Below are 107,579 nucleotides of genomic sequence, written 5' to 3' on the forward strand. Positions count from 1 at the left end.
TATTGGAGTGCACACATATTTCCTAGGTTATTTTACCCAGTTCTATGGCCATAAAAAGATCACAACTGTTGATAACTCTCATATTTATATGTATAGCCCTAAGGTTTCCCCTGAATTCCAGACAACCCCCTCAACATCTCCATTGGAGTATCTAATAGGCATTTTGAAATTAATGATCCAAACAGAACTCCAGATTTTCCTCCACACACCTAATTCTTACCAGGAATTCTAGATGCCAGTAAATGGCACTTCCTTCTATCCTGTTTCTCAGTCTTGGCTCCTCTCTTTCACTCACATTTCACACTTCTTCATTAGCAGATCCTCTTGACTACACTTTCAAAATATATCCAAAATCCAACCATTTCTCAACACCTTTCAAATGTTACCACCCTAGTCCAAGTTACCATCATCTGTTGACATGAGATGGTTTCCTCATTAGTCTCTATCAGCAGCAGACTAAGCCTTTCAAAATAAAACCTGACTATATCTCTCCCTGCTCACAGCCTTCCAGTGGCTTCCTGTAGCAAAGAGAAGAGGATCCAAAGTCTTTACCTGGCTGGTAAGATCCGTCCCTGGTAGAACTCTGTTCCATCTTTCCTCACCTTTCTCTCCACTCCAGCCACACTGGCTTCTTTGCTCTTTCATCAATTCAGTAAAGCACACTCCTTGCTCTTCCTGCTGCCTGGAATGCTGTCCCTCCAGATCTTTGCATGGTTTGCTTCCTCACTTGTTTAAATGTCACTTCTTCAGAGAGATCTCTAGCCAGTCTGTCTAAAATTGCAGCTGTCTCACTTACACCATTCTCTTTCTTCACTGACTTTATATTTCTTTAAAACATTTATTTTTACCCAGTGTTAATTTGTCTGTTTCTCTGACTAGAGTGTCATCTTCATGAGGGCAGGGACCTGGCTCTTTTGTCCACTACTATATCTCCAGCAATTTTTATAGCGCCTGATATTTAGTAGGAGACCCACATACATTTGTTAAATGAATTATGAAGGTAATGGAGTGTTTGCATCTGTTGTAATGTACCCCGTGAATCGCACAAAGGACGCCCCAAGTCAAGAAGTTGAATTAAGGAGTCATTTATTCAAAAGCCGTTGGCTACAAGGGGGCTTTAGCTCTCCAAATCTCGCAGCCCTGAGTGACTATAGTAGCGAGCTTATAAAGGTAAAAACCACATCCTACTAGACATTGGAATGTGGAGCTATCTTGCAAAAGCAGATTGGACAGAAGCAGAATTGAGCAAAGTTAATAATCTCTAAAGGTCATCTACATTCTCAGTTCCTGGAGTCACTAAGTCAACGGAAGCAATCTTTTGTGGTTCTGGCCCTCAGGCACAGAAGAACCTTTGTGATGTGGGCTGGCAACATAATGGGGTGATTTATGTGAGTTCCCAGGTTTCAATCTGGAAACTGAGGTAATTATCCTATTGTTAAAACAATCAGGTGTATACAGAAGCCAGGATAGCAGGGTTAAAATTTAACCCTTTGAGTGCCAACCAATAGATGTGAAGCAATGAAGCATAGTAACATTCATCTGGGTAAAAACTGTTGTTTAATTTGTCTCAGAATGTTTGTGAGCATGATGTTTGATGGCTCTGCAATTTCCTTATTTCTCAGTGTTGCTAGCTTCTACTCTTACTCTCATCTTTCCATAATCTGCTGCTTCCAGTGAACTGTGGTTATAACCTACAAAGAATTCCAGTGTTTCCAGGGGATAGGCAAATAAACTTGTTTGGACAGTGAGATTACTTTTATGTCTAATGCTGCATTAATAAGTTCTATCTGTGGCAATCTGGGGAAAAGACCTGCATTGGAACCAACCAGTTGTGTAATGGGGTCAGCCACATGGTTTCCCACCCCCTCCTCTATCTTGAAGATACCTTCATATGGCTGTTGAAGAGCAGAGTACATACGTTTATGACACCTATTTCTATCACTACTGGGAAGGTGTGTTTTTCCTTTCTTTTGGATTTTGGGATGAGTGAAAGATGTGTTTGCTTAGAGTGATATAGGAGTAGATTGGAATTCAGGAATCATGTTCATTAATTTTGTAAAAGATTTATTGTGTATATACTATGCCAAGCAGCCTAATAGAAATTGTAAATAAAGTGGTGAATAAGACAGTCCTTATCTTTGCTGTCATGGAGTAGACAGTCCAGTGATAAGACAGGCTTCAAACAAGCCATCACAGGCCAGGAGACCAGTTAAGAGGTTTTTGCAATGCTCCAGGTCAGAGATGATATTAGCCTGCTCTGGGGAGTATACAGGCACTGAGGAGAGAGAAAATTAGATGTTTTGGAGGCAAAACTGATAAAAGTTGGTAATTGATTGGATGTGAAGAATGCAGAGGCAGGGGAAACCTGAGTAACTCCCCAAATTTAGTGATTGATTAAATGTGAGAAATGAGAAAGAAGGAGGAAACATGGCTATCTCCCACTTTCTGGTTTGAGCAACAGTGGGTGGGAGTGGTGATGCCATTTCCCAAGACAGAAAATACTAGAAGAGGAGCAGATGTGGGGTCAGGAGAAAGAATAAGTCTAGTTCAGGATGAGGAGCCTGAGAAAGTCAGAAAGCATGTCAAGGAGCAGGTGAGCACAGAAGTTGAGACTGCAGACACAAATGTAGGATTCGTGGACTTTTTATGTCATATTTGGACCTATGACATCACAGAAGAAATATAGCACAGAGTCAGAATAGGATAGGGACTTGAGGAATTCCTATGCTTAATATCCAGGTAGCAGAGAACATTGAGCAAAGGTATCTGCAAAGATGGGCCAGAGAGAAAGAAACCAAGGAGAGCTGGGTCCCAGCAGGGTTCAGGATCTGAAGGAGGTGCCAACACACAAAATGAAAATGCTATACAGTACAAGAAATATGAATTTAGAAGGCATTGGGGGCCAAGTGGAGGAGCCTCTTTCTTGAAGAGACACACCAACTTCTGGCCTGGTCCGCTATTTATTTACTTGAATACACATTTGCCATTTAGCAATGCATACAGGCATATCAAAGTAAAGTTTGGTAAACAGTAAAAGGATTATCAGGTTAGGGAATTGCCTTGAGCCACTGAGCCCACAGTAGGGCAATATTATGCTGATTTTCAGCCCTGCTGAATATTGAAGTCCATTGGCCTTCCAATGATTCTTTTTTTTTTCAATTTTTTTTTTATTGCTTAAAGTATTACAAAGGGTATTACATATGTGTCCATTTTATCCCCCCGCCCTAGACAGTCCCCTAGCCTCCCCTATCCCCCAGTGTCTTATGTCCATTGGTTATGCTTATATGCATGCATACAAGTCCTTTAGTTGATCTCTTACCCCCCTACCTCCTGCCCCTCAACCCTCCCCGGCCTTCCCGCTGCAGTTTGACAATCTGTTTGAGGCAGCTCTACCTCTGTATCTATTATTGTTCAAAAGTTTATAATGGTCTCTATTATCCATGAATGAGTGAGATCATGTGGTATTTTTCCTTCATTGACTGGCTTATTTCACTTAGCATAATGCTCTCCAGTTCCATCTATGACGTTGCAAATGGTAAGAGTTCCTTCCTTTTTAGAGCAGCATAGTATTCCATCATGTAGATGTACCACAGTTTTCTAATCCATTCATCTACTGATGGGCACTTAGGCTGTTTCCAGATCTTAGCTATGGTGAATTGTGCTGCTATGAACATAGGGGTGCATATATCCTTTCTGATTGGTGTTTCAGGTTTCTTGGGATATATTCCTAGAAGTGGGATCACAGGGTCAAATGGGAGTTCCATTTTCAGTTTTTTAAGGAAACTCCATACTGTCTTCCATAGTGGCTGCACCAGTCTGCATTCCCACCAGCAGTGCACAAGTGTTCCTTTTTCTCCACATCCTCTCCAGCACTTGTCGTTTGTTGATTTGTTGATGATAGCCAGTCTGACAGGTGTGAGATGGTATCTCATTGTTGTTTTGATTTGCATCTCTCAGATGATTAGTGACTTTGAGCATGTTTTCATATGTCTCTTGGCTTTCTGAATGTCCTCTTTTGAAAGGTGTCTATTTAGGTCCTTTGCCCATTTTTTGATTGGATTGTTTATCTTCCTTTTGTTAAGTTGTATGAGTTCCCTATAAATTTTGGAGATTAGGCCCTTATCAGATATGACATTGGCAAATATGTTTTCCCACACAGTGGGTTTTCTCATTGTTTTGTTGATGGTTTCTTTTGCTGTGCAGAAGCTTTTTATTTTGATGTAGTCCCATTTGTTCATTTTCTCTTTAGTTTCAAGTGCCCTAGGAGCTGTATCAGTGAAGAAATTGCTTCGACATATGTCTGAGATTTTGTTGCCTTTGGATTCTTCTAGAATTTTTATGGTTTCCTGTCGTACATTTAAGTCCTTTATCCATTTTGAGTTTATTTTTGTGTATGGTGTAAGTTGGTGGTCTAGTTTCATTTTCTTGCATATATCTGTCCAATTTTCCCAACACCATTTATTGAAGAGACTATCTTGGCTCCATTGTATGTTCTTGCCTCCTTTGTCAAATATTAATTGAGCATATTGGTTCGGGCCGATTTCTGGGCTCTCTATTCTATTCCATTGATCTATATGCCTATTCTTGTGCCAGTACCAGGCAGTTTTGAGAACAGTGGCTTTGTAATACAACTTGATATCCGGTATTGAGATCCCACCTACTTTGTTCTTTTTCAGGATTGCTGCAGCTATTCAGGGTCTTTTTTTATTCCAGATGAATTTTTGGAGAGTTCGTTCTAGATCTCTGAAGTATGCCGTTGGTATTTTAATGGGAAGTGCGTTGAATTTATAGATTGCTTTGGGTAGTATGGACATTTTAATGATGTTGATTCTACCAATCCATGAACACGGTATGTTCTTCCATCTGTTTATGTCTTCCTCTATATCTTTTTTCAACGTCCTGTAGTTTTCTGAGTAGAGGTCTTTTACCTCTTTAGTTAAGTTTATTCCTAGGTAGCTTAATTTTTTTGGTGCGATGGTAAACGGGATTGTTTTTATAATCTCTCTTTCTGAAAGTTCACTATTGGTGTATAGAAATGCCTCAGATTTCTTGGGGTTAATTTTGTATCCTGCTACATTGCCAAATTCATGTATTAAGTCTAGTAGCTTTTTGATGGAGTCTCTAGGGTTTTGTATGTATAATATCATGTCGTCTGCAAATAAGGACAGTTTTACTTCCTCTTTTCCAATTTGGATGCCTTTTATTTCTTCTTCTTGCCGAATTGCAATGGCTAACACTTCCAGTACTATGTTGAACAGGAGTGGTGAGAGGGGGCATCCCTGTCTTGTTCCTGTTCTTAGAGGAAATGGTGTTAGTTTTTGTCCATTGAGTATGATGTTGGCTGTGGGCCTGTCATATATGGCTTTTATTATGTTGAGGTATGATCCTTCTACTCCCACCTTGCTGAGAGTTTTTATCAAAAATGGGTGTTGAATTTTGTCAAATGCTTTTTCTGCATCAATTGATATGACCATGTGGTTTTTTTCTTTCAATTTGTTTATGTGATGTATCACGTTTATTGATTTGCGGATATTGTACCATCCTTGCATCCCTGGGATAAATCCTACTTGGTCATGGTGTATGATCTTTCTGATGTACTGCTGGATCCGATTTGCTAAGATTTTGTTGAGGATTTTGGCATCTATGTTCATGAGGGATATTGGCCTGTAATTCTCTTTCATTGTGTTGTCTTTACCTGGTTTTGGTATTAGGGTGATGCTGGCTTCATAGAATGAGCTTGGAAGTGTTCCTTCCTCTTGAATTTTTTGTAGTAGTCTGAGGAGGATTGGTTTTAGTTCTTCCTTGAATGTTTGGTAAAACTCCCCTGTGAAGCCGTCTGGTCCTGGGCTTTTGTTTGCTGGAAGCTTTTTGATGACTGCTTCAATTTCTTCCATAGTTATTGGCCTGTTGAGATTTTTAGATTCTTCTTGATTGAGTTTTGGAATGTTGTATTTTTCTAGGAATTTGTCCATTTCCTCCAGGTTGTCTAGTTTGTTGGAGTAGAGCTGTCCATAGTATTTTTTAACAATCATTTGTATTTCTGTGGGGTCTGTTGTTATTTCGCCTCTATCGTTTCTGATTTTGTTTATTTGGGTCCACTCTCTCTTTGCTTCTTAGTGAGTCTGGCTAGAGGTTTGTCAATCTTGTTTATCCTTTCAAAGAACCAGCTCTTGGTTTCATTGATTTTCTGTATTGTTTTTTTGGTCTCTATGTCATTTATTTCTGCTCTAATCTTTATTATCTCCTTCCTTCTGCTCACTCTGGGGTTTTCTTGTTGCTCTCTTTCTAATTCTTTGAGTTGTAGAGTTAGCTGATTTACTACCATTTTTTCTTGTTTTTTGAGATAGGCCTGTAGAGCTATAAACTTCCCTCTCAGGACTGCTTTCATTGTGTCCCATAGGTTTTGGATTGTTGTGTTTTCATTGTCATTAGTTTCCAGGATGTTTTGAATTTCTTCTTTGACTTCTTTGGTAACCCAATCAATATTTAATAGCATGCTATTCAGCTTCCAGGTGTTTGAGTATTTTGAGTTGTTTTTATTATAGTTTATTTCTAATATTATGCCATCGTGGTCTGCGAAGACGCTTTTTATGATTTCAATCTTCTTGAATTTGGGGATACTTTGCTTGTGACCCAATATATGGTCTATTTTTGAATATGTGTCATGAGCACTTGAGTAGAATGTATATTCCTTGGCACTGGGGTGAAGTGTTCTGAAGATGTCTATTAAGTCCATCTGATCTAGTGAGTCATTTAGGATTGCTGTATCTTTGCTGATTGTTTGTCTAGAGGACTTATCCAGTGCTGTCAGTGGTGTATTAAAGTCCCCTACTAAGATTGTATTGTTGTTGATCTCTCCTTTGATATCTTCCAGGAGTTTTTTTATGAATTTGGGTGCTCCTGCATTGGGTGCATATATGTTTACCAGGGTTATATCTTCTTGTTGTATTGATCCCTTTAGTATTATGAAGTGGCCTTCCTTATCTCTTGTTATGGCCTTCACTTTGAGGTCTATTTTGTCCGATATAAGTATTGCTACCCCAGCTTTCTTTTCCTTTCCATTTGCCTGAAAGATATTTGTCCATCCTTTCACTTTTAGTCTGTGTGAGTCCCTTCTAATGAGGTGGGTTTCTTGTAGACAGCAGATGTATGGGTCATGTTTTTTTATCCATTCAGCCACTCGATGTCTTTTGTTTGGAGCATTTAGTCCGTTTACGTTTAAAGTTATTATTGAAAGGTACTTGTTTGTAGCCATTTCTTTTTTTTGTGTGGCTGTTTTCTTTCTGAGCTTTTTATTATTTTTATACCAGTCCCTTTAGCATTCCTTGCATTGCTGGCTTGGTGGTGATAAACTCCCTTAGCCTTTTTTTGTCTGTGAAGCTTCTTATTTCCCCTTCAAGTTTGAATGATAGCCTTGCTGGATAGAGTATTCTTGGATTCAGTCCTTTGCTTTGCATCACTTTGTAAATTTCTGTCCATTCTTTTCTGGCCTGATGTGTTTCTGTTGAGAAATCATTTGACAATCTAATGGGAGATCCCTTGTATGTAACTTTCCATCTCTCTCTTGCAGCCTGTAAGATTCTCTCTTTGTCCTGAACATTTGCCATGGTAATTATGATGTGTCTTGGTGTGGGTCTTTTCGGGTTCACCTTGTTTGGGACTCTCTGGGCTTGTGTGACTTTTTTCTTCCCCACCTCAGGAAAGTTTTCTGATATTATTTCTTCTAATAGGTTTTCTAATCCTTGTTCATCCGTCTGTTGTTCTGGTACCCCTATTATTCGTATGTTGTTTCGTTTCATGTTGTCCCAAAGCTCCCTTAGGCTCTCCTCCTGTCTTTTAATTTTTTTCTCCAATTGCAGTACATTTTGGGTGTGTTTTGCTTCCTTGTCTTCTAATTCACTAATTCGGTCCTCCGCTTCTCCTAGTCTACTGTTGATACTTTCAATGGAGTTTTTCATTGCAGCTATATCACTCTTCATTTCTTCTTGGGTCTTACTTAAGTTGTTGATTTTTTCATCTGTTTCTTCTAGCTTCTGCCATATGTTATTGATTTTTTCATCTGTTTCTTCTTGCTTCTTGCAGAGGTTGTCAATTTTTTCCTCCATCTGGTTTATGCACTCTAGGACCCTTATTCTGAATTCTTTTTCTGTCATGTTGCATGCCTCTGTATTACTTAGCTGCTTTTCTGGAGGGTCCTCCTTCTCTTTCCTTTGGGGGTTTCTTTGTCTACCCATGTTTGATCTCACTGACATATCTAGGGACGTTGAGTCATTCAGTGGTTGCTCCCTTGGTGGCAGTGACTCCTTGGTCTGTGGTTGCTCTTCGGGCGGTTGCGGTAGCAGCTGCTCTTCAGTTGGCAGCAGCTCCTCTGGTGGGTGCTGTTCACAGCTGTGGTGGCTCTTCTGGCTGGTGGGGCGAGGTTTCACATACAGCTGCTGTTCCTCAGCAGAGGGTGTGGTGCTCAGGAGGTTGCTGTAGCTTGGATCTGCTGCGTTGATTTAAAGGCACAAAATACAACACAACAAGGCACCACGTACCAGGCAGTATACACAAATATATTCACGATATTAATAACCCCAAATAAAGGTGACCACCCGAATTAAGAGAATTAGGGGATAAGGAGGAAGGAAGGGAAAAAGATAAAAGAGAAAAAAGAAAAGAAAAGTAGGGACCAAAAAAAGGAGTACAAAAATGAAATTGGGAAAAAGGAGGGTGGAAAATAAAAGCGATAAAAGAAAAGAAAAGAAAAAAAAAGAAAGAGAAAAAAGAAAAAAAAGAGCAAAAAGAGAGAATGAAGTGGAAGAGGGGAAGAGACTTTTTATATGAGGAGAATACTCCTATAGAACAGCCATTCATCCCAACAAATTCCAGCAACAGCTCCCTGGAGATGAATGCAAACTAGAAACAACCAATAATATAACGATGAAAATAGAATGGAGAACACTAATCCCAAAATAAAATAAAGAGAAAATAAAATGGCACTCTAAAAAATGGTAAAATGGTAGCAGTAATAATACTGGTTAAAAATAAGAAGGTAGTAATTAAAAGGGTAAAATCAGGTGATGGAAAAAGAAGAAAAAAAAAGAAAAGAAAAAAAAGAAGAAGAAGAAAAAAATTGGTTTCTTAGTTAAAAGGTGAAAAAAGAAAAAAAAAATTGCAGTAGTGAAGGTCCTTCGGTTCTTCTATTCTTCAGTGTGGCTCGCCTTAGACCTGCCAGGTAGTCAGGAGAGTGTTGGGTTTCCCTGCGATACACTGTTCCTCTGTGTTGTAAACCACAGTCCTTATTTTAAAGCAGGCCGCATTTGTTTCCCAGACAGCCTTATTTTGTGTTTAGCAAAGAGTCAGTTTGTGGGTCAGCCTCTGGGTGGCAGTGTTCTGGGGTTGGCCTCTGAGGCTATAGGGCCTCTCTGTCCGGAGGAAGTTCACTGCCCAGAGCTGGCTGTGTAATAGTTAGTTACCGGAGCTGTGTTGTTGCTGGGATTGAAAATCCCTCTATAGGCCAGACCCTGTTAACTCCCAGGGATTGATCAGGTTATTTTAATCCTTGATCTCCTACAGGGTGGAATCTGGGTGTGGCTGTGCTCCTTGCCTGGGGGCTGGGGGGAGGAGTCTCACTCTCCGGAGAGAATGGCTGCCCCAGACCTGGGCTCAGGGGTGTCTCAGCACTCAATTCGCTGCCACCTCTCCCGGCCCCCCTTCTCTCCTCAGTCTCTCCCCAGATTCCACTCCTCTGCACACTCTCCCTCTCTTCAGCACAGGTGAGCGTCTGTATCCGAAATGTCCCGTGAACAGGATTCAGTGAAAACAAACAAACGCCGGAAACTGGGAAGGCTTGGTTTCTGTAAGCTTCTTCTCTTACCGGCACTGCATGGTCTGGTCAGCTCTTCAGGCTGCCCCCTTTAGGCTCAGTCCTCCGTGATCACAGAACCCAGCTCTCAATTCCCCCGGCGGCGCCAGGAATCCCGCGGTTCTCCTTTCCCCCGTCAGGGGCTGTGCCTGTCCCAAGGGACGCGGCTGTCTGCCATGCGGTCTCCCTCCGACCCTCTGGGCTCAGAGGTCTGGCAAACTTTCCTGCCCAAAACCCTGGGTTTTTTTTACCTTTCCAGGGGAGTTCTGCTCTTCCCAGCTGCAAACCGTCTCACCAGCTGAGCAATTCCACTAATTCGGTGTGGGTGCTATTAGTTTCAGCTGCTCACTCCATTTGCTCTGGAACACGACCTGGGACACGTCTGCCTATATCGCCGCCATCTTCTTCCTCCTCCAATGATTCTTTTTGCATTAATATGCTAACTGCTGTGGGCTTTAGCCTCCAGCACAGAGCTGTGATGCCTGCTGTATCATGTTGAAAACCAAGGTGATTCCAATGTGCAGCCAGAGTTGAAACCACTGCTCTAAATTCCTTCACATCAGGCTCATTGACTGTAGGCTACTACTGAGTTTAGGTTCCAATGAATTTCAATCCAGATCTTCAAGCTAACATATTAAATGTGGAATATTAAATTAGAGCATCAATATGAATAAATTTGTCCTGATTCAGCCTTTTATGTGATATAACACTCTTAGAATCTATTGCCTTATCGGCTCCCCAGACTTCTGTTGATAGAAAATTGTAAGATCATAGGTATGTAGGTTCTCTTCCTAGAGAGAACATATTTTGACATCTCATTTTGAGCCTGGAAGCAATGAGTAGTGGGTGGGTGAGATCGGAGATTAAGTATCCCTTTTCAAGGCAAGGCATTGGTCCAGGAGGGGAAGACAGGTTTATGCAAGGAGAGGTGCTCCTCAAACAGAATAGAGAGCTGCTTCCACTGGTAAAAAAAAAGGGTCAAAGGGAACTGATGGTGTGAAATTCTCAGCTTTGTTCTATGTCTGCCCAAATATCCCCATCCCTACTCAGAAAATTATAAGATACTGAAGAAAGAAATTGAAGAAGATACACAGAAATGGAAGCAATTACTGTGCTCATGGATAGGAAGACTTAACAATGTTAAAATGTCCATACTGTCAAGCCAGTTTGGCTCAGTGGTTGAACAAATGGGACTCCATCAAACTAAAAAAGTTTTTGGATAGCAAAGGAAACCATCAACAATATGAAAAGACAACTCATTGAATGGGAGAACATATTCACCAAGGATACATCTGATAAGGGATTACAATCCAAAATTTATAAAGAACTCACACAACTCAATACTTACAAAACAAACAATCCAATTTAAAAAAGGGCAAAGGACCTTAATAAACACTTCTCCAAAGAGCACATCAGATGGCCAATAGGTATATGAAAAAATACTCAACATTACTAATCATCAGGAAAATGCTAATTAAAACCACAATGAGATATCACCTCATACCTGTCAGAATGGCTGTCATCAATAAATCAATAAATAACAAGTGTTGAGGATGTGGAGAAAAGGGAACCCTTGTGCATCGTTGGTGGGAGTTCAGATTGGTGCAGCCACTGTGGAAAACAGTATAGAGTTTCCTCAAAAAATTGAAAATGGAACAGCCTATGACCCAGCAATTCCTCTTATGGGAATATATCTAAAGAAATCCAAAACACTAATTTGAAAAAATATACGCAGCCCTATGCTCATTGCAGTGTTATTTACAATAGCCAAGCTATGGAAGCTTCCCAAGTGCCCATCAATAGCTGAGTAGGTAAAAAAATTGGTAGTACATTTACACAATGGAATATTACCTGGCCATGAAAAGAACAAAATCTTACCATTTTCAACAGTATAGATGTACCTAAAGGGTAGTATGCTAAATGAAATAAGTCAGCCAGAGAAAAACAAATACCATATGATTTCACTTATATGTGGAATATAAAGAACAATATAAAGGAACAAGCAAAAGAAAAACACTCATAGATACAGAGAACAGATAGTTGTTGGGGGGGGGGGGTGATTGGGGGACTGAGTGAAAAGATGAAGGGATTAAGAAGTACAAATTGGTAGTTATAAAATAGCCATGGGGATATAAAGTACAGCATAGGGAATATAGTTAATAGTATTGTAATAACTATGTATAGTGCTGGAAATATCAGGGAGAACACTGTATATTACTGTCTAACCACTATCTATATACCTGAAACTAATACAAAGCAATATTGAATGTAAATTTTAATTAAAAAAATTTTAAAGAGAAGTTTATCAAAATTTAAGTCTAAAAAAAAAGAACAAAACAAAAACAAATCACATCCCAAGTCTCAGCATCCCACTCCTTTCCAGATAGTGCCCTTACCTTAGCATTAGACCTGGTGGGGTTGTATGTTTAACTGACATTGCAACTCTGGGCCTAATTTCAACTATTGTAATTTGAAGCTAGATAAAGGGCTTCTTTAAGGTGACAACAGAGATTTCCTTACTGTCCACTTATACCTTGAGATGAGAGTTTAAAGCCTTAAATTAATCTTTTTCTTTTTGGCTCTCTCCATGGCAGTCAGAAGATACTATAATAATCCACAATCCTCATAATCACCATTATCACCATAATCACTAAATCTTACAGTCACTCCATCTCCTAAAATGCCTTGCTTTCTACCTATAACCCATCCTATGCCACCAGTGGTGAGAGTTTGAGTAAGCACTGTTCCAGCAGGGTGGGTATTCATGTGCTCTTTAGGTATGTGAGCTGCCCAATCCCACAGTCACATTTTGGGCATCTATTTCCGGGGACAATTCTGATAAAATTATTGTGTCAGGTTCCAACAGAAAACAGTTCACAGAATCCATGAGAATTTAACGAAGGGGCTGTTTCTGCTGATAGGATAAAGGGAAACAATAAGGAATTGTTATACACCTAGGGACTAGCAATAATGAGAAATCAGTACCACTACTTAGAACTGAATGGGGCAAGAGGAAAAAGTTTTAGTAGAACCTGGAGAAAGCTGTGAAAGAGCCACTCAACAGCAGTTGTGGCATAGACAAGCTCAGCCCTTGCCAGAATCCCAGTACTGAAGTACAGATGGAGCAAGAGAGAAGAAATACCTTAACTTCTCTCTTTTTGCCTTTTAATCTTTTGACCATACCTCCCATTGATCAAATCCGACTGGACTCAGAGGTCAAGAGAGGCTGGTTGATGCAGTTAGTAGAGAGCAACCTCTGAGAGCATAGAAAAGGGCAAAAATTGAACTAGGTGATGGGGAACTGAGACTAGTCAAAGGTATCAATCTCCCACACACTGCTACAGGAGCAAAACAGATCTTTATGAAATCTCTGTTGATCTTGGCATTTGCTACCCATGAATTTATCTTTGGCCACTGATGGAATGCTTCCAGGATATGTAAGTTTTAAAAATGTTTTATTATTCTTGGGAAACGCATCTTAGTGAGGTAGTAATAGAACCAGGAAGGGAAATGAAACTATCCAACTCTTAGCTTGCTGTTCAGTTCTCTGCCTGAACTCCAGAACGCTCCCTCTTGCTTTTGTACAGTGATCCCGAGTCACTTGATGCTGACTAAGGGTCTTCTGACCTCTGAGCAGGCTGAGTGAGATGCTAATTATAGGGAAGTGCTCAGTAAACCCCCACCCCCTCAAGGCATAGGAAATGGGGTAGAGTGGTAATTTTAGAGAAAACACTAGAGACATGAAGGTGCAGTTGGCAGGTAGGAGCTCCATTTTTGGGTAAACTTCATTGCTTTTCTGTGACTCATAAAAGATGTGACAAATGATAACCACACTCAGAGTGCTGTCTCTGCATTCTTGGATAAAATAATGTTTGACACCACACAACACTTTCCCTGAGGCTTAGCTTTGAGCTTCCTCTTTGTATGTGTTTTATTTAAATCCCAACACAAGAATGGCTGTATAAACTTTTTCTAAAAGGATGGCAAAGACTGCCAATTGTCTTCTAGTGTCTGTTTGTTATTTCCTCCTTTTAGTGATAGAAATCCCCCCTATAGAAATTTAGACACAAATCTAGTTTTCCTCAGAGCTAGATATGGCCATATGATTTCCTTACCATTGGAAAATGAACAAAGAAAGACATGTGCAACACATCTGCATCACTTGTTTAAAAGAAAACACTTGCCCTCCTCTTTCTACATTTCCCTTTCATGGGGCCAGGTTGCAGATGTGGGGGTGGGAGCCAGTGTTGAGCATGTGGACAAGAACTACCCCCTTGGGGGATGGATGATGTCATCGAAGAGTCACCTGCCCACCTTGGATACTCCATTTGCCTCTGGACGATTGTGTGAAAAAAACAAACTCTGTCTTGCTGCAGTGACTGCTTTTTCTTGGATCCCTTTATTACAACAGTTTAGCCTAAACCTTAACTATTTCATCAGGGCTCATTTGGAAGTTACATGCCAAATGAACGTTTTTGTGCAAATTTGTCTGAGGTTCTCCTATAATTCCTAACTTCCCATCCAAACAGGTGACTAAACAACATATTTTGTTGAAAATTTGGGTTTTTAATGGACTCTTATGTAATTAAATGGAGAGCTGAGTACTCATTTTACTGTTTTTAGCATCATATCTAGAATGGTCTTCTCCATATGTTTTTCTTCCTCTCCTTTTTTTTAATAACTGTTTTTTCCATACTCATGGTTCCCACATCAGATTGTGTGCAAGATACTATAGAGAGGAAAACCAGACTTGATCCTCCTCTTCTCTAACGTGTGTTCTCAATTATTAAATGTGAACTGCCAAAGTCGACAGTGTGCTTTCTACTTCAGGAAAGAGGGTTGATTTACACACAATTGATCTTCATTTTAAACACATTAACTTAGTGAAAGTGACTAAAATATTATATGCAATATGACAGAGTAGCAGACATAAAATCTTTGGAACTAATCATTTGAATCCCATTATTCATTCCACAAACATTTATTGAACATAATATGCTGGGAGGATGCTGTGCTCAGTGCTTCATTAACACTGAAGCCATGGCTTCTGGCATAGAAGAAAGGAAAGCAATCCTATATAATAAAGAGGTAATATGCAAATTGACCATCATGCCCTTGTACAAGATGGTAGCCCCCATGTGGTCACAGGATGGCCAGCAGGGGAGGGCAGTTATGGGCGATCAGGACAGTAGGGGAGGACAGTTGGAGGTGAAATCAGGCTGGCAGGGGAGGGCAGTTGGGGGCGACTGGGCCTGCAGGGGAGGGCAGTTGGGGGCGATCGAGCTAGCAGGGGAGGGAAGTTGGGGACAATTGGGCTAGCAGAGGAGGGCAGTTGGGGGTGATTGGGCTGTCAGGCAGAAGCAGTTAGGGGCAATCAGGCAGGCAGGCAGGTGAGCAGTTGGGAGCCAGCAGTCCTGGATTGTGATAGGGGTCGGGCCTAAACCGGCAGTCGGACATCCCCTGAGGGGTCCAAGATTGGAGAGGATGCAGGCTGGGCTGAGGGACACCCCCAGCCCCAGTGCACAAATTTCATGCACCAGGCCTTTAGTTATATATAAGACTGTAAGTGATGGGGTGGAGATTTCTGTAAATATCACCTCATGAGAGCTCCTGACCCACTCTTCCTCAGCTTATCACTAAAATACCCAATCAGCTTAGAACTCCCAACTCTCCACTCCCTGGATCAGAAACAGGAGTATTGTTCTGACACGAGTCCCCTGGTTTACAAGTGTGGCTTTTGGGTGCAGCCATAGTGCTATTGCTTCCCAATTATCTTCTTTCTTCCCCCTCTTTCATTACACCCAATAAATAATTACAACTCTGAGATAGTTGAGGAGGTAGCCAGGGAGTGACATGTTGCATCCAAGGTGGCATTATTCCCTAAATTAAATTATTTTAAGTGGGGATGGAAATAAGAGGCAGCAAAGCCTTTGGGCATTAGAGTTTCCTTATATTCCATCTATTCATTGTCAGGTGCTGGTGGTAGTGGAGACATCATTTCAACCTCATGGAATACAGCCCTGTATCATACACACTCTCACCGTCCACAGGTGTGCAGGACTCTTGATTTCACTCTCTATCTACTTGATCAAATGTCTTTGTCAGTACTCAGCCTGGTTGCTGCCCTTGTCCAGGTCCCAATACTGAATAGATTTTTCCTTTCGTGCAGCTATATTGTGGTGAGGAAACACTTGATAAATTCTGCAAGAACGACAGAGAAAAACGACTTAAAATAAAAAGAGAGAGAAAGAGCATAATAGATAATGAAGACAAATGACAGAGATTCAATCTAAGAATTACGGCTATTTCTGATGAAGGAACTAGAACAATTGAAACAGAAGAAGCAATAATTTAAAACATAAGCCTAAAGAACTCTCTTAAACTGGAAAAAAAACCTCATTACCAATCTCAAAAGAAAATGATGTTCTAATAAAAGTAAATCAACGAAAGAGGCTTTTTAAAAGACATACTTTAGCAGTAATTTTTGAATTGTGAGGAAAAGAAAAAAAATGATAGAAGTGTAACTGAATTTTAAACAGAGCTTTTTCTAGAGTGTGTTAGTTTGGGTGTTCCAGAAAGCAACTCTAAGATGAGATTAGATGTGGAAAGGACTTACTGGGGAGAAATGATGGTGAGAGGAAAAGGGCAGAGATCCAGAGGACTTAGGGAAAGTTATTACCTTGTGATGGTGGTCTGGCCACTATGTTGGAGGGAGGAGAGAGAGGAGAGCTGGATAAGAAGTCTCAGACTGCAGTGCAACGTTAAGAAAGTTTCTGGGCCAATGGGAAGCCTTCCGGCCAAAGTTGCCTATCAGTGTAATTCTTTCCCAGGACCTTCATTAAGATCCTTGCCATGCTCAGTCATTCATTGTCTGAGAGCAGCCCAAGGGGTGCATGGCCTCAGTGTGAACAGGGTGGGGGACTCAGAGCAGCATTGGGGTTGTCAGTCAATTATACTCACTCCAGCAGGAGAGCTGAATGATATATTTTCATGGTCACCACATACAATCAGCCAAACCTTAAACCTGAGCACCATAAATGACAAGTATCAACTCTAAAAGTTTATTGGTATTAGTAAAAGACAGAAAAAAAAAAATAGTCAAGAGACAGCCTCCCTAACCAAGCTCTAGAAGAGAAGGCTACAGTTTGGAATTTCAAAAAATATATATTTAAAGGAAAATTTTCTCTCCCTGGAAGGCTACTCCTATTCTTTCTTCAAATCCTGCTTTAATATCAGAAAAGGTATTCCCAACATGTATATTTAACAAAGGACTCATATCTAGGAAATATATAAGCAAAAACAAACGAACAAAACACCCACAGACAACCAGTAGAAAAATGTACAAAACCCTTGAATAAGCCCTTCACAAATGAAGAAATCCAAAGACCTGATGATTATGTGAAAAGGCCCTTAGTTTCATTATAAACCAAGAAAGTGAAAATTAAAACCCCAAACATATCAAAATGTCTCGTCTCAAGTTCAAAATATTGACAATGTTGAATATTGGCAAATTTATGGAGCAGTGGAATTCATACACTGCTGGAAGGAGTGCAAATTGGTACTACCAATAGCTTTGCATCATCTACTTAAGTTGAAAGAACACACATATTCTATGGTTTAATAATTGAATTCCTAGATAACTATTCAGCAAAAATGTATTCCAGAAGACATATATACAAGAGTATTTATAGCAGAGCTCTTCTTTCTTTTGTAACTGAATCACTGTTTAAAATTTTAAATTATTACACTTATTTTTAAATTTTTATTGAGTTTATTAGGGTGACATGGATTAATAAAATTATATAGGTTTCAGGTGTACAATTTTATAATACATCATCTGTATATTGCATTATGTGTTCATTACTCCAAGTCAAGTCTCCTTCCATCACCATTTATCCTCCCTTTACCCTCTTCTCCCCACTCCTTTCCTCAGATAATCACCAAACTGTTGTCATCACAGACAGTCTCTCTCTCTCTCTCTCTCTCTCTCTCTCTCTCTCTCTCTCTCATGTTTTGCTTAATTTCTTCACTTTTTTCACCCAGCCCTGTAACCCCTCTTCCCTGGCTCTCTTCTTGCCTCCCAGTATTTTTCCTGTGACTCCCATTGGTGAAAAGCATCCTGAAACCAGAGGCAAAGAAGTCTGGTAACTGCCTACTGAGATACATAAGAGGCAGAAGGTGAGGAATAAATGCGACAGCAGATACCCAAGTGATTGGCTCAGCATTTCAAACTCAACCTGACCAGAAGCCACATACTGATGACCCCTCTCCAAGCTTTCTTCACCCAGTAATCTTCCATTTCACAGTTGGTGGGAATTTCAACCTTGCAATTACTCAGTCTAACCTTGTAATCATCTTTGAAGTCTCTTTTTCTTTTACATCCTATATCTACTGTGCCAGGAAATCATGCTGGTTTTACCCTCAGAATCAGGACCAAGAAATAAAGATGGAAAAATAGTAGACATGCCAAAGCATAAACAACAAAGTAAATAGTGACATAAAATACTAAGGTGAAGTTTCACTTGGGTAGCATATAAAAGGCTTGAATAGTTGCTTTAGCTTAGGATTTATAAATAGCAGCACTGATCACATTTTGGGCAGGATATTTCTTTGTTATGGGTGACCTGTGCATGGTAGGATGTTTAGCAGTAACCTTGACCTCTACCGAGTAGCAACTCCCCAAAGTTGTGACAACCAAAAATGTCTCCAAACATTGTCAAATGTCCAGGGGAGGAGACCATCAACAGCTCTCCTATTGAGAATCACCACTTTAGCTGATAGGAATAGGAAGTAGGTTTTCTGAGTAAGTCATTAAAAACATTTTTTAAAACTTTTTGGTTGGTGTTTTTCTGCCAACTGATCTGTCCCAGAACTACTCTTTGGTTGAGATGTTAAATGTTTTATATAATAGTATTTTCCAGTTCCTTTTTATTATTAACATAAGCACAACTCAGCCAGCATTTATTTTGTAACTTCTTTTGAGTGAAATTAATGATTTATTAGAAGTATTTTCCCTTTTGGTAAGATATTTAAGTTGCTTAATCATTTGGAATGATTTCATTACTCTGAAGCTTTTTGTGTGGTAGCCAATCTTTATTTCTTTAATGATATTAGAGAAATAGGGTTAAGTACTAGTGTCCATGTACTCACTTTTCAATAATTTCTTATATAAAATTGAGGGGAGCCACACATCTAATATGAATTATTTTGTTTAGCACTGTCTCCCCCTCCCACCCTCCTGCCTTTTTTTTTTAAAGGCAAACAAACAAAAAAACCTTTATATGGGAATCTGGAATCCTTCAAGGTTCTTTAAAAAAAAATGTCCAGGAGGTTGTAAGGACAAAAATTAATTAGCACTGCATCTAACAATCCCATCTGATAATGGCCTAAACCCAGGGGCCCCTGATAGCCCAGTAACTCACAATCTGGCAGCTGACTTTGGGCAGGTTTTGCAGAAAGAAAGAGAAGGTCTCTACCCAGGATCTTGTGAGAGTGATGCAGGTGGTCATAGTTATTTTGAAATATAATTGTTTTGTTTCTGAAGAAAGGAAATCAAACTTGGAATCAGGAGACTAGTCACAGGTTACAGCACAGCCATCTGTGAACTTGTTGTCAAGTCTCCCTTCTTGGGTGTGTGTGTGTGTGTGGTGTTGTTGTTAATGTGATAACTTTCGGTTCCAGGAGCCGGGAAGATTACATTTCCCTGGAGAATCACCTGGGTTTAACCTGTCTCTGACCTCAGGAGGGAGGGTTTTCTCATTGGAAGGGAGATACAGTTCAAAGAAGAAAAATGAAAACCGTTTTAAGTTTTATGGCTGTAACAGACAAATTCTCTTCGATCTGAAATAACTGAAGGAGTCTAACGACAGGATGCACTCAAATAAATCTTGAGCCAACAACAGGATCTTTAACCGCCCTCTCCTTCCTCTTCCGCCGCGCCTCATGAGTACTTGCAACCATTCCCAATTCTCTGCAGAGCGCGTGCAGGCTCACGGCCCGGACTCTCCAGGGGCGTCGCTAAATAGCAAACAGATGCCCCAACGCCCTAAGCCTCCCCGACTAGGGCACCGCCTGGGAGACGAGTTCCAGCCGGCTGTTCCCCAGTGGAAAGCTTGGGCGCCCGATTGTCTTATTCTCTTTGCTTAAAAGAGGCCAATTTTGCCCTAACTGGTTTTGCTCAGTGGCTAGGCTAGAGCGACGGCCTGCGGACTGAAGGGTCCCAAGTTCCATTCCGGTCAAGGGCACGTGCCCGGGTAGCGGGCTCGATCTCCAGTAGGGGGCGTGCAGGAAGCAGCCGATCAATGATTCTTATCATTGGCGTTTCTATCTATCTCCCGCTTTCTCTTCCTCTCTGAAATAAATTATATGTATATAATTTTTTTTAAAGGCCGGTTTTGAGACCAGGATTCATTCCCCTTTCCCCGGGCAAGGGAGCGGAGAGCCAGACCCGGCTCCAGGACTGGCACCCAGTCCCTGGTGTTTGCGGAGCCTAGCCCGTCTGGTCAGGAGGTAAAGCGCCCCTCCCTCTCCTTCTCCCTGTTTTTTATTCGCCCCCTCCTCCAACCCTCCTTGCAAAAAGCTCGAGATGCCAATCCTTGATTTCATCCCAATTGTATTCAGGAGGTGAATTTTGCGCCAAAGCTTTGGCTCCGGAAGTTCTCACCGCACAATTGTCCCTCTCAGGGTCATTTCAGAACGCACTCCAAAAGTACAGGTACTTAAGCCTCCACCCAGCCCCTGGCGTGCGAGTCCCCGACGGTGGCCCGCAGGTGTGCGACCGGCCGCTCCTCACTGCAGTCCAGGAGCTCCAGGTGCTCGGTCCCCGTTCCTTTCCCGGCACCTGAGCTGCTCCGTGGCACACCCAACAAATCCCGTGAATCCAGATATTCCCGCCGGAGGTGTCTAAATCCGAGTTTGTCCCGACGGTCCTCGCCTCGCAGCGACACTGGAAGCCTTCCGTGCGAGGTCTTGCCCGTCGGACCCGGAGGGGCGCGCGCCTCAGTGCGCCGGCTCGGCCTCTTCCCACGTCCTGGCGGGAGGGGTGTGTAGGCAGGGACCTGCATCTGATGAGGTGGGAGGGGAAGCCGAGGTCCCAATCGCGCTCTCCTGGCTCCCAACCCCTCGGGGAGGAGGAGGGGCCGTACAAGAGTGGGGCTCCCACCCTCGAGCACCCGGCCGCGGGGTTCTGAGCCGTCGCCGCCTCGCCGCCGCCTCCGGGCTCTCACTCATCCCCGCTGGAGGTCTTGGCGATGGGACCCCGTTCCAGCTCCGGCTTCTTCGTGAGCCGCGCGGTGGCCCTGCTGCTGGCCGCGCTGGCAGCCGCGCTCCTGTTGGCGCTGGCCGTGCTCGCCGCCCTGTACGGCCACTGCGCGCGCGTCGCGCCGTCGGAGCTTCACCCCTGCGGGGTCCCAGACGCCAGGAAGCCCAACCCCACTCTTGAGCCGGAGGTGACGGTCACCCCGGACGTGTGGCGACCCTCGGGGCCCTGGGACCAGCTGCGCCTGCCGCCCTGGCTCGTGCCCCTGCACTACGAGCTGGAGCTGTGGCCCCGGCTGCGGCCAGACGAGCTCTCCCCTCCAGCGCTGCGCTTCACGGGCCGCGTCAACATCACGGTGCGCTGCACCGAGGCCACCGCGCGGCTGCTGCTCCACAGCCTCTTCCTGCGCTGTGACCGCGCCGAGGTGAGGGGCCCTCTGTCCCCGGGAGCTGGAGACGCCACCGTGGGCCGCGTGCCGGTGGACAAGGTGTGGCTCGCGGAGGACATGCAGTACATGGTGCTGGAGCTCCGCGAGGCCCTGCAGCCCGGGAGCCTCTATGAGCTGCAGCTCAGCTTTTCGGGCCCCGTGTACCAGGACTTTAGGGAGGGACTCTTCATCAACCTCTACACGGACCAGGGTGAGCGCAGGTAAGGGCAGGACGGCCTCGGCCCTCCAGGTTTGGTCCGCGGACCAGGAATTGCTGTGATACTTGGGAGCTTGTTCAAAACGCAGACTCGTGGGCCCCTCCCTCAACCTAAGAGATCAGAATGTGCGCGTTAACCAGAGATCCGCAGGTGATGGCGTCGGAGAAGCCGGGGGTGGGGTGGGGTGGGGTGGGGGGCTATCTCACCCTCCGCCTTGCCGCCGCTCCTTTCCCGGGGGCCACTCCGCGCTCAGATCCCTCCCTGGGTTGCCTCTTTACCTCTGCGCTCTGTAACGGCTGCTCTTGCAACAAAGATTCACGTCGGGGCTGTTTGTTCTCTTGTTTTTTTTTTTCTTTTTTCGAAAGTTCTTGAAACCTTCGGAATGCCCTTTAATTCACCCCCTCCCACCCCTGCCTGGGGCCCGCGTCTGGTTTTGCTAAGAGCGCAGCCGCATCCCCCCTACCCCACCCAGCCCTTTGAACAGCTCTGTCAAGGGTCCGAGCCTGCGCTTTTGGGATTCCTCTGCTGGAAAAAAAAATAAATAAATAAAAGCGACGACAGACCGCCCCTCTGAGTTTGCAAGCTCACGTAGTGTACATATGTTCTTTTTATACTCATTTGAGATAATGTTTCCCACACGGAATGTTTCCACCTCAAGAACTGACTGTTGCTACGGCCTGGGACCGCATTACTTGACCTCAGGCGAGCGAGCATGGGGGATAAATGGTTGGAAGATATCAAAAATCTTTTTTTTTCCCCCCAAACCGGCGATCTCCTTCACTCACGCACTGGTGGAGCATTTGCGGTTTACACAACTGCATGTACTTTACCCTTTATTATTAGAGAAAATGTTCTCAGATGTTCTCTCTGGGAAAGAAACCCACTAGATTACCCCTAATCTCGTGCACTATTTTCAAAACTTCGGGGGTTTTAAAATAAGTTTAATAAGGTGCCTTAGTGCTGGGTAACGTTTGTTTTTAAGGACAGTATGCCTGGTTGTTCTCTTTCAAAAATGCATCCGTGCTTGAAAAATTGTTTTTGAAAGGTTTCACATTAGGATGATGTGTATCTGGAGTATGAGCCTTGGGAACCTTTTGAATGAACTGTGGGTAGCTCAGGGGGCAAGAGTTTTCAGAGAAAAAATAGCCACACTGTGCACACACATCTCTTTCTGCTTCCTTAATGGAAAGTCTTAATAGGGCTCTGGCCCAGATGCACCGCTCCAGCAAACATGGGAAAGCAAAGTCCCCTTTTCTATTGTGCTGCCAACCGGCGGTAACTAGAAACCATAGTTTGAGAACATTAAAATTCAAACAGGCAGAAAACTCAATAAAGTTTTACAGATGTTCAGAGGCCAAGGCAGAGCTCCAGATTTGCGGCATCTTAAAGGAGCTGTTGCCTCAGAGTTGTTTTCAGGGTCCCTGCTTCTGAAGCCACAAGGAAATGAGACCTGCAGCTGAACTTGAAGCCAAGGGAACAAAGAACCTAAACAAAGTGATGACTTACGGTGAGGCAGACTTTGGAAACCCAGCAGGCACAGTTTGAACCTGAGCCTCTCTACCTCTCTGCGTTTGCTGCCTCCTTCATGGAATACACATACTGAGTGAGAGTGTGGTGAGGATTTAATGAGGAAGGGGGAGACGGTGCAATGGTAACTACCGTCATTAACTCAGGATATTATTGTTAGGAGCACCCTCCTGTTATCTGAACGTGGAATCTGCCCTATTCCTGTTACATATGAGTTTAAGAAGATTTCCATGTGGGAGGAAATGGCCTACTGATTTCACATTTTCCTTAGGTTGTCTATAGCTTCCATTGCAGCAGTCAGAACATGTTTACCTCTCTCCTTTGGTGATCCTTTATCACCAAAGATAATATTAGAAGGCCAGTGTTTTTAAATAATTTTACTCAACGCTAAGGGAAACGAGAAAGGAAATCATTCCAGAAAATGGTTTTCAAAGAGCATCACTGTCTCTCACTTCTAATGTTTAGAGGTTCCTGGGGCTGCGTCCTCCCTGTTCTTGGCCTTTTCCCACTTGGCAGGTTCCATCACATTTCTGCCATATAGGAGCCACATTCTGGAGGCCCTGGATTTGGGCTTGTGTCAGGATCTGGTTTCCTCCTTCCATGTGTAGGAAGTTGAGAGCAAGATCAAAATGTCAATGTCCCGCCTGGCCAGTGTGCCACAGTGGTTGAGCAGCGACCTATACACCAGGAGGTCATGGTTCAATTCCGGGTCAGGGCACATGCCTGGGTTGCAGGCTTGATCCCCAGTAGGGGGCAGCTGATCAATGATTCTCTCTCATCATTGATGTTTCTATTTCCCTCTCCCTTTCTCCCTGAAATCAATAAAAATATATTTTAAAAAATGTTAATGTCCCTTCGAAGTAGTATTTCCCAAACTTCATCCACTGGCATACTACTATTTAAGGTTATGTCATATTTACACATCTCCAGTTATATTATTTTCTTTAAAAAGTTACTTGATTTAAACAAAAATATTAAGTAGATGTATTAAAAAGCAACTCCATACCATTGACATACATGGAAAACCATTTGTAATGTATAGACTACAATGGCACAGACTAATATAATAAAAACAATGCTAATAAATTGTACCTATTATTATTGCCTACTGGAGGATCTGAAGGCTCTGAATCTGAGAGCTGCTCTCTCTTTGTTAAAAAGGAAAATTGGAATTAGATGTTTAAGATAAATAACACCAAACAAAGACTTTCTCTTGATTCAATCGAGATGATTCATAAAATTGGAAAAGGACAGTTATGTGTGAGTCAAATCTATATTATAGTGCATCTGAGGGCTACTGAAAATATTTCTCCATCTATACTTTGAGAGATCCTAATTGGAATAGTGGTTCACAAACATTTAATGTGCACAAGAACCACCAGGGGACCTTATTAAAATTCAGATTCCTGGGCACACCCTCAAAATTTACAGGTCAGTTGTTGAGTGTTTCCTTCCCACGTCCTGTGTGGATCAGGGTTCAGGAACTGGAAGCAGAGCCGAACACAAATGAAAATGAAAAGACAAGAGATAATTGGAAATATTGGGGGACCAGGCGGGCAAGTCCAACTCAAGGGGAAGGACTTCCACCCGTGCTCAGGCCTCACCAAGCTTTTATTGATCTGGGATGCACCCATAGCATAGCCCTTAGGCAGGTGACCCCCTGCAACAGGCAGACTAGCCCATCAGCAAGGATTTACATAATAATAAATGGGGGAGTTGTTTCAGCTACCACTGTCTGGACAAACAGAGGTGGTGTCTAGCTCCAACCTTTGCTAGGGCTTCAAAGGCACCCAGCCTTGGTGTGTGTGTGTGTGTGTGGGGGGGGGGGGGGGGTTCTCTGTCTACGCTTATCAGATAGTGAAGGCAATAAACAGTTTCCCACAGTCAGTATATTCATGCTGATAGCAATATTAAGGTGGGCAACCCAGTGTCCATTGATGAATGAATGGATAAACAAAATGTGATATATATATATATATATATATATATATATATATATATGGAATGTATTATTCAGCCTTTAAAAGGAAGGAAATTCTGAAATATGCTATAACATGGAGAAACCTTGAGGACATTATATAAGGTACTTAGAGTAGTCAAATTCAGAAAGTAGACAGAAAGTAAAATTGTGATTGCTAAGGGCTGGGGAAGTGGGGAGTTGTTTTATGAGGGACATTTTGGTTTCCAGTTTTGGGCTATTATAAATAAATAGTCTGTGAACAATTGTGTATAGGTTTTTGTGTGGTTGTGAGTTTTTGTTTTTCTGGATAAAGGCCCAGGAGTGCAATTGCTGGGTCATATGGTAGTTGCATGTTCCATTTTTAAGAAACTGCCGAACTGTTTCCCAAAGTGTCTATACCACTTTACATTCCCACCAGCAATGTATGAATGATAGTTTCTTTGCTTCTTGGCCACCATTAGGTATTCTCACTTTGTGGGTTGTTGTTTTTTTATTTTTATTTTATTTTAGCTGTCCTGATAAGTGTATAGTGATATCTCATTGTAATTTTAATTTGCATTTATCTAATGGGTAATGACATTGATCATCTTATTATTGTTATTTTTAATCCTCACCTGAGGATATTTTCCCATTGATTTTTAGAGAGAGTGGAAGAGAGAGGGAAACATCTATGTGAAAGAAACACATCGATTGGTTGCCTCCTTCAAGGCCCTGACCAGGGTTTGGCCAGGGAGGAGGTATGTGCCCTTGACTGGAATTGAATTAACCCGGGACCCTTCGAGGTATGCAGGCCAACCATCTATCCACTGAGCCAAACTGGCGAGGGTGACATTGAACATCTTTTCATGCTTATTTGCCATCTGTATATCAAGTTCAGTGAAATGGCTTTTCATCTCTTTTGCCCATTTTCTCACAGAACTGTTTGTTTTTTTACTGTTGAGTTCTGGGAGTTTTTTAAAATATATTTTATATCTGAAAGGGTTGTGAGATATATGGCTCATAAATATGTCTTCCCAGTCTGTATCTTGTCTTTTCATTGTTATTAATGTCTTTCAGAGACCAAAGGTTTTAATTTTTAATGAAGTCCAATTTATCAATTTTTATAGGTCATGCTTTCAGTGTCATGTCTAGGAATTCTTTTTTTATGACTATTTTTTAGAGCAGTTTTAGGTTTACAACAAAATTGAGAGAGAAATACAGAGATTTCTCATATTGTCCCTGCTCCCACACATGCATGGCCTCCCCCACTATCAACATCACTCACCAGAATGTTGTTGTTTTTTCTTTTACGAAAGATGAATGTATATTGACACAACATAATCACCCAAAGTCCATAGTTTACTTTAGGGTTCCCTATTGGTGTTGTACATTCTGTAAGTTTGAACAAACATATAATGACATATATCCATCATTATAAAGTTACTAGAGGCCCGGTGCACAAAAATTTGTGCACTCGGGGGTCTCTCAGCCCAGCCTATGCCCTCTTGCAGTCTGGGACCCCTCGGAGGATGTCCACCTGCTGGCTTAGGCCGCTCCCTGGGGGATTGGGCCCAAGCTGGCAGTCAGACATCCCTCTGGCAGCCCGGCAGCCCTTGGGGGATGTCCAGTTGCCAGTGCGGAGCAGGCCTAAGCTGCAGTTGGACATCCTTAGTGATGCTGAGAAGGTGGGAGAGGCTCCCGCCACTACCGCTGTACGGGCAGCCGTCAGCCTGGCTGTGGCTGAGCAGAGCTCCCCCTGTGGGAGCGCACTGACCACCAGAAGGCAGCTCATGCATTGAGCGTCTGCCCCCTGGTGGTCAGTGTGTGTCATAGTGACCAGTCATTCCCAGTCGTTCTGCTGTTAGGGTCAGTTTGCATATTACCCTTTTATTATATAGGATAGAGGCCTCGTGCATGGGTCGGGGCTGGCTGGTTTGCCCTGAAAGGTGTCCCAGCTCAGGCTGGGGTTCCCGCTGGGGTGCCTGGCCAGCCTGGGTGAGGGGCTGATGGCTGTTTGCAGGCTGGTCACACCCCCTTCAGGGTGGGGGTCTCCACTGGGGTTCCTGGCCAGCCTGGGTGAGGGGCTGATGACTGTTTGCAGGCTGGTCAAGCCTCCCCGCCCCCCAGTGGTGACCCTCACCACATGGAGGTTTGGCCAGCCCGGTTAGGGGCTGATGGCTGTTTTCAGTCTGGCCACACCCCATTTAGGGTGGGGGGTCCCCACTGGGGTGCCTGGCCAGTCTGGGTGAGGGGCTGAGGGCCGTTTTCAGGCTGGCCAAGTCCCCCGCTGATGGAAGCTCCAGCCTCTCCTTTTTATTTATTTTTTATTCTGAGATTTCTTTACCTCCTATAATTGAAACTTTTTAGCCTTGAGAGGAGCTCAAAGCCGGCCAGGGCAGGCGGGAGGGAAGCCTCCTGCTCACTCCAGCTCCGTGGCCACGGCTGGCTGAAAGCAGGTATCTGGGGTTTATTTATCTTCTATAATTGAAACTTTGTTGCTTTGAGTGGAGCTCAGAGCCCGCCGCAACAAGCAGGAAGCTTGGCTTCCTCCATCATTAGGGCAACCAAGCCTCCTGCTTGCTCCAGCTCTGTGGCTGCCAGGTGCCATCTTGGTTGGGTTAATTTGCATATCGTCACTCTGATTGGCTGGTGGGCATGGCTTAAGGTGTAGTGAAGGTATGGTCAATTTGCATGTTTGTCTTTTATTAGTGTAGATACTGAATATATTCACTTCCCTAAAAGTCCTGTTATCTGCCTACTTATCAGCTCCCAACCTCTGGTGTTTTTATTGTCTCCATAGTTTTGCCTTCTCCGAAATGTCATATTGTAGGAATTCATTGTACATATATAATGGCTATATATTATATAGCCTTTTATCATTATGTATTGTGTATACATATATCCTTTTCAGATTGGCTTCTTTCTCTTGGTGATATGCAATAATTGAGGTTTCTCTTTTCATGGCTTGATAGCTCTTTCCTTTTTAGCACTGAATAATATTCCACAGTTTATTCATTCACCTTCTAAGGACATCTTGGTTGCTTCCAATTTTGGCAATTATGAGAAAGCTGCTATAAACTCTGTATGCAGGTTTTTGTGTGGACATGCATTTTTAATACCTTTAGGTAAATACCAATAATTACTAGATTGTATGGTAAGAGTATGCTTAGTTTTGTAACTATAACCACCAAACTGTCTTCCACCAGCAATGAATGAGAGAGTTCCTGTTACTCCGCATCTTTACCAACATTTGCTGTAAGTGTTCCAGATTTGGGTCATTCTAATATCTTGTAGTGGTATCTCATTGTTCTTTTCATTTCCATTTCCCTGATGACATAGAATGTGGAGCATCTTTTATGTGCTTATTTGCCACCTGTATAGTTTCTTAGATGAGGTGTCAGTTTAGGTCTTTGACCCACTTTTTAATTGAGTTGTTTGTGTTCTTATTATTGTATTTTAAGAAATTTTTTTGTATATTTTGGACAGCAGTACTTTATAAGATGTGTCTTTTGCAAAGATTTTCTTCCAGTCTGTGGCTTGTCTTCTCATTCTCTTTATATTGTCTTTTGCAGAGCAGATGTTTTTAATTTTAATGAAGTTCAGGCTGTCATGTATTTCTTTCAGGGATCATGTCTTTGGTGTAGTATCCAAAATGAGATCATAATATCCAAGGTTATTTAGGTTTTCTATTCTATGTCATCTGGTAGGAGTTTTATAGTTTTGCATTTTACGTTTATGTGTATCACCCATTATGAGTATGAGTTACTTTTTGTTAAGGTAGTAGGGTCTTTGTCTAGATTACTTTTTTTTTTACATGTAGATGTCCAATAGTTCTAGCTACATTTGTTGAAGAGACTATATTTACTCCATTGTATTGCCTTTGCTCCTTTGTCAACGGTCAGTTGACGTATCTGGGCTCTTTATTCTGTTCCATTAATCTATTTGTCTGCTCTTTTATCTATTCCTATTTTACTGAGAATTTATTATGAATAGCTGTGGATTTTGGCAAAAGTTTTTTTCTGCATCTATTGATCATGTGATTTTTCTCATTTAGTTTGTTGATGTGATAGATTAATTGACTTTCTTTCTTAAACTTTATTTTTATTGTTGACACTATTACAGATGTCCCCATTTTCCCTCTGGCCATCACCATACTGTTTTTGTGTCTATGGGCTGGCATATATGTGCTTTAGCTAATTCGCTCACTTTCTTTCATCCAGTTCCCCCTCTCCCCTCCCTCTGACAGCTGTCAGTCTGTTCCACGTATCCACGCCTCTGTTTCTATTTTGTTCGTCAGTTTATTTTATTCATTAGATTCCACATAAAAGTGAGATCATAGGGTATTTTTCTTTCTCTGACTGGCTTATTTTACTTAGCATAATTAACCAGTCTTGCATACCTGGGATAAATCACACTTGGCTATGGTGTATAATTCTTTTTAAAGATTGTTAAATTAAATTTGCTAATATTTTGTTGAGAATTTTTACATCTTTGTTCATGAGAGAAATTGGTCTATAGTTTTATTTTCTTGTAATGTCTTTGTCTAGTTTTGGTATTAAGATAATGCTGGCTTCATAGAATAAGTAAAAGAGTATTCCCTCTGCTTCTATTCTCTGAAAAAAGATTGTAAAGAATTGGTATTGTTTCTTCCTTAAATGTTTGGTAGAATTCACCAGTAAACCCATCTTGGCCTGGTGTTTTTTGTTTCAAAAGATTATTAATAATTTTATTTTAGCCCAGCCGGGTGTGGCTCAGCGGTTGAGCGTCGACCCAGGAACCAAGAGGTCGCCGGTTTGATTCCTGGTCAGGGCATATGCCCAGGTTGCGGGCTTGATCCCCAGTGGGGGGCATGCAGGAGGCAGCCGATGAGTGATTCTCTCTCATCATTGATGTTTCTGTCTCTCTTTCCCTCTCCCTTCCTCTCTGACATCAATAAAAAATATATTTAAAAAAATAATTTTATTTTATAATTATTAATTATTGATTCAATTTCTTTAATAGACATAGACTTATTCAGATTGACTATTTTTTCTTGTGTAAATTTTGGCAGATTATGTCTTTCAAAAATTGGTCCATTTCATCTAGATTATCAGATTTGTGAGCAGAGTATTACATAGTATTCCTTATTATCCTTTTAATGTCCATGGGATCTGTGGTAATGTTCCTGCTTTCATTTGTGAAATTAGTATTGATATAGTTGAATTAATATCTACCATAGTCATTGTTTTCTATTTGTTGGCCATGTTCTTTGTTCCTATTTTGTCCATTCTCTGCCTTTCTTTACTATGTTGAATTTTTCAATCCATGAACACACATGTCTATCCATTTATTTAGATCTTTGATTTATTTCATCAACATTTTATCATTTTCAGCATACTGCTCTATATTTATTTTGTTAGATTTACATGTAAGTATTTAATTTTATTTGAGCAATTATTAATGGTATTGTGTTTTTAATTTTAGTTTTCACGTTTGTTGCTACTAATAGAAATACTGAGATTTTTATATGTATCTTGTATCCTATGACTGGCCAATCTCACTTATTAGATCTAGTAGGGCGTTGTTGTTTTATTGTTTGTTTGTTTTTGTTTTTATTGTGTGTGTTGTTGTTTTTTGTTTTTTGTTTTTAGATTCCTTGAGATTTTCTAAGTACGTAGATCATCATGTCATCTGCAAATAGAGAAGTTTATTTCTTCCATTTCAGTTCATATGCTATTTATTTTATTTTCTTGCCTTATTGTTCAGGCTTAAACTTCTAGCACTGTATGTAATAGAGTAAGAGTGGACATGTATGCCTTTTTTCTAATCTTAGGGGGAAAGATTTTAGCCTTTCACTGGTAAGTATGATGTTAGGCATACGTTTTTTGTATATATTCTTTATCAAGCTGAGGAAGCTCCCCTCTATTTATACTATTTCTGAGAGGTGGGTGTTTTGTTTTGTTTTTTCCATAATGAATGAGTAGTGGTTTTGTCCAACATTTTTCTGCATCAGTTGGTATAGGATCATGTAATTTTTCTTTTTTTGTCAATTAATATGGTGTATGGTTTTAATTGAGTTTTTGAATACTGAATCAGTCTTTGTGTCCTCTCAGTGTTTGATGAGAGCAGTTGCTATATAGTAAGAGAGAGTAGTAGGAAGAAGACTAGGAAGAGAGAGAGAAGGAGAAATGGACAAAACAATCTCTTTCATTTTCACTCTCTTTCTTCTGACCAGGTGTGACCTTGAGACAAATTTTCTTGTGAAGGTCATTTCTTATGAAATGTTCCTAGGAAAAACCAATGGGTGAATGGGGAAGTATGACTTGGAAGAGAAGGAGGCCAACACAGGGTATGAGAGCAATCAAAGTTCCTTGGAGCAGAGTTTTGGAAGGTGTGAGCCACACCTCAAAACTGTCCCTATCAGCACAGAAGGGTCATTGTTCCTATGCTGAGATCTCCTCCATGGCAGGGCTGATGGGCAGCCATATATGAGTTTCCATTAGCATGGATCCCACTGTGGCTCTACCCTGGTGATTGCCTGAGACCACACCCCACTCAATTTTCAGCCCCACACAAGCTATTTGCAGCAGCTTTTCCATATGAATGACCTATCCTGGCTCAGGCTTCAGACCTTCCTAAAATCTCTCAAACAAGCAGTAGCTGGTGTCAGCGTGCTCCATACCTACCAACAAAAGGCCCAAGACTGCGCACTAGCACCAGCCTGCCTTGCTTCACAGCTTGGCCTCACCTGGGCACTTCTAAGCTCAATACAAATAACAGCCATCTGCAGATAGCTCTGTAGCTCCTGCTGGGTGGCCCCAGGAAGGAGCCCCTGGGACCACCTGGAAGGTCCCAAAGCCAGTGGAACACTTCAGAGAATACCAAATTACAATTCTATACATCCACAAGTGACACACTCAAGGGGCAGACTCAGTGAGCACCAAAGCCCCACTGAAGCAAGTCCTTCTCTATACGAGTGTTTCCTGCACAGCAGCTCTTCCACTGTAGTCACAGCCAATTGGCCTGGAGGTCAATTCCTTCCAGTGATGCCAATAGCAACCCAGGCTCAACTATAACAAGACTGTGCACACATCCCACACAGGGGTGCACCTAAGGTGTCCAGCTCAGGTGGCTGGGGAGGCTGAGTCATGGGCCCTATAGGACACCTACTACACAAGGCTACTTTACCAATTTCAGGAGACATAGCCGCTCTACCTAATACATAGAAACAAACACAGGGAAGTAGCCAAAATGTGGAGACAAAGAAACATGTCACAAGTGAAAGAACAGAAGAAATCTCTAGAAAAAGACCTAAATTAAATGGAAGCAAGCAAACTACTAGATACAGAGTTCAAAACAATGGTTATAAGGTTGCTGAAGGGTCTTAGTGAGACTTTCAAGGTACTTAGTGAGACTTTCAAGGATCTTAATGAAAATTCCAAAGGCATGAAAAAGGTCCAGTCAGAAATGAAAAATACACTAACTAAAATGAAGAATAATTTACAGGGAATCAACATAGAGTAGAGGATACTGAGAATCAAATCAACAATTTGGAACATTAGAAAACAAAAAAACACACAATCAGAAGAGAAAAAAAAAGGTGTTGTAAGGACCCTCTGGGACAAGTTCAAGTGTACCAACATTTGCATTATGGGGGTGCCAGAAGGAGAAGAGAGAGAGCAAGATATTGAAAACCTATTTGAAGAAACAATGACAAAAAACTTCTTCTAATTGGTAAAAGAAATAGACTTACAAGTCCAGGAAGTACAGAGAGTCCCAAACAAGAGGAACCCAAAGAGACCCACTCCAAGACACATCATAATTAAAATGCTAAGGGTTAAAGACAAAGAGAGAATCTTAAAAGCAGTTAGTTACCCATAAGGGAGTGCCCATATGACTATTAGATGATTTCTCAACAGAAACTTTGCAGGCCAGATGGGATCAGCAAGAAATATTCAAAGTGATGAATAGCAAGAACCTACAACCAAGATTACTCTACCCAGCAAAGCTATCATTTAGAATTGAAGGTCAGATAAAGAGCTTCACAGACAGGAAAAAGCTAAAGGAGTTCATCACCACCAAACCAGTATTCCATGAAATGTCAAAGGGTATTCTTTAAGAAGAGGAAGAATAAGACGAAGAAGACGAAGAAGACGAAGAAGACGAAGACGAAGACGAAGACGAAGAAGAAGAAGAAGAAGAAGAAGAAGAAGAAGAAGAGGAAATAAAAAATATGGATAATAAAATGGCAATAAATAAGTGTTGCACTGGCTCTGGGACCTTCCATATCTATCAACAATTGTATCTAAAAATAAACAGTATCAACAATTGTATCTAAGAATAAACAAGGAATCTAAAGAACAAAATAAACTGATGAATAAAATAGAACCAGAGGCATGGAAACATGGAACAGACTGATGAATCTCAGAGGAGAGTTGGGGGAGATTAACCAAAGATCTTATAAGTATACTAGGGACCCAGTGCATGAATTCATGCACCTTGTAAGGAACTGTGGGCCATGAGGCTGTGGTGGGCACAGGGGCGGGTCTTGGCCCATCCTCCATGCCCTGCCTTGTCCTCCTGCTGTGGCCCCTGGTCCCCTGTCTGCCAGCAGCCCCACTCCTGCTGCCGCTGCCGCTGCTCTCATATGCTGATGGCGCCGGCCCCGCTCATGTCCGCTGACAGCTCAGAGTGATTGGGGCCCAGTGCTGGCAGCAGGTGCGAGCAGGGCTGGCGCTGGCAGTGGGTGCAAGCACAGGCGGGACCACAGCGTACAGGAGCAAAGAATTTTCAGTAACCACCAGGGGCTCACCCAGATGTCAGTGACCAGTGCCCCACCTTGGTCTGGAGCTCCTGCTTACTTGTTCCACCATCCCGCCATAGCCAATGCCCGCCATGTTTTACGCTCTGTCACCTGCGGCTGAAGCCTGCCATGTTCCACGCGGGCCCCCTGGTGGTCAGCGCACGTCATAGCAACCGGTTCTTCGGTTGTTCTGCTCTTCAGTCTATTTGCATATTAAGGTTTTATATAGATAGATATGCATTATCTATGGACACAGACAATAGGGTGGTGATGGCCTGGGTTGGGGCAGGAACCAGGTGGAAGGGGACAGTGGTGGGAAAAGGGGAATATCTGTTATACTCTCAACAATAAAGATATATATATATATATATATATATATGCATATAAACTGGAAAACAAACAAACAAAATGTCCTTATCAGGAGCAAAGGAGTAGGAGCAGCTTACTAGTGTGAAATGGCTGGAGAAAATTTGGATGTTTATTTGGAACAGATTAAGGTGAAAAACAGAATGATCAAAATCAATCAATTTGTGTAGGTGTAGAAAGAGCATTCTGAAAATTGAAAGACTTCCCTCCAGCCACTGTTTTATCTAAGAATCTGGTACAACCCTCAGGGTATGACACACAAGAGAGAAGTTTGAGTAATATTAGGAAAGAATTGAGAAGTCTCAACACAAGGTCAGTGAACTCAAGTTCCAGGCACATGATGTCATTGATGTCACAGAAAAAAGAGGTCATTTCATTATCCTATACAAGTATTGAACCCATACATTTCATACAGCTGATGGTTTTGCCATCAAAGACTTAGATCCTGCATCATTTGAAAACCAGTGTAACCAGCATATTGAAAAAACACACCTCATGGTTCAGCAAAAATACTGCCGTGTTTCTTCCACGGTCCTTTCACAATTTAGTCTCTGGGGTAATCTTTCCTGCTCCTGCATGAATATTCTAGTAGTCTAGAATTTCCTGCTCATTCTTAGGTGGCAGATGATCTGTGGTCACTGAGTGACAAACACTGTCCAGATGCAGAAAATGGAAAAGCAATCCAGTCCTGCGTGATACTCAAAACTTTGAACTTAACTTTCTGTCGGATCTCCCTCTTTCTCCCTCCACCCTCACTTCTCCAAGTTGGGCCTGGCTTCAGGATAGAAGCCTGCAGCAAAGTTGGGGATAGTGGCCCTTCCATTTCTCCACTTCATATTTCTAGTCCTCCTCTTCCATCTTGAGAGCTGCTGTCTTAACCCCACCAGATCCAGTGGGACTGCAGGAGACGAGGAGGGGGTGACACACAGGGAAGTTTTTACTGGAGCCAGTCCTCTTGTCATTTCATCTCACTTGGGTCTAGCAGATGCCTTTTTCCCTTGAGATGTCATTTTCCTGGACTCTTCAGAGTTTTCTCACTGTTTTTCTTTCCCCTGCAATTCCCTTGACCTTGCAGGATGTTTTTCTTATTTTTCTGTTCTGATGGTCACTTGTGACTCCTTCCTTAGCCCGTAGATCAGTGATGGCGAACCTATGACACGCGTGTCAGAGGTGACAGGCGAACTCATTTTTTTTGGTTGATTTTTCTTTGTTAAATGGCATTTAAATATATAAAATAAATATCAAAAATATAAATCTTTGTTTTACTATGGTTGCAAATATCAAAAAATTTCTCTATGTGACACGGCACCAGAGTTAAGTTAGGGTTTTTCAAAATGCTGGCACGCCGAGCTCAAAAGGTTCGCCATCACTGCCCTAGACATTGAGTAGTGCACCTCCAAGTTCCTCCAGGTGGCTCTATTGGACAGAACCCAAGACAGTCCCCACACTGGCTCATTCCAAGGAGCACGCATACACCCCTTGCCTGGGACTGACCTGGGTCCCAAGGCAGCAGCGCCCTTCTGATTCTGCCTCCAAAGCAGGCAGTTCTCCTGCTTTTCAGATTCCCACCTGGTAGGAGTGAGACTCTGGCCAATGCCAATTTCAACTTTGTCAAGAGTCGGTTGGGCACCAGCCTCTAAGTCTCAGCCTCAGGAAACACACCTACTGATTTCTGAGGGATCTTCTCCCCTTAGCTCAGGGTGAGAGGGTTGCACCTCCTCCCAATTCCCTGAGAGCAGGAAGGCTTGGCAGATAATGCCGTTCCTCCACCCCCAGAAACCTCTTCTCTGATTTTTTTCATTTCCATTTCCTGACACTTTTTTTCTGTTCTTGATATAGCTGAGAAGTCCCAGGGGGAGTCCTCAGGTTCTTGGGAACATTTACTTTGAAAATCTTCATAACATGGTTTGGCACCTTTCTTTGGAATTTTGTTGTTGTTTATCCTCACCCGAGGTATTTTTCCATCGATTTTTAGAGAGAGTGGAGGGGAGGGGGTGAGACAGAGAGAGAAAAACATCGACGTGAGAGAGACACATCTATCACACATGAGCCCCTACCAGCACCAGGGATTAAGCCTGCAACTGAGGTACGTGCCCTTGACTGGAATTGAACCCAGGACCCTTCAGACCACAGATTGATGCTCTATCCACTGAGCCAAACCAGCTAGGGCAGAATTTTACATCTATTATTATTGTTGCCTGGTGGAAACTTCAGTTAAGATCCTATTACACAAGTAATAAACAAACATGATTCATGGGCCAATCTTTGAACCACAGTCCAGTGGTATAACATCTGTCTCTACTAAATATTTTGAGTGTGTCATGTAAAAAAAAAAATTGGGGACAACTCTCCAAAGAGTCTTATTTCATCTTTGACCACTGTGTTATTTAGCACTTGTTAAATTGAGCTGTAATAGAATAATTTGGAATGAAATACCTTACTGAGTGGATATTTTTTATATGGTGTAGTTTTATCCCCAAGGGCATCAAGTGGTCTTGACAGCTAAGACCTCTTCCAGGACAAGAAAGGGGTAAGCCCACCGGCTGTACAAGAGGGCAGGAAAGAAAGTGGCTTTGCAATCCTGAGCTGCTAGGAGACAAACTATCCCAAATTAACTCCCTCACCAGCTGAGCCCTCTAACCCCAGACTTCATAGGCACCATAATAGCATGTTTCAGCGAGGTCTGAAGGGAGGAGAGGGTGGTGGATGGTTCTATTTTCTGAGGCCAGGATATCCTTACAGGGTTGCTTGAGTCCAAAGCAGAGAGAAGGGAAATAAATACCAGTCTTTGGTCCCCAGATGTAACATAACCAAATCGTATGTGTTGCTGGTTGGTTCTGACCTTTGCAATTAAGATTGAGAGCCAGAAAGACTCTGTATTGCAGGGGTTTTCTCCATTTTGTTTGTTTGTATAAAACCAGGGTGGGAAATAGTTGAGTAAAATCCAAGAGCGTTTCTTTAATTTCACTTCTCCAGAGACCTGAATATGAAACGGAAAGGCACTTGCTTGGTGTTTGATTTGTTAAATTGGTGAGTCTAAGCGGCTGTCTCTTAGCCTTTTTGAACCTGTAGCCTGTTTTGGTGCTTACCCGTTTCCTGAAAGAGTCTGATTTTCTCCCTCCTCCCCACTGTGCAGCCTCCTTGAGATTTATATGCTTTGTGAAGTTATGGCATCAGAGAAGATGTTATCAAGCTTTAGTTTCTATAGTTTTTGTTGCACAAACAATAGGCATTTGTTGGCCTTCCAAATATATAAGCGTGACTGCATAATTGGATGTGCTTTTTCACTCTACATTGCACCTTCTCATGCTAATGTATCACTGTTTGTACAAAACGTGCGGCAGTTTCAGAGAGCCCGCAGATCTCCTGAAGCTCATGTGTGAGCTCTCCAGGGACTGTTTCTCCCAACCCTACATGACCTCGTGGACTCTTTTGCCATCCTGTTGGATGTCTTTAACACTGTTAGAATCAATTTTAGAGTTGTAACTGGACTTAGTGATCACCTAGTCCCATTTGTGAATTTTATGGAAATGAATTCCCAAAGAGTTTAAGCAATTTTCGCCAAGTTACACCACTGTGTTTGCACCACAGACCCTGAGCAAGAACTCAGCTCGCCGAATTCCCTGCTCAATATTCTTTCCACTAGATTTTCAATTGCTGCATCTCCCCTACTGTATCCCATCCCTTTTAAAGATAGCAACCAATGCTACAAAACAAAAAAATGCCAGTGTAGCAAAATCTGCAAAACTACTTTGTAGTATTTATATACTAATATCAAGCTGCCTTTATATTATAGTATCTCCAAAGCTGAGAAAATACTTATTCAATGGATATGAACCTACCTTTTTTTTGCCAAGTACTGTAAATGATACAGAAGAAAAAATACGTAACCCTTAACTTCTGGTAGTTTAAAATTTGTTGGGTAGACAGACATGGTTCATATTCAGCTTGTGGTCAACTGTGACCTCTGGAACCTTTTAAAATACATTTGTAATTAGTGATTTCCAGCCCTCCACCACTACCCTATAACTTATTCCTCCTTGAATTCTTCTGTAGTTCATTTATAGCAAGAACAATTTGTGAGATTGGAAGAAATATAAAATAATTCAAAGATCATTTGTTGGTAAATTTAGTTACTAATAGCATGAAAGCTCAAACAACAATAAAAGATAGGTAGTTTTGTCATTTTTTAGATGGGGAAACTGAGGCTCAACAAGAACATGGGACTTGTTCAGGACTGCTCACTTGGTAGTAGATGGAGCAGAGTCTTGTAGCTTGAAGTTGCTAGTGTGAGAGCCCATAGGCCCAATTCCAGTCCATGCTAGCAAGAGTATAATAAAGTGAGGAAAAGCAAGTAGGGCAAAATAGGCTTGTTAAAAATTGTATTTTTGGCCCTAACTGGTTTAGCTCAGTGGATAGGGCGTTGGCCTGGGGACTGAAGGGTCCCAGGTTCGATTCTGGTCAAAGGCATGTACCTTGGTTGCGGGCACATCCCCAGTTGGGAGTGTGCAGGAGGCAGCTGATCGATGTTTCTCTCTCATCCATGTTTCTAACTCTCTATCCCTCTCCCTTCCTCTCTGTAAAAAATCAATAAAATATATATATTTTAAAAATTGTATTTTTGTCACAGTGAGGTTATGAACACATCAAATTAGTTGACTGTGAGAAGTTTTTGAACATGCCAACTTTTGTGTGTGTCCTTTCTAAAGCTGTGTGAATTTCTATGTGAGCAAGGGCCTTACCACTACAGGAGGAATCCACAGAGGTAGGTGATGGATGGGCCATGCTCCCTCGAGATACCTTTGTTTAATTCAAGTCTCACTTACCTAAGAATGGGGCCTGAAGCAAGAGTAAATGCTAGAGACATTTGGTCTCAGGACCTCAGGAGAGAAAAGGAATATAACCTCCACGATTGTTATCTAAAAACTAGTGACCCGGTGCACTGATTTGTGCACATTGAAAGGAAATTAATTAGAAGAAAGATTCGTGTGGTAATTACATTACTGCAAAAAATTACATGTCAAAATAGTACATGTGATATAGTATTATAAAATTAAAATACAAAATATTTTAATAGTAAATCAGACTCAGGGCCAACAGTGCCCCAGTAACAACATAACCCATGGCCTAGGGTGGAATCGCGTGGGCCCTGCGAGAAATGGGGCTCCCTCCTCTCTGGTTCCGGAGTGCCTTACCCGAGAACTGCCGCTGCCAAGTCAGCAGCTCCTGCATTGAGTGTTTGCCCCTGGTGGTCAGTGTGCATCATATGTACCAGCTGGTCGGATGGTCGGACAGTTGGATGGTCACTTAGCCTTTTATATATATAGATAGGTTGCCAGGTCAGGAGTCTGGGAAAATGGGACAATGAGACTGCAGATTTATTCTGAGGAAAGGTTGTTTGCTAGGACCCACCTGTTAGACACAGGCAGTTTTTACAAGGGTGAACCTTGTTTGCTCAGGGTACTCTTGTCCTAAGCTTTTCCCTATAAATCACTAGTGCACAGTGGGATAATGGAATTTTTTGTAGTTTTCCATGGAGATTGGGGGAAGGAACAGTAAGGGAATTGATCAGTCTATCCATATATAGGATAATTCAAAAAGTAAAATGCAGGTTGTTTTGTTTAAGCATTTACTTACATTGTTTATCCCTCAAGAATGTTCAAAATAAAACATTTTGTATGTTTCAACCAGGAAGAAGAGGGAACATGTGAGCAAAAGATAAAAATATAGACATGCTTCAGCTGATTTGCATTTCAATGGAAGATAAAAGCAATAGAGCATTCCCAAAACAATAATTCCATTTTAAAAAGTACTTGGTTTTCAAAAGCCTGGCATTGCATATTTGTTATTTTTGTTCCTATTTTGTTTGTAAAAGGTTTTAAAGGCATATGATGTAATGAAGTAAATATTATTTTGTGGTTGAAAATTAAATAGTTCTTTTGTATTTTGGTCTTGTGAGAATTGCAGTGTGTGTGTGTTATGGGGAGGCCAGCAAAGGAAATGAGGGGAAAACATTATAGCTCCTTCCTGTATATAATTATAAGTCATAATACCTCAGTAGTTTTTTCTCCCACTAGTTTGGGATAAAAATAAATAGGTTTCCCCCCAAAATGTATTTTAGGGCCCTGTTAGCGTCTCAGATGGAACCAACATTTGCCAGGAATGTTTTCCCTTGTTTTGATGAACCAGCTCTGAAAGCAACTTTTAATATTACAATTATTCATCATCCAAGTTATGTGGCTCTCTCCAACATGCCAAAGTTACGTAAGTAATGTTTCCTCATTCTCTCTTTCATTCTCTCTTTCTCTATATATACATATATATTTATATTTATATATATTTATATATATAGTATATATCTACTTAACTCTGTAATAGCTTTTAAATCAATAGCTTTTCTATGCAATATGCCGGTAGTGTATTATAATTAGGAAGATCAGTCACATGGGATATGTGGCGGCACCCACATTTTGGAGATAATAAATCCTGTTTCTTTTTTAAAATTAAATTTATTGGGGTAACATTGGTTAATAATATTATATAAGTTTCAGGTATACAGTTTTATAATACATCATCTGTTTATTGCATTGTGTGCTCACCACCCAATGTCTAGTCCCTACATGGGGCCTAACTTAGAGTGCTCAAGGATGTGGCCCTCAGTCAAGACCAGTCACTCAACATACTAATTCAGGACTAAGATGCTGTCCTTAGATCTTCCCAATGTGGTCTTGATAAGTTAGGGTTAGAGAAATCCAAACTGCTAGACTGTGGGACATAGTTGGGAAGAAGTAGCCAGGTGACAGTCAACTTGACAAATTAATTTAAAGGTAGATATTGTTACTTAGGTTTATGGTGATTTTGGACTAAAATAAATTTCTCCAGGTCAGTCTGAAAAAGATGTGAATGGAAGCAAATGGACAGTTACCACCTTTCACACCACACCCCGCATGCCAACTTATTTAGCTGCATTTGTCATATGTGACTATGACCATGTCAACAGAACTGAAAGGGGCAAGGAGGTGAGTAAGGAAGTGTCTCCAGGTAAGGGTATCTTTGTACGGGCTGCAGAGTGTTCATCCACTCTCTCTGCATCTGGGAGCATGGCTACACATCCCATCGTCCCCTCCTGGTACTCACTCCAACTTTTCCCAAGTCCTTTACAAGCTCTTAGGGTGACTTTGAGGAATGAAACATAATCTCCGCTATAGCTCTGTGGAGGGGTTTCCATGGAAGGATACACACTAAGTCCACTCAAGGCAAGTTCAGAGCCCCCTCTTCCCAGGCTGTTGCTGCCTTTCAAAGGACAAGGGAGAGCAGGGAGAACTGACGTACTAGCGCCTTGAAGCTCAGGTTTACCTGTTGTTTACCTCCCTATAACTCAGCCTGGAAGCTGGTGATACTCAGTGTGGCACGAGCATGACCCAGCTGGGAACAGTGCTGTGGCTGAGATGGAACGTGCAGGTTAAATACCGTCCCTGCTGAGAAGCAGGGCTGCTGGCTTCCTCAGCTCTGCAGCTCATAACACTTCCCCAGATTTGTATAAAACAGGTGCTCTGTCCTGAAATACCTAGTTTTCTCCCAATGATATCCTCATTACATAATAATCCTTGCGGGAAGTACCCAACACTTTGTATACTGGTTCACTCTCTATGCTAGAGTGTGGAGGCAAGTAAGGCCACTGCTGTAGTCCTGGTTCTTTCTGGTCAGACTGACTTCATTGGGCTGAGAAAGATTCGGCCCTACAGCTGGCTGAGGCTCTCTCTTGGGCTCGTACTTTGTCTCCTACTTGTGGAGACAAGGAAGCTGTAGATGAGCCAAGTCTGTCATCAGGGGGAGAATCACTCATAGTTACTCCTTTTGCACTCCCAACTAATGATGAATTGGAAATACCGTGCTGGATGCAAACAGCGGCTCGTTATCTCCCTCAGCTCTTGGCGCCAGCCTGATTTTCTGGATTGACTAATCACTGGTAAATCCTTGATGTTCACAGATACAACATTGGCCACGTCCAACCTTCATGACATCTATATTCATCAATATACTCAGGCACGATGTGAAAGCACACGCTTTGTGTCTGACATGAAGGAGTGGGCTCCAGAGCACACGAGCGACCCAAAGCGCTCTGTCAGCATCCACATCTCAAGTGGCTTGTTGCTCCCAATGCTACTGCACAGTGAGCGAGTCTCAGAAAAGCATCAAATCTGTTTCTTAATGAACGATTCCCCCTACAAGAAAGCCAGCTGCTATAGAAGCAAAGAGGAAATGCCGAAGAAAGTAATGTTGTCAGCCAGAAAGTTGAAATTTGGGATGAGTTTATCAGTGGAATGTTGCATTTGGCTAAGGCTCAGTGCTACAATGAAGGAGTCCTGTATACTCTACAGGAGAACTAGAATGTACCCTTGGAATAATGCCGAGATTGTATAAAAGTTACTCATCAAGTAGGAGAAAACAGTGAAATTGAAAATGTGATTAATGTGTGGCATGAGGATAAACATAGGAAACACAGAATTAAGGTTGGAGATAACGTATTTTAAGTAGAATTTAGCACACATGGGTATGCGCAAAGACATTCCTCTCTCTTAGATGCTGAGGTTGGCTGTGTATCGGGAGGGCCACACAAGAACACATTGGTGGACTAGCTATGGTTTTGAAGGGACTTTATGGCTCCATCTCCAAGTGCTCCTTGCTGCTCTACCGGGGCCACTCACCCCTCGCACCCAGATAGAAATCTCCATTATTTGCCTGCCTCTTGGCTTATGGAATGGTAGTTTATGGGAGGAGCTTTATAAACTAAAAATTAACATAGAGACTTTAATTGTTATTGCCATTATTTTCCAAATAATTAAATGAATTAAAATGCATTCATTATCTTGAATGGGGGGAGAGGAAATTGTTCTTGTCACTCAGCAGTGTGCGCTTTGGGTTAGTAGTCTTTCTGTTGATGCAAAAGTTAGAACTAGAGTTGGGGAGGGTAAGTTTATTGTAGAAGTAGGGCTGAGTCCTGGGCCCATTTTCCCGAGGGTAATGAGACCTCGGCAGCAAGGGGAAGGTTGGAAGGAGTCAGGGGATCAGTGCAGAAGGCTTCAAAAGCAGGTGGTTACATGCCGTGAAAGGGGAGCATTCCTGAAGATCTTACATAATTCAAAATGTGCGTGCTTCAAGACACATTTTTCTAGCAGAAATTAAAGCAAAGTAAAGTGAATGTGTTCTTGAAGGGCAGTAATCTGCAAATATTGTTATGCTGTTTTTCATTTACTTAGCATTTTCCCTAATGTTTTGCAGAGAGATCTTTCTCAAATTAACTGTACTCACATCAGGACAATTATTTTTATTCCCTTTCCTTTTTGTTTCAGGGTTATTGAGTTTCATACATGTTCTTTAACATTAACACTAGCAACTCCATTAAAAAGTGCTTAGATGGCATTGTTTTGGGGTATAAAATAATTTCATATAATTAAAATAATAATGAATGTTAAAACAACAGTAGTCACCAAAATTACGCAAATAAATTCCAAGTGCCCAAACAACATGGTTACATTAAACTAATAAAACATGGCAGGGATTTCTTTTTACCTACTATATATATAAACAGAGAATATAATTTACTTGCTTCAACAACTGTAAAATCATAAAACTTTTGATGAACTCTTTAAAATCAGGGAAATTAACTGTATTCTAAGTTTTGAAAGTAAGATGGGACTATTAATGTTTTCATTAACAAACCATTTTAAGTTGGCACGATTCAAATTTGTTTAATGTGTACCATACTCTTAACCCTCACTAACCACACAATTCTTTTTGGGGACATTGGAAATATGTCTAGAACCAGGAAATAAGGGCCCAAGGTGCCCATTTACTCTCTAACATAGAAGCTACATTTTCCGTGGGGGTAGGCACAGATTGTTTTGGGGTGACAATAGTTATACATGTTATTGCAAAAGACTGAAATAACACACTTTTGGGGGGAGCCACTGTTCACAACTCAGAGAAGAGCTTTCTGGGCTTTTCTCAGCGTGCATATGCATTTAAATGTTTTGTTATGTAGCTTCTTGTGAAACAGTGTGATTTTGGCTCTAGAGTCTAGAGCAGTGGTTCTCAACCTTCCTAATGCCGTGACCCTTTAATACAATTCCTCATGTTGTGGTGACCCCCAACCATAAAATTATTTTTGTTGCTACTTCATAACTGTAATTTTGCTACTGTTATGAATCGTAATGCAAATATTTGATATGCAGAATGTATTTAGGCGACCCCTGTGAAAGGGTCATTCGACTGCCAAAGGGGTCGCGACCCACAGGTTGAGAACCGCTGGTCTAGAGTATCAGGGAATTGGAGCAAGCAGGCTGCCACTTTCCAATACTGCTTTTTCTCATCACTGTTCAATTGTTTTTATTTAGATACGCATCTGGGCTCGGAAAGACGCCATTGCAAATGGAAATGCAGACTTTGCTTTGAACATCACAGGCCCCATCTTCTCTTTTCTGGAAGATTTATTTAATATTAGTTACCCTCTTCCAAAAACAGGTGAGTCATCTGCCCTTCCAATGCAGTTGTTTTCCTTTTATGGGGCCCTGGGATGAGGTTGTATCCAGATGAGCCTCCAAGGACCCACTGTCACCATTTAGCTGCTATTTTGGGGTTAGTTTCATCCCCTCCTGAAAACATGAAGGCCTGTCTGCTCTTCCTTCATGTGGTGCCCTGTGCCCAGCAGGTTTTCAAGGAGCCCTCAGGCTTCGGATCCCTCGCTAACAGTCTCACATCATCCAGACCCTGCCTTCTCTCTTGCATCCAGTACTTTCCTCTCATAATGCAAGTGTGCAATGCAATGCTCTGGATTCTTTTAGCAGGCCTGCGTGAGTCACTCAGTTCCCTTTAGTAAGGTTTTGTTGGTTTTAAAAAATATTCTTTAGTTTTGAGTCATTGGATTAGGATTTAAGAGTCCCATCTGTGAATTTTTGCTATATAAAATTGGAATCATGTGTGAATATAATATGATTCTTGAGGAAATATGTAAACATTTTATCTCTCATAGATCTATACAGTATGTCCTTAAAGAGCCACTCAGCTTAGAAAGTTGTTCAATGTTTTTTTTCTCTCTCTCTAGAGTGAGGGTATCATGTAAATGTATGTTGTTCCTTTGTCATGCATTGGTGGTGGGATGGGAGTGGGTGAAGGAAAGGGAAGGTTAGAAGAATGGGAAACTTAGGCTAAGGCAACTAAGTTTGACCCAAGATAATAGAGCATTATCTGTGGAGGCTATGAAATGACCTGGGTACACACTTTACTACACACTGTCAGCTTCAACCTTGTATAAGGCCAACTTAAATTAATGAATTTAGCACAGCATGGAACATTCACTGGACAGATGTAGCACAGATTGTACGAATGAGATTTCTTCTAGTAGCAAAAGAAAATAGAAAAAACTTTTATTGTTCTTCTAGTTACAAAAGTAATAAGTGATAACACTGTAGAAAATTTGGAAAAATAGGGGAAAGCACACACACATAAAAGAGAAGAAAAATCTCCTGCAATGCTGCCACACAGATATAACCATGGCCGAAATTTGGGTATGTCCCATTGCCTGTCAGTCTGGATCTCTGTCTTTCTCTGTTTGCTTCTTTGTTTTTTAACAAAATATATCGACATGATCCAGATAATTAAATATTCTATTTTATTGTATTTAAAATATGTTTATTATTGATTTCAGAGAGAGAAAGGGAGAAGGAGTGAGAGATAGAAACATTAACTATGAGGAGTATCATGGATTGGGTGTCTCCTGCATGTCCCCTGCTGGGGATTGAGTCCACAACCCTGGCATATACACTGCCTGGAAATCAAACTGTGACCTCCTGGTTCATGGGTCAATGCTCAACCACTGAGCCACACCAGGCTATTATTTATTGTCATTTTAAAGACATAGAATACCTACATATTCAACTTGACAAACTACTTTATTTACTCCTCAGTGGTTGAATATTTGGACTGCTTCTACCACTTTGGGGGACTACTTTCAGGACACTACAGAAAACCCTTGTAAGAAAATGTTTACAAATATATGGGATATTTGCCTTAGTATAGATTCCAAAAGTTGAATGATTTAGTCAAAAGGTAGGAACATTTCTAAAGATTATGAAGCATTTTGCTGGATTGCTTCCAAAAGACACCTCACCAGCAGGCCATGTGCCAGTTTTCCTATAACTAATTATTAATACTAATGCTAACCAGTACTAATTAGTAAGCTTCTCATACATTTAAAAGATTAAGTTATACCATTATTTTAATCTTTGTTTTTGATTAGTAAAGAAGTTGAACATTTTAGTAAGATTTTTGGCTGTTTGAATTATTTCTTTAGTGAATTATTCAGATATTTTTTTAATTTGTCAGAATTATTTACTAAAAATATATTGTCTGGTTGTGATATATACTTTTCCCAGTTTGTGGTTTGCCTTTCAAATTTGTTTATGGTGTCTTTTAGTGAACTAAATGTTTAATTTTAAATAGACTTTATTTTTTAGAGAGTTCCCATATACCATATGTAGAATTTTTAGACTGGCGTCCTTTACTTAGTGATATACATTTACGATTTCTCCACGACTTCCCATAGCTTGATAGATCATTTCTTTTTATAACTGAATAATACACTAGTGTATGGATGTCCAACAGTTTGTTTATCCATTGGCCTTTGAAGGACATCTTGGTTGCTTTTCATTTTGGGCAATAAAGAGGCAATAAACATGTGTGTGCAAGTTTTTGTGTGGGCATAAATCTTCAACTAGGGGGGTAAATACCTAGAAGCTCAGTTGCTAGACGGTATGGTTAGCCTATATTTAGCTTTATCAGAAATCACCAAACTTTCTTCCAAAGTGACTGTACCATTTTGCATACCCACCAGCAATAATGAGAATTTCTGTTGTTCCAAATCTTCTCCAACATTTGGTGGTGTGTTTTGGATTTTAGCCATCCTAATAGGTGTGTAGTGGTATCTTGTTGTTTCTGTTTTATTATTGTTTTAATTTACAATTTCCTAATGACATATGATGTAGAACTTCTTTTCATATGCTTATTTTTCATTGGTATATATTCTTTTATTTTTTAAATATATTTTATTGATTTTTTACAGAGAGGAAGGGAGAGGGATAGAGTGTTAGAAACATCGATGAGAGAGAAACATCAATCAGCTGCCTCCTGCACACTCCCTACTGGGTATGTGCCTGCAACCAAGGTACATGCCCTTGACTGGAATCGAACCTGGGACCCTTGAGTCCGCAGGCCGATGCTCTATCCACTGAGCCAAACCGGTTAAGGCAAGTATATATTCTTTAGTGGCATGTCTGTTTTGATCTTTTGCCAAATTTATAAAGTTATTTATTTGCTTATTGTTGACTTTTAAGAGATCTTTGTATATTTTGGATATAAGTCCTTCATTAAAAGTATTTGGTTTTTATATAATAAAAACAATTTATTTTCTAGCTTCTGTCTTTGGTATTTGTCTTTAAAGTCTACTCTCAGATTATACATATTTACTTGTATTTTTTCAGTATTTATATGATTTAACTTTGAGATATTTATAACTGGAAATCTCAAATTTTTTGAAAGAATGATTCTATTGTGTCCTCCATTGAATTCCATTCAGATATGATTGCCTTGCCTACTTTTGACAACCGTGCAATGGAAAATTGGGGATTACTGATATTTGATGAGTCATTATTGTTGCTGAAACCAGATGAGCAACTAACAGAAAAAAAGACAGTGATCTCCCACATCGTCTCCCACGAGATTGGGCATCAGGCACGTGGTAAAATGTTTTCTCTTATTTCACATGAAGATGTTTCCCAGCTGCTCTACCAAAAATAGCAAAACACAAAGTAAAAAAAGAAAAACAACAGCACCTGCCATACACCAAATTTTTAAAAAATTTATTCAAAAAATGGGACAATGAGAGCCCTGGCCAGTATGGGTCAGTTGGTTGGATTGCAGCCTTTCCCTGGTAGTGGGCATGCAGAAGGCATTCAATCAATGTTTCACTCTCACATAGATGTTTCTCTCTCCCTTTTCCTTCCCCTCTTTCTAAAAAAGAAAATATTTAAAAAATAAAATGGGAGCCATGGCCAGTGTGGTTCAGTTGGTTGAATGTCTTCTCATGCAGCTAGAGGTTTGATCCCCAGTAGGGGTACATGTCTGGGTTGTGGGCTCAATCCCCAGTAGGACGCATGCAGGAGGCAGCTGATCAATGTTTCTCTCTCCTTCTCTCCCTTCTGCCCTCTCCAATATCTATATATATAATGAGAAAAACAAGGGAGGCTCTATGTAATCACATCCTGAGTAGATCTGAACAGTTGTTGATGGATCACAGTGATGAGACCTTTCAGTCCATTGGAGGATTAGCTATTTACATCCAAGGATTAACTTGCTCTGAAAAGTTCCCTTCAGGAAAAATAAGCCAAGCAGAGCTATGATTATTTGTTTTCATGCCATCTCAAAGTAAGGCACCTCATGAAAGGTTACGGAAAGATATCCACATTTCATCAGCAGGCTGTTACAAGCTCTTTTTTGGGGTGGGGGGTGGGGGAAGAGAGGTTAAAAGAATATATACAATATATTAGTGTCAATGAGATGAGTGATAATTAATCCTCGAGCTGCATCCCCAAAACTGGTGTAAACAAAGCTCATTACATTAGAACTGTATACTTTCATGTTGTGGTTGGAGAAGTTCAGTTTGATGGAAATTTGGTTTGATGGAAATTTTCGTATGTGCCTTTTGACCTTGACTCCATTAATACAAGCCAGTCAAGAAAGAAATAACTAAACTATGAAATTATTTTGTTACATAGATTCATTAGAAATTTTGGGAAAGTGATTTACTGGGGTTGAATAACAAACACCCTGTTACACAGTCAACACACACTTCCACAAGTTTTGATCAGTCACCCAAGGTGTCATTTTTTATTATATCCTAAGTGACACATTGTTTTGGAATACAGGCTGACTCTTAGCACATCACAGCTGTTCTAATAATTTGGTTAAATACTAGGGTGTGGATTTGTTGGTCTTGGAAATTATTGTGTTTTTCTTTCCTTATTCTATTCATCATCTGTTTGACACTTTCTTTCTATTAAGCTCAAATAGAAAATAAGGATAGCGGTGCCATTTTGCAGAACATGATTACTTGAGTGATTTGTACACAGCACAGATCAAATCATATTTTTAAAACATAATAACTGCTTACAGCCAAATCCTGCTGTAGTTTATTTAGAGGATAAGATGCTGTAATTAGTAGGTATTACATGACATTTAGAACTTCTGCTTTATTTAACTTATGGGCAAAGTGGACAGTTTAAGAAATGTTACTCTGGTTTTCATTATTTTTGAACATCATATTAAAACAAAAATTGCTTTCAATCTTTGAATGTGAAATAATTGTTTCAGGGAAATGAGCGCATGACTAATATTTCTTCATGTTAAAACAACATGTTTTCTGGATTCCTGTTTTATTGATAGCAAATAAAGTTTGTCTTTGATTCTACATTTATTTAACATGCAATTTCAAGAAATATTACCTAAATTAAATTTAAGAAAACTCTTTTTCTTTTCCATTTTCAAAAGTGGTTTGGAAACTTGGTTACCATGAGTTGGTGGAACAATATCTGGCTCAATGAAGGATTTGCATCTCATTTTGAGTTTGGAGTAGTTAATTACTTCAATCCTAAACTCTCAGGAGTAAGTATGTCTGTCAAATTTACTTGTAATTTTTTCTCCTACTTATAAAAGTAATGCATAGTTATTGTTGAAAATGTGTAAAATATAAGTAATACTACATTATCTGTAATACCAGAGATGATCAGTGTTATCTTTTTAATGTATTTTCTTTTTCTAGGCTTATTTATTGTAAATATTCATAAAAGTGGGAATTACACAGAAATGTATAATGCCTTTTTTAACTTCAAATGATATCAAAAGCATTTCCACAAATCATTAATTATTTTTGAAAACAAGGTTTTTAAAGGGTTGCCTAACATGTTATTATATAACCTTATAAGGTATATGTGTATAATCTTTTCCTATTATTTGACTTTAGGTTATTTTCACTTATTCCTACCTAACCTAAATTTTAAAGCGGTTGTGATCAGTGGTCTATGACTTTAATGATAAGTGATATGCTATATTATATATTTAAAATAGTACATATAATTTCACATATAATATAGTTGATATATAATCTATATAATAAAAGCCTAAGCGACCATTATAGTGGAACAACCAGAATGACCGTTCGCTATAATGAGCACTGACCACCAGGGGGCAGATGCTCAACGCAAGAGCTGCCCCTGGTGGTCAGTGCGCTCCCACAGGGGAAGCGTCACTCAGCCAGAAGCTGGGCTTATGGCTGGCAAGCGCAGCAGTGGTGGCGGGAGCCTCTCCCGCCTCCTTGGCAGTGCTGAGGAGCAGCAAGTCAAGTGATAAGGAGTGAGCAAGCAGGCTGTAAGGAACGAGGGATCCTGGATTGTGAGGGTGGGCATCCCCCAAGGGGTCGTGGACATCTAGAGGATGCAGGCCGGTGCATGAATTTTGTGCAGCGGGCCTCTACTATATATTATATAGCTGATGTTTATATATTATAGCTCATATTATTTTGCTGTTTTGAGTAACTGGTAATATGAAAAAAAGGATAAATTTATGGGTATGCAATTCTGATGATTTCAACTCTAAGTTATATTTTTGATAATTTATTTAGAGTAATTAGGTAGTGCTTTCAGGATGTCATGAAAAAGCTAAATTGACTTTATTTTACTTAGATGTTTACGTGTTTAAATTTAATATCATCCTTTGACACAGACCTCACCCCTTTATAACAAACCAGAGGCCCTTTCTTCTCTTCTGGTCCTGCCTCCCGCCACCTCTCTGATGCTTAGGGCAGCTCTTCCTGCTGCTCTCTGCCAGCCTCTCCCTCATCTCCCCTCCCAAGTGGTTCCCAGGCTGGATTCTTGTCCTCTTGTCCTCTCCCGCCCCCACTCATTCAAAGAATGTATTGTCATTCGAAATGTTGATCTCCACTGGCCAGCTCCTCCTTGCAGGCTAAACTTCTCCACTTTGAAGGAGTTTGTAAGAATGTATTGCTAATAAAATTTGCCTTCTTTTATGAAAGGATGGTGATGGTACATAGATAATGTTTGGTTTTTGTTGATTAAAAAGATGGTAGTGCCCTAGCTGGTTTGGCTCAGCGGATGGAGCGTTGGCCTGCGGACTAAAGGGTCCCGGGTTCAATTCTGGTCAAGGGCACATGCTGAGGTTGCGGACTCGATCTCCAGTAGGGGACGTGCAGGAGGCAGCCAATCAATGATGCTCTCTCCTCATTGATGTTTCTATCTCTCTCTCCCCTCTCCCTTCCTCTCTGAAATCAATAAAAAAATATATTTTTTAAAAGATGGTAGAATAAAAAGTTGACAAACCTGTCTTAGCCCTACAGACTTAAAAAAAACTTTTTTGCATCTGTTTGTGAAATCATGGTTTCTGGGAAGCACTGATATAGCAACCTCTGAATGTCCCAGTTCCATGCACCTACTCTCCCCTTTTCAGATATCCTATAAAATGTCCACAACCCTGCAGTCCAGCTGCTCTGTGGTACCTCTGTTCTTTCTCCCTTGGATTGGACATTATTATATAGTTCAGCAGAAAGAAGTATCAAAAGGTTAACTGGCCGAACCGGTTTGGCTCAGTGGATAGAGCGTCGGCCTGCGGACTCAGGGGTCCCAGGTTCGATTCCGGTCAAGGGCATGTGCCTTGGTTGCGGGCACATCCCCACTGGGGGGCGTGCAGGAGGCAGCTGACCAATGTTTCTCTCTCATCGATGTTTCTAACTCTCTATCCCTCTCCCTTCCTCTCTGTAAAAAATCAATAAAATATTAAAAAAAAAAAAAGGTTAACTGACTTTCCAAGTTCATTTTCCTGATTGGGACAGAACTGTGATTATAACCCAGTTGTCTGGATCTAGTCTAATGACTAGGGTAATGATGAGAGTGACAACAGTAGTATGGTCTTTGCCATTAACTGAGTACTTTGGACTTAAGTGCCAGGTACTGTGAATTCTATACACACATCATCTAAATCCTCAAAACAATCATCTGAATGTAGTTGTTATTTTTTCTATTTTATAGTTAAGGAAACAGGCATGGAAGCATTAAGTGCAAGGTTTCAGAGTTATTAAATATCAAAGGTGAGATGCAATTCCAAATTCTCTGACTGCAAAGCCCATGCTTTTAACCACCGTGCTCTGCAGAGAAAGCACCCGGGAGTGTTCTTGCTCTCAAGGAGCCAGTGTGTGTGTGTGTGTGTGTGTGTGTGCGTGTGTGTGTGTGTGTGTGTGTTTATATGACTCTTTTCATATATATAAACTTTATATACATGTAGTAAATCTTAGTTTTCTTCAAAAGCCCTATCCATATACTCTAAACCTCTATGCTTAGAGTCAATAAAGAAGTTCCATTCCCCAAAAATAATTAGATTTACTCTCTATGTTCTTTTTAAATTTTATTTTCAATAACAGTTTACATGCAACATTATTTTTATTAATTTCAGATGTGCAGCATAGTGGTTATACAGTCATATACTTTACAAAGTGTTCTCTCCCAATTTTCTCAGTACCCACCTGGTACCATATATAGTTACAATATTATTACAATACTAGAGGCCCAGTGCACAAAATTTGTGCACTTAGGCGGGGGGTCCTCAGCCTGGCCTGCACCCTCTCGCAGTCTGGGAGCCCTTGGAGGATGTCCAACTGCCGGGTTAGGCCCACTTTCCATCAGTCAGACATCCTGAGCACCGCCCAGCTTCTGGTTGAGTGCATTGGCCACCAGGGGGCAGCTCCTGTGTTGAGTGTCTGCCCCCTGGTGGTCAGTGTGTATCATAGCAACTGGTCATTCTGCTGTTCAGTCGATTTGCATATTAGCCTTTTATTATATAGGATTATTGACTCTATTCCCTATGCTGCGCTTTGCATCCCTGTGACTGTCTTGTAACTACCAATTTGTGCTTCTTAATCCCTTCACCTTTTTCACCCAGCCCTCCAACTCCATCCCCTGTGGCAAACATCAGTCAGTTCTCTGTTTCTATAAGACTGTTTCAGTTTTGCTCATTAGTTTATTTTGTCATTTAGATTCCACATATAAGTGAAACCATCTGGTATTAGTCTTTCTCTGACTTACTTATTTCACTTAGTATAATACCCTCTAGGTTCATCTATGTTGTCACAGATGGTAAGATATCATTCTTTCTTTATGACCTGGTAATATTCCATTGTGTATATGTACCACTTGTCTATTGATGGACACTTGGGTTGCTTCCATATCTTGACTATTGCAATGAACATAGGGATATATATATTCCTTTAAATTAGTATTTTGGGTTTCTTTGGATATATTCCCAGAAGTGGAATTGCTGGGTCATAAGGCAGTTCCATTTTTAATTTTTTAAAAAACCCTCCATAATATTTTGCATAGTGGCTGCACCAATTTACATTCTCACCAAAATGCACAAGGTTTCCCTTTTCTCCTCATCCTCACCAACACTTGTTGTTTGTTGATTTACTGATGATAGCCATTCTGACAGGTGTGGAGTGGTATCTCATTGTGGTTTTAATTTGCATTTCTTTGATGATTAGTGTTGTTGAGCATCTTTACATATGTCTATTAGCTATCTGTATACCCTCTTTGGTGAAATGTCTATTCAGGTTTTCTGCCCATTTTTAAAATTTTACCCTGTTCTTAATTAAATAGAATATATTAACATCAATCAGTACCTCTTAATGCAACTAAAATGGCTAAGGGATTGTCATATCTGGGAAACTTGATGAAAACATATTACTGGTGTTTTTGAAACTTAGATGGTAAGATTAGCTCTTTTTGTATCATTTAGTTATTTTTTTCATCATTGGTTCTTAATTACTCTTTTCTGAGCCTACATTTCTCAATTATTGTGCAGCAGAGTGAATACAATCCTTGCTAGAAGAGCATCAGATCCTGGCACTTGAGAAAATTAACATAAGCTTTGAAAAAAAAATTTTTAAGCTTAAGGCCTTGTTTCAATAATCTTTGAGAGATCATGGACTTTTAATCTAGTCATTAGATTGAAATTGAGAAGGAAAATCAGAGAACCATATGCAGATGCAGAACTCTTGAGTGTTAAATTAATAAAACCTATACTTAATGAATAAGATCAGACTTATGTAGATGTCGCCCCTAAATTTTTGTGACTCAAAGTGTGATTCTCAAATTAGCAATGTCAGCGGCATCTGGTTAAAATATAGGCCCCACCCCAGACCAACTGAATTAGAATATGAGTTTGACAAAATCCCCAGGTGATCTTTATTGACATTAAAGATTGTCTTTAGTGTGATGCATTGCCCTAAATGATAGGCTTTCTCAGAGTTTGATAAGAGCCTAATCAATGGTATTAATAAATCTAAAAATACTGTGCTAATGGGAGAGTGATGATTGGAACATAGGTTAATGCAAGTGGGGCAGAATTTGAAAGTTTATCTGACACCGACCAGGGGTGAGAGAGTCAATATGGGACCCCCAAAAGAGGTTTCATGTGGATTATCAGGGGCTCTCCAGGGTATGCTATTCCTGCAACTTCTCCATTGTTCCTTCTTTGGCTCATTTACCTCATGCACCTCTTGGCTATACTTTGGTTATCCTTTCAGCTTTTCTTCAGAAAGAAATGGCCCTTGTCATGGGTCAGAGAGATTTAGTCTTTTATAGAGTTCTGTACTTCTTATTAAAATATAACAAATTGCCTTCTTATAATGTACTAGAGGCCCGGTGCACAAAAATTTGTGCACTCGGGGGGGAGGGGGAGGGTCCCTCAGCCCGGCCTGTGCCCTCTAGCAGTCTGGGACCCCTCAGGAGATAACGACCTGCTGGCTTAGGCCTGCTCCCGGGTGGCAGAGGGCAGGCCTAATCCCTAGGTGCAGCCCCTGGTTGGGCTCAGAGCAGGGCCGATTGGGGAGTTGGGGTGCCACCCCCTGTCATGCACAGAGCAGGGCGGATCGGGAGGTTGTGATGCCACCCTCAGTCATGCTCAGGGTAGGGCTGATTGGGGGTTGGGGCACCGCCCCCTGTCACACTCAAGGCAGGGTCGATGGGGAGGTTTCGGCGCCACCCCCTGTCATGCACAGAGCAGGGCCAATCAGGGGTTTGGGGCACTGCCCCCTGTCACGCACAGAGCAGGGCCAATCAGGGGGTTGGGGAGCTCCCCCCTGTCACGCACAGAGCCGGGTCGATCAGGGGGTTGGTGAGCTCCCCCCTGTCACCCACAGAGCAGGGCTCATCAGGGGTTTGGGGAGCTCCCCCCTGTCACTCACAGAGTAGGTCTGATAGGGGAGTTGGGGCACTGCTCCCTGTCACGCACAGAGCAGGGCCCATCAGGGGGGTTGGGGCTCTGTACCCTGTCATGCACAGAGCAGGGCCCATCAGGGGGTTGAGGAGCTCCCCCCTGTCACTCACAGAGCAGGACCGATCAGGGGGTTGGGGCGCCGCCACTCTCACACTCAGGGCAGGGCCGATGGGGAGGCTATGGCTCTACCCCATCACACACAGAGCAGGGCGATCAGGGAGTTGGGGAAATCCCCCCTATCAGACACAGAGCAGGGCCGATCAGGGGGTTGGGGCGCCTTCCCCTGTCAGGAACAGAGCAGGGCTGATAGGGAGGTTGTGGTCCCGCCCCCTGTTACACACAGAGCCACAGGGCGATCAGGGGGTTTGGGCGCTGCCCCCTGTCACGCTGATCCCGGTGCCGGGAGGCCTCGTGGCTCCACTGATCCGGTGCTGGGAGGCATATTACCCTTTTACTATATTGGATAGAGGCCTGGTGCATGGGTGGGGGCTGGCTGGTTTGCCATGAAGGGTGTCCTGGATCAGGGTGGGGGTCCCCACTGGGGTTCCTGGCTGGCCTGGATGAGGGGATGATGGCTGTTTGCAGCTGGTCACACCCCCTTCAGGGTGGGGGTCCCCACTGGGGTGCCTGGCCAGTCTGGGTTAGGGGCTGAGGGCTGTTTTCAGGCTGTGACTGAAGCTCCCAACTGCTCCTTTTTTTCTTTTTCTTTTTTTTATTCTGGGCCAGCTTTAGCCTGGCTCCAGCTCTGAGGCTTCTGCTTCTGAAAGCAGGTATCTGGTTTGTTTCGGTTCTACAATCGAAACTCTGTATCAACTCCAGCTCTGAGATCCCAGCTCCCTGAAAGCTGGTTTCTGGGTTTTTTTTTAGCTTCTATTTGTTACTATGTTTCTTAACCTGCAAGCTGAGAGGCGGGCAAGGCAGGCGGGGAACATTGCAGTCCTCTGTCACTGAAGCAAGCAAGCCTCATGTTCAGTTTAAGCTTCCTGGCTGCCGGCCGCCATCTTGGCTGACAGTTAATTTGCATATCGCCCCTGATTAGCCAATGGGAAGGGTAGTGGTCGTACGCCAATTACCATGTTTCTCTTTTATTAGATAAGGATAAGTTATATATAAACTGTTAATCCAATCTGTTATTTCCAATTACAAATTATTATATCAGCATTCTTTTGAATTTATAAATATGGCATGCTTTTGGTTTATGAATGCCCATGAAAGAGATACTGATTGATCTTAAGGGTTTGCTATTAGTAATTAGATTAATATTAGATTTTAATAATTCTCTATAAAATTCTAGAGGATTAAAACCACCAAAAGATACTATTCTCCCCCTCCCCTCCCCCCCAGGAACCTCCTTAGGAAAAAGGTATATGGAGCTCTTGTAATTGATTTTTTAAAAATTGAAATAAAGAAAGACACCAAATGGGAAGGAAAGTATCCTAGAATTTTATTACTCACGGAATTCTTGCTTATTTGGCATATTGTAGCTCACAGAGCACTTCTCAATTATTGTTTTTCCCTTCTTCAATGTCAGTTTTTTAAAGTATTTTGGGAACATTGAACTTTGTGTTTCTGTGACACCTCAGAACTTAATGTGGCTCAATCGTTTCCTTTTAGAATGAAGTGTTTTTTTCTAACCTTTTACATGATGTTCTCAGAGAAGATCACTCCCTGGTGTCTCGAGCTGTATCCATGAAGGTGGAAAATTTCACAGAAATTAGTGAAATAAGTGAGCTCTTTGACATATTTACTTACAATAAGGTAAAATCAGTCATATATTTCCTTTTGTTCTGAACTCTTGCAGAAAGTTGCATAAAATAGATTCCAAAGTTCATAAGCTAATATGCTATTGTACAACTTTTGATACAAATAACCCTAATTTTATTCCGTAGATAGATTTCAGAAAATGTGGTTAAATCAATTATTATCTGGTAAATATTAATCAAGCACATCTTAGGTGCTTAGTACCATCTACCATTATGAATAGACTTAGACACTTAGACCTAGACACTTCTATTTGGTACAAATTTACTTTTGCCATATATATATATATATATATATATATATATATATATATATATATATATAAATTTAAAACATTTTGTGTACCCTGAACTTTTTATATGTAGGGCATTAGTTCACCTTGTACCTATTAATTAGTGACAGTCTACTATTTTATTAAAATGTTTTAGAATAGCTGAAGTTATTCAGCTAAAGTGCACAATGCAGTCAGGAGCACAGCCCAGCATAATGCTTGTTGAAATGGAATGTGTCAGTATTTAGATATTGAATTTTGTTCAAATCATGGACAACTTCTTATGTCTTAGGGAGCGTCTATGGTCCGGATGCTTTCTAGTTTCCTGAGTGAGAATTTATTTATCAGCGCACTTAAGGTAAGTTTACAAAATGTTACCTGGAAGGCAATAAATGTAAATTGCTTTAGGATGTGATTTATTCTAACCTTAACTTTTCTATTTTTACAGTCATATTTGGAGACATTTTCTTACTCGAATGCTAAGCAGGATGATCTCTGGAGGCATTTTCAAATGGTATTGGCCTACTTCCTGACATGTTTTTGCTGAGTTGTTCTGTATGATAGAGTTCAACAAGATGGGGCAGCCAGGCTTATATGGCAATGCCACAGGAAAACAGTTTTACCTTGTTTGGGAAACTCCCTTAAGTCGGACTGTTTCTTTAGTCTCCAATACTGTATTCCCAGTGCCCAGAACAGAGCCTGCACATATTAGGTCTAAAAATATATGTTTAGTGAGTGAATGAATGAATAAACTAAGGAACCATTCAGGTGTAGCGTTGAAGGGAGTTCTGAATTTGGCCCGGTATATCACCCACTGGGAATTACTATATAGAATAGCTATGTCGTTTCTTTTAGGAGATTGCTACCTCAAAAGATTTTGAAGATAAATACCTGCTTTTCTGATGTTTTTTTAAAAACAGGCCATAGATGATCAGAATAAAATTGTTTTGCCAGCAACAGTAAAAAGTATAATGGACAGTTGGACCTACCAGAGTGGTTTTCCAGTTATCACCTTAAATGTATCTACTGGCGTCATGAAACAGGAGCCATTTTATCTTGGAAACGTTAAAAATCAGACTCTTCCAACCTACAAGTAGGTAGATTTGCTCCTCTGTCTCTCCCTTCCTTGGGTTGAGTTCTGATCAAATGGAAACCAGCCTGTGGGTGAGGAAGCATAACCCCTGCTGGCTACACCTTTTCGCAGAGTGACTCTGGGACGGTGACTTGGGACTCCGTGTAGGACGTTCCTGAGGTGCTAGGATAAGGGAGAGCTCCTGATGTCCTGAGCCAGGCCAGGGACCTGCTTTTAAGGTTTCAAGGCAGTGCCTCTCCTCAACACCATTGACCAAAGCTTTGGGTGTTATGTATTTCTTTTTTGTCCTTCAGACAGAAATAACAAATTACTCAGGATTCTGGGTGACAGGCAATACGCTAGAGCCATAGATGGCCTCATGCTAGTTAAGAGAAACGGATATCGTGTTGCAAGGTCATCTTCTTTTCTCTAGAAACAGTACCAAATGGTAACTATGTCTGAGGAATAGTTTTGTGCATGTCCACACATGCATGTCTATGTGTGTGTGTACCCCTACCTGTAGCATTAGAATTATGGGCTTTCAATACTGTTAGACCTGGGTTCAAATAGGAACTCCACCAAACTTCAAATCTTAGGTAAGTCTTATTTAAAATCTCTGAGTTTTAATCGACTTATCTATAAAATAAACATAATAACAGGTATCCCAGTAGATTGTTGTAAAAATGAAATAATGAGTATAAAGTGGCTTAGTATTCATCATTTTCTCCTTCCCTTCTATTTCTTAATTTGTTAGATAATTTTTAACTGTTTTTCATAAAATTTTGATCCTCACATCTCATTGTAGTATTGCCACAAATGAGTAATTAATTTTCAAATACCACCACCAAAATTTTCAGGTCCTCCTACTCTTTCTTTAAAACCCCCGGGGAGAGGAACAAGAGACCCAAAGATTTCTTCTCACTGTGATATACTGTGTCTTTTGAGAAGAGTTATGCCTTAGTCATCAGGTAAAACAGAGACTCTCAGTTTAATGCCTTTGAGAACCCAGACTTGTGAGTATTTGAGCAGATTGAAAAATATTGCCCAAATTCCAAGTAGCATGTCCGTCCCTTCAGATGACTAATGTCCTCCTTGTGGTCAGCTACTTCATCCAGGTCATGTCCACAAACACGGAAAGAATGCTGGCATTCAGGAAATATGAATGATCTGGCTGACTCATGCTGAACATTTTTCAGATGGGGAGAAAGCTTGATGCAGAAAAGTATTTTGAAATATTTGCCAAGTTTTTCTTCTTAAATTTCTCTTTACCTCTCTTGGCAAGGACGGATTTGGGTCTGTCTGCAGCATTTGAACAACCTCTGAACAGGCCAGGTGGATATAATTTATTATAAACAGGCCTTTAAAGTTTCAGATACAAGATAGTCCTAGAAGCTACCTTAAGTTTTAAGAAGTCAATCTATAACAGTGGTTTTCAACCTTCTGGCCCTTTAAATATAGTTCCTCATGTTGTGACCCAACCATAAAATTATTTTCATTGTTACTTCATAACTGTAATGTTGCTACTATTATGAATTATACTGTAAATATCTGATATGCAGGATGGTCTTAGGCGACCCCTGTGAAAGGGTCGTTGGCCCGCCAAAGGGGCCGCGACCCACAGGTTGAGAACCACTGATCTATAAGATACAACAAGAGAGAGTAAACAAACAACTAAAGCCAAACTGGCTTGTAAAATCAATAGTGAATAATAAAAAGCCAAGTCCTACATATCCAGAGGGAATGACCAATTTCTGTCTGTTATTTTATCATCTCATTTAACATTGGCTCAGTGCTTACATTCTTATGTGTGAAAATTAACTGAATTTAAAATTTTTTCTAAGTGACACATGGATTGTACCTATTCTTTGGATGAAAAATGGAACTACACAATCTTTAGTCTGGCTAGATAAAAGCAGCAGTAAGTAACAAATTTTTAAAATATCTTCACATATATATATGCATATATATAATATAAAGGATAAAAAGTTGAAATATTTAGCTTTTGAAAAGCTATCCTGTTTAAAACTAAAGTATGATATCATTCTTGTTGAACATAGAGATTTAAAGAAAAGTTTCAAATCAAAAGCTATTAATGTGAAAAAATGTAATTATATGGTAAGATATGTATATATACATATATATATGAATTCCTTTAATTTTTGTTTCATTGGATTTATTGTTTAGAATTAAAAGAATATAGTATAAACATATATTGAAATATTTTTCAAATGTACCACATCAAACATTTCACATATTTCTTTGTAGAATTATTTCCTGAAATGCAAATTTCAAATTTTGATCATGACTGGGTGATTTTAAATTTGAATATGACTGGATATTACAGAGTTAACTATGATAAATTAGGTTGGAAGAAATTAAATCAACAGCTTGAAAAAGATCATAAGGTAAGATTATTTTTATATCTTTTAAAAAATATTAGTATTGCACTCTCTAGCCTTTCAGAGTTGAGTTTTCATATATCTGTCTGATGAGAAGAGACCTTCCCCTCATTACTTATTCTTAGGAAGGGGAGATTTTGGTTGAATGCTTTGTATTTTGGTAAATGCCCTTGACCAGAATCAAACCTGGGACCTTCAGTCCGCAGGCCGACACTCTATCCACTGAGCCAAACCGGTTAGGGGGTATTTTTGAACATTAATCTCACTTTTCCACAATAATTTTACCTTTCTAGTTAAAAATAAGAATACATTTTCCTATTAACCATTAGTTTTGTGATGTTAGGCAAGTTACTTAAATGTTCTGCTTTCATTTCTTATTTTAAATGGAAATAATATTATGTATTACTTATTTATCATGAGGATTAGAGATGATGTAGGAAAACATATACGTAAAATTTCTAAGCCCATAATAGATGTGCAGTATATGCTAGAAAATGTTAATTTTTGTAAAAATTTTATTCTCACTCTTTCTCAGAGGGGAGAATTTAATCCACAAATATCAATAATAATCCGATATCACTTTAAATTGTGAAAGAATTATAAATCATTATACAATATGTAAATATTAAAATGTTGGCTAGCTCTAATCAGTAAGATTTTTATTGATTGAATTTAACCAAATCTCCATCGGTGGAGATAGATGCTGGCTTATAAGTCTATAGAGTTGGCTCAGCTGTGAAATCTTGGGCACGTCATTGAGACAGACAACATTTGTGAAACTAGAGTGTTGAACTAAAAGAAATCTTGTTGTCTCACTCTGGAAATTCTCTGAGACACATGCAGGAACCTCTCCACCAGAAGAGGCAATAAAGAACATTGGTCCAGACTTTGGATTTTTGGTCAGGTAGATTTGTGTTTATATTTATGTTCCTCATTTGCGAGGTGTGTGACCTTAGGCCTCTTATTTGGCCAGCCATGCCTCAGTTTCCTTCTCTCTCTATATAAAGCTCTCACTGGTGCCAATTGCACATGTGTGTTTCCATCTGTCATTGTTGATCGTGAGTTTGGTTGACACTTCTATTATAGAAAAAGGGCGAACAGCGATATTAAAATATTTCTTCTAATTAATTTCCATTCAATGTGCATGAACTCGTGCACTGGGCCACTAGTCTGTATAATAACAGACCAACCTTGAAGGGTTGTTGTGAAGATTAAATAAAGTGATGCATGTGTTATGGTCTAACAGAGGCCTGACACAATTCAGGCATTCAGGGCACGTTCAGTAATTTTTAAAAATTACTATTATACTTTTGAGTAAAGCTACAAAACTGACTTATGATGGCATTTTAAAATCTTTTTCTGAGTAGCTAAATTCTTGTTAATTTCTAAGGGCACTCTTGGCTATGGAAGCTTTAGGTCATGTTATTATAGCAATGATTTCTTGAAACCACTGCAGACTTACTTATTTAAAGACTGAGGTTAATTATTCCTACAACATAATTGGTGAGCAAATAAAAAAATATTTCAGTTATTAATATTGATCTAGAAAATAGGTTATTACCGTCAGAAAGGAAAAGAGACTACTCCCAAGAAAAGAATTAATCTTGGTTTGCTTAGATGTTCAAAGGGATGTAGCGAAGATAAATTTTGTAGTACCAAATATATGAAAATTCTGGAGCTATTGAAGGAATACTGTGGGAGGCGTTGGGCATCCTTAGGACAGACACTACAGCTGAGACAGAGTCCTGTGGCCTGGCAATGCCAAGGAGCTCAAACAGGAGCCTCTGAAGTTAGGTTGGCAATTGACTCCTGCCTTTCTGTGATTCAAAGGGCCCTACTGGTGGTATTGTGTCAAAGCAGTAAATTCCTGAGAAGAGAGATACCATTTGAAAGAGTACCTCAATCTTACTAAAATAGTACTAAATAGTATGTATTTAAGCCCTCCTATGCCAAAAATTTCCCCTGACAATAATTTGGACATTGTCATACAATTTAATGTATGCTTTCTGTTTTGGAGAAGCCTTTTAAACTTGGCTTCCTGTTTTTATTTTCTAACATGCTGTTTTCAGGGAGAATTTTGGCATAACTCTCTGCCTTATTTAAGCCTTATGATTCATGTCCAGAGGGATCATTTATCAAAAACAGATGTATAATACATAAGTTATGGGGACTACCCTTAGTATTTATCATTTCTCTGTACATGAAACAATTCATGTGAAAGTACTTTGTAATTAGCAATGATCTTTAAATGTTATTCTTTTAAAATTTTTTTTTTTTACTAAAAAAATTCTCATCTTTCTCTGCACATATTGGGATCTAATTTGCAGGCTATTCCTGTTATTCACAGACTGCAGTTGATTGATGATGCCTTTTCCTTGTCTAAGTGAGTATATTTTCTTCTCACATGGTTTTAGAGTTCACCTTGAGAATTTATCATTATGAACTTCATCACTATGAAGTTGGTTCTTTAGCATATCCAGGCCATAACTTCTCAAGATTAGGATCAAATTCTGTAGTTATAGTGGAATTTTATTACATAAAAGTGCCTGGAATGTGCAACAACATGGATGAAACTTGAGGGCATTATGCTAAGTGAAATAAGCCTGTCACAAAAAGAAAAGTACTGTAATATTCCACTTTACAATGAGGTGCTTGGAGTAATCAAAATCATAAAGATTTAAAGCGCAATGGTGGTTGCCAGGGGTTAGGGGAAAGGTGAAAAGGGAAGATATTATTTAATGGGTACAGAGTTTCAGTTTTACAAATGAAAAGAGTTAAGGAGACAGATGATGGTGATGGATGCACAAAATTACGAATGTATTTAATACTGCTGAACTGTACACTTAAAAATGGTTACAATGACAAATTTTATGTGTATTTTCCCACAGTAAAAGAAAGACAATTTAAAAAGTCCTATAAAGAAAGAGCAATAATGTCTATTATAATTAGAAAGCCACCAAGAAATAATGTTTTGAGAGAAAGAATATGTTCTTCTCAAGTCAAACCTTGGCATTCAATTATAATCAAAGTCCTATATATTTTCAATTAAATTAACTTTGGTATAATAAGATTTAAACTAATTATGGAGAATTTTTAAAGGGTTTTAAAAGAATAGCAAAGATAACTCAATGTTTTGAAAGAAACACCTTAAAGGAAAAGTTTGAAAAGGATGTAGTAGAGATGATATAAAGAAAAAAAAGATAATAGTGTTTAAATATTTATAGGCTTATTATAAAAAGCATAAGAACCATTATTTTTAAAGTATCAATCAGGAATAAAAACTTACGTAAATTACAAGTGATTCAAGCTTACCTTTGTAAACTCTAGTAAATGTTAAAATGGATAAATTTAGGAAGATTGTGTTCATATTTTTCTGTGATATTGAGTATTAAGGAAATAAAGTAGCTGTCATCTAAAAAACGAGTTGCTGGAAGTAGACTATTAAAATTTTGAAGTGATTTATGATACCTGACGATGATGGCTGTAGGTATAATTTTAATGAGATACGACATGTATTTTAACATATTGCAAAATTACTGATTTTATTTATATCATCCTTATTCATTACGATATAAATAAAATGTGACATATATATAAAAGCAGCTGGTAAGTATTTGACCAGGCAAATTAATATATGTTCAGAATTTAAATTTTCAGACAATAAAATTAAGGAGTATACATAATAAATTATTTAGTGTGCTCACTCTCTCTTTGGCTTGTCCTATTTCTTGAATGAATCTCTGCTTATTTTATCTTTAATTTCTTTACCACTTTTCCCCTCTGTAACCTGCAGCATACTTCCTTGCTCACTACTTTGTTGAAACTCCTCTCTGAGATTACCCTGACTTTGGTACTGTTGACCACATCCTCCTGGAAACTTCTTTACTGGCTTCCTGAGACTTTAGTATGCAAACGTGGTTCTCCTCATGTATCTGACTTCTCTTCTTCTTGCTGCTGTGAGCATCCTAAGACCAGTGATGGTTGTGTTATTTTTTTCTATCTTCCCTTTGGATAATGCATGCGTTTTTAAAATTTCAGTGATTTTATTACGTACATGTACAGTGCCTAGAAGATATAAGGTACTCAACAAATGTTTGTGGAAGATATGTTGATGACTTCTAAACCTACATCTCTACTTGTCTCTTCCTGTCTTCTATTTATCCTGTGGTCATTTAAATTCAGCACCTGAGACACTGAACTTTATTTGTCTCTAAACTGCTCCTGCTATCATTTTTTTCTCTCTGTCAAAGGTTCCACTATTCTTCCCATCACCCAAACTTTCAACATAAGAGATATCCTGGACTCCTGCACATTTCCCAAATAGTCACCATGTCTTATCTATTCATTCCTGGAAAAGTCTTTTGGATTCTCACCTTACTTACTACCTTCACTGTTTCCATACTAAGCCAAGCTTTCATTGTCTTTTGCTTGGCCTATTGCATTAGCTTCTCGCCTTTAGTGCCTTTGAATTCCATTCTATCTTCTTGAGCCCAATTATAATAAAATTTTTAGGCATCACCTTCATGATGGTACCCAGGTATCTAAACATCTTCCCACCACATGTAAATTCTATATCCTAACATTCATGGCTCTTCACAGTTTTGATCCACCTTTCCTATTAGGCCCCACCTTTCAACTATACACAAAAGAAATTCTCTGCTTCGGTTAGCTTGGTCTGCCCATCATATTAATTCCCAATAATCTTCTCTGTCCTAAACTTTCTTCTTTTTTACTACCCATTTCAATCCTACCCAACCTTCATTGTTCTTCTCAAATTCCTACTCCAGGAGGCCTTCGCTGACTTTTCCATTACATGCCTGTTTACCGTCTTTGCTCCTTTATTGTATTCATTGTCTTTCTTAGGACCTTTTGTTAACATTTACTTATGCGTAAATCTCAGCTCCTCATTGAAGTAGTAAGATCCTCAATAGTAGGAGAGTGTATTGTCCTATATTCTAGTTTGTGCTGGCAGAACATTAGAGAGAGAATGACTTTTAATTAATACTTGTTGAATGGAAACTATACTCTCATAAGAATGCATACTAAATGCACAAATATTCTTTTGCCCAATAATTAGGCCAATATTGGGCCTGGATTTTCTTGTGTTTTTTTTTCTTTTTTTAATATATTTTATTGATTTTTTACAGAGAGGAAGGGAGAGAGACAGAGAGTCAGAAACATCGATGAGAGAGAAACACCGATCAGCTGCCTCCTGCACATCTCCTACTGGGGATGTGTCCGCAACCCAGGTACATGCCCTTGACTGGAATCGAACCTGGGACCTTTCAGTCCACAGGCCGACTCTCTATCCACTGAGCCAAACCAGTTTCGGCAGGGGCCTGGATTTTCTATAAAATCTCCAGGAATTTGGGTGCACATACCAAACTGAAAGGGAGGGTTGGTCAACATTGCTTGGTTCCCATCTTATCAATGAGATGGGACCTTTGCCCTCTAACTTCTTGATTTCACATACTTTATAAAGTCAAGCATTGACGCATGGAACAAATATGGAAAGTGTGCAAATCATTTTTAGCAAGTGAAGGTTTTTTAGTGTGTGTTTTTAAACCAAACAGAAACAATTATATTGAGATTGAAACAGCACTTGATTTAACCAAGTACCTTGCTGAAGAAGATGAAATCATAGTATGGCATACAGTCTTGGTGAACCTGCTACCCAGCAATTTTGTTTCTGATGTGGGCAACTATGATACATACACATTATTAAAGGTAATTTCATTCTTTGTTTGTGGTTTAAAAGAATCCATTCTTCCTCATTCTATATTCTAAAGAGCATCTGTGAAACAGGCCTTTCCAAAATTAGTTTATTTATATATATATATAACTAATTAATATATACATATTCTTTTTTTTCCCAAGGAATGATTGATTATTCTTAAAAGAAAATACCTTAGTCATAAACCTGGTCTAGGAGATGAGTATGATAGAAGTTTAGAAAGGTATTTAATTCTCATGGAAGTGGAAATGTGTCCTAAGAAACCAGAAGTGGATAGATATGGTATGCCTTTTTGCTTACAGAAAAGGATAGTATGCATTAGCAATTATTTTCCTAAAAGATTGTTAATCAAACAGAATGACTTTTTACAGTCCTATATGCATAAGTGAGATGCTTTGATTTACAGGGCCAGCACTGAAAACCAGAGAAGTGAGTTCCAGAAAAAGTAACGTTTCAAAGCTGCTCTTGATGTTGTGAAGAGAGTGAGGGAAATTAGACTTAATGACTAAAGACATAACATGCCATCATAACTGAAACAATATAAAAGGAGAAAAGTTCCATCATTCGGTTTTAAACAGTGATCATAAGAAAGATAGCACAGGTAGAATCAAAGCCTAAGTTAGGGAGCAAACCTTTGGAGAGTTAAGGGCCACAAACAAACTGGAAAGTAAGTTCGGTGAGGATTCCAAGTGAGTTGCTGAGGCAGTTTGAGGCTGAAATCATAACTACCTCAGGGTTCCATACTTTCTTGTCTCTACTGTCCAAAGTGCTGATGGAAACTTACTAGAATGTGGGGTTGGTGACCAATAGAAGGCACTTTAATATTTGGGGGATCAAGGAAACTCGTTGATTATATCTGATGACTGGGTTTGCATAAATAAGTAAAAACTAATATTTGTTTTTAAAGAATTTCAATGAATTCATTTAGTATTTCAATACAGGAATGTATAACTTTTATAATCTTATAATCTTATTGTTTACTTCAGATTCAGGGCTTAAATTGTTTGAGACATAAATCAGTTCTTATTTTCTTGGAGGTTTATATATTAAACATGGAATTTTTAAAATAGAAAGTTTAAGTTTTAAATTTTTATACTTTTTTCTCATTTTTTATGATAACCAGAAATGAATAGGATGATATTAAGTTATAATAATAGCTAATATTTATTGACTTATTTGCCAGGCAGTATGCTTACATACATTATATTGTTCAGTCTTCACAAAACTATAATAATGGTGTTATTGTAAACCTCGTTTTGTGTGAGAAAACTGAACCTATGCAGGCTAAAAGATAAACCAGTTACACATTACTAACAAAAATCATTTCTGAAGACATATCTGTCATTATTAATGTCTCTTCAGATAAAGAGAAATGCAGTGCAAATTCAGTGTTGCGAGCTAGACTAACAGTATATTTTCTTTATTGTTTATAGAAGTATCTATTAAAGAGACTGACCTCAATATGGAATCATTATTCAACTATAATTCGTGAAAATGTGACAGCATTGCAAGATGACTATTTAGCTTTGTAAGTATTTTTGAGTAGTAATAATTGCATAAAATTATTCATATTAATAAATAGACTTCCATACTTACATCATAACATCTTAATACCTATGATTCACTGAGAGATTTTTTTTTTTTATTGCTTAAAGTATTACAAAGGGTATTACATATGTGTCCATTTTATCCCCCCGCCCTAGACAGTCCCCTAGCCTCCCCTATCCCCCAATGTCTTATGTCCACTGGTTATGCTTCTATGCATGCATACAAGTCCTTTAGTTGATCTCTTACCCCCCTACCTCCTGCCCCGCAACCCTCCCCGGCCTTCCTGCTGCAGTTTGACAATCTGTTTGAGGCAGCTCTGCCTCTGTATCTATTATTGTTCAAAAGTTTATAATGGTCTCTATTATCCATGAATGAGTGAGATCATGTGGTATTTTTCCTTCATTGACTGGCTTATTTCACTTAGCATAATGCTCACTGAGAGATTTTTATATACTATTTTAGGACAGTAGCTTTGAGATTGATGAGCTACATGCATCCTAATAGGAAATAATAGTTTGGGATCTTAATTTACCCACAAAGCACATATGTGTATACACAGAAAAATTTTTTTTTAATTAAATCTTTATTGTTCAGATTATTACATTTGTTCCTCTTTTTTTTCCCCCCATAACTCCCCTCCTCCCAGTTCCCGCCCCACCCTCCGCCCTCACTCCCCACCCACTGTCCTCATCCATAGGTGCACGATTTTTGTCCAGTCTCTTCCCGCATCTCCCACACCCCTTTCCCCCCCAAGAATAGTCAGTCCATTCCTTTTCTATGTCCCTGATTCTATTATAATCACCAGTTCATTCTGTTCATCAGATTATTTATTCACTTGATTCTTAGATTCACTTGTTGATAGATGCATATTTGTTGTTCATAATTTGTATCTTTACCTTTTTCTTCCTCTTCCTCTTCTTAAAGGATACCTTTCAGCATTTCATATAATCCTGGTTTGGTGGTGATGAACTCCTTTAGCTTTTCCTTATCTGTGAAGCTCTTTATCTGACCTTCAATTCTGAATGATAGCTTTGCTGGATAAAGTAATCTTGGTTGTAGGTTCTTGGTATTCATCACTTTGAATATTTCTTGCCACTCCCTTCTGGCCTGCAAAGTTTCTGTTGAGAAATCAGCTGACAGTCGTATGGGTATTCCCTTGTAGGTAACTGAGTTTCTTTCTCTTGCTGTTTTTAAGATTCTCTCTTTATCTTTTGCTCTTGGCATTTTAATGATGATGTGTCTTGGTGTGGTCCTCTTTGGATTCCTTTTGTTTGGGGTTCTCCGCGCTTCTTGGACCTGTAAGTCCATTTCTTTCACCAGGTGGGGGAAGTTTTCTGTCATTATTTCTTCAAATAGGTTTTTAATATCTTGCTCTCTCTCATCTTCTGGCACCCCTATAATTCTGATGTTGGTACGCTTGAAGCTGTCCCAGAGGCTCCTTACACTATCCTCGCATTTTTGGATTCTTTTTTCATTTTGCTTTTCCGGTTGGGTGTTTTTTGCTTCCTCGCATTTCAAATCATTGACTTGATTCTTGCGCTCCTCTGGTCTGCTGTCGGGAGTCTGTATAATATTCGTTATTTCAGTCCGTGTATGCTTAATTTCTAGTTGGTTCCCCAATATAAGATCGAGGGTCTCATTAGTTTTCTTGTAGATCTCATTAAGTTTATCGGCGGCTTCTAAACAGTTCTTGAGAGACCTTAAAAGTGTGGTTCTGAACTCTATATCTTCCATTGACAATTTTGTCCTGTTTCTTTGTCTCCGCGTTTTGTTATGCTTCCTTGGTGCACCCCCTAGTGGTCTTTGTTCGCAGTCTTATAGTTAAACCTTGATTGTTGTAGCTAATTCCAGGGAGGGTTTGACCCCCAGGCCAAGTGGCTATGAGAATCAGCTGTGTCAGCAGTGAGAGAACTTCTGTCCTCTAGGGAGGTGCTAATCTGGCGTTTGCCTGAGGCTATCCGGCAAATGCCTCAGTGCAGGGCTTGGGCGGGGCAGGTCGCACAGGATCAACAGGGTGGGCCAGAGAGAGCAGTTATGGCGGCTCTCAGTCCTGTCCCCAGGGGCTCTGCCTCTCTGAGTCCCAGCACCCGCTGCAAAGCTCGGAGAGAAAGCTGCACTCGCTCTGACCAAAGCCAGACAGTCCCGCTTCTCCCGTTTGAGTCTGGGTCCCTAAAGACTCGCCCGTATCTGGAGCCCAGAGTCTGCGACTCCCTACCGATTGAAAACGCCAACCGCGCCCTCCGCTGCCAGCCCGCTCCGCGCACTCCGCACCTCAGAATTTGACTTCAGCACTGCGCCTCCTCTGAGTGTCCGTATGCGTTTCTCTTTCCTCCTAGTTGTAGGACTTCCACTCAGCCAGCATTCCTGTGGTTCTGGGTGACGTCCGTTCTGTCTTTTAGTTTCACTTTTGAAGTAGTTGTTCAAAGCAGCAAACGCCGGCGTTAACCTATGCCGCCATCTTGGTTCTCAGAAAATTTTTAAAATATATATTTTTTGTTGTTGATATTATTACAGATATCTCCCATTCCCCCCCTCCTTTAACCCCCTCCTCCAAACCCCTACCTAAACCCCCCAGGTACCCTATTGCCTGTGTCCATGGGCTATGCATATAAGTATATAAGTTCTTTGGTTTATCTCTTCTCATTCTCCCAATGCACATTGAGGTATGTTAGTCTGTTCCATGCCTCCATGCTTCGGGTCTTATTTTGTTGGTTAATTTATTTTGTTCATTAGATTCCACAAATAAGTGACATCATGTGACATTTTATGCAGGAATTTATAGCTCTGTATTCTCAAATCTTACTGGTTGAAATTGTAAGTATGTCATACTAATCGTGAAGGGCTGTGCTAAGCAAAGTCAGCCTATCCCAGTGAATTAAAGGGCATGGAAAAGGGCCCCACTGTATATTACTGGCGACAGAAATTCTATCACAGTGCAAATTTTATGAGAGGTTGACAGTAAAATATATCAGTCATTGTGTATGATCATAAGTGTTATAAATGATTTTCAAATCATTGATTTGGTGAGAAGTAAGCACGTTGTCATAATGATCCAGGAAGGGGGTGAAAGGCAGAATACAGCTCTGCTGTCACCGGCCTCCCTGTGACCCAAGGCCATGTGTGTATGCTGGGCTTCTAGATTTAGGGAGATAGTTTGTGATCAGCTATGGTACAGGGATTATATTTACAGCACTAGTCACATCAACTTTAAATCAATTAGACCAAACAAGAAATACAAAGCATACAAAATGTGATTATTATCTCTCATGAGTATCCTTCTGAGAGAGGAGAAAATTTTAGTGCTAGGACCTGTGACTAAGGACATAGGGTTGAATGGACAAGTAGATTGAAGATGGGGAGGACTAGTTGGAATAGTGAATGTGTAGGCATGTGTGAATAAACAGGAAGGCAAAAGTGTGCTCAAAAACGCAGGCATGGCCCTAACCGGTTTGGCTCAGTGGATGGAGCATCAGCCTGTTGCCTGAAGGGTCCCAGGTTTGATTCTGGTCAAGGGCTCATGCCCCAGTTGCAGGCTCGATCCCCAGTGTAGAGCATGCAGGAGGCAGTCAAACAATGATTCTTTCTCATCATCGATGTTCCTCTCTCTCTCTCTCTCCCTCTCTCAATTCAATAAAAATATATTTTAAAAAAAAACTAAAAAAAAACCACGAAGGCAGCACACCTGTTAACTAGCCAAAACCTTGGATTAGTTAATTGGACTAAAGTGACCTGCTTTTTTGTAGCATCCCAAGACGAGTTCTCTGCAGCCAGCTTGGGATGGGTGGGGAGGGACAGTGTGTGTATAAATGAATGCTCAGAGCTGCCTTTCAGAAGGCCTCCACCCTTGGACATTCCACTTCTGCATATCAGAGAGTCAGGTCAAGCCGAGTTGAAACTAGAGGGTGGGGGAATAGAGATTTGGCTCTTGCACTTTCTGGAACTTTATGGCCACTTTGATTTCCTTTACCTTTTACTTCAAATTTGGGGAGAGCAGGGAGATACACCCCACGCACCGCTTATCTGGATTTATAATTGTTCTTCACTGTATTCTTTTGAACTTATTTGTTTTGAACCATAATGTGTACCCCTTCTCAGCTATAAAAACAAAACAAAACCTCTATCCTTTTTCTGGCCATAAATATAATAGCCAGGAGGAGTTGAAGAAGAAACAGAAACTTAAGCAAGGAAAAGCACATGGTTGAAAGAGAGAAATAAACCATTCCTTTCCATGTATAAAGAACTTTCTTTTTAAGAGTATTAGATCAAATACTCTAAAGTCATTTTTTATCCACAAGGCAATTATTATAAAAGGGAGGAAAAGTAAATTGATAACAGATGTGGAGTCTGTGTACACCATGTGTGATTGAGGGAGATAAAGGATGGCAGTAATTTATTTCTAACTTTTCAAAAAATACCAGTCCTAGGAGCTTATTTGGTGCCTGACAGGCTCTCAGAAAACATTTCTCTGAATCTTAAACACATTTGTTATCCACAAAAGCTTTTTTTCTTCTTTTTTAGCAAACTTGATGTTATTGGAAGGATGTTTTAAAATACCCATCTTTTTATGAAACATATTCTTGGAGGGAGAAAAAAATAATGTGGTAATGCAAAATAAAATGTTTTTCTTTGACTGTTCCTTCAAGAATATCGCTGGAAAAACTTTTTGCGAGTGTGTGTTTCTTGGGCCTTGAGGACTGTCTTCAGCTGTCAAGAGAACTCTTCAAAGACTGGATGGACAATCCAGAGAATGAGTAAGATAAATACTGCAATTGCACTGGTCTTTGTCCTATTTCAGCACCAGCAATCTTTCTACCTTTTTGATGCTCTCACTCTGGGAATGATTGTTTTGTTTTCACTTGGTTAATCTCTCCTACAATTTTATTCAAGTATCTTTCTTTTAAAAAAAAACTATCTAATGTAGGTCTGTTCATAACAATAGATTAGAACTTATACAGCGATTGTCACTCAGGATCTATCATTGCCAGTGCATTCCCTATAAGCACTTATGCTTATTTTGAGTCTTATTTAGGTTGTTCTTTATTATATACATACATACATCAGAGCAACTCTTTTTTTTCTATTTGTTTGCAGTCTCTCAGAGAGCTGAGGCTAAGACTCTATTCATATATCACCTCAGAGATGGACTGTTAGGAAATGTGATAGTAAGATATGAAACCAAACTTATCAGCATATACTTACCATTTGTACTACTCTAATTTATTTCTCCCCTAAACCCCTTTCTAAACTAATTTGACAGTCTCATCTCATCATGGTAACACTAATGATAGTTCCCACAGTTGCCTTTCTAGATCCCTACTTTTGCTCTTTATATCTGAGATCACAACATTTTTTTCTAGCTACATAGTTCTGAATATATGACAACCCATAAACACAAGTAACATGTGTATAACTCAACTACTATGAGAAATATCATCACATGTTATACTTTACAGAATACCTTATCCAATTAAAACTGTGATTTTATGTTACGGCATTGCCTCGGGAAGTGATAAAGAGTGGGATTTTTTGTTACATATCTACGCCAATAACACAAATGAAGAAGAAAGGAATCAACTTGCTTATGCAATGAGCTGCAGTAAAGACCCATGGATACTTACCAGGTGATTATGGACAACTTACCTTGAAAGTTCCTGGTGAAAGAGTGCAATTAATAAACCAAAGGGAGAAAAGTATCACTGTGCTACGATAACAATTAATAAATATTTGTGCATCATTAACTTGGAATCATATGGGATTTTGATTCCATTTATTTAAATTAACTTCTTGTATTGGATAATTTTTACATATTTATTTTCTGCAAATGCATTTTTACAGATATATGGAATATGCCATCACTACATATTCATTCAATTTTAATGAAACAAATATAATTGAAGTTGTGGCAGCATTTGATGTTGGCCGATATGTCGCAAAAGACTTTTTAGTCAACAATTGGCAAGCTGTGAATGAAAGGTAAGAACAGGATGTGAGACCACTCTTTCATTTAGGTCATGAGTTTGGTGCTGGAAGCACAGAGTCAGCCTGGCTAGGTCACAAAAGTCCTTTGCACTGACTAGAAAAAAGCATTTAATTTCACCATAAACTGGTCGTGTTATGGAAGAGAAGGTCACTTATCTTCAGTTTTGGCTTTCTGAATAAAGATAGATTTGCATGGGATAGTTTTATATCACAGTTTCCCTATTGTGCCCGCTCAGAAGTTTGAAAGCGAGATTAGAGCAAGTCACATTTTCTTGGTGCATGTACATCAGCCATTTGTTTATTTTGTGAAGCGCATCGCCATGTCTTTATGAAACAACAACGCCCATCATTACATCAGCCTGGATGTTGCTTGTGTGCTTTACTTGTCAGATTCCCTTTTATATGCCTGGACTCCATAGTCTTGAACTTTTTAATATTTCTCATAATTTAAGACTAATCTGTTTGCTTCCTAGCCCATCTATTGGGTAACGTATACATTGGCATACAAATATCAGACAGCAGGCCCTGGATGGCTGGTTTTTCTAGAACATTACTTAACCATGCATTCCTAATAATCACATGCTATATAGAGTGAGAAGATTCGAAGTAGCCAACAGTTCAGGTACAAGCAACTGTAAAGTTGAAAGCTACATTGTATAAATAAGTTCTTTTGAAACAAAATATTTTTAGCATAAAAATGTTTAAGAATGTGAATATGGTTCTCTTAAAGAGCAAAATAATGGAATGGGGTGCATTTTTTTGTTCTGTGTGTGTGTGTGTGTGTGTGTGTGTGTACACTTATTGAGCACCCATACAACATGTAGTTTTAAATCAGAAATAAAAAATGTGTAGATAAAAGCTTATTTGTACAGTACCATTACAGGCTCATCAGTGGAATTTGAGAAAATTGTCTTTATCTTCTGCTTTAAATGACTTATCATTCTAGGTTTATTGCTTCAGAGGGTGTTATAAATTCCTTAAATTCCCTGGGATCCCTAAGACCTTTGGGATAAATGGTGTTTTCATTTTTGCTTAAGTTGTTAAAGATAATGCCCTCCTTCCTAGGTCCTACTTCTCACTGGGAATTCGGCTATAAATCAGAATTATGTCCACAGGTCCCCTTGTTCCATGAGGTTTCAGAGATGCGCCCACCCCCTAGGGTTGTATCTTTTCTCTTTCCCTGGAGCTTGTAATAAAAACTTCACCCCATGTTCACTCTAGGTCTGAAATGCCTGCCTTTTCATCTGTAATCCTACTATGCACTATAAATGTTCATGTAAACAAAGTATCCTTCTGCTAGTAGATCAGTCCTATCAGGATAAACACAGATGAGAAAGTAACTTATCCATTTGACTTGGGGTGGTGAACACACAATACAGTGTACAGATGGTGTGTTATGGAATTGTGCACCCGAAACCTGTATAATTTTGTTACCAGTGTCACCCCAATAAATTCAATACAAAGGAAAGAAAAAGAAAATAAGTTCTCTAACCCTCTCATTTGGAACGGGAAGTGGAACATCTATTTATTGTTTGTCTATGAACATTTAGGCCTTAGTTTCCTCTTCTCTAAAATGAAAGACATGTATTTATTAATTCTAAAGTTCTTTCTAGTAATAAAGTATTTTGGTTTTACTCTGATAAGACACAGTTAGTTTCAGCTGTTGTTGAGGATATAAAGTGATTAGAATGAGGAGATGGAGGCAGAGAGGGCTTTGGGGACTCAAAGGGAAGGAAGGGAATTGAGTGAGGTTTGAACAGGCAGATTTGGAAAAAGTCACTTTCCACATGGAAGGACTAAAAGATTGACTTGGAATGAGTCACATCCCTGGCTGGAACTTGGGGCTCTGGAAAGGGGGAGACAGGGGAGGTCACGGGGTTGAATTGAGCACACTGCCAATAGCAGTTCAGAAACATCTGCTCTCCTTGACCATGCCCAGGACTCTTCTCAGAAGGCCCAATCTGAAAATACATTTTGGAATATTTGCTTGAGTAAAACATCTTCAGCTTGCTCCTGCTCCTCCCTCCCTTGTGCAGACACTGCACTGGTCTCTGAGGGGTAATTATTTAACTGTTGGACCAAGATGATCCTTTGAGCACTGATCTAAATGAAGGAACCTCCACTGACCATAAAGACATCTTTCAAGTTACAGGAAAATCAATATGTACATGTAGATGTGGGTAGATTCTATGGAAGAATGTGTGGATAGGGATGGAACACCAGGATTTTTGTGATCTTTTGTTGTATGTGGTAGAAGTTATCTTTATGCCCTTATCACCCTTGTTAAGTTGCTTTTAGCTTTCTTAAAACAATGTGGATTTCACAGCCAACAGGAAAACGCTAGTTTTGTTTGAATATAGACTATAAGGTATAATCAGTTCCAAACTCAACTGGCCCAAAATGAATCTTCACTTTTCCTTATCAAACACTCGATTTCTCCTCCAAATATTGTTATATTGCCTAGAGTCCTAAGCTTGAAACCTGCACTTATTTTCACTTCCATTCTGTTGCATTTAATGATGGGGAACACAGAGTGGAAAAGGTTAAGTAGGAACACAAGGGAACTGCGTGAGTTGAGATGTGGTTGGAGTGGACCCATTCCCACCACCTGCCACTGGATTGGGCTGGATGCCTTGGTGCCCCATGCTTGCCTAGTGGCCATGCTTGTCACAGGAAGTCAGACATGGCAGGGGAAGGGAGAGGAGAGAAGGAGAAATGTGAGAAAGGAAAGAGGCAGAATGCAAGCCAAACTAGAATACCCATATCACTGTGTCCACACTAGCATTGAATGTTACCAGTATTTTTTAAAGGGTGACTATGCTGACACCCACTGGCTCTTGTCTTGATATTAATTAGAATGCATTTGACGAGGGCGGAGATAAACTACTCGTAAAGTATGTATTTTTGTTTAATATTTCAAAGAGATTGCTCTCGCAACAAGAGTGACAAATCCTCTCTGTCTCAAAAATATCTCCGCTTGAAGCTTGCAAGACCTGGAAGGAATGATGTGTGCCCTGATAGATGCCACAACATACATTATCTCATTTACTCTCCAGAACAATGCTTCTAACTGTATGTTATTCCTCATTTCTACAACTTATGAGTTGCCCAAGGGAACTTCAAATTGGGCCTCACCTGTTGGGGTAACCTTTCTTCTGGATCTGGTAGAAAATCCCATAGTTAGCACCTAATGTAGTTTTCCGCTTTTTTTTTTTTAAGCTTGGGACTTGGTTCTTTGCAAATTTTGCCAAGTTTCTTGAGTCACTTCACAGGCTTTTCATACCTGGCCAATAAAAATGAAAAATAAGAAATATTTCCGCTTTCCCCACAGAAACAAGTTTGCTTGTCTGAATTACATGTAGACTGTCTCTTGTCCTCTACTTTGCTCAAGTAAACACAGTTTACACTATAGCTGGAGATCTAAAAAGAACAAAAGCACTGTTTTCTCTTACCCTTGTTTGTGTAGTATGCCAACATTAATTCTTATAATTTTTAATTTCAAGTATACTTTTTGAAATAAATTGTGTGTATAATTATCAAGCCAGTTCAACCATTTCTTATTCAGTCTGTATTAACCCTATCTTAATTTTCTTTCTTTTTTAATGCATCCAAAAGTCTTTATTTACTTTTATAACTACAGCACCACTTTGGGCAGGTATGTATCTGTTCTTTCTCTACAGCAACACTTCATGGCTTTTTTTTTTTTTTTTAGATGATTTTCATTGGGTATCAGGGGCACTAAACTAAGGAAGAAAGTTTCAGTGACCACACTTGTTTGAGGGAATGTAAATAGAGTAGAGCCACATACTTAGCCGTGAGAATCTCAGATGATATGGATCCTCTTTCCAAAAAGCACATACAAATACAACATTTTTAATGAGCTTTCAGTGTATTTTAGTCAGAGTTAAAAAAAATACAAAAAAACCACTGTTTTTAAGGGACATAATTTGCATATTTATTTACTCCCTTACAAATTTTCTTAATTTGAGGAATGTGGCGGCTATTCTAACCACCTCATTTAAAAAGATAAAAACAGTTGACATTGTTATTGTTTTTAAAAAGAGTTTTTTTACATTTAAGTGAACTAAAAACTATGTGTTACACAAATCAGTATTTAAATATAAATATTTTTAGTGCTAATAGAATTTTTTATTGATTTTAAAGAGATAGGAAGGGAGACATCAATTTGTTGTTCCATTTATTTACGCATTCATTGGTTGCTTCTTGTATGTGCCCTGACCAGAGATTGAACCTGCAATCCTGGCATATTGGGATGATGCTCTAACCAACTAAGCTACCTGGCCAGGGCTAGAATTTTTTATATAATAGATTTTCTATTAAAAGATGAGGGTAAACTAATTCATACATGTTTTCTTTTAGATGTTGGAGATAAAAATTAAAAGGGGCTATATACTTAGCATTTATCTGGCAAATAAAATATAGCTTTGTCTTGCAAAACATTTCCCAACCCTGATTAGCATCTTGTTGCTTTGCAGGTATGGAATACACTCGTTGGTTACTATAATGTATTTAATAGGGAGAACCATAAGTACAGATTTACAGGTCATGGAGGTAAGTACTTTAGATATTATGAATTATAATAATAAGTTGGAAGCCACTTTTTTGTGTCATTTAGAGTTGCTAAAATTAAAATGCTTATCTGAATTATAACATTCTATGCTTCCATTGGTGTTGTCATAACTGTACATGAAATGTTTTTTAATTCTATCTTGCTCTTGAGGGTTGGACATCATTCTTTCTCACCTGAATTACTTTAGTAGACTCTGGCCCAAGCTCCCTGGCCCAGGCTGGGCTTGCCTCCATCCATTCTGCACATTGCTACCAGCCATTGCCCTGTTCCCAAAGCTTCAGTAGCTTATCAGTTTTTAGGAAATTTTCAAATCTTTTCATTAACACACGAAGCCCTTAATAATCTGGACCCTGCCTTACCCTCTAGCTTCATTTTTGCCCAGCTCACCACTGAGTATCTGAAACCAAGAGACAGATCACCCCCAAATACTTTTCCTCTAGCTATACTCCACCACTTACAGATTTTCTGAAATTATTAGGTTGTTTTACATTTTCTAGATTTCAGAACCCTGTCCTTGACTGGATAATTCCTAATCATCCTTTAAGACCCTGCTCCAACCACCTATTCCAGGAATTTTTTATGAACCGATTTATATCTGTCCTTCCTCCATACTCCCAAATCATCCCATCAATATCTTTATTATAGCATTTACCACATTATACTGTAATCAGTGTGTGCATTACACACTCTATGATGGTAAAACAAGCTCCCTGAGGACAGAGACCATATTTTAATTATAACTGTATTCTAGAATCTAATGTGGGGCTTGCTGTTTCTAGCGTCTGCTTCCCTCGGGGCTGAATTTCTTCTTAGGCAGGCTTTCTTCACATGGATGCAAACATAGGTCCAGCCTTCCATGATCCTTAGCATCCTCAGTTGTAGAAAAAGGAATACCTTTTCACCCAGCTTCAAGTTCCAGTCCTGAAGGCAGAACTCTGATTGGTCCTACTTGGCTCACATGCACCAATCACCGTGTCCAGGGGGAAGGAAATACTCTGATTGGCTTAACCTGGGTCATTTGCCCACATTTGGAACCAGCCCCACCCAAACCACAGACACTGAGATAGGGAAGGAGTAGTTCTGGAAAGAAAAGGGAAATCCTATAACCACAGGTAAACTGAGTGGCAAAAGCAAATGTCTACAAAAAAGCAACACACAAAGTAAAACAAGAATAAAATATAAATACAACCTCTACACACCCAGCAGCATAGGTAAAATTAGAAAGAGTGGCAATACCAAAGGTTGGCAAAGACGTAAAGCAACTGGAACTCTTACCCTACTGGTGGGACTGTGACATGGAAACTACTTTGGAAAACAGACAGTATCTCTAAATGTTAATTAGACACATGTGACCCAACAATTCCACTTTAAGGTTTTTACTCAAAAGAAATGGAAACCTATGTCCACACAAATACTTGTACATGAATGTCCCTAGCAGCTTTATTCACATTAGCTAAAAACTGGGAACCACCCAAATGTCCATCAATAGGTGAATGGACAAGGAAAATGCAATATATCCACACAATGGAATTCTACCCCACAATTTAAAAAAGGAACTATTTTGTGTAGCAACATGGATGAATTTCAAGATGATTGTCCTGAGCAAAAGAAACCAGAGACTTTCTAGGAAATGCAAACTGATCCGTAGTAACAGAAGGTAAATCAGGGGTTGCCTGGGACAGAGGGAGGGATGACCTGAAAGGGGCAGGAAGAAACTTTGTGGGCCATGGAAATGGACTGTATCTTGATTGTGGCTATGGTTTCACAGGTGTATATAGAGATCCAAACTCGACTTGTATACTTTAAAGCTTATGTATATAAATTTTATCTCAATAAAGTTGATTATGAGTAAAAAAAAAATACATGAGTAAATATTAACTATGGCCTGGAACTATATTAATAAAAATAGGAAGGGCCTGTGTAAATAAGAAAGGAAAATCAACTCCCTGCCCCAGCAAGTAAACAAATAAATGTTTAGGACATAAAGCCTGAAATTTGATCCTGAGCAAGAAAAAAAGAAGCAGTCAGTTATGTAGTTGTTATAAAGAGAGAGAGGAAGAACTGCTAATTCCTGGAGGAATTAGCTTTGTTTCAGTTTGGCTTGCCTGAAGATGAACTGTCAGGACCTGATTTATCAGGGATTCCCTGGATCAGAGTGTGAAGGGCACACCCAGAAATGCTGGAAAGAAGGCTTGGAATCCTGTGGAGTCTTCTAAAGTGTATCAGTTTATCTTTGTAGTTTATCTCTACAGAACCCAGTAAAATTTTATTGTTTTTCATTTTTAATTTTTTTTTATTGCTTAAAGTATTACAAAAAGTATTACATATGTCTCCTTTTTTCCCCCCCGCCCTTGACAATCCCCTGGCCTCCCCTACCCCCCAGTGTCTTATGTCCTTTGGTTATGCTTATATGCATGCATACAAGTCCTTTGGTTGTTCTCTTACCCACCCCCCTCCTGCCCTCCCACCCTCCCCGGCCTTCCTGCTGTGGTTTGACAGTCTGTTCGAGGCAGCTCTGCCTCTGTATCTATTTTTGTTCATAAGTTTATAATGGTCTTATTATCCAGAAATGAGTGACATCATGTGGTATTTTTCCTTCATTGACTGGCTTATTTCACTTAGCATAATGCTCTCCAGTTCCATCCATGCTGTTGCAAATGGTAAGAGTTCCTTCTTTTTTATAGCAGCATAGTATTCCATCGTGTAGATGTACCACATTTTTAATTTTTTATTGATTTTTAGAGAGGAAGGGGTGAGGGGGAGAGAGAGAGAGAAAGAGAGAGAGAGAGAGATTGGTTGACCCCTGCATGTGCCCCAACCGCAAATGGAACCTGTCTGTCACTTTTTGGTGTCTGGGATGATGCTCCAACCAACTGAGCCATACTGGCCAGGGCTTGTTGTTGTTGTTTAATGAATGAAGGTTGTATAAATTTAGCAGTCTTCAAAGTTCCAAAGCTCTGTAGTCACTGATAGTTTATTTAAAACTAGAGGCCTGGTGCACAAAATTCATGCATGGGTAGGCCCCCTAGGCCTGGCCAGTGATCAGGGCCGATCGGGGCCTTCAGCTGCCAGCCAGGACCTCCCTTCCCTAGCTGCCGGCTGCTGGCGAGGGTCTTCCTTCATTCCACGTCACCCCCTGGTGGCCAGCACACGTCATAGCAAGCAATTGAACTCCCAGTTGAACTCCTGAGGGGACAATTTGCATATTAGGCTTTTATATAGAGAGATAATGTAAAAGTGGATTTAGCAGTGATTTCATTTTTGCAATTTTGAAAACAAGTTAGCTATTATGAATATCCTTGTCAAAAACCTATTAATGCCCAATAGTCCTCCTATAATGTATTAATTCACATGATAATATAAAAAATAATTACTAAAAAGAGGATGAAAAGGAAGTCACATAAGTCCCTTCTCCTTCCAGACCAGCATAGTTTCTATATACTCTTTGCTTCTCTTGCTCTGTTCCTTATACACTACCCTGTTGGAGCCTGGCCGCACTCATGCTCTCAAGCACACATGAAGCCCCCCTACAATGTCATGGACCCAACTCCCCTCCCACTCACTGAAGGTGCATGATCATATGGGGTTGTGGGGAGGTGGATTCCACTGCCTGGTAGGTATGGACAGGTGTGGGAGAGGGTGGGAGGTTCTGGTTCCTTAGTCTACTTTTTCCAGAATGTTCCTTTTACATTGTAATTAGCCTTGATAACCCTATTACTACTCAATTTTAAGTGCATTAGGGTTTAAATGACATTTTGTGAGCACGGGTACGCTGTCATCTCACATGTGCTAAGTTCTAATTCTTTGAAGGAGAAATAGACTAAAAATATAACTAATTAGTCAATTGGCATCTGGCTTGTACATAATATTGCATATGTTCCTATAGCTTAATGCTTGACTTGACTCAATGAAGGAATTTAGCCAATGGACAAATCCACTATCTAAATATCTATAATAATAAAAGGGTAATATGCTAATTAGACCAGACATCTTCCTGACGTCATTCTGGACATCCTTCCTTACCAAGCTGGGGATGGAGGGAAGCCATCCTGGGTCTGGGGTGCCTGTGGGCAGCCAGAGGAAAGCCAGCCTGGGCCCCAGGTGCTGGAGGGAAGCCGGTGCCGGCAGCCAGGGGAGGGAAGGACTACTCTTGCATGAATTTTTGTGCATTGGGCCTCTAGTTCTTAAATAAAGGATAACATCTGTAAAGACACAGATGTTGTGTGCCAGTTTTGAGCTTTGAAAGTTGCAAAGTATTTTTTGAGGTAAGAGAAGGTCTCACTCTATCTCTGTCCACAAATTTTGTCTAATATCTAGTATGCATTCAGTAAATCTTTATTGAACACCTACTAGGTGGCTAGGGAATAGAGCAGTGAATAAAATAGATGAAGTTCCTACATCATGGAGCTTCTAGTCTACATCTGACTCTTCGGGGTAGGTGGTCTTCACACATTGACACCCATTCCAACTGTCATTGGCCATTTGCAAAATCATGTTGCGACTTAGAGTGAACTGTCCTGTTTTGTCTAAATGAGGAGTCAGATTGCCCTGACCGTCTCTTTGTCCTTTCAGCTGCAGCAGTTTTTCAGCCCCATGTTGGAGGAGCACCAGAGGCTCGAAGTTCATGCCAAATTACAGGCAATAAAGAACGAAAATCTGACAAACAAAAACCGAAGTGCCAGGATAGCTGCATGGCTACGGAAAAACACATAATTTAGTGGCCACTTTTGGCATTTCCCCTTGTATATTATACTGTAGTTTGCTGACTGTTTTGTCTTCCAATAATTTGTGAGTCTAGAAAACCACATGTTTTGTTATTTGTATTTCAGTCACATTTACTACTCAGCATCCTGTTCCTCCCTTGTTGTCACGCTGGCTCTGAGCTCACTGATTGCTGAGGAGTTTTCCAGCACTGCTGTGTTTTGGGGGAAGATTTCACTTCAAGTTGGGCTATAAAACCACAAAATTTACTTTAAATGCCTTGTAAAAAACAAATTTACCTTAGAAAGTCTTGCTTATTCTGTTGTGAAGGCCAGTAGAATATTAAATCATTGGCTAAATGAGCACATTCTTTTCTGAAGGAAATACAGATTTGCAATACTCTAGGGTTTATTTAGTTCAACTAGAGGCCCAGTGCATGAAATTCATGCACCGGGGAGGGGGTTCCCTCAGCCCGGCCTGCAACGACACCAGCGTCCCTCACCCCAGCCCGAGGACCCTCCCCTTCCTTCCCTCCACATGGCCGGGCGCAGATGCTGGACTCATGTTGCTGGGGCAACACTGCCAGCATCCCGCCCCAGCCACTAAGGACGCCACCATCTTTGTCACGGAGTGATGCTTAATTTACATATTACTCTTTTATTAGATAGGATATTTAAAAGAATAATGAGCAAGTAACACAACAGTGTAAACAAGGAGAACCAGAAGAATAATACCCCCTAGAAATCAGAAAAGCTGAAGAAAAGCAAGTTTTAAAAAGAAGGAATGGGCAATTTTATGAGCCATGTGAACTGCCCTAAAAGCAGGAAATGTGTCTTGTGCCTCTTTCTCTCTACCCAGAGTACCTAGGCATTGTGCCACACTTTACTTACTGGCTACTGAATGTATGATGTCACAAAAAGACCTAGGATCACAGGATCCTAAAGTACCTTTAGGCTTGCTGTGTGGAGGCCAGATTGGAGAGGAAGGCTCTGCCTTGAAGCTCTTGACTATATTTTCCTGTGGGAATGGACATTCTTTTAGCCAAAGTTTATGAGCAAAAATAATATGTCAACAGACAATAGCAATTATAGGGTAATCTTCAGCACAAAGGGAGATGGTCAAATAAAGAGAAATGAAACTAACAGGCTAACCAGAATATACTCTTCACAGCTTTGCACTCGGGATTAGTTTGAAATGTGGTTTCATTTGGCCAAATTGAAACTACTTATAGTTTGGACAACTTTACACATTTTCATCAGTCACAATGTATGGAATTAGATTAGTTTTATTATCCCTGATAAAACCAGGACAGCTAAGGCAAATCACCCTACTCTAGAGTTTGTGTATATCTGATTTAATACTGTGCTTTAATTTTGATTTTGTAGAATGGGGATTAAACTACAGATCTCCTATCTACCTCAGAGTGATATTGTAAAAACTAAGGAATATGTCAATGAAAGGTCTTTAAATATCTAGAATAATAAAAGTGTAATATGCTAATTAGATCAGATGTCCTTCCGGACGACCTTCCAGACAAAGCCGTGGTGTCAGGGGGCAAGGCAGAGGCAGCTGCCATGGTGTAGGGGGCCAACCCCCTTGCACGAATTTTGTGCATCGGGCCTCTAATGTTATATAAACTCAAGACAGTGTGATTTAAGGTTTTATTCCCTATTTCTTATATAAGTTAATGCAGCCACAAATTAAAATGTTATACAAAAATTCACTTGCATATTCGCTTCATAAGAAGATGCTCCCTGAGTGTGAGTGGAGGCTATGAGACAACCATGAGGACAAACCAATGCACATTCTACTCAGATTTGACCATGGGTCACAGCTCAGAAAATTTTTCCTTGAAATTTAGAAATCTAAAATTAAAGCAATAAAATATCCCCATGTTTTCACATCGTTGTGTATGAGATATCTTATGTTTCCTTAAGCATTCTTTCTATACTTCCTTTCCCCCCCCTCTGATCATCAATCTCATCTTTTGATAACCATGTCACATGTCTTCTCAAGTGCTTTTCTCTTCCTCCTCCTTCTCTCCTCCACTTCCAGCTCTTCCCTCTCTCCCTCAGACTCCTCTGTCTTCCTTCCTTTTCAGTGACCTTGGCCTGGTTGACCATGTCCTCTGTCCTTGGTCTTCCTACCCTACTGTGTTCTCATTCCACCAAGGGCAGTTGGAGGCTGACACTCGGGGTCCCAGCAGGCTCTGATGCCTGTTGTTGGGTGATGCCAAGCACTGCTTGATCCTACCAAGAAGCACAAGCACTGCCTGATTCAGACCATCTGCTAAAAATTCACATCCCATCTTAGCCTCTGTGGTAATTAAATAGTGCTGGAAGTGGTTATCCAAAGTCAAATGCTCAAGTATTTGGTTAATAGTCCTTCCTCTAAATATGAAAAGGAATTTTGAATAATGTAAATTGTTTTCTGGCTTGAATAAAGCCAGTTGCTTTGATAAGAATTACATTTTATTATATTGTACCTAATAATTGTATAAAAAGAAGTAATTATGAATTTATTATTGTGACAGCAGTAAGTCAGGGAATGAAACTGAGCCAGATTTATCTAAATGGTGTAAATATTTTATTAACTAATAAGCCATCTTATCTATTAGCACCCCAACTATAAATAGTTTCTCTTTATACTGTTCATCCTAAGAAAAGTTAACAAGATGTACAATGTACTCATGATTTTTTTTCAATTTTGGTAATTAGAAATTAAAGTTTTCCTCACAATCTCATGCTTCTTTTCTGCTCAAACACATTCAATGACTTTAAGTGAAAGAACAAATGCCTTAGTCTTGAAGACTGGAGATCCTCTATAATTCAAACCCTGAGGCCAGTCTGTCTGTACACTAAATCCATTCTGAGGAACAAATGAAAAAGCAAAATAAGATGAGATTTAAAAGGGAGCTCTACTTGATTACTTTTCCCGTTTACCCCAATAAATGCTATCTTTATTTCATCCAAGCTTTAGCGAATAAATATATCCAAAGCAAAGTCTTAAGGGTGCTTATAACTAAATATAGCTGGCGCCTCCACAAAGAATTGTGTAGCAGTCAGCAGCATTTGAAACCACACATATATTGCTTCCAGCTTGATCTTCTCTCTAATTGAACAAAATTCAGCAAAGATATTCATTACACGCATAGGAGTTAATTGGACTCTTCCTTTCCCTTTCTTTCAAAAGAGTCCGTCCCAAAGGTGAGGCAGGGCAAGGTAGGCTTCTACAGCAGTGCTGGCCTGTGGCCTGGAAGGAGGTGGAAAAGCTTGAGGGGGGCAAAGAGGGAGTCCACATTGTGGGAGCAGCTTGGCACTGGCTGTCAGAGCCCAAGAAGAGTGAGTGGGTGACATAGTGCAGAGAGGCAGCTATGACATGAAGGGTCAGAGCCAAACAGGGTAAGAAGGACCTCTATGCAGGGAAGCCGCAAGCAAGAGCAGTCAAAGCCCAAATGGTGAGAAGAGGAGATGTAGAGCAGGGGTGGGGTGGCCCAGCATGAAATATTAGAAGCTGAAGAGGGTGAGGGGGGCATCCACATGGGGTGAGGGAGAGGCAGAGACGGGAGCTTGGATACCACAGGGTTATGAAGCCAATAAGGAAATGTATGAGATAAGAGAATCCAGGTTTTCTCTCTGTGGAAGAGAGTTAAAGATATTCAAAAGGAAAAACAAAACAAAACACTAGGACAAACCCTTTGTTTTTGGATTAGAATTGGAGGTATTGATGTGAACAGATCTCACAGTTCTCAATACATGGATAGATTATACATATAGATGTAAATGTGTTTATAGACTTATCTTGCTCTTTCTCTGTATAGATATGTAATTGTAGTTAATAATATAGAAATATGGATAGGAATACAGATGTAGATATGTGGATACAGATTTGTAGATATAGAAATATAGCTATATAGATATAGATGATACAGATATAGAGCTAGGTATTCAACTGATAGAGCCTGGGAGCAGCAACATGTTAATAACAATGAGCACCATTAGTGTCCAGATCTTGGCTTCTAAATGCCATATTCTGCTAAAAGAACCAGGGTTTCTTGGAGAAATGGATGATTTCAGGGCTGAGGACAATTTGAGATGGAATATCATTTTGTACTAAAAGATAAGGAATTGCTAAAAGAACCTTGAGGACATATCAAAGGCACAAAAGCCAGTTTAAAGGGGGCCCTCACTAATTAAATATTGGAAAATTTGAGTATTGTAATAAAGACAGTAATGGAATAAAACAGGGATTCATGTATCTATACTTATATGTCTAAGTAATGAATAAATTGAAATTTTGATGAGGAAAAGAATATATACATAATTGCAAAATACTGATAAATTGTAAAGGGAAAGTAATTTACAGTGGGAAAACTGGCAGATGTACTTTAATCAATAGATCAATGTGAACATTGTCACAGTGGGATAAATAAAAAATGTGTTCCACTTAATAAAACAAAATGACAAAAATACAGCATCACTTTTTGTTATAACCCAGATGAATCTGCATAACATGAATCTAATCATGAGGAAACATAAGACAAACTCAAATTGAGTTACATGCCACAAAATATCCTTCAAAAGTGTCAAGGTCATGAAAGTCAAAGGAAGATGGAAGACCACTTTAGAATGAAAGAGAAGAAAGATACGTGGCAACAAAATGTGATGTGATTCTGAACTGGATTCTGTTGCTATAAATGACATTATTGGGACAACTGGAAAAATTTGAATGAATTCTGAGGATTAGGTACTAGAAATGCATCAGTGTTAACTTTCTGACTTTTATGGTTGTGTTGTATTTATGTAGGGAAAACAATCCCTGTTGTAGGAAATCCACATCAAGGGGTGAATGGGGCATCAGGTGTGACAACTAAATATTAATGATGCAGAAAAATATATTTTTATTATAATTCTAACTTCTCTATAAAATTTTAATTATATAAATTACATTTTAAAATAAATAAAATATTTTTTTAGAACTGCAACGTATTTTTTTTCAATTTTTTTTTTTAAATTTCAAACTTGTTAAGGGTCATAGCCACAGTCCTGAAGGTATCTATTAAGCATTTCAGTAAGCACAAAGTGAAGGCACAGGTTGTCCCAAAAGACTTAATTTCTTGTTTCAGTCAGTAGTTTCCATCTTAAATCAAAGGGACTAAAATATTAAAATAAAAATATATTATTCAAAATTAGCAGAGCTACAAAATGTAAAATAAATGTAAATAATTAAATTTTTCTAATAAAGTTTATTTGAAACTTGTGTGTAAGTTTGTAGCATTTATGCTTCTGAAGTTTTTAAAACTGAACTATGTCTTTTGAAAAAACCTATATACACAAGGATAAGTGTAACCTTGAAAAGTCACTATGGCAACAACTTCACTTAAGCTATGCAGAGTAATGCCTAAACGATATATTTCACACAACTAGTAATAAATGGTACATAAGTCTCAAAGTTGTATAGTATGTATTCTTTACTACTATCTTGATTTATTAAAAATTCTTTGCTAAGGCCCTGGCCAGGTGACTGGGTTGGTTGGACCATAGTACAGTAGAGAAGAGATGTGGTCGGTAGGAAATCACTACTACCTGTTTAGTACCCTCTACATAGGACGTACTGAGCTATGTGCCACTTTATCTCATCCTCAAAATAACTCTATAAGACAGTGGATCCATTAAGATCCAGTCAGAAAAATAGAATGTAGGCCATTTTTGTTTGTTTGTTTTACCAAAGAGATTTTAATGTTAGGGATTTGAATAACAGCTATTAGAGAAGTGAAAATGCAAAAGAAAACCCCTAAGTTATAGTGCAGGAAGTAGTTCTCTTCTTTAGGGCTGGAGGATAAAGGGCAAAGGTTGGAGTTACTAGAATGTAGGAGCTTGGATTAGACAGCACACGATTTCCTGTTTAGTTTGGTCCACCCAGATGTCCACATTCCAAACCTCAGGGTCTCCTTTCCAATCAGTGCCCTAACTCTCACGGTGGAACCTTAGCAAGCCTGTGAATTCATCTTGCATTGTAATGACGCATCCTACAGAGCAGCTACAAGAAATATGAGATTTGGTGAGAACTGCCTTTGAAGGTCTTTGGCTCTTTATCACTTGAGTCAGCAATTTCCAACCAGCATGCCTCAGCAGGCAAACTGGTGTGCCACAAGAATTTTTAAAACATGCAATACCTGACTATTTAGTCAGGGGCACTGACCTCTTTTCCCTTAGGTTGTCAAAAAAAAAAAAAAAAAAAAAAAAAAAAAAAAAAAGACAACAGCCAACACAAAAATAGCCATCTGGTATGAATAAATCAAAATTATACCTATTTTTTGTGTCAGATCGGCAAAAAAAGATATATTTTTGGTGTGCCACAGAATTTTGGTAATTAGTTTATGTGTGCCGATGAAACAGGTTAAAAATCGCTGACTTGAGCTGATAATTTCCTTCCTGTAAATTATCCAGCGCATGCAGAAATAGCCATTCCTTCCATATCCTCAAGGTCACCCTGGTTAAATACAACAGCCCCTGGGCCCCAGAAGCCACGTGCTTCGGTAGATATCTCACTATAATCAAACACAGGTGATTACCTGATTCACCGGGGTGGCATTAGGGGGTGAGCACTGTGTCCAAGGACAGGGCATGGTCAGAATCTGACCTTGAGATTCTTTTTCCTGGGAGTCTGCTGGCACCAGTCAGGAAAACAGAAACCGGATCAGCTTTCTTTTGATTTACAGAACTTAATATATAGCATTGGTATGTACGGAACTGAAAAAGGCATAAGAGTAACACTGAGCTAACACCAAGAGAGAGCTGCAAGAAAGAGCTAGCACGCCTAGGGCAGGGGCAGCAAGGAGAAGGGATGGGGTTATCTGGGACCCAGAGCTGGTGCTGCTGCCTCAGTAGCTCAGAGGAAGGGTCTGGCAGAGCTGGGATCCAGACCTTGAGGAGGGGAACGGCTTGGCTGGGGCGGGTGCTCTAGGAACTCAGATGACGGCCTCTTGGTGCTGGACCCGGACCTCTGAGGCGGTGGCTCTGCCAGGGGCTGGTATCTGTGGGTGGCTCAACTAGGCTGGGCCTGGGAGATGGGGACCGGGTGGGGACGGTGAATCCTGAGAACCGGAACCCAACAGCACCAAGTCAGTAATAAGAATCTGTGCAGAGGAGATGCTGAGAGAAACCGGAAGCCAGCAGGGGAGAGGCAGCCTCTCCCTCCGCTAGTCTTCCGGGTCCCTCAGCGCCCCCTGGAGCTAAAGCGCCCTGCGGTTTGCAGACGGCCAGTCGTAACCCCTCAGGCGGAGGACAAAAAGGTGGATTTGGAACCGAGAGAGTGGCTTACGACCCGAGTCCGGTCAGTATAACCGGCCAGATTTAAGACCCAATCTGTTTACTGCCCCATTTACTTTGGGTTTTTCTCTGACCTGTTAAATTAGGACACGTTAAGACACTGTTATATACCGAGAAATCTCAGGTGAAAGCTTTGGATCCACACCATCTGTGGACCAGAAATCCCGGGTGTCAAGTAGAATTTATCAGGCAGAGCTTCATGTAGATGTAACTATCCAAACAAAACTTTTTAAGAGCGAGTTTTAAAAGAGACTTAAATTTGGACTGTATTGAAAAGAAACAAGGTGAATTTATTTAAATAGGTTGTATCTACTTTGCAAACATTACGTAGACAGATTTTATAAAGGTTTGCAAAATTACTTTCCTTTTTTTTTGCAAACTTCTTTAACTAGCTTCATGCTGTCAAATCACCATTTGTATGGTTTATAATTGCATTTAAAAGTTATAGACTAGCCCTGGCCAGTGTGCTCAGTGGATAGAGCGACGGCCTGCCCCGGTTGGATTCCGGTCAAGGGCACTTGCCCAGCGGCTCAATCCCCAGTAGGGGGCGTGCAAGAGGCGGCGATCGATGATTCCTTCTCATCGTTGATGTTTCTATCTCTATCTCTCTCTCCCTCTCCCTTCCTCTCTGAGATCAGTAAAGATATATTGATAAAAAAATTATAGACTATACAGGAAGTACAGTCTGAGGACATTTTGATATAAGTAAACTTTATTGGTATAAATAAGACCCAGTAATATGCTTATATTACTCAACTAAATGCTCACTTCCTATAGTTTCATAAACCACATACATAAAAAGGATGGAAGTGAATCCAAAGTTTAAGATATCAGAAACTTAATTCAATATAACTTCTAAATGTTGTAAATGCTGTGAAAAGTATTGGTGTCATTGTAATTGATGCATTTTAAATGGCCTTATTGAATTGTACCTTAAAACCAATTAACAATTTTTTATTTGCTTTTTATGTAGCTTTTCATTTCACATGGGAAGCTCTTCTCTGAGCATCTCTTTAATCAGCAGTAAAGTGACCGTACTGCATTAGAAGTTTTCTCTAGGGCTTCTTGGGAGTATTTTGTAGATTCTGTAGATGTTGATTCTGTCAGCCACCAAGAAGCGGGGGTGGGGAGTTTGAATAAAGAGAAGGCCCACCATGGCTCTTGTCCCCAACTCCCGCTTCTATAGGATGGTTCCAGTTTTGTTGCTTTTATATATTGTGATTAATTTAGAGAAAAATATAAAAAACAAATTTGAAAACTGATGGACAATATGATTTTCAAAGCCCTTTCCTGGTACAACATTACATTGACATCTAGCGCCCATTCCTCAAGATTCTTTTACACAAATCATCTTGCTCTGTAGCCTCTGTAGTTCCCACACATTCCTTCTTGAAAGACCCCTTATTTACCTCTGAAGTGACGCACCTTTGACTACAGAAGAGGTCAAACAAATTATATTTAACTAGAGGCCCAGTGCAGGAATTTGTGCACAGGTGGGGTCCGACCCGCGGGCCCCAATCGGGACAAATCGGGGCTGGCCCTGTCAGGAGGAGGAGAAGGTGGGAGGTTGGCTGGCTGCCTGCCCCATAGGGGCCGATGAGGGCCGGTAGGCTGTGGGGAGGGGCCGGGGGGATTGGCTGGTGGGCCCCACCCCCAATTGGGGTGGGGGAGCTGATTAGGGGCCAGTGGCCTGGGGGAGGGGCCATGGGTGGTTGGCCAGTGGCCCTGCCCTGATCGGAGTCGGGGGGTCAAACAGGGATTGAGCTGACTGGGGGGAGGGGCTGCAGGCCTATGGGGTGGTGGGGGACCATTGGGGATGGGGCCAGCCCAGGGGAGGGGCTGCAGGAGGTTGGCTGGCTGGCCCTGCCCCCTATTGGGGTGGGGGGTGATCGGGGATGGGGTTGGCCGGGGGAGAGGCTACAGGTTGATTGGGAGTGGGGCTGGCTGGGGGAAAGGGCCGTGGGGGTTTGGCTGGCTGCCCCACCCCCTGATCTGACCGGTTGGCTGGCCGTAGTGGACATCATAGCGACTGGTTGTTCCGGTCGTTATGGCATTCTGTTTGCTGGCTTTTTATATATATATAGATAGACATGAAAATTCCATGTTGATTGATTCTTGATCACCTAGAAACATACCATCCACATGGCATTCTTGAAGTAATAAGGGTTATTCTTTTAAAATGTGTTTAATTCTGGGTTGGGTTTTTGCACCATCTGCTGGACATATGTGTTTTGTACATACTATGAGAGAACTATACATTTATTCTCAGATGTATGTTTGAAATATTTATTAATATTTTTAAACATGTAAAGGGTATGTTTATTATAGGAGGGGTTAAGATAAGAAATAATAAAGGATAAGACAAAAATCCAGAGATACCTATTATTAAGATCTAATGGTTTTATTTTCATGCACACAAGAATATGTTATCTTTCACCTTTGATTTGTGTTTTTTTAAATTTTTATTGAATTTCTTGGGGTGACATTGGTTAATAAAATTATGTAGATTTCAGCCTCTGGCTGGTATAGTTCAGTTGGTTGGAGCATCATCCCTTGCAACAGAAAGTTGCAGGTTACATTCCCAGTCAGGGCACATACACAGGTTGCAGGTTCTATCCCTAGTTGGGATACATACGGTATAGGTGTATCTCTCTCCCATCTATGTTTCTCTCTGTCTCCCTTCCTCCCTCTCTAAATCAATAAAAAATTATATAAGTTTCAGGTGTACAATTCTATAATACATTATCTATATAATGTATTATGTGTTCACCACCTCAAGTCAAGTATCTTCCAATCACCACTGTTCTTCCCTTTACCCACTTCTACCTTCTTTCCCTCTGGTAATCACCAAACTGTTGTCTGTGTCTATGTATGTTTTTTTTAAAACTTAATCCCTTCACTTTTTCTATGCAGCCCCCCCCAACCCTCCTCCACTCTGACAGCTGTCAGTCTGTTCTATCTATCTATGAGTCTGTTTCTATTTTGTTTGTTAGTTTATTTTGTTCATTAGATTCCACATTAATCTAGTGAAATCATGATATTTGACTTTCTCTGTCTGGCTTATTTCACTTAGCACAATACTGTCCGTGCCCATCCATGCTGTCCTAAAAGGTAATATTTCCTTCTTTTTTATGACTGAGTAGTATTCCATTGTGTAATTGTACCCAGTTTTTTATCCACTCATCTACTAATGGGCACTTGAGCTGTTTCCAAATCTTGGCTATTATAAATAATGCTGCAATGAACATAGGGTGCATATTTCCTTTTGAATTAGTGTTTCAGGTGTCTTTGGATATATACTCAGAAGTGGAATTGCTGGGTCATAAGGCAGTAATTTTTGAGGTAACTCCATATTGTTTTCCACAGTGGCAACACCAATCTGCATTCCCACCAACAGTAAAACAAGGATTCCCTTTTCTCCACAACCTTGCTAATACTTATTGTTTGTTGATTCATTGATGAGAGCCATTTTGACAGATGTGAGGTGATATTTCATTGTGGTTTTAATTTGCATTTCTCTGATGATTAGTGATATTGAACATCTTTTCATAAGGCTATTGGTTATCTTTTTTTCCCCCTTGCCCAAGGAGATATATCAGAAAAAAATATTGCTACAAGAAATATCCAAGATTTTACTGCCTATATTTTTTTCTAGAATTTTTATGGTTTCAAGTCTTACCATTTAAGTCTTTAATCCATTTTGAGTTTATTTTTGTATATGGTATAAGAAGGTAAGAAGGTGGTGTAGTTTCATTTTTTGCACATATCTGTTAATTTTCCCAACAACATTTATTGAATATTTTAGGTTCTTGCCTCCTTTGTTGAATATTAATTGACCCCAGAGGTGGGGTTTATTTCTGGGCTCTATTCTATTCCATTGATCTATGTGTTTGTTTTTATGCCAGCACCATGCTGTTTTGATTACCATGGCCTTGTAATACACTTTAATAGCATGATTCCTCCAACTTTGTTCTTCTTTCTCAAAATTGTGGTGTCAATTCTGGGTATTTTGTGGTTCCAGATAAAGTTTTGGAATATTTGTTCTAGTTCTGTGAAATACACCATTAGTATCTTTAAATTTTTTAAAAATACGTTTTTATTGACTGCAGAGAGAGGAAGGGAGAGGGAGAGAGAAAGATAGAAACATCAATGATAAAAGATAATTATCAATTGGTTGCCTCCTGCATGCCCCCTTTTGGGGATCCAGCCCACAACCCAGGCATGTGCCCTGATGGGAATCAAACTGTGACCTCTGGTTTATGGGTTGACAGTCAACCACTGAGCCACACTGGTCAGGCCACCATTGGACTAGTAAATTTAGTGAGGTATTATTAACTTTGAAAAATACTCTTTCATTTTTAAAGATTAAATTCATATCTTTTTAAAACATGATGTAAAGTTCTTGTGAAGATTTGCCAGTTAAACACCAATTAGTTTCAAAAGCTATTAGATTTTGCTTGAGAAACTTGGATATAATACGGGATAATTATTTTATATGATTTATTTTCTTTTTTAAATTAAAGAATTAAGAAGAAATAACTTTCTATTCTGTGGTGCACTATATTTCTCAGCACTTTAGTTTTTTAAGTGTTCAGTTGGGACTTCTCTTGGTTTTTAAGAGGATCACTGCCCTTGCATTGGACCTTGATATGTTTATTTTTTTCTGTAGCATCTTGTGTGGTTAGATCAGTAAAGAGTACTTTTTTTCCGTTGATTGTATAAGAACAAAGCCAGACATTGGACAAAAATGTATTTTTGTAAAGTTTGATTTACTGTGGAAAGTGTAGTAGGATTTTTACCTACTTTGAGGTTTATCAATCCTTAATTGACAACCCTTAAATGGAAAATTTTTGAGAAGCAAAACATATGGTGTAATCTCAAAAATATAGCAGTTGCATAATGGATATAGCGTTCAGGTCAAATATACTTAATTCTGGTATCACCTTAAGGTTCCACATCATTGCCAGATGTGTTGCAAGCTCTGTTTTTGTTTCCTTTCCTTCGTCTTTGCAGCAAAATTAATTAGGAATGAAATGGCGGTTTTTACCCTATAATTCACAAATGAATGGATGGGTATTAACTTGTAGTAGAGTGGTTTTAATGACTCACAGCACAATATCTGAGTCCTAGTGGTAGAGGACAATGGTTAGAGCATTGTAATTTAGAGATTAATATGTCTTAGACAATTTATGAACATGGTTTAGTTCTCTCTTAGGACAATAGTTTTTTCTTAAATGTTTTTTTATTTTAAATACATGTATATATTTAAGCAACTTGCCAAGATTATATATATATATATATGTATATATAGATAGATAGATAGATAGATAGATAGCTATAGATAGATATAGATATAGATATATACACACATACATTATATATATATATACACACACATTATATATACTTTACAGTGAAGTATAAAAATAGCCAGGGGGCAGTTTGGTATTAATATTAGTTGAACACTTGGAGTCGATACATGAGACTGAGCAGTAGAGTTAAAACGTAAATTCTAGATTCATTTCTTAGTGCAAATGCAAAATGAATGAGCAGATGAATTATGACTTCCTGATTTCATCTAATTTTAGAGTAGACTCGTGTTGGAAGAGAGAGTTAACAATGTTTACATCTATACCCTCCCCCCCAAAAAACTCCTCTGTTTCCCCACCTTTCCTCCTCTTGGCCAATATTATTAAAGTGTTAAATTATAGAAGCACCTTGGGGGCCTGTGACTTTTTCCCTAGAGAGTTCTATGGTTTCTCAGCAAAACAAAGGAAACAAAGCAGTACAGTTTCTCTTTTTTTCCAGTATTCCTTCCTTCTTTTTCATCCAACTTAAAGGTATGTGGACTTTCTCCTTACCACCTATTGCTTCAGCTTGACAAGGCAACTCTCATTGAGAAGTAGGGAGTTAGAGAACTGTGGAAGGTCATAATTAGAAAGGCACTTCTTTTTCAATGATGCATTTAAACTTGATTCCCTCTGAGGCTGGTAGAGAAAGAAGCAGCAAAATCAAGCCACTGAATGTTGACTGTGAATATATATTGCCATATTAATGTGTTGTAGTTAAGAGTGGAAGAAAATTGGTGTTCTTTTGTTGCAGTGTGGACTGAATTAAAAATGAAAGAAAAAAAAGAGCATAAAAGGGCCTTAGAGACCTGAAAAAAGCCTCCACACTTGAAATTTGGGATGAGTGGTTTTGAAGTGTTTTTGTCAAGATAATGCTGACTGTATTTATCATGATAATACAGAAAATGGCCCAATCTTCTGGTCTCAAAAGAGTTTTCTTCCTTCTCTTTGCTTTCTATTGATGAGGCCGAGTAAACAGACAGGTTTCTGTGTGCTAGGATCCTTAAAATTGCAAGGAAGAATTTTAATGTATGATTCAAGAGATCCAGATTATAAATAAGTTGTGTATAGAGAGGCTTTCATGGATGCTGATCTGTAACTGATTCAGATGGGCTTTTCAGGGGATTTGGTTTCAGAGCAGTACCAGATTGCAGAATTCCCGCATTAGCAAAAGCAACATCTCTCATTGTGTTCCACAGCTTCTCAAATCCTCTGCTGAGTGCACTTTCAAATTATTTTAAAAATATATTTGTATTCACATTATTTTATATTGAGCCACAGAAGTGTGTGTGTGTGTGTGTGTGTGTGTGTGTGTGTGTGTGTGTGGGAATATACAGCAATAAAAGTGCCTTTAGGAAAATTTATGTACAGTATTGTAAAGAAAGTTGCTAATCAAGCATTAACATTGTTTATCTAAAACCACTCTCAACTGGCTTAGATCAAAAGTACGTTTCATTCTTAGGAGAAACAATGATGGAGATTTTATTAAAGGTTGTTGAGCAGTTTTTTTGTGACTTTGAAAACAGCTGAATCAACTGGGAGGGAGCAGCAAGGGAATGACTTAATTGATCACCTGCACAGCATGTGTTTCTCTCCACCAAATATGATCCTGCTGGGATTTGATTTACCTGTCAATTATCCCAGTGACCTGCCATTTTTAGCGAGTATAGAAACCAAGGCCACAGACAGAATGAGATTAAAATAGCTTGAGTCTCTACTGTGATTGCTTTTAATGAATACTTTTTGATTAAGTTACTACTGTATTACCCATGTGCATGTTCTCTGTCAGTGCCCATGTGTGTGTCTTTTACTTCTAAGTGTTTTCTGGGGGGGTGCCTTACAGATAGTGTCTTTGAATAAGCCTATTTTTCTGCTACTGAATGAAATTGGAGGCCTTTTGAGCTAGAGTTTAAATTAAACACTTTTCTTGCTTTGGTAATTTGCTAGAGTCCTTAGGGATAAAAGTAGAAAAAATACTTTGTCTATATTTTGCATGGCACAATCATCTTAACAAAATTCAACTGTCCGGTGCTGGGGCATTCTAAAGATAAGTGTAAATGAGTCATTTGCCTGCATTTCCCTTGATGACCTGTGCCTCAGAGTGGGGCAGTAAGATGGAGATCTGGACCCAGTGGTATTTCTATAAGACCCAGTTCCTAAGCCTCCATAGAGTAAGCAACATGCCAGGGTGTGCAGATTCTGAAGTTTAAAGGTAAACATAATTTACTATGATGGCTCCTATGAATAAACCAACTACTTCATCCAATGCTCAATCTAAGAAACAATAATCTATTTCAGTACTGGAGAAATGCCTGACTGTATAGGGCTAGTCAGGCATTTCTAGGCATTTTCAAGGGTAATTTTGTCTGCATGTGACTTTCCTCTTTTATGCTGGCTTTAAGTTCCAGTCCTGAGCTCAGATGTGGTTCACATGCCTGAATGGCCCGCGGCCTCTGTGCTATGACAGAAGAGCTGGAGGAGGCGAACTCAAGATGATCTGAAGTGCACCTTCCCCTCCCCCTCCTCCAGGCTGCTTTTCGAAAGGCTCTGTATGGCTGACACTGATTACATCCCATCCCTCAGCAATATCCTGTTGTAGAGATGGTGGTCATCATTAAACAAACCTTGAAGCAGTGTAACATCCTGAAAGGAGCTTAGTTTGAGAGCCCAGACAAGTCTGGGTTTCAAACCCATGCAGCCTACTGGTAACTGTGGGGCCTAAATGATCCTTCTGGGCCTCAGTTTCCTCATCTGTAAAATACAGATAATGATATCTAGTTCCGTGTGTTGTTATGGAATTAAATGAAGCAATATGTAGAGAGAATGTTTAGCCAAGTGCTTGGCACGTAGTAGGTACCTACTAATTGGTATTATTAGTGTTATAGGCACCTCTCACCAACACCAGAGAGGACAGCCCCCTGAGTCAGCGGGAGAGGACTGTTCCCAACCTCAGTCCTTGTCTTCTCATATAAATGTATTTATGTGAGAGATCTTAACTGCATTGTGAAAAGCCAGTTTATTATAGTAACTAAAGCATGCATCTTTATTGAAAAAGGCAAAAGCAAAGCTAGCAAGCCTATACATCTGGCTTATGAAGCACAGACGGGCTCAGCTAATCTGAAGAGCAAGTCGGGCGGGGGCCTGAGGCTTGTATACCTTCCTGTCTACAGGCTTCAAAATTCTTCTGCTGACTATTTTGGTACAGATTAATTCTCAAGGTCCCTTTTTTCAGTTTGTTGTGCCCCTCCCGGAATGCATGAAAAGCACCAGGCAGCTTTATCTTGCCAAGCCTTGAGGCTGCTGTCTTCTCTGCTTAGGGAGGAAAATGGCCTTTTTTCCTTTCCCCTTTCCTCCTCCCTTTCTGAATTTTCTCATTAGGGAGTTGTTGGTTTGTGTGTTTTTTTTTACCATTTGCTCTGTGTCCTTGGCTGGCTACAAATTGCCCACACTGTTTGGCCTTCTTTTAACTTTTCTCGGTTTCCCTATTCCTCCTGCCCTGGAACCTGTAACATTAGCATAATATTCATGAGATATTTATTGAGCCCTGCCTATATGTACTAGTCCTAGTTTTGCTGGGGGGTAAAGAAAATTATAATACTGGTTCCAGAGCTATTGACCTAATAGAAATAGGAATTTACATGTGAAAATTGAACTAAATATAGAAGGAAATTGAGTGTTATAGCGTGTGTACTCCAGTGCTAGTCAAGGTTCCTGTTCAAGGTGATTCAAGGAGCTTATGCCAGAACGTGAATCAATGAATTGCCTCCTCTGGAAGACAGTCTTGCTATGAAGAAATATGTCAGCTAAACTACCCAATGTACTTAGTGAAGCAGTTGACTTCCATTCTGGCCCAAGTCTGGTACCCTTCTTGGTTCATGCTCTGAGGATCCCTGCTCTTGGAATCTGTTACATCTGCCACTTGGGGGAGCCTCTTCTCTTTGTGTCTGACTGTATTTTAAGTCTTTATAAGCAATCTAGCATAATGTTAGCACAAAATAGAGAGTTTGCTAAATTGATGTCATACACTTTTTGTTCCACTAAATGCAATAATAACCCAGGATAGACCACATTGCTTCCAGCCTTATGCCTGAAGATGAGCATCTTCTATAGCTAGAAGCTGTTCTTTTTTCCTCACCATGATCAATGGAGGTGGTAGTGGCAGTCTGTTCTCCCTGTCTCTTTGCAGGGGTTCTTAATCTTATGTTTTGTGTTATGGGCCCCTTTGGCCAACTGTTATATCTATGGACCATTTCTTCAAATGGTGTTTTTAATCATATAAGACACAATCTGTAAGGTTACAAAGGAAACCAATTATACTGAAATATACTTATTGCAAGGTTAAAGCTAGTGGTGCGAGGGCAGGCTAAATAGCCACCTCAGACAGTGATTAAAGAAAAACTGAATTTATTTAAGGAAAAGGGGAAGGTGGTGGGGATATCCAAAGGGAAGGGCTGCACAGCACTGAGCCAAAGGGTATTGGGTCCATGATGGCAGCAAAAATATACTTAAGGCAATGAAACAAGGAAGGGCCTAGAGAAGAAGCAGCAGAAAAGCATAGGCTGGGCTGCTTTGGCTCACTGAGAAGTCAGGAAAAGGGGCCTTTGGGGACCAGTTCAGGGGGTTAGCTGCCACTGCCCATTGCTCCCCTGGTTGCAAGTCTCATGGGGTCCGTTAGAGGTTGGGGGATATGTGACTATGGGGGAATCGTAGCTGGGTGCTCTTCGGAGGGATAGCATGCACTGGGTCCTTTGTTCTGAGTGAATTTATCTCTTTCTTGCAGGTGGAAATCTTAGGGGAGGTATCAGGGGAGGGTCTTAATAGAATATTCATCACTTTCCAGGTGTGCTCTTTCAGGGTCATGGTCTCCACTGAATGGTCAGTGCCAGGGCAGGTCCGACCAATGTAGCTGGTCCTGAGTCAGCCACTGTGTCACGTATCTGGTTTTGCTGCTTTTCTTGGCTTGGAGCTGAAATACAACTGAGGCCTAGATGTTATCTTTAGGGAGGAAAAGGTGGCGGGGAGGGGGGTGCACAATCAGCAGATATGCTAGGGGAGGAAAGGTTACCCTGGAGGTGAGGTTCTTGTTTTTCCGGTTTTGTCACCTGCCAGGCATCTGGTGAGCTTCTGTACCTGGCCCATGTCTCTGCTCTGTGGCCTAACACTTCAAAATGTTAAAAACAATTTGTGATAGTTATATATGTGTTTCATTATTAACATATAACAAAATCTAGCATCTAGTCTAAGAGCTACCATTGTTTTGAAGAAGTGATAAGCACAAATAACATTTTGACCTATCTATAACAATTCTGATGGGTTATGAAACCATCTGTGCTTTCATAGGTAACCAAGTCACAAGTATTGCTACCACGGTTGAGGTTTGTTGGTTGCATTATAATAGAAGGAAATGCTAGAATTTCAGTTAGAAATTAGTGAAAATAAGTATATTATTCTTTATTGATCCAAGCTGAAGGCCCCCTGCATTCACTCTCTGGTTAAGAACCCCTGCTTGGGAATACCAACCTGGGAAAAGGGGGACTTCTGAAACTTTTTATTACTTTTCCTGGGACAGATATTTTGGGCTTGTAATAAATCCAATTATAGTTTTAGTCCCTGATGAGGTTCTATTATAATTTTCTTTTGTTTTATTTGGAATACAAAGGAGCAATTTTTCCCTCTAATCTATTTGTGGAGACCAACATTCTACAAGGACTTAAACAAAGGCATCTCAGGGAGAGTATTTGCATAAAATATTCATTTCTCCCAATGCAGTTAAATGGATGCCTCTTCAGGAACAGTTCTTGCTTTCAAAGGTGATCACAAGGTCATCTATATTCCCAGGGGGAGGGAAATTTGTTACATGAAGAAGCTAGAGGGCTTAGGGCCCTTTGGGGGGAATTTTCTTGAGGAAGCTATAAACAGAGAGAAAGGGATCTTGGAATTCTAGGGTGATGGAGGGGCTTCTTGGAGCAGAGAAGTAGATCAGAGTAAGAGATGGGAAGTGTGTTCAAGAAATGAAGAGTCAGCTAGTTTTCGCCCAAGTGAAAGAATGAGGGACTATGAGCCTAGACAGGTAGATTGGAGACGGTTGTGATGGATCTTCACTGATATGCCAGGGATGTGGAACATTATTGACAGAGGGAGTCAGTGAAATCTTTTAGTAAGAATGAGATAAAGAAATTTCTGATGCAGGAATATCAACATGACCACATGTTTTTAGTTGAATTGGGTGTGGGAAGTAAATATGGACAATAGTTTGATAATCAGGTGGCAAGACAGATGGATAAAATTATCTCTGCTTTCCCTATCGTAACATCTTCCATAATGCCTAAGAATAGGATTCACTAGGAGAGCTTATTAATTATACAGGTTTCCAAGATTCTGCTCTGCAAATTATATCCCCAGTAGGTCTGGAATTTGTCATTTTTAAAACTGCTCCATGTGATTTTATCTTCTGACAAGTTGGAAAATACTCCACAGGAATGTTGGCCTGATCAGATGAGAAACAATGTGAGAATGTCAAAGCAAAAATTGCACTGGACAAAGTTAAACAGACTGTGATGACTTTATTCAAGGCTATTGTAATGGGGAGAGAAACCAGAACTCAGTCTGAACTCAACTCCACGTAAACCAAAGGGAAAAGGAAAAAACTAGAGTATTTTAGGAAAGAGATAGGTCAGTGGGATGTGTAGAGCACATTGACTTATTCCCAAGTTTGCAAATGTTTATCTCTGTGATTTGGCCACCTGTGTTTGCTAATTGGTTCCCACCAATTAGCCAGTTAGGCTTCTACCTTCCCCCAGAGACTGGCAAATAGGGACACTATCTTTCCAGCTGGTTACATTTCTAAGGGATGGCTTCTAATCCTTGAGAAAGGCCTTGCTGGGTTGTAAAAGTGAGAGAATCTGGGAGATGACTTACATCTCGATGGGGAAGAAAAAGAATTTACAATTACAAGTTTTGGGAAGTAAGTGCTCCAAGAAGAGGGAGGTCAAGGGACACAGCCTGGAAGAAGCCTGTCTGCATTTCAGTCAAGCTGACAGGAACATTCAGGCTGTTCTGGCCAAGGGCAAGGTACTATTAGTAGTACTACTATCTTCAGGGTGGGTAGCACCTGACAGGGAGTGGACAGGAAGAATCAATATTAGGAATATTGGGAGGGAAAATTCAACTTCCTAACCTAATGTTGAGAATTAATTAGATGGGCGATACAGAAAAGTGAGCAGTCAATGTCAGTGACTCTAGACACAGGGAGAATGAAGGTACATTGACAGAAATGGAATTTCCAGTTGGCAGGCAAGTGGTGGTGCCAAAGAACCCAGGCCATCTTGATAAAGCATAATTCTTAGTTTCCTTTGGTAGAAACGGGACCCTATAGTCAGTGCCCTCAGTTGACAGAGAGAGAGAGAGAGAGAGAGGGAAAGCAGCAGGGCTGTGGAAGCCTCCTCTCGAGGGTGGGTGGTCCTTTCTGACAGAACCTGCAGAGCAGCCTGGATGGTGCATTTGTGATTAGCATCCTGTGTTAGCTTCACCTAAGTCACACACACATGCGCGCGCGCGCACACACACACACACAGGCACCCTGGATACATACTGAAGTATTTCAAAGTAAATTATAGGCATTTTAGCAGCTCAGATTTATGGGAAAATGATTACTTCCATTTAGCACAAGTTGTATTAGAAAATTTTCAGGAGGTCAGCCTGGGGAAAGGTCTCTGAAGAAGAGACAACTGAAACCATGGGAGTGGATAAGATATTCACAAACTTACTGGGGATATATAACATTAATGTGTCTTACCTTTTTTTAAGGGAATATAAAAGGGCAAAAATAGAGATCTAAGAATTCAGTTTTGTTAAGCAGTAGATAGTGGTTCTGGTGTTGCCTGCTCCAGTGAGGTCTGCGATGCTAAGAACTGTAAGAGGTGCCATTGATTTGCTCATGGGACACTGGCAAAGGAGAGCATCAGTAAAGTGGACAGGGGAGTCAAATGCAGGATTTGAGAGTGAGTGGTGAGACAAAGGAAGATAAATCCCACATGATTTCACTTATATGTGGAACCTAAAAATCAAAATAAATGCACAAACAAAACAAACAAGAACAAAAGAGTGAGTGGCAAAAAAGAAACCAGGTGTGCAGATGGAGATCTGGCTTTGAAAGAAAGATGTAGGAAGAGAGCAGGAAAGTCACAGTGTTATAGTAATAAGTTTGAATTTATAGTGATAGGAAATAAAATTGTATTAGTGTGTGGTTTAGTATTATAAAGTTCATTCTAAAACTCCATCTTACATTGGAGGCATAACTTCATTTTGTATTAGAAGTGAAACTTAACCTGTGTGTGTGTGCATCCCAGGTAAGTACTTTGCAAACCCCTGCATGTGTACCCCGATAAGCCCAGAAGGCACCACCGGAGCACGCTGATAAGAGACACTGAAGAAGCCCATCCATCGGGTATAAAAGAAAGACTCTCACACCAGCAGTCAGACGCCTGTCTGCCCTCCACAGACGAGGCGTTCTCCTTACCCCTGGAACTTCTGCCACTCCTGCTCTGCCCTGAGCCCAGATTGTTAGAGGCCTCTCTTTGTGTCAAGAGACCGAGCACCTGCAGCTGCGTATCTGACGACCTCGTGTGTCTCTGTCAGCGAGTGTCTCCGGGTGGCCTGCGAAGGACTGAAACTCATCAGCTCTCTGGTAAATAAACCTGTGTGATTCTTGTACTCTGTCTCCTGTGTCTCCTCTCTTCTTAGTTTGGTTTAAGCTCGACCTAAATAATAAAGTACCCTTTGGCGTCTGTATTGGTATATCCAAATGAGGCTCACTGGGTCACCTGTGCATCTGTTCCCATAGAAGTGGAACACACAGGATTAAGTTACTGGGGATGCATGAAATTAATGTGTTTTACTTTTTTCTACTTACCTTTTTTAGTGATCAGAAATGAGTGAACAGCCAGAAAAAACCACTTCCACTGAAGAGGGACTCAGAGGTCAAAGTTCTCCTGAGAAAAACTGTCAAATCGGACAAAAGCAACTGGTATGGCGTATGGATATTACGATTCCATAGAATTTGGGGAGTTTCCAGCATGGGGGTTCCTGAGAGGCCCCAGATTTGCAGGGAAAGGTGGGCTAACTCAGGACTCCTCATAGAGGATTTCTGCCCCCTCCCCATAATGATGGGCCTTTTCTTCCTCTTAACTCTACTCATCGCTAAGCTGGTTGCACCTCATGTATCTCCGCTGTGCCTCTCAGTTTCAGAATTTTTATTAATGCTTGTATTGAGTTTATTAGAATGACATGGATTAATAAAATTACTAGTATATAGGTCTCAGATGTACAGCTATATAATACATCATCTTCATATTGTATTATGTGTTCACCACCCCAAGTAAAATCTCTTCCATCAACATTTATCCCCCTTTTTAATCCCCGTATTATTGTCTGTGTCTATGAGGTTTTTTTTCTTAATCCCTTCACCTTTTTCACCAAGTTCTCAACCCCCCTTCCCTCTTACAGCTGTCAGCCTGATCTATGTATCTATGAGTATGTTTCTATTTTGTTAGTTAGTTTATTTTATTCATTAGATTCCACATATGAGCAAAATCATATGATTCCACATATGAGCAAAATCATATGGTACTTGTCTTTCTCTGACTGGCTTATTTCACTTAGCAAAATACTCTGCAGGTCCATCCATGCTGTCACAAAAGGTAAGATTTCCTTATTTTTTAAAACTAAGTAGTATTACATTGTGTAAATTACCACAGCTTTCTTATTCACTTATCTACTGATGGCACTTGGGCTTTGTACAAATCTTGGCTATTTTAAATAACGCCGCAACAAACATAGGGGAGCACATGTATTTTTCAATTTTCAAGTTGTGTTTCAAGTTTCTTTGGATATATACCCAGAAGTGGAATAATTGGGTCATAGGCAGTTCCATTTTTAATTTTTTGAGGTAACTCCATACTGTTTTTCACAGTGGCTACACCAATCTGCATTCCCATCAACAGTCCATCAGGGTTTCCTTTTCTGCACAGCCTTGCTAACACTTGTTTCTTGATTTATTGATGGTAGCCATTCTGAGGTGTGAGGTGATGTTTTAATGTGGTTTTATTTGCATTTCTCTGATGATTACTGATGTTGAGCATCTTTTCATATATCTACTGGCCATCTGTATGTCCTAAATGGAGAAGTTTTAATTCAGGTCCTTTGCCCATTTTTTAATTGGATTGTTTGGTTTTTTTGGTGTTGAGTTGTATAAAGTTCTTTACAAATTTTAGATATTAACCTCTTATCAGATATATCATTGGCGAATATGTTCTCCCATTCAGTAAGTTGTCTTCATTTTGTTGATGATTTCCTTTGTTGTATAAAAATGTTTTAGTTTGATGTAATCCAATTTTTTATTTTGTTTCCTTTGCCCAAGGAGATATATCAGAAAAAATATTGCTACAAGAAATGTCTGAGATTATTACTATGTTTTCTTCTTTATGGTTTCAAGGTCCACCATTTAAATCTTTAATTTATTTTGAGTTTGTTCTTCTGTATGGTGTAAGAAGATGGTCTAGTTTCATTTTTTCCCCATTTATCTGTCCAGTTTTTGTAACACCATTTATTGAATAGTCTATCTTTATCCCATTGTTGTCCTTGCCTTGTTTGTCAAATATTAATTGACTATAAAGGCATGGGTTTATTTCTGGGCTCTCTATTCTGTTCCATTGACTTATATGTCTGCTTTTATGCCAATACCATGCTGTTTTGATCACTATGGCCTTATAGTGTAGTTCTATATCAGGTCGCTTGATACCTCCTAGACATGGGTCTTTTTCCTTCTTCAGATTGTGGAAGTTTTCAGTCATTATTTCTTCAGATTGTTTCTCAATCCCTTGCTCTTTCTCTCTTTCTTCTGGTACTCCTGAGATATGGATGTTGTTATGCTTCATGTCATCCCAAAGGTTCCTTAAACTATTTTCATTAAATTTGTTTTTCTTGCCCTAACCGGTTTGGCTCTGTGGATAGAGCATCGGCCTGCGGACTGAAAGGTCTCAGGTTCGATTCCAGTCAAGGGCATGTACCTTGGTTGCGGGCACATCCCCA

At 40.1% G+C, this 107,579-nt stretch overlaps 2 protein-coding genes across 5 annotated transcripts in view; both read left to right on the forward strand.

Annotated features, from left to right (window-relative positions):
• Window positions 1–20,964: 20,964 nt before the first annotated feature.
• LVRN (laeverin) lies at window positions 20,965–88,998 on the forward strand. Of its 4 annotated transcripts, none has more exons than XR_004967642.1 (21): window positions 20,965–21,752; window positions 40,485–40,627; window positions 41,246–41,382; window positions 44,761–44,887; window positions 47,997–48,151; window positions 49,967–50,080; window positions 57,371–57,514; window positions 58,081–58,146; window positions 58,237–58,302; window positions 58,709–58,881; window positions 60,702–60,778; window positions 61,126–61,265; window positions 63,587–63,642; window positions 66,833–66,986; window positions 68,427–68,521; window positions 73,185–73,292; window positions 73,995–74,162; window positions 74,377–74,514; window positions 77,443–78,175; window positions 79,017–79,092; window positions 83,684–83,703. XR_004967642.1 is itself a non-coding variant. In XM_036310031.1 (20 exons), the coding sequence occupies exons 1-20, from the start codon at window positions 21,097–21,099 to the stop codon at window positions 88,364–88,366; spliced, it is 2,850 nt and encodes a 949-aa protein (XP_036165924.1). In that variant the 5' UTR covers window positions 20,966–21,096; the 3' UTR covers window positions 88,367–88,998. The 4 variants fall into 4 exon arrangements, 2 of the variants coding, with proteins under 2 accessions (XP_036165924.1, XP_036165922.1); XR_004967643.1 differs by having other exon boundaries at window positions 20,967–21,752; window positions 78,136–78,175; window positions 83,684–83,745; XM_036310031.1 differs by lacking the exons at window positions 77,443–78,175; window positions 83,684–83,703 and adding an exon at window positions 88,310–88,998 and having other exon boundaries at window positions 20,966–21,752.
• A 15,986-nt stretch (window positions 88,999–104,984) lies between these two features.
• ARL14EPL (ADP ribosylation factor like GTPase 14 effector protein like) overlaps window positions 104,985–107,579 on the forward strand; it is a 7,141-nt gene continuing 4,546 nt past the window's right edge. The window contains exons 1-2 of the mRNA XM_036309676.1: window positions 104,985–105,177; window positions 105,412–105,516. Of these exons, the coding sequence (XP_036165569.1) occupies window positions 105,421–105,516 (96 nt within the window). The 5' untranslated portion in view covers window positions 104,985–105,177; window positions 105,412–105,420. The remainder of the gene's footprint in view (window positions 105,178–105,411; window positions 105,517–107,579) is intronic.

Source organism: Myotis myotis, unplaced genomic scaffold (assembly GCF_014108235.1).
Source record: "Myotis myotis isolate mMyoMyo1 unplaced genomic scaffold, mMyoMyo1.p scaffold_m19_p_5, whole genome shotgun sequence".
Lineage (NCBI taxonomy): Eukaryota > Metazoa > Chordata > Mammalia > Chiroptera > Vespertilionidae > Myotis > Myotis myotis.

What these genes read in the sequence shown, in the direction of transcription:
- LVRN (XM_036310029.1), top strand. Translation starts at nt 21,097, where the DNA reads ATGGGACCCCGTTCCAGCTCCGGCTTCTTCGTGAGCCGCGCGGTGGCC. An exon ending in CTGGCTAGATAAAAGCAGCA is followed by an intron (nt 60,779 to 61,125) that starts GTAAGTAACAAA and finishes ATTTCTTTGTAG; the next exon opens with AATTATTTCCTGAAATGCAA. An exon ending in ATGGACAATCCAGAGAATGA is followed by an intron (nt 73,293 to 73,994) that starts GTAAGATAAATA and finishes TATACTTTACAG; the next exon opens with AATACCTTATCCAATTAAAA.